The 109,204-nt window shown below is 39.4% G+C and overlaps 12 protein-coding genes across 16 annotated transcripts; 4 read left to right on the forward strand and 8 right to left on the reverse strand.

Moving 5' to 3' along the window:
- Positions 1-7,426: 7,426 nt before the first annotated feature.
- On the forward strand, positions 7,427-16,124 carry LOC145490262 (hemagglutinin/amebocyte aggregation factor-like). Of its 3 annotated transcripts, none has more exons than XM_081469385.1 (5): positions 7,427-7,743; positions 10,570-10,963; positions 11,936-12,118; positions 13,784-13,973; positions 14,644-16,124. In XM_081469385.1, the coding sequence occupies exons 2-5, from the start codon at positions 10,576-10,578 to the stop codon at positions 14,747-14,749; spliced, it is 867 nt and encodes a 288-aa protein (XP_081325511.1). In that variant the 5' UTR covers positions 7,427-7,743; positions 10,570-10,575; the 3' UTR covers positions 14,750-16,124. The 3 variants fall into 3 exon arrangements, with proteins under 3 accessions (XP_081325511.1, XP_081325512.1, XP_081325510.1); XM_081469386.1 differs by having other exon boundaries at positions 7,427-7,616; XM_081469384.1 differs by lacking the exon at positions 7,427-7,743 and having other exon boundaries at positions 7,798-10,963.
- Positions 15,989-23,159, reverse strand: LOC145490259 (ketimine reductase mu-crystallin-like). Of its 3 annotated transcripts, none has more exons than XM_081469382.1 (9): positions 22,883-23,159; positions 20,983-21,133; positions 20,170-20,232; positions 19,942-20,043; positions 19,101-19,278; positions 18,158-18,279; positions 17,559-17,643; positions 17,004-17,060; positions 15,989-16,122 (listed from the first exon to the last, which is right to left on the reverse strand). In XM_081469382.1, exons 1-9 carry the CDS (start codon positions 23,056-23,058, stop codon positions 16,103-16,105), a joined length of 954 nt encoding a protein of 317 aa, XP_081325508.1. In that variant the 5' UTR covers positions 23,059-23,159; the 3' UTR covers positions 15,989-16,102. The 3 variants fall into 3 exon arrangements, with proteins under 3 accessions (XP_081325508.1, XP_081325507.1, XP_081325506.1); XM_081469381.1 differs by having other exon boundaries at positions 16,051-16,122; positions 16,953-17,060; XM_081469380.1 differs by lacking the exon at positions 15,989-16,122 and having other exon boundaries at positions 16,129-17,060.
- A 115-nt stretch (positions 23,160-23,274) lies between these two features.
- On the forward strand, positions 23,275-31,880 carry LOC145490256 (actin-related protein 2/3 complex subunit 1A-A-like). The gene is made up of 12 exons (XM_081469377.1): positions 23,275-23,446; positions 23,651-23,736; positions 25,010-25,075; positions 25,462-25,567; positions 26,302-26,371; positions 28,623-28,670; positions 29,048-29,107; positions 29,227-29,336; positions 29,709-29,888; positions 30,527-30,731; positions 31,028-31,118; positions 31,685-31,880. The coding sequence occupies exons 1-12, from the start codon at positions 23,374-23,376 to the stop codon at positions 31,721-31,723; spliced, it is 1,134 nt and encodes a 377-aa protein (XP_081325503.1). The 5' UTR covers positions 23,275-23,373; the 3' UTR covers positions 31,724-31,880.
- A 560-nt stretch (positions 31,881-32,440) lies between these two features.
- On the reverse strand, positions 32,441-48,036 carry LOC145490254 (intraflagellar transport protein 56-like). The gene is made up of 22 exons (XM_081469375.1): positions 47,889-48,036; positions 47,587-47,733; positions 45,897-45,989; positions 44,703-44,817; positions 43,153-43,202; positions 42,710-42,772; positions 41,672-41,754; positions 41,206-41,275; positions 40,888-40,925; positions 40,588-40,651; positions 40,338-40,412; positions 39,957-40,037; positions 39,794-39,815; positions 38,985-39,040; positions 38,642-38,695; positions 37,145-37,208; positions 36,553-36,641; positions 35,215-35,298; positions 34,769-34,838; positions 34,238-34,344; positions 33,723-33,856; positions 32,441-33,009 (listed from the first exon to the last, which is right to left on the reverse strand). The coding sequence occupies exons 1-22, from the start codon at positions 47,889-47,891 to the stop codon at positions 32,895-32,897; spliced, it is 1,677 nt and encodes a 558-aa protein (XP_081325501.1). The 5' UTR covers positions 47,892-48,036; the 3' UTR covers positions 32,441-32,894.
- A 72-nt stretch (positions 48,037-48,108) lies between these two features.
- LOC145490260 (uncharacterized) lies at positions 48,109-51,931 on the forward strand. The gene is made up of 3 exons (XM_081469383.1): positions 48,109-48,551; positions 49,855-50,145; positions 51,493-51,931. Exons 1-3 carry the CDS (start codon positions 48,131-48,133, stop codon positions 51,735-51,737), a joined length of 957 nt encoding a protein of 318 aa, XP_081325509.1. The 5' UTR covers positions 48,109-48,130; the 3' UTR covers positions 51,738-51,931.
- A 1,613-nt stretch (positions 51,932-53,544) lies between these two features.
- On the reverse strand, positions 53,545-57,105 carry LOC145488911 (uncharacterized). The gene is made up of 3 exons (XM_081467759.1): positions 56,436-57,105; positions 55,749-55,830; positions 53,545-54,605 (listed from the first exon to the last, which is right to left on the reverse strand). The coding sequence occupies exons 1-3, from the start codon at positions 56,686-56,688 to the stop codon at positions 54,551-54,553; spliced, it is 390 nt and encodes a 129-aa protein (XP_081323885.1). The 5' UTR covers positions 56,689-57,105; the 3' UTR covers positions 53,545-54,550.
- Positions 57,106-65,872: 8,767 nt separating this feature from the next.
- On the reverse strand, positions 65,873-71,475 carry LOC145490095 (tachykinin-like peptides receptor 86C). Its single transcript, XM_081469199.1, has 4 exons — positions 70,705-71,475; positions 68,695-68,965; positions 67,271-67,519; positions 65,873-66,689 (listed from the first exon to the last, which is right to left on the reverse strand). Exons 1-4 carry the CDS (start codon positions 70,830-70,832, stop codon positions 66,312-66,314), a joined length of 1,026 nt encoding a protein of 341 aa, XP_081325325.1. The 5' UTR covers positions 70,833-71,475; the 3' UTR covers positions 65,873-66,311.
- A 2,716-nt stretch (positions 71,476-74,191) lies between these two features.
- On the reverse strand, positions 74,192-77,708 carry LOC145490005 (beta-2 adrenergic receptor-like). The gene has a single exon (XM_081469091.1). The coding sequence runs from the start codon at positions 77,480-77,482 to the stop codon at positions 76,508-76,510; it is 975 nt and encodes a 324-aa protein (XP_081325217.1). The 5' UTR covers positions 77,483-77,708; the 3' UTR covers positions 74,192-76,507.
- Positions 77,709-80,487: 2,779 nt separating this feature from the next.
- Positions 80,488-81,769, reverse strand: LOC145489012 (trace amine-associated receptor 365-like). Its single transcript, XM_081467899.1, has one exon. The coding sequence runs from the start codon at positions 81,732-81,734 to the stop codon at positions 80,841-80,843; it is 894 nt and encodes a 297-aa protein (XP_081324025.1). The 5' UTR covers positions 81,735-81,769; the 3' UTR covers positions 80,488-80,840.
- A 3,150-nt stretch (positions 81,770-84,919) lies between these two features.
- On the reverse strand, positions 84,920-86,134 carry LOC145488854 (melanocyte-stimulating hormone receptor-like). The gene has a single exon (XM_081467676.1). The coding sequence runs from the start codon at positions 85,909-85,911 to the stop codon at positions 85,015-85,017; it is 897 nt and encodes a 298-aa protein (XP_081323802.1). The 5' UTR covers positions 85,912-86,134; the 3' UTR covers positions 84,920-85,014.
- Positions 86,135-89,113: 2,979 nt separating this feature from the next.
- On the reverse strand, positions 89,114-90,116 carry LOC145488893 (melanocyte-stimulating hormone receptor-like). Its single transcript, XM_081467720.1, has one exon. The coding sequence runs from the start codon at positions 90,056-90,058 to the stop codon at positions 89,141-89,143; it is 918 nt and encodes a 305-aa protein (XP_081323846.1). The 5' UTR covers positions 90,059-90,116; the 3' UTR covers positions 89,114-89,140.
- Positions 90,117-91,298: 1,182 nt separating this feature from the next.
- LOC145489489 (COP9 signalosome complex subunit 1-like) lies at positions 91,299-104,214 on the forward strand. Its single transcript, XM_081468471.1, has 18 exons — positions 91,299-91,690; positions 93,484-93,570; positions 93,669-93,769; positions 94,347-94,424; positions 94,798-94,873; positions 95,346-95,407; positions 95,929-95,979; positions 96,878-96,962; positions 97,142-97,219; positions 97,875-97,929; positions 98,847-98,932; positions 99,470-99,564; positions 100,431-100,536; positions 100,694-100,774; positions 101,443-101,580; positions 102,409-102,495; positions 102,979-103,026; positions 103,470-104,214. Exons 1-18 carry the CDS (start codon positions 91,655-91,657, stop codon positions 103,521-103,523), a joined length of 1,404 nt encoding a protein of 467 aa, XP_081324597.1. The 5' UTR covers positions 91,299-91,654; the 3' UTR covers positions 103,524-104,214.
- Positions 104,215-109,204: the final 4,990 nt, after the last annotated feature.

Consider the following 109,204-nt stretch of genomic DNA (forward strand, 5'->3'; position numbering starts at 1 on the left):
ACAATGCTCCCGCCTTTATTCTTACTCTAGCTACATCCGGGACTCAAGCCAAAGGTAAAGTCAGGTGGTACAAAACAAAGTACTCGGTTGTAAATCCTAAACGAACAAAGCTGACTTGATAAGGCAAGCAGAAATTAACGAATTGAAAACAAGCAAAACAGAATAATCTTTATCATTAGCTAACCTTGGATCTAGCTAGGGGAGGGGGAGGTAGAAGCCGAGGTCGCAAGAACGACACAAACATGTATACAGGTGAATGTCCGAACATGAAGTTCTAGAATGAAATTGTTCTAACGAAAACGGAAGAGGCGTTCAAGAACTGAGTGTTCCACATACGTGGCTTGCTAAAACTAAGCTTTCTTAAAAACATAGCTCCACAAACAATGTACTCAATTCGGCCGGGATGTCTTTTGTGCCGGCAATCAGAGAGCCAGCAGTCCACACGGCACAGTGTGTCTCCAAGGCCCTGTTTCATTATTGAAACAAAGTGCGTTCAAGTGCAGATAAAGGACGCCAAATTAAAGGTACAGATTCGCAGACATACTTTTCATGCATGAACGAACATGAAATACAGACAACCTTAACATTCTTTCTTTTTTAAAGGAAGACCATTTTAAAAGAATATCGAGGCTGAATAAACCGGCCGGGGCTGAGATTTTGTAAAGAATATAATTTTGTGTTGTAATTTGTTGACACCATACCAACCAAACCGTATAGAATTATTCCTTTCTCTAAACGGCAAAACTTGTCAAAAAGCAACAAATTCAGCACTAGTTGTACGTTTGTGTTAATCACATTTATGTTGAGTTGTGCGTGACATGATCAGGCTTAATTTATACCTGCAGGCTGGCTCCAAAATTACTTTACCACCAGTTAGACGCCAAAGACATTCGAAAACAGAAATGCCATATGCTATAATCTAAGAATATTTACCAGAATGTTTTAAGCCTAAAAATCCTCAGAAACGATGAGAAAACAATATTCTGTCAACATTAAAAAGGTTGAAGAATTAACGCATGAGCTGAACTTCACTTGGGCATATTGGCTTTTGCTAATGCCCTGCGTGGAAAGTTTCCGTTTACCAAACGGACAATACTGTATACAAAAGCTAATCAGCTAATACTAATGATGTATCACCGATCTGTTTCAACCAGAGAATCAATTTGAATTCAAATGACTTAACCGAAAAAAAAAAAACACAAAACAAAAGAAATTTGCTTTAATTTGATGACAATAACTTTTTCTAATTAACCATACGCCACGCGTCCTCTTCTTTGCACTCAACTTTTCACCCACGCCCTAATTGCACCGCATATAGAAGTCGGACAATGCCCCTTTGTCGGTTGTTTCAATCACCATTCCAAGCAGCACAGTCAGATATCCATGCCATCTATTTACAATTGTTTATTTTTTAAATAGTGTATTAAAAAAAAAAAGACAGCCGAAGTGATTTAAATGTCATTTCACTTGAAGAGGCTTTAGCCACAAGAACTTTCAACGCAAGTCAAGCACTTGAGGTAAGTCAGTGAGTTATTCACCATACAAAAATGCACATACTATGTACGCTACTGCTTTGGAGAATTTCCGAGACAAAACTTTACTCGTGCTAAACATATGTTTGAATGTCAAACCGCAAACCGGTTCATTGCAGCCCATTACCTTACGTTGAAGAAAGTTTCATTGAAATGTTGACAAAAAAAGTTCACTATATTTAGGTGTGACAAACACTGAATGTATCAAAGGTGCAATTGACTTACGTTTGTTTTCTTTCCTGGAAAATAAAAAGGTTTAGTAGAACTATTTAAAAACTGCATAAACAAGTGAAAGCCCAAACACGTTAAACACAATGTATATTCTTCGTTCCGCGTTAAGGTATCTTGATACAGTTTTTTTTTCTGGACCGTACCATGTATTTTCGATCAAGTTTTCAAATTTTCTCTTTAGTCGTGATCGCATCGAAATGAAAATTACAGCAGTAACTAGAAATGGATTGAAGTTTGGTATAATGTGTTTCTTAAGGCAATAGAAAAGTACACGATGTCACTATCTGAGATCTGGACGGTTTGAAAATTGACATCGATTTGTGACAAAATGTTCCTAGTAAAGATGCTAGATTTCAGGTTTGCCCTTGACCGGTAATAGTATACCGATCGGCTGCCTACTTTTTCCGTCTATGCCGATGGTCCAATCGACAAATAGTTTCTGCGCAGCTCTCAAGTGTTAATATATGCAGTTTATAAATGGTGTACCAATCGACTGACTACTTGTCCATTTGTATTGATTTGTACCAATGGAGCCAATAGCACCAATCGGCAAACCGTTTTCACACGCTCTCAAGTGTTAATGAGACGCAGTTTACAAATGATACACCAATCGACTGAGCAGCTCACCATTCGTGCCAGTGGCACGTATCGTAAGGCTTCTTACAAATGCATCTTTTTGACTGTGGTTATTGGACATTACAACGCAACGGAACGCATTCTAATGAGACTTCACATATTTATTAACCTCGGCACGATAAATTGAGCGGTTTGGTATATTTTTTGTTTGAAGGAAGAAATCGGAAAGGCGTGACATCGGTTGAAAGGTCCATTTGTTCTCCCTTGCAATGCTATCGGGACGGAGTTGGAATGGTGGGACCCGGTTCAGGGGCTAAGATGCGGGGAGAATAATTATCCCAATTAAGTCGGCATATCCCTTTAATCTCATAGCGGTGCTTGGATACAGTGAAGAAATACTCTCAATCAAGCAACTGCTGCCAATAGCATAATCGCTTCGCGTGCCAAAACGTTGAATCTAGCAAACGGGAAGGACAACGCCTTTAAAATTTCCCTAACACACAGTTCTTTAATTCTGATTGTTTCTTTAAGTTGTAGATCTAGAAAAGCTTCTACATCTTGAGGCAGCAGAAACTATTAAAAACCAAAATGCCCTAAGATGCTGATAATTAGAACCTTTGTTAGAAATTTCCCCAACAAAAGGTGCTAATTATCAGCATCTTAGGGCATCTGCCTATGTCGGCTTATGCTTATGCTTATTCGTAAGAGAAAACCAGCCTTTATGTGGCCTTTATCTTGCCAAAAAAGATTGTCGCACTGAAAATTTGAAGTCAGACCTGATACTTGACGAAAATAAACAGAATTCCCTCAAATATCGTATCCTTGCAAAGAAGAGGGTTGAAATGTCTTCCTAAGCAACCGCGTACCATATATGTATGTGTCTTTGTGCACGTTCTGTATTTAGGCACTGCTATCGAGTATGTAACTACCCCAGGAATCATAAAGACGCAGCTGCTCGTTTTCAATTAGCCCGCAAATGTGGCGGGTTTAAAACACAGGTCGCGGGTCATTGTTTTACTAATACTGGAATAACCTTAAACCTTTACTAATACTAACCGTAAAGCCTAAAAATTGTCTTAGTGTAGTATTTAGGCCTAAAACGTTGTCTTGGAGTAGTATATGCTTTAGGCCTAAGGTTAGCATTAGGAAGGGGTTAGGGTTGTTCCAGCATTGGTAAAACAATGACCCGTGACCTGTATTTTAGATCCGTCGGCGAACAGGCTTCCGGCGAGGACGAAAAAGAATTTGGCGAACAAAGGGAGACGACGAGCGCGAAAAAAATAAATCGGAAATCGAGGCGAGCGGGTCGGGTCGGGGAAGCCTCTCGATCCCGCGACGTGCCGCTTGCCGAATTTTGTTTTTCGCCCACGTCGGCTCGCCAATGTTTTTCATCTCCTCGCCCGGAGCCTGTCCGTATCTAGTTTTCACTGTACTCACATAAATTGTCCCCTCACTGTAAAACACCTATGATGGGCATTTAACGTTCTTCTCTTACAGATAAACCGTCGCAGATCATGGCTCGCTGGGTTATCACATGCCTCTTCTTTGTTGGATTGGTGTCAATCACACTGGCTTCCAAAGTGACGTCACCAAGCAAGGAGGAGAGCGAATCAAAAGTCAAGCGTTTGTGGTTTAACTTTAATCATAACAACAACAATAACAATAACAATAACAACAATAACAACAATAACAATAATAATAACAACAACAATAATAACAATAACAACAACAATAATAACAACAATAACAACAACAATAACAACAACAACAATAATAACAACAATAACAATAACAACAACAACAACAATAATAACAACAATAACAATAACAATAACAACAACAATAATAATAACAACAACAACGGATGGCTGAATGTCATAGATGGGTCCTTTCTTCAATTCGCTTGCCCAGGAGGTAATGAGATATATGATTTAAAAGTATTTACATGGTGTTGCGTGAAACATTGTAGGCTACGAATGCTCAGTTCCTTCGTGAGGTACACCTGAAGGGGCTCATGCATGGTAGTTACATTCGAACGCGGCCCTGAAAAGATAGGTCTTCACAGCCATCTTGAAAGATGAACAGAGCATTCAACAGAGCAAGTCATGACTTGGTAAATTTGAGCTGAACAAAGTGATTCCCTGTTAGGACGTCTCAAAGAAGAAGCTGGGCATGATCCATTTTTGTCAACGATCTCAGCACGAGAAAGTATCCTTTTAGCCACTTGTTAAGTCGATCCTCTTTCTCATTCACTCGAAGGAGTGGTTAACCATCAAAATGTAAATAAATTCTTCTTTTAAAGGAGCTCGTTCAGTTCTTTTGCCCACGTGCAAAATAATAAATTGATCAAAGGAAACCTGAAAATAGTAGTTTACTAAGCCAGAAAAACACCAAAGGGAGAAAAATAAACCATAAAGAAACAAGGACGGTCAAAGATGGAAAAGATTAATACGGATTACAAACGATGAACTTAAAAAAAAAATTAGACTAAACTTTTCGATATGCGCGAACCGTCACGTAGCTCCTTTAAAGTAAATAAACGTGATGATGACGACGACGAGGACGAAGATGGTGAAATACCAAGGAGGAACGTTTTACTGTTATTTACATAACAGGCGAAGCGTTTGCCAAGTTATTTTGTGGAAATCTAAAAAAGAATTGTTGTTGCTTTGTCTCATGGTTTTAAATTCTGATTGTTTTTTTGAAAATTTTTTGCAGGAAATTCTGTTATCACAATTTCTGCCTCATATGATCGAGTAAGCGGAAGAAATATCTGGAAGGTTCAATGCGCTAAAAAAGCCGGCAAGATCTGTCGCAGGTATCAATAACATTCATTTGTAGCCCTTTTCTATTTAACAATTAGATTAGGTCGAGGGCGTAGCCCGAGTCAACTATTACTTAAACTAAGGATGCGTTACTTTGGGGTGATCTGGAACAGGATTAGTGATCCACTAGAAGATCTGTCTGGATCGTGGTGCATCAAAGAAACCAATGAATCCATGACAAGAGTAGATTCATCGGTTCCTCTGATGCACCATGATCCAGACAGATCTTGGATCACTCAGGATCCTGATCCAGATCACCCCAAAGGAACGCACGTTAAGTGTTTTTAACTAAACTGTATAAAATTCTTCCTTTATCTAAACGCCAAAACTAGCCACAAACAACATAAACTGCACTAGCCTCATATTCTCAATGAGGAACTTGGTACGAGATTTGAAAATATCTTCAATCAGCCGATGATCACTTTAACATCCTATTGACGCCTTGTACTTGCTTCCCCCGTGTTCCTCTCGTGTCATACAGATCATTCGGCACTGCTTTCTTCTCGGTTTCAGGCCTCGTCGCTGGAATGTCAAATCTTGCAAGAAGAGATGTGGGAAGAAAAACTGAACGATTAACTAAAAGCGCTCTTGAGCTATACAGCTATGTAGAGCCAACTGAGCACAAGATCAGTTTAAAATGGGAATTAATATTTTCACATACGGTTGGTTTACGACGGGACCTTCAGTGATTTTAGATATTGACTCGTTATAGGGAATAGTAAGAATCACAAACCAGTTTTGGTTCCTCGGTGAGGGAGAATCGTTTAGCTGCATTACAGGTATCAATTAAAGACAAAGAACTCAAAGAGTCAGTTGTATCATTTTCCTGGCAGTACTATAGAGTGTTTTCACATGACGTCACGGCAGCCATATTGGTGTCTCAAAACAATGAAATGGCGGCCATGTTGGTGTCCGTCTGTGGCAGTTAAACTCCTTAGTTAAGGCTGATTTTTTACCTGTGACAGATTCGTAGTTGGAGCCGTAAACAGAAGCGCAGTGATACGATCTAGAGAAAATCCAACCAGGGGTGTCGGAAGTAGAATACTAGGGACCTTACGCAAAACACGACGACAACGGCAACGAGAACGTCACCAAACAAAAGGTTTCATGAGCAGAACAATGGCTGTGCACGTGCGTTATAATTCTTGGTACTTTTCTTTGCCGTCCTCTACAAAACAGCGACGTGAAATGACCAAATTCTGCGTTGTCTGGAGAACGTGAACTACAACGGCTAATTTTTCGTATTTCTATTTGGCATTGAACGCATTCGTAGCATATTCAGCAGGGGCAAGTTTTAATACCGACAGACACTCTGGATAGTTCTAAATAAATGCGAAATTCTAAAGTAAAATAGAAACACATTTTTTTCTAGGCGTCTTCCTCGCCGTCGTCGTCGTATGTGCGCAAGGTCCTTACTGATTCCGCTGATGACCCCGTCGGTTGTGATCTACATTTTCGGAGTCGGAAGCAGAAGCCGAAGAATAAATCAATCACAATGCTCGGGCCTTGAGATTGGTTGGTTCTTCCGTCTCTGCTTCTGACTCTGAAAATCTAGCTCCCAGTGAATCAGAAGCGATGAAGTCGTAAACGGAAACAAAAGAAATAGAAACGTTCTGATTCTTCCGACTCCGATGCCGTCGAGTTTATGACTCCGCTGATGACTCCGATTTTCACCAGGTCATAGATCCACTCTTAACGACTCCGACAAAGATTACGATTCCGTCGCTAGTGCTAACCAGCCTTTAAGCTCAAGCATGTCTCACTTTTATTTTGCGTCGCTGTTTTGGTCTCATACTTGGGGTATGCGCCATGAAGCCAGCGTAGCTAGATATAGGTGTTCCCAGAGTCCCCGTGTCTTGCCGAAACTTTGGGGTGAGAATAGCACGCACGTACTACAGGTTGAGCTCACATTTAATTGTCGTTTGTAATTAATGTTAGTTCTCCCACGCACGCGCGTCCGTATCTGTGCACATATACACGTAATTGCATGTGTGATGCTGTCACATGAAATTCGTTGAGATTTTCCATTGAAATTGTCAGCATTTTTGGGTTATAACCTTTCGCTACAATTCAGTACTTACTTATTTTGTATTTTAACTACTTCCTTTGTCGGCAAAATTTGACTATACAACTTTGATTAGACGTCTGGCAAGAATCATTAACGTAATTCTATTCGCATTGTATTGCAAGACCTGCAAAGACTAAGGTTAAACTAAATGTACTCTTTCCAACAAAAGCCGAAAGATATATATCTCATACACATTTGCGGTATGCAGCTTTTGGTGTTTGCAAAGTAAACATTTCAGAATCAACATTTGGCAGAGGTATGTAAATTATTCTGTAGGAGTACCGAGCAACTTTGAGTCACTGTAGTGTCCCCACACACTGAACTTGCCGAGTCGATCAGCAACTGGTATAGTACATTGTCACCGTTTGCGTCCATCTCTCAAAGGTACGATCACTCACTTCTGACCGTTTTTCAGTAAGTCAGTCCAAGGTAATTAAGTTGTGCAGCCTGGCTGTAGCACAGAGAGTTGCTTCGTTAAGCTGAACTGTTGAAGGAGTGGCGCAATTCACAGGTATAGTTTGTATAATGCGCTAAGACACTTTAATTAGAAGTGTAGCTCTTTGGATTCCGACAAATTTTTTCACATAAATTTTTTTATTCAGCATTACTAGGAATTCAGAGCAAACGTATTGCCGATACACATTCTTCTGTAAATCGAGCGATTAAAATTGACTTTAAGGTAAATGATATGGATGAATAGGGTAGGAATATGTTTACCAAAAAATCATTTATTTTACACAATTTTTTCACTTGCAGACTGTAAGGAAAAGTATTAAACTGCAACGCTTCTTTAACAAATTCAAGCAGCCTTGTTTAGAGACCAAAGTGTCAACTTTAAAGGGAAGAAGATTTAAATGCAATGTAAACAAATTCCAAAGGAGAAAAAGAAGTCAAAAAGAACTCGATAGAACTAGGGTATTATTTTGCAGAAAAAATAGCTTTCCTATAATCAGGTGCCTTGTATTCTATTGGTTTATGAAGAAAAGTATTGCGTTACAATTTCAAGTTTTGCTGCTGTCAGTTTAAGATTTAATTCCTAAACTATTTTGTGGGAGTGTTTACTTTTAACATTTTAACTTTGTACGGCGGAGACTCGTGAAGTATTCTCGAAGACACTTTAGCTGTTAATTTCCGGTTGTCTAGAGGTGTTTCATACTTCATTAAACTTCAGCTCCATTTTTACGCCGGAATTTTCCTACAATATAACAAGTAAATGCAACGATTATAATAAGGTATGAACTCTTTTTCCATGCAATTGAAAGTGCCGTGATCCCACATCAGTCGGCCAAAGCTGAAATGATTTCGGATGATAGTTTTAATGCTGCGTACGGTAAAACCTTCTCGGGTCCTTTACGTTTCTTTTATAAACGAGCTAAAATGATACAAGAAGAAAGACATTTTTAACATCGAAGACTGGTAAAAAAAAGTAGCTTCGGAGCATCGGCGGAATGCAAAATATGCAAGCGTTCAAAGTTACTAGGTTGCTATGCGTTTTAATTGATCAGTGCTTGGCTTGTTTGCTGCGGCATGACAGTTCTGGAAATTACTTTACCGTCAGTCCACGCTAATATAACTAATGGAACTTGACATCTGCAAATATCCATTTGATTGTTTTTATAGTATCCAGACGCAATTGCATTAATCATACCGTTCTGTTATAGCTAGTTTATGATTTGGGACATTCTTGGCGACAGAACTCCTCCATAAAATGATCGACGAAGAACCTAGTAGAATTTTTCGAAGTACAGAGGGTTTTCTCATGACGTCACAGCAGCCATGGCAGAACAATAAACGGCGGCCATGTTGGTGTCCCAAACCCTGACTCAAGCGGCGTTGAGCGGCGATGCCGCTAGGAGCCTGGTGGGACACTCGCGGCTTCGCCGCTCGTTTTCGCGGATTACGCTCTATACGGTCCTATGTCCCAACCAACTAATAAACCGCCAGCTACGCAGGCCCAAACCAATCCTGAGTAGACCACGAGTAGTCCCTCTTTCGCTTAGTCTGTCGTGCGAGACGCGAAAGAAAACTTCGAGGGAAAAAATGACCGCGTGAAATCACTAGTCTCAATCCAGAGGGAGTTGAAATTTTTTTTTGTAAACACTTTGTTTTGTTCCAATAAATTTACATGGCTGGTAGCTAGACAAGTGAGTGAAAACGCTCTATATCCGTCTAATTGAAATACTGTAAGCTAAGTCAGATCAAGGAGCCAAGAGTGACCTCATCCGTAATGAATGATGCCATCCGTTGGCGCAAGCACTGCCTTATCCACACAGTGCACGAGTTCCGTACTCATTCAGTTTTTCAGAACTTACATAGTTTTGACTAAATTTCAAAAAGTTGCTTTCAGTCTTGACTGTGTACACAGCCACAGGAAACATGAGAATTCAAAGGATCGTCTACAAATGCTTTTTGCTTTCGAGTTTGGTCGAGCCGTGGTTAGTATTTTGGCGAAACGTAGATAAGCTAAAATACCTATGGCGAGTCCAAACAAGTCTGATTTCCTACTGAAACGTACCTAATAGGTGTAATAAACTATTTACCACCATACACAAATTCGGTCAAACATTCAGAATATCAGTTCGGTGATTCTGATTGGCTAACTGAAAATTTGAGACGATTAAAGGGACATACAGGGTCATACAGAAATATAATAGTGTAAATACTGAATTTATTCGATTAATCTCCCTGGGAGTTTATTAAATTTTTGGACCTTGAAAGTGGGCGCTTATTCGAGGCTGGGCGCTAATTAAATTTTTACCATTTTCAGCACGTGTAGTATGTTCATTTAAATGGTGATAACAAAACGCGAAGATGTAACAAAGCAAGGTTTCTGTAAAATAGATCCTTTTCATAAATGGCTGCAAATTATAAATTCTATTGTAAGTATTAAAATTAGCCTGACTAACCTCGTTCTTGAGTTGATAATTCAAAAGAATTTTTACTCCCAAACGAGTTTATTGAGGCTAATCTAAATACATACAAAAGAGTTTTAAATTGGCAGCCATTTCTGAAAAGGGTCTATACTCTGACAAAAACTCCGTCTTCGGGAAGTCTCATATTAGTACTTATTCAAGTTCAATTTCAATCTCATTGTCACTCAAGTCAATAAGCGGGGGTAGGGTGGGGGTGGGCGCTTATTCCAGTTTGAGAGGGAGGGGAAGGGGATGGGGTTGAGGTGGGCGCTTATTCGAGGCTGGAGGCTTAGTAACTTTTACTTCCCCTAGGACGGGCGCCTATTCGAAATGGGCGCTAATTCGAGGTTGGGCGCTTATTCGAATAAATGCGGTAGTTATTTACTGTAATGTTTTATTATCTTGTGCCCATACTTGTTTTCCAGGAAACAATGATCCGTGGGAATACTCTAATAACACTGGCAGTGGTCTTGGGGCTCGCCTATGTGTTCGGCAAAGAGGCTGACACTGAAAAGCGCCAAGAAGGCGAATCTTTACTTCCTGACATAGAATCTGACGTGGCTGATGCCCCTGAGGACGAGAAGAAAGAAGAGACCGTGAATGATCCCAAATGGCGCTATAGGTACAGAGCAGGCAGAAAAAGGTACAGGTACAGGCGGTCGAGATACCGACGTAACAAACCATATCCGACACAGAAACCAAAACCTACTCCAACTCCACCCACGCCTGATGAACAGCCCTGTTCTACGTCCAGACCTCCAACTGATGGGGAGTGGGCCAATGACTGGCAGGGGCATATGTTTTTTGAGTGTCCTAGAGGTAAGACAGAACTATTCGTGTTGCAATAGGCCCAATGTTGAACGACTTTTTCGTGTTCGTGAAAATAATGAAACTAAAAATGGTGGCACTACAGATATACCAGAAGTGAAAATTAAAGAGACAGCATGAAAAATTAATTGATCAATCCCTGAATAGATTTGAGAAAACTTGAAGGTTTTTGAAGGATTGTGCCTACTTTAGGTCAGGGAGCAGCTTTCGCAAGCTGCCACGTGACTTTCTCCCCCACATAGGCTCAAAGAGTCGCTCAAAGGGTTTTTCTTCGGGTGGAGAGAATCCGCTGAGCGATGTGAGTGCAGTCGCAGGGCTAATTATAAGTGCAGGCTATGCAACTACACTGAAAAACGAACGTTCGAGCCTTCGCAGAGGAGAGAGGTCACATGAATGGTTCAATACGTTTGGGAGAACACTAAATCGAGCAAGCAACAGAAACAATGCCCGTTGCCCTAAAATAACAACAGCTGTTATACTATGATGATAAACTGAATCGTAAGCTCAAATCACAGTCTTTGGTTAAAATGTTTATCATAATTTAACTGCAACCCACACATATGGAAGAACCTGAAGTGCTTGATCTTGCTTAGCTAAACAGGTTCTTATATTTTAGGTATCAGAATTGAGTTGTAAATTTCTGCCAGCAGGTTCTTAAACCACTAGGTTCTTCAGTTACACGCGGGTTTTCATTGTACTTTTCAGAGATAGTGTTCCGCGTTTATGCTCAGTGGTTTTACTTCCACTTACAGGTCAAACAAGAGCAAGGAAATGACAAAAAGAATCCATTCTTTCTGTTTGTGTTTGCGTACAAGTGTGTGAAACAGGCTGAATTTCACACTGTTTGTTTGCCATTACTTTACCAAGCGAATAGTGTTTAGTGAAAGAGTTATGTAGCTCGTTACATTTTCGGTGTCATTACTCCGTTTCTGTGATATGATACTATGCGATGTTGATTTTCAGGCAGCACTATCATCTCTATAAAGAGTGTTTTCAGAGATTGCCAGCATGACCGTATTTGGGAATTCGGCTGCGGTTACAATGAGGCTTCCACTTCCAGAGGTCACTGTCACTGGGACCATGGATACGTCAACGATCCGAAAAAGGGCATCTTCTTCAACTGCCCCAATCACGGTTTCATTGCAGGTAACAGCCCCGCCTTAGTTCCCAGACATCCTTTTGGCGCGACGCGCAGTGTGAAGCCAGAGGCATATCACGAAGAGCGTGCAACTGCCATACTAAGCCTCTGTCTCCGTATTTTTACAGACCTGTCTATTTTTAGGCTTCTTTTCTCTCCAAATAGGTCATTTCCGGTCTATATGAGCGTGCATCGGCAAGGAAAAAAATGGCGGCCTGAGGTGGACATGTTTATGTCAACAGAATAATTAAAAGTAAAGTCCGTGCTTGTGATTGATCACTGAGGTTCCTGCGGGGGTCTGAATTCGCCGCAAATTCAAACTAAAAATACATCGGTCTGTGAAAACGCCGTGACAGGAATATGGGGTAGTTGTACGCTCCTAGTGATGGGCTCCTGGTAAAGCATAATAATTAACAATTATTCCATGAAACCGCGTTGGATATGAAGTGATAAATAACCAACGAGCGCGTAGCGCGAGTTGGTTATGATCACTTCATATCCAACAAGGTCGAATGGAATAATTGTTTTAGTATATTCTTAATCGGGTTTTTGCCGCCGATTTTTATTTCAACAATTTTACAGAGCGGAAAATTTTTAAACTTGGCGCACTGTTTTCCATATAAGGTAAAACTCCGACTAATGGCTCATAGTCGGAGTTTTTGAGCCAATCAGAGAGCTAGAAATGCAATAGTCGGAGCTGAGAATATACTAAACCATAATAGTCTGTTCCAGGCTCTTGGTCAGTCCCAGACCCCGCTTGTCGCGCGCCCGCTTTTTCCATCGTCCTGCCCACTGACCGAGATCCTGGAACGGGCTAAAAGCATAAGCGAGAGTAAGATTAACACACAGCACGGGTTTTTCCTGTTTCTTTGAAACATAGAGAACCGTTTTCACCCATTATTGTGTTAGATGGAACAGATCTTTCAATCTAAGGTACTTTCTCACAACTTCCAAAGTTTTCAGCGCCTGTTCGCGTATTTTTCTCCGCACCAACGCCGTGAATTTTTCACGCGGCTCCTTAACTGCCAACCGAACGACTGGAACAACCTAGACTCGCACCTGCCCAGATCTAGAGGGCACTGTATGGTTATGAAGCTCGGCAAACATCAAATGCGCAAACAAAGATGTGCAGTCCTTTATTTTACACTCATAAAACGTGCGTGAACAATCAAAGCGTTTCTATTGGTTTGTTGTTTAATCAACAATGAACTTTGTTGGGTTTATTATTATCCTCTAATAAAGGAACTCAGTCACTGTATTTTGAGTTCTTTTGGCGGCGTACAAAATTACCTTACAATTGAAGGAAACCCACAAATAGTAGTTTACTGAGATAGAAAAACGCCATAGAGATAAAAAAAATAAAAAATAAATAAGCCATAAAGGAACAAGGATGGTTAACAAGAACTGTAAACGACAAACGTGAAAAGTTTAGGCTAACCTTTTCAAGATGCGCAAACATTGACGTGCTCAGACTTCGTTCCCAGTCTTTCGAACTCCCAACTAGTGCAGGTAATTTTTGTATTGTAATGTAATGTTATTGTTGCAGTAAAAACTAAAACTCCCGCGCCGCAGAGCGCGTGAAAGAGAGCGGTGGGAATAAGAGAAACTGACTGAGGTTGCAGATAATGGCCCTTACTTAACCATTCTTCTTTTCTTCTTGTTTTCACGCGTAGGTGTCAGCAGCGATTTTTTTAGCGGGCACGGAGATCGACGCTTTACTTTCAAATGCTGCAACGACGAAGAGTTTGACCACGTGGATTGCCACCATTCGCGTCTGCTTAAAGGCGACTTCGACTACAAAGTGGATCGCGACAAGCGGTTTTATATCACTGGCATTAACAGCTACTTCATCGTCGGGAAAGGGTAACTATGTTTATGATGCCTTGCCGGCTAGGGCCTACCCAGAGGAGGGTCCCAGAACCATGCAACCCTTCCGAGTTGCAACTTTTGCAAATAAGGTCTATTTGACAAATGAAGTTTTCCAAATGTCATTAAAAAAATACGCGCTCCTCCACGGCTGTACCTGTGCTATTGAGACCAACTACCAGTCTATGAGCCCACAAGATGGCATATTAAGTTAGGGAGGTGCCGTGACCTCATGGTTAGTGCGCTCGTCTCCGAATCGAGCGGTCCGGGTTGGAGCCATGGCCGGGGACATTGCGTTGTGCTCTTGGGGAAGACACTTTACTTTCACAGTGCCTCTCTCCACCCAAGTGTATAACTAGGTACCGGCAAACTCAATGCTGGGGTAACCCTGCGATGGACTAGCATTCAATTCACGAGAGAGCAGAGATACTCTTAGTTGCTTCATGTTACAGAAACCAGGATAAGCTCCGGCCTGATGGGCCACTTGGCTCGTATGCAGACTAATTAAGTGATTTTCAGTTTTCCATGTAGATATTTTTTGGATGAAATATTTAGCTCATGGCTTGCACGATAGCTTCAGTTCTAGTAAATTGATATCGATTGATATTACATTAAGGTTAGAATGCAGTTTAGAGCTAAATAAATTGCATCGACTTCTCTACCACAGGGATAGAAACTGGAAGATTGACTACTGCAAGTCTGAACCAGAATACTTCGGTTCGGGTGAAGGCTTCGTCAGTGACCCCGAGGAATCAGATGTCATCGAGAACTAAACACTTGTTATGCCCAAGACGATCTGAATATTAAGCTGCATTTAGACTCTAACCTTGTTCTCTTAGTAATCACAGTCATTGAAGGTAGCGCGGATACTGACCAACAAGTAGTTTTATAGCAAAGACATAACAGATGGGCTTCTTGTTCTTTCAATTTTTGAGTATATATTAGGTAGCGAAAGAAGCCCACATCGGAGTTGTAAAATCATGTAACTGCATTAAAAGCCTGGAAAGTTGTCAATACCTTACCAATACTTCATAAATGTTTTCATACTTCACCAGCTAGGGAAATGAAGCACAGGCGCTACTTTGTCGGCCATTACTGAGACTTTCGCAAGTGGAGCAGCTCCACAGCTCGTGGGAGGGGGGCGGGCGGACCGAGAAAGAACCCGTTACACCCCCTAACTATACACACACAGGCCCTATAAACGAGCCTTAATGACCAAAATTACCACCGTCACCCTACCATCATACAAGTGTCAACCTGCTAGCCAACATCACCGGCACATTGCCCAACACAATCTGTCCACAGACCTTTTTTTTTTTTTTTGCTACGATGTATTTTTTGCGCTCGGCCTTTTTCGACTTTTCAAATCCCCTGCGATTAATGCTTTTGCTCGCGATGTCGACGAACCTAAGACAAAATAGAGTCTGGACAGACTAATATACACAATCATCACAAGTGGGATATCACGGGTCTATGCAAATGTGAAACATTCGACCTAACGGGCTCCCTGTTCAAAGGTGTCTGTTACGTTAAGCGCACAACGACTCACACATCAAACAATACGCCGCACGCGCTTGTGCTCCAACGTGAGCCTGCTCGGAGGCCAAACTAGCCACGACGAACGAGCTGATTATAAAGAGACTGAAGAGAAACAAAGGTTCCTATTTTGTAATTTTGATTTCAAATACTCCGGTCCTTATCTACAGTTTACTAACGCTTTTTTATTACAAAACCAAGTCAGTTCAGAAAGCCAACAGCTTAAACCAACCAATCGGACTGCTCTATTGCCGGTCTAATTAATCCAAGTACTGGACCAGACTCTATCCCGAAGGATCCCGCGCGGTTTCCTTGTAGTTTTATGACTTTATACTTTCCTTAGAATTAACTTACACATAAACAATTTTTTTTTTTCGCCCACCTTTCCTTTTTTTGTTGTTTTCGTTGAACACGTTAAACGTGAGTAAACCCCACGTTGGCTCTCAATCAGGAATGTGCAATTGATTCCGGTCCGTCGGATTTTTCCAAACCATAATCGAAACTTGCTCGGAACGATACTCGGAGAATATCAGCTTTAGTCGCTGCACTGAGTTCGTACTGTTCAAGACTCGGATGAACTTCGTGCTTGGTCAATGAGATTTACACAATTCTGTAATATCATCAAATGTTATATTAATCTTCATTTCTGTATTTTTTAAAGACTTCGTCTTTAAGTTATATTAACTTTTCGTCGGAGAAAGCGTACAAACTTGTAATCCAGAGATCGCGGATACAAGTGCTGTTCTAACCAAAAGGTAGAACTGTTTCTTAATAGACCCAAGTTCCATTCCTCGGCTATGTTTGTTAATAGATAACTTGTTCGCCTCCTGCCAGTTGGAACTTTTAACCATTTCATGTTAAACTGGACATATTTGTTTCTAATATCTTTATGCTTAGTCCCATTAGCACTTGTGCTTAATTCCCGAGGGGAGGGTACTCCCTATAATGGTCTATACAGTGAGGCTCCACCCGAAGGGGGTACCTTTTTCAGGTATATCAAAGGGTGGGGAATTCACAGGTTTAGGTCTATGAAGGGGTAGTGCGATCTGTCATTTAGTCATTTTAATGAGACTTTAATTAAAATATTTCGAACAGACACACCTTATGGAAGTACCATTTAATTTATTAGGTAGTACATGAAAACTTCCTTCCTTTCTTGGCGCTTTAATCATAATACGGGCCAGGCCAGTTATGAGAGTATGTGAAAGGGGTACATTTCTCTAATTATTTCAAGGTATACAAAAACGGTGCCTTTTCTGCCAAATTGGTATAAAAAAAGTAAGGGGTTAGACCTCTGGGCAGAGCCTCCCCATATAACTTTATAGGGTTCCCCCCCCCGGGGGGGGGGGCTTAATCACTTCCTGAGGGTAAACAAAATAATGTCTTTTGTTGTTGTTGCTAAAATTAATTGAATAAGCACTGATGACATTTTCTCCCCACCCTAAAAAGAAACCATAATCACAGGCTATAGTGCATTGAGAGGTGCTCCGCCTTCTTTGAGCTTGCTCAACACCAACTTAGCAGATACAACATCTTCCACAGCCATGCCTATTAAGACAACAAAAACAACATTAAATAGTCTGTGACATACAAATCTTACAGTTCTAAGCTAATCCAAGGGATCATGATGATTTCACTATTTTAAATTACCAAGGGGCAGCTGGTTTACCATTAAATTACGACGAAAACCACACCCTAGCAAGTAAACCCTGTTTAGCACAGGCACTATTATAGTAACACTGTACTAACAGTTCTTCGCTAAGTACTGTGGCAACTGTGGTACAGATTTAATTAATAACAATAAAGATTCTCTACCTAAAGACATCATTATTTGAAATCACATGCAAAGCAAGGCAATGAGCTGAGGGTTGATTTAGCTGCTGATTTAGGCAAAGATTTTGTCTAGTAAGAAAATGTCCTAGGATATTAAAACAGACTAAGCATGATTTCCTCACTTCATGGCTCGCCTCATTTAAGATAAACTGATTGCAGTACTGGATCAGACTATGAAGCTCAGGGTTACAAGATTCTTGAACTCCAGCTTACCTAGAGATTTGAAGATGATTGTTTTTCCTTTGGGAACAGCCAGTTTTCCTGAAATCACATCACCAATCTCTCCAGACACTGTTGCCTTGTTACACAACAAAATATTGAAAACTTCAGAATGACAAGCAATCTCTTGTACAATTTTATTACAATGTTCAAATGAACTCTATTCACAACTTAGTTGGAGTCCTTATTTCCATAAGTAAAGCCTATTCTGATTTAGGAAGTGGCTTTAAATCGTGCCAGGACTTAACTCTGCTCTCTTCTTACTGAATAGCTACACCCTAGCCTGCAAAACAAGTGCATTGCAGGGCCAAAGCATGATATGCAGGCTAGCTACACCCCATTCACGTATAGATACATATAGGTCCACTTGCAAGTTACCTCATTAATTTACTAGGCAAGTAGCCATTTATTTTCCTGGGTGAGGACTGGAAGGTACTGTAAGAGTTTGGTGTCTTGTGTGAACAATACAACAGACTTCTACATACCAGAGCCTAGATCCACAGCCAGACCCCTCAGTTTGGAGGAAGTCTAACATGTCAACTATTATGCTACTACACCTTAGAGTTTCTTAACAGTAATTTGAACAGACTGACCTTGGAAAGAATCACATCTCCAGCTTCCTTCATAGCTGCTTCACTACTGTCTGCCACTATAAAACTGTTGTGCATTACCTCATCATCTAACTCCCTCCATGTTGGCCGAGGTGCACCAACAGCTAACAAATTTAACATTTAAACTATTGTTAATGGAAAAACTTAACAGATTGCTATCCTGAAGTTAGAAGGCCATCACTTTACTTAGGTTTCCCAGGCCCTGCACAAGGAAACAAGTATTAAATTCCTAGATGCAAACACATGTGGTCATAGATCACCTTATTTTGTAAGATGATTTCAATAATTAAATTTCAGTTTTCATACAGTAACAACTCGAAGGAGAGACACCTTCAACAAAATGATCACAATGATGATTACCTTAAGGTGGGTCCAACACATAATAAGTCACCACTTAAAAAAAGTTTCATTCACTATGGCTCAAAGAAGCATGTAACATGCCTCGACTCGGAAAGAAAATTATTTTATTTCTGTTAATAACTGAATCAAGCTGTATGGAAGGTGGGTGCCCGGGATCTCCGGGGGCCCTCCACTGTGATCAGCCAGTCCCTAGAGAGCAAACATGCTCCCAAGGGTGGCAATCCCCACAATCACAGCCAGAAATCCCCACATACAGTTATCCATTCAAGCACCTGCTACACTGAACCAACAGTGGAAAAGTGGATGGAGAGGGAGATGCAGATAAAAACAAGGCCAAATAGCTACCTGTAAGAGTTCTACTGAAAAACGGCTTAACTATGCTTTGCTCGATCACTCTAATATGATGGGGCACACTGCGCCTGCGCTAACATCAAAGAACCGCTAACTGCCTGACGAATGCTAGCTCTTCTTTGTTGCTAACTTAAATAAATTGCATTTAACTGCATATAAATATATAAAGCTTAGTTCCAAATAAAGTGCCTGAATGTAAATAACGATCACTTACAGTTTATTAAGGCACCAGACTTGACCCACTTTCCACATAGAATCGGACTTGTTGCTAACGTTACAGTCACTATAACATCAGCACCTGATGCTGCCTCTTCGACTGTTGCACAAGCTTTTGCACCAACCTCATTAGCCAGCTTTTGTGCATTGGCAAAGGTTCTACTCCATATCCTGACCTTAAAATAAAGGAGGTTTATTTTAGTGAGACCATGGTCAGTTGATAACACCATTGCTGGTGGCCTCATAAGCAGACATGAAGACCTTATGGTTGGTGTACTGGACTCTGGACAAGCGCTCCAGGATCAAGCCTTGGCTGAGATCATTGTGTTGTGTCCTTGAGTAAGACACTTAACCCTCACATTTCCTTGCCCTACCCAGGAAGATGAGTAAATTGGCATAGGTAGGTGGGTAAAGTCTGCATATGAACCAAGTGGCCCATCAGGCTGGAGCTTATCCCTGGTTTCAGTATCACAAAGCAACTAGGAGTATTTCTGCTCTCCCCTGGATGGGATGCTAGTCCATTGCAGGGTTACCCCCAGCATTAAATTTGCCGGTACCCATTTATACACCTGGGTGGAGTGAGGCACTGTGAGAGTTAAGTGTCTTGCCCAAGAACAGAACACAATGTATTCGGCCAGAGTTCAAACCCGGACGCCTCACACTGGAGACGAACACATTAACCATGAGGCCACTGTACCTCCACTTCCATCCATGGGGACTGAGTAGAAATACTCGTCCTCTAATGCCATGGAAACCAGAGATATATGCCAGATTGTTGGTCCACCAGGCTCAAATGTACTCTTGATCTTTCATACGGATTATGCAGTCACTTCACATACCTCAGTGAAAGGTCTCACATGCTGAAGTGCCTGGACATGACTTCTTGCCTGAGCACCAGATCCCAGGATACACAACACTCTTGCATCCTCAGGGGCAAGGTACTGAGATAAAAAGACAACTAAAAGTTTGTTCCCATTTAAAATATTAATCACAGTAAAATAAAACTATGTAGCAACTATTGGTTTGACATAAGTGAAGCCATAATTCAAATCTGTCTCTCTGCTCACCTTGGTTGCAACTGCCGAGGCAGCTGCAGTCCGCATGTCTGTGATTACAATACCATCCACAATCTTTAATTCAAATTCAATGAATGAAAATCAATACATAATTAAAAGCACAAAGAGTTGAAAAGGACTCTTACAGGTTTCTCAACTACACACTGGGAATTCTAAAATGATCCACGTTTCATATCAAAATGAGTCTGATATTCATGAGTTTCAGGGATATAGCTCAAAATGAGTTTGATCTGCAAAACAAAGATTGAAATAAAAAATACGCAAATCCATACGTAATATTAATATTTATTATAAGGCTAGCTCCATGAGCAGGCAAGATGGAGCTATCTTGCCCGCTCAGGACTACCCGCCGTGTCCCACGAGAAAAATTTCCCGGAAAGCCATATAATAAATCCTTTATTGACTAAGCTTGTTCAGTCAAGATGACTGGATATTGGCCTCGTTCTCTTTTTGTGAGTTTATGGACCAACACAGAGTCGAGGTCCATAAAGACGCAAAAAAAGAACTTGGACAATATCCAGCCATCTTGACCTCACACTTGGTCAATAACCCATACATATTTTTGATTGATATGTATTTAACATTCATTTGTGCACCAAGACTTGTCTGATGACTAGAGCAAAAGAGCCTCATCTTAACACGTGGGGGGAAGATAGTTAATACGAATCTTGGGTGTACATAACTTTCAAGAATTCTCTCAACCACCCCTCTACCTCCCCCCCCCCCCCCCCATAAGTGTTTCCCCCCAAGTGTTTAGATGAGGCTATGTAAACACAGAAAAAAGACCTCTAAGTTTTAACTTACTGCTTGTGGCAAACCATTTCTAGGGTCAAGGACCATAACATTGGCAATGAATGAAGGGAGGCCCTGTTTCTCATTTTCTGGAAAGCCTGTGACCAGTTTGACAGCAAGAGCACTGTCCTTTGCTGAATATGCTGGCATGACAAGAAGAAATCTACAGATATAGAACAAAATAAGCAGTTATCAGGTTGAGTCGCACCAAATGGCCCAATTTCCCACTATAGATGAGATGCACCTGCAGGGAATCATGGTAGTTGTATTCATAAACGAATGAATGAATGAATGATCATCTTGAACTGGATATTTGTTTTGATAAATACAACTACCATGATTCCTTGCACGTACATCCCTGGGAGGGGCACTCCCAGAAAAATTGGGTGGGGTTGAGTTGCCTGCTTCCCAAAACCCTTACCTTATTTATGACCAAAATCTCCAATTTTCCTTACCCTATTGATGACCTGACCAGAAATTTGATACACTATTTATGGCCATTGCGGCTGGCACAGTTGCTCTAAGCATAATTTGTGAAGGGCTTTCGTTAATGGTCTTATTGATAATGATGAAAAAGTAGCTTCTTCTAATTCTAAAAAACATACTTAGTTCAAGACCAGAGTGCTAAAACCATACCCCGTTTCAAACCAAAATGGCCAAAATCAATACCCTATTTATGACCAAAATGGCTGAAAAACCACACCCTTTGGGGCTGCACATACCTATATAGTCCATATAAGGAAGTACCCCTCCCCCCCCCCCCTCTCCCAGGGCTGCATCTCATAGAGAGAATTGGTCATTAGCTGTCGACACTGCCAGTTGGGCTATTGTATACCTTACTATACATATCAGAGGGTTCTGAAGCTCCTCCTATGTGATATAGATGCTGTATTGGATGTTTGCCAGGTTGACGTTATTGACTGTATAATTTTAAGGAGAGCAATTTGATATCACATGCAAGACAGGTAGTGGGGAATGTGAAAATCAAATTTTCCACATCAAAGTATGTTAACATTGTTTTGCCAAATAAAGGAAATTTTTTCCCTATTAATCACTCCCTTCTCAGTCTGTCCCTCCTGAGGGTAGGAAAATGTTGTCACCTAATAATTATATGACCCTATGCATATGGTGGAGCTATAATTTTAATGCACCAATGTTAACTCAGAAGATGGGATTTTGACCAGGCAGAAATATCAAATTCCTGGGAGGCTGAGAGGGTGAAGGGGGGGGGGGGGGGGGGAGAATTAAAGTTTTAAATTGACCATGTGAAAGTTCAGATGCCTGTAGGTCACCCGGCAGGAGATGTCGTTTCAACTGACAGGGAACCTTTGCATAGCAGCGGTGGATCAGGGGTTGTAAAACCTTAATAACTTTTGGCGCCGCTGGTGTGGATGGCAAATTTTGAAGGCGTGGGCAGATAGTTGGGGTGGGGGGGGTCAAGGTCAAAATTTTTGCAGTAATTTAACCCTCTAAAACATGTTTTCCAGCATTCCTGACTCTTGAAAGATGTTTACAAAGGCATGATATCAAATCTGGAGTTTCCCTTCTGGCAAACAGAAAACCAAAAATGATAATGAAGATGTGAAAATATATGTATTTTCTTTTCCTAACTTGATAATCAGTCAGTCGGTGGAAGTCAGACAAACTACATATGAAACTATTTTGTTACATTATTTTTATGATGAGTCAAACAAATAACAACAAAGAAATACTGCTCAAACAGGAGGAAGGGGGGAGGGGGTGCACACCCATCAACCCCTCCCCTGGATCCGCCTCTGTATAGAGCAAGACAACCCCAACACAAGTTTTTTTAGGAATCTCGCAGATAACTCGCCAATTTCAACAGTAATTATTATCACATGTTCTTAGCAATTTACAATTTGTATGTAAGCTTATAATTAAGCTTATTTACCCGCGATCTTCCATTTGCACGGCTGTGCGCACGGGCTGAACAACTCCACCGCCCTCGCGAGCGGAAAAATTTACCAAAGCCTCTTCAAGAACGGGAATGAGATCCTCATATTTTAGAACTTCTTTCACACGCGAGGCAGTGACATATTTAGGAGGTTCAACCACAGGATGAGCCATTTTGTAACCAAGAGAAACAACCGCGCGCTTCACTACGATCTTGCACCTACAATCACAATCTGAATGTGCAGTAAGTTGATACTCTAGCCAGCAGTACTACATTAAAAAGTAAACCTAATCGGCGTTTTGATTGGTCACATGTGGTGCCCTAACCAATCAACAAAAGCATTACTTTTTACTAAAGCCACGCCTTCATAGGAAGGCGGATGTGTTTTGGGTCGCCATCTTGCTGCGTAGACTGGCCAGAGTCCGTGGCAATAATCGTTGAAAAATATTGCTCTTTAAGTGATAGTTGACTTTTTTTGGGGGCTGGAAATGTCGGGGAAGGAAGTGCACGAGCTCTCCATTCGACCAATTACTTGTTTCAGCTTCAACAAGGACTGTAGCCGTAAGTTTTTTTATTTCCGCTCTTAGCCGATGTAGTGTCCTTTACGGCGATTGCTTACTCGATTTGTTGTTTTCTTGGCAACTTTTTAAATGGTGTAGCTAAACCTTCGTTTTAAAGAAAAGAGTGAGGCTAAGCTATATGATCAGGTTCATTAAAATTATGTTTGAAGCAGTGAAGAGTGAAATGGTGTACTTCCTCTTTCAGAGCTTGCCTTTTCTCCAAATGACAATACAGTGCATATTCACAAGAAGGCGGGAAACAAATGGGAGAAAGGTTTTGTGTTGACTGAGGTGAGCATGGTTTAGTAAAAATTCTTTTTTAATATAATCAGATTGTGAGGGAATTCTCCACTTTTGTGGTAAACCCAATTAGTGAACCTTTCAAGCTTGACTAACTGCATTTACGAAAAAAGTGGAATGCAAGATAATCCCTGACATAAGAAGTTCTCCTTACAAGTACCATCGTGAACGAATCAAGGTCGATCAGCTGTAAGTGACAGCTGTCTATCTTGATTGCATGTTGGCTGGGTAGGGTGTTTGTAGTTTTCACTCATACATGCATCGAAAGATTCATGTAAATGGTGATTTGTATACTGTGTGTTCATGTAAAATAACATTGACGTAATATATCAAACACTAAAGACCACATGTGTTTGACCACATTTCCAAACGCGGAGAAGATAGTTGAAAATACGACGCGCAGTGGAGTATTTTTGACCAACTTCAAGGTGTTCAGAAATGTGGTCAAACACTGTCTTGATTGTTTGAAATATCTTCCCAATCAAAACTAAAACTAAGGAGAAAATGGAGAAAATTACTAAAGTTGTAAAAATCTATGCTAATTAAGAACAGATATCCAAACACCGTCACAGTCATGATTTCCTTTGTTTAAACTTGATGAATTAATTATGAGTTTGAGAATGGAATATCTTAAACATACAGTTTGTAAGCAGAAATCCTTGGGGTCTGAAAAAGTGTCTGCTTAAGAGATTTAAGAGATTTCTTTCCTAATGACAGGTTAAAAAATGTAATGTTTGTTTGTTACTGAGGTTGTTACTAAGTTTCTGCTTATGGGAACTGTCTACCTACAGTGGTCCACAATGTCCGTATGGAATTGTCTACCTGCCTACAGGGGTCCATATGTCCATATGTAGTTAAGAGTTTCAACTGTATATCTACATGTATATGAAGAAAAAGTTGATTATCAACTTCAAAGTAATAAAGTTAAGTTATCCACTTCTTTTGCAAAATTATTCAGTTAACCCTTGTCACAGCTGTGGTCCTTCCTCAGCTATATGATGATAATATAGTCATTATAATATAGTCATTTAAGTTTTATCAACTTTAAGTTCATAATTATGATGAAACACTTAAATTAAATTTAAGGGTTTCACTCCTTGCCTAATTAGTTATGTGATGTGTGAATTGTAATATCTGGGTACTTAGACTGGTAAATGTACCCTTCATTCCTTTCACCAATGAGCACATGCAACTTTGCGGCAGACATTCAAAGGTTTTCAAACCATAGTTTTTGTAATGTTAGTGCGATTGTTGTTTTGGTTAGCATGGCCAACGTGTAACAGGGATGGCTTGGGCCCCGAACAGCAACAGGCTGGTCACATGTGGAGCAGTAAGTGAATAATGTACTGAATATCACTGTGTGCATTAAAACGTAATATTTTTCCCTCCTTGTTTTCATGTAGTCATTTCCCCTCAATATCTTACCTTGCCTCATCCAATAAGAAAAAAAAACAGTACATGAGATGATTCTTCCTTGTTTATTAGTTTTAGTCAAGACTTTTTTTAACATTTGTTGTCATCTTGAAAATAATATATAAATTAATACTTTTGCAATTCATTCTTGGCAGTAAGAACAACTCCAAGTCATTCTCAGTGATGCAAGTGCATGCATGCACCTTATAATGCCTTTTATATGTACATGTCAAAGTTGAAAATTTTTTTCCTTTGTAAACTGGTTTTGTTAATTTTATATGTTTAATGTTTCTCTGTTGCTAGGACAGAAATGCTTATGTTTGGAATCTACAAGATGGCAAGTGGAAGCCAATGCTTGTTATCTTGCGCATCAATCGTGCCGCAACTTATGTCTGCTGGTCTCCAAAAGGTAAGGTTAGCCTGAGAATGTAAGGAATTTAAAACAGCAAGTACTTTACTCTTGAGAATAATGAGGGGACTCTGAATGTACATGTATGTAGTACTGTATCAATACTGTTGTTTTCAACTCACATTGTACAGTTTAATTGGGAGAGTTTGTATACTCTGAAAGTGAATCTGTTAGTAGCAAACAATTTAGTGTCAAGGACTTCTTAATGTGCAAGGTTTTGTTTTTTGTGTTTGTTATCAAAATGTTGAAGTTTCTTAACACATGATGTGTAATTGGTAGATCTATTCTTCCTTCAAGTGTAGTCATGTGTATACCTTCCAACTTTTTCCAAGTTGCAGGCTTGGGATTTTTATCCTGGGATTACCAGGATTTTCAAAGATGACCTTTTTTCGTTGATTGGTTTAAGTTTATACCTTTTTCAAATGGTGTTAGTTAAGGCTGTAACAAACATAAAGCATTTGTCCATAGACATGGGTCATCATCATCCCTGGTCGTGCCCCGCAGGACACCTAAGGCCATTCAGAAATGCTCTCCACTCATCTTGGTCTCTCGCAGATGCTGTTGGGGCACCCCATGACTGCAATCCCATCTCCTCCCACTCATAGACATGAGTAGACATGATCAAAGTTGCCAAGCTCTAGGTGTGAGACTCGCACCTACATGTAGGATGTGGGAGTTAGCAGGTATATTGTGTATTCTAATGATTAAAAACAAGTTTTTGGTTTAATCTGCAGAGGACAAGTTTGCTGTGGGAAGTAGTGCACGCCTGATTTCAGTGTGCTACTTTGAAAAAGAGAATGACTGGTCAGTATTATTTTCATAGTTCTTAGATGTATACATTAGATGAAGATTGTGTAGCAGACCCTCCCCTGTAGATCTTTTCTTTGCACACAGTTAAAGAGCTATTTGTAACCTACGTGTGAGGTATGATTATTGCAGACTATCTGCAAGAACTGTTTTGAAACAGGGTAAAGAAGGCCTGTTGACTGTATGCCACCCTTACTGGTTTTTCATCTGTATGACTGCAACAATAAATGAAGAGGTCATTGAGAACCTTGCCTTCATTTGAAATGTTTTATCGCATATCATGGAGAGTGTTTTGTCCTTTGTTTCTTAACATCTGTACTAACATTACTTAACCTTCTCAATGTGGACATTTGGGCGTATTGTTGGCCTCGCGCACGATGTTGGTGTACAAATCAAAATTAGCAAAAATCGGACGAAAATTTGTTTTAGAAATGCTGTAATTCGCAGGTAATTAATTTTTTTCTCTTCAAATGAGCACCATCTTGTAGCGATTTTCATGTAGTTTCCTTCCATCTTAGCTATGTCTCAAAAGCGCTTGTGCCTTTCTTGTAAGGAGTGAAAATCACACATACTCTCCATTCTAATCTTCGCAAGTAGCGTAACACTTCGGGCCATATTTTACGCTATTCTTATCGCGCCCATTGCAGGCGCGATTTGCCATTTTTGCCTTTTTGGCAAATTTTGCTTTTTGCCAAAATCGCACACGTTACTCCTTTTGGTGGTTTTTGCTTTTGCCTTTCGCGCCAGCAAAAACATCGCGCCCTTTTGGCTTTTTGCGTATTTTGCCTTTATTCTGAGTCCAGCAAACTGAGTTGGTTCAATTCCGAATGTAAGCTTCCTTAATCATAATACAGGTTTCCCAAGGCAAAGCGTTGCAAATTATTGTTAAAGGAGCTCTTTTGAATCACAAAAATGGAATCACAAAAATGGAGAAAAGCGTTCTCCAGAACGCAAACTATAAGAGAACATCACGTGCTAGTAAGTTACGCTATATATCGCTATCAGAGTGCTTACCAAGGATTTGGAAACGATGTAACTTTAAACACGTTTGTCCAATTTTTGTCCAGCCGGCAATCTTGAGAAAATGACAGAATGAATCATCTTATGTCTTTTTTTATTTCTTTTTACACGCACTAAGCAAGCAAGTTCCCTGCATCTTCTTGTCCATTTCGTGTTCATCGCGGCCATTTTGTTATTTACAACAAGCCCAAATTATGTCCAAATAAGGAAATGGATGGACGAGTTGAGTTAGACTGGGATTGAAAGGTTTCCGCATGAAGAGAAAACAAAACAAAACAAAACATCGATGTGTTGGTTGACCTTTATTGCGGTGTTGTTCGCCAACTTTGCGGAAGGATCGGCGAGGATAACGTTCAATCTCAACTGAGCATTCGCCTGTGAAAATAGCATCACTAAAAGTATCATAAAATGCTCGCTTCGGCTTTTTGTCAGTACTTTGCACCGCTCGCGTACTCCAACCTTTATTACGGTGTTGTTCGCCAGCGCTCTAGCGGCAAAAGCGCCACGAGGCAAAATTAGCAAAACGACAAAATGGCAAAAATAGCGCGGGCCTGAAAGGCCAAAAAAATGCGCGATGCCGGAGGCGCGATTGGCAAAACGCAAAATTTGCGCGAAGGGCAAAAAAGGAAAAAAGTGCTCGAAACGTGCGAACAAAGGCGCGATAAAATGACAAAGTTTTTAAATTAAAAACGTGGTCTCACGCTAGTTTTTTAATCATATTTTTTGGACAGATACAACCACAAATGAAAGAATCCCGCCATTTTAAAGCAAAATTTAGGTGCACTTTGGAGACACCTTCTTGAATTGAATTGTTCACACTAAGAAGTTAAAAATTATAATAATGCACTTTCCATTTTGGTCAAAAAATGGGGGAAAAACGGCACTTTTTGCCTAACCTGTTTTCGGAATTTTGTTATTGTTCTTCTAATAAATCTCTTTCAGACGGAAAATATTATTTTGCTTTTCGGGGTGCACATAGATGGAAGTTTAATTCTGCAAAGTTTTACGACCACTGGCTTTAAGAATGACGAGAAATAATAAATCTAGCGTGAGACCGTTTTTGTTATGCAATTGTACACCAACATCGCGCGCGAGGCCTGTTCTTGCATCTAACTGTACTGATTGGGGAAGTATCTAGGTTAAAAACTTTGCATTTTTTATGTGCGTATTTGTAATATTTTATCCTTAATTTTGTGCCGTGACTCTTTTTTTTTTTTACTGTACCTAGGTGGGTCAGCAAGCATATCAAGAAGCCAATTCGTTCAACTGTACTGTGGTGAGCTTTATTTCCTTACTTGTGTTCCCTATTGAGAAGGCCATTATTTTTCTGTATTCTGTACAAACAAAGAGGTTTTTCTGCAAGCCTCTTCTCCTCAGAAAACCAACTTTGTCTGCCAAGGCTGCAGCAGAGAATGCCACTCCTGCATATAGCTGATCAGTCAAAATACAGTGCAGCACAAGGCACTGACATTTCTGCAGGGTGCATCTACATTGTCATTAGGGACAGAGCTCTGCCAGCCAGATTATATGAAGAGCTGATAGTAGTCTTGGATGTATGCAGCATGTTGTATGTGCTAGAAATCACTATCATGACACAAAAAAGTGAAATAAGTTTCATGTTATTGATTTGTGTAATTATCACTCTTTTCGTAGCCTTGATTGGCATCCCAACAACTTGTTGCTGGCTGCTGGGTCTTCTGACTTCAAGACCAGGTAAGTTTACAAACTGATGTAGCTTGTTAGAATTTCTGTCAAACAGATAGAGAATTGTGTTGATAACTGAACTACAAGAGCTTGCGTCAATGTCTCATTTCTTTCTCAAATGATCACAGGGTTTTCTCAGCCTTCATCAAAGAAGTGGATGGAAAAGCAAACACTGACACTATCTGGGGAAAGAAGTCCAGCTTTGGAAGTTGTTTGAAAGAGTTCTCTAATGGCAGAGGTATAGAGATCACTAGTAGAGAGATAACTAGCCCACAAAATAATGATTGCCCTTGCAAATGTTTTTTGAACTTTCCCATTGCTTTTATTACTACATTATGCTACTATGGGAATTCATCAATCTGTGAGAAAAGAGTGTCTTTACACCTGTCAATTATATGGCTCTAAATTCTCAACCCCTGATTATCTCAAGCTGATGCAAAACAGTGAAAAGAACCTGGCAGTAATGTTATTTGACCAAAGTGAACGCCACAGGCCAAATTTGAACGTGATTCGACTCGTGGGGGGAAAAAATTGTTAAGGCCGCTTGGCCTAGTGTTAGCCCAGGCCAAGCCCTTTTATTGTGCGCTGACAACTTGGTGTGTTTTTGCAGGTGGATGGGTGCACGGTGTTAGTTTCTCTGCCTCAGGGAACAAACTGGCCTGGGTTGGTCATGACTCCAGCATCAGTGTTGTGAATGCTGCCAATGAGTACAAGGTGGCTACCATCCAAGGAGACTTCTTGCCTTTTGCAGCATGTGTGTGGGTCACAGAAAACAGCATCATCACTGCCGGTAATGATTGACCTTTTGCTATCGGGGTTATAAAGCAACTTTTAATATCTAGCCACCAACTGGGCTTTCAGATGTTGTTTTAGTCGATTTTGGAGCACTTAGAACTTTTGTTCGGGTCCCAAATTGAAACAGCAATTATATAGTAATGTAGTGAAGCCTTGGAGCCAATGCCTCATAACTCCTGGAGCTTATCCCAGTTTCTGTAGCATGAAGTGGCTTGAACCTGGACCGCTCGCTCCAGGGACAAGCGCACTAACCATGAGGCCACTGCGTCTCCCACTAGTAATGTAGTGCTCATCTGAAATCTGTAATGTAGATGTTACTTATTAAAGCTGATGCATGGTCGTCCATCATCCGGTTTAGTCCTACAGTGGCTGTGTACCTATATGTAAGCTAAAAGCAATTTAACTTATAACTTAAAATCCAACTTTTGCATTGTCCGTGGCATGTTAAGTTCACTTGGATAGATTTCCCAAATTTATGACAATATATTTTCAATGACAGTAACTTTGAAGTTTGGAATCGTGGCCTTTAACAGGTAAGTGCTCATGGTAAATCTCACTGTAGATCTCTACAGCTGTTTGTGCTGATTCTTTCCACAGCCAAGTTATTGTTGACATAAATTTTTGTTATGGCAGGGTATGACTATGTCCCAATACTGTTCAGCCACGATGACAAGGATAGTTTGAGTCTGGGCCAGAAGCTAGATGTTCCTAAGAAGAAGGAAGACTCTGGAGCAGTCAGTGCCATGGCCAAGTTCCGTACTATGGACAAAAGAGCTCAAAGTGCAGATGAAAGTGGTTCTGGCTCTGGGGTGAATACCACTCACCAAAATGCAATCAAGTGAGAAATTCTCCTTCATGTTCCTCTGTTTTCTTTATTCACTCTGGAAGGATTAGGGAACGGTTGTAACCAGACATCCTCATTCTTATTTAAATAGATTGTAACCATCTGGTACATACTAAGGCAGGTGAGAATTTTGTCACTAGTGGTGAAGAGTCAGTATTTGTATAAGAAACGACTAGTGGTAATGATTATGTGGAAGAGAAGGTAACATGATTCTTTTGGACTCTCTTTTCTTGCATGATCTTTTGATAAGAACAGTTAATTTAAATGATATTGTTCTGTTCTTTTTCCAGTCAAGTGCAGATCTACAGTGGAACTAAAGCGGGTGCGACTAAGTTTGTGACTTCTGGTGTTGATGGGCGTATTGTCATTTGGGATGTCAAGGTAAATTAAGCTGAAAATTTTGGAAGGCTCTCCTGTGACTCCTACTTCAGGCATGGTAGTTTTGATGTTAAGATTCTTGAAGAAATACACGAGGAGCGTTCACCATAGTGACAATCGAGCTACTTTTGAGTAGTCTAAGGTGGAATGAGCACTCCGATCAGGGATATGTCAAGATACTTTGCAATATCTTTGACCGAACCCTGGGCTTAGTCAGTGCAGTCAAGGGATATTTCAGTCCAATATTCAAGCAAGTAACAATATTGTACTGTGACCCTCGGAAACATTTCTGAGATTAACTACAGTTGGACCCTGTTGATTTGAACTCGGTTATTTTGAATTCCCCATTATTTCTAACCCAAAACCATTTCCCTTGGATTTGTCCTTCAGTTATTTGCTATCGGCTATATCGAACTCCCACTAATTTTAAGTATTTTTTGTTTTCCCTGAGAGTTCGAAGTAGCGGGTTCAACCGTATTGTATGGTATCCTTGTTTTTGTTTAATACACTTGTCGGAATGGCCATGTACAGCCCTGTTTATATTTTGTTTGTTCGTTTGTTTGTTGCAGACCTTGGAGTCTTCCATTGCTGGTTTGAGGATCTCTTAAGTAAACAGTTGAAAATTTGTTTCAACTACTCCTGGCGAAAAATGTGCCCTTGTTTTCAGAAGTTCTGTCAGTTTTATTAATAAGTTGCAAAGCGATACTTTACTACATTTAAAATGCAACTGTCATTGATTCAATAAAAGTTTCTTAAATTTTCTAATTCGTTGGCAGCTGTTTGCATGCGCAAAATCCTAGAAAGCATTTTGGGGGAAGTACATCCTCGACCCTGACATTCTCTCCTTTGCGTGGAGAGAGAGTCTGGGATCGAGGTTGGGGGAAGTATTTCTTACGTCAAGTTCAAAGTCAAGGCATCGTAAGTCAACACACGGATCCCACTGACATCCGTTTTCAAAGTTCCCTGATTTTTCCCTCATAAAGAAAGATATCAATGTAGCTACAAAATGTCAGATATAGTAGCGGCCTCCAGTCTCTTGTTATAGCCGTCCTTTCCACCCACTTATTCGGGACTGATAAAAAGTTGCCCTCTGCGTCAAAGAAAAACATTGAGATCATGGGGGAGGGGGAAGGGGTTTCGCTCCAATTTGCGCGCGGCCAGAATGCGGAAAAAGCTCCTCGTACGGGAACGCTTGCTATGCAGGCTACACTAGAATGACGAAGCAGAATCGTATTGGTTCAACCTACACCTACGTTAATTCATTTGTTTTGGTGAATGTGATTATACTGCATGTGTACTGCATAAGAAAACCAGTGCCACACACCTTTGAACGTGACAAGTACCGTTTAATATTTACAAATTTTATTTGTACAAACATCTGTGTAGTACGTTACTCAGACGGTTCGAGGTCACTGGCTCGCTCTTGCTCTCTACCCTATCACTCACTACCTATCCCAGGTGGGGGGGGGGGGTGGGGGGGGGGTTCATCGATGAACTCGGACCGTCTGGAAAACAAGCTAAAATTTGGCGATCAAGCTGTCATTTAACTTGCTATGTTGCCCCGCAGACCTGGACTGGGTTGTTTAATTAGTTCTTATCGTTACGGGAAAGGGTTCCAACCAAAATGGAACTTAACAGAGAAGTTCTCTTATCTGCGACTACGACTCTGCAACAGGTCTCTGAGCATTAAAGACAAACGCCATTTGGAAAAGAAAAACGCGCGTGTAAAATGCAATGCAAGGATATGCTTCAAATGTACATAGGTCAGTTTTGAAGGGATCATGAAACAGGTATTCTGTTCTCCTTTGCCCATTTCTTCATAGTGCGGATGATGTACTCGACTTGAGGATTTCCTGTGTTACGAAGAATTTGCAGAACGTCTCTTAACGTCTCCCTGAGAAAAGAATAGAAAAAACTGTCACATATCACATTATTTTATCCTAATGCAACCACTCGAATTCTCCCAACCCTCTTCGTGTTTAGATGAGGCTATGTAAACACGGAAAAAGTGCTCTATTGCTTTTATAAAATAATTCTCAAAAATACGCGCGAATCTAAAACGTCACAACCGTGTTTACATACTCTCATCTAAACACACCTATCGACCAATGAGAGCGCGCGTAGTATCTCAGTTATTTTATAATTGTTGTTTGTGTATCTTTGTTAACTTTTATTTTCAAGTTTCCTTCAATTCAAAGGTAATTTTGTACTGGCCAAAACAACTCAAAATACCGTGAGTGAGCTCCTTTATTTGCTACACCGACTTCAACCTCTGAAGTAAAATGCCCGGAAAAGTGGGGGGTGACGGTAAGAAGTACGCGGGAAATGTCAACGTTTTGATTCTGATAATCAGTACGTCACAAACGCGAAAGTTTTGAAAGTGTTTCATTTAAACAGCGCAAGGTTACTATTTTCTTGTTCTTATTGTCGAACACGCTTCCTTTGGACTGCCCCATACAATATAGGTTTGCCGGGGGATAGGGTATGGTATTTGCGGTTCTCGATCCTCAAACAGGGTCCGGGTTTAAGACCCTTCGCGGCCTACACCTATCCGAAATTTATGGGAGAGCCCCGGGGGCATGAGTGCGGTGATGCGACAAGTCCAACCTTGGCTCGTGACCAGCGATGATTTGCTGAAAGATTCCGACGCAGGCCCCTCTCTTTCCTTCCCAGTACTCCGGGTTAGGGTCCAGTCTCTCCAACACATCAAAGGCTTTAGCAGCATAGTAAAACTGACCCATCTGCGGAAAAAGGACATCAGGTTACGTTTGATACAACGTACTACACGCATAAGATTTACTAAATTGAAAAAAAAACTCTTTAACCCATAGTTGTATAGTAGCAAGAAAAAAAGCTCCCTCTGTTTATCCAAGTTAACGTTTGCTCTCACTGCAATTTTTGAGCGAAGCCATGCGAGATTTGAGATCTCGATGTTTGACCATCTGGTCAAACGCACCCGCTTCTCGTTCTTGTGCACCGCTTCAAAGGGAGCCGCTACGTAGAACGCGATAAGTATTTCCATCCTCAACCGGGATTTTCGTAGAAAATAAATTGGAGAATATTAATCATCGTCACGCTTACTTCTAATTGGCACCTGTCATTTATCGAATCTTACAACTGACCTTATAACAGTCGTTTGCAATAAGCTGCAGCAAACTGAAAGATTCGCCGGATGTCTCCATCTTGAGGTACAGTTCCCATGCCGGCCGGGCTTTATGGTTCATGATGTCTGAAAAATTCACCAGAATTCAGGGCAATAAGTGATCGCGGACAAATAACACTACATAATAGAAGTTGATCAAACATGTGTAAACTAAACGCCCTTTTAAAGGATGGTAGCGGTTAGGATCCCTTTCTAAAGAGAAAACTCAGACATTAATTCAGATTAGAACAGTTACAGAAAAAGATGGAATAATCTAAGTTCAATCCTCGATTTTCGTTGACCTTGTCCAGGTAGTTTCATTTCGGTCTCACGGGTAGGCTCGATTTCCGCCGCTGGGTCCGGTCTTCGTTTCTCGCCTTCGGGGAAGGAGCGCGACCACCGTTCCCGAACAGCGGCTGGTAATCGAGTCGGCCTCCCGTGTTTGTATTTAAAAATACTACTGACTCCAATACCGAACCACTCTGTTGTTATATCACTTTATATCACTTACAGCATCGCGCCAGCCAGCTTAGGTACGTGTAGTCATTCTTAATTTTCTCCGACTGAATCAGCAGAAAAATCTAAGGAAAAACAAAAACAGGGAGACAAATAGCTGCTGAGAGACCAGACTGTTCATGCGCACGGCCTCTCTATTTTTCAACGCACGCGAAGGAAAAAGCGAGCGCTTACCCCCTACCCTGTCAAGTCTCCCGTTTTGCGCCGGCGTCCAGTTCTCTCGCGATCCTACCCGCGCGTTCAATGATCGAATAAAAATACGAGGAAATAGAGGGCTGTGACAGTCAAGATAGAGACCGACTTTCTCTTGCTATAGTACAACTTATTTCAAGAATAGATTACCTTAACTTTTGCCACGGATTTTCGGGGGAAAATGTATTCCAGGTTGGAGTAAAAAATGAATTATTTAATTAATGTAAACATACTGAAATGATAACCAACCTCCTCAGCTTCTTTGTAATTTCCAACTGCCGCCTTGGCTTGAGCGTAGTTGAAATTAAACGTATCGTCATTGTAAAAGTAACTCTGCCATACAAAAATACAACAGAGACATTTTAAAACTATCGCTCGCAAAAGGTTGAAGTAACGTAGCCAGAAACGCGGGCCATGTGATATGTTCACAAACGGAACACTCGGGCAGCGTGCACACTAGGCCGGAGAAATTTGAAAACGCAGCTTTATTTCTCCGGTTAGGCCTACCGTCCAAACTAATCCGTCACGGAAACGGAGCTTTTCAAAAACGCTCTTCAAACTGGAGGAATTTGGAAATGCCAGCTTTTCGTTTTCGTGTGGACGGAAAACGTTTTGAAAACGGTGCTTTTCGAAAACGATGAAGTCACGACTTCCATGGCCAAGTTTTCCTCAAACACAAATCCAAAATGACCGGTGGATGTTGCGTTTTCAAATTCTTCGGGCGTACTGTGGACGAGGCCTCATTCTAGTCGCGAAACCATAGATCACAGACTAAAATGCATTGTCTATACCAAAACCAAAGTAATCACTAGCCCATCACAGAGGACGCAGAAAATCCAGTGAACCAACCAAAACTCGAATTACATGTAGCTTACACAAAGCGCGGGGAAACGTGTGCGAACGAGTTGCGATTGGTTTTGGCTTGACTCCTGATTGGACGAGAAAGCGGGCGCGAGTTTTTTTTACGCCAATCGTGTTACGTAGTGATGTAAAACGAATTACTTTTCGACACTCAGATGAAAACCACTCCAACAAAATGAAGAACAGAACGTTCCAAGCTGTTCCGTCGACCGTTCTCTTACAGTGTGTTTCACATAACTTTGCAAAGTTTTGACAAACAGTTTCGAAAGTTCGTTGAAATTTCCGAAGTTTGAAACGCGAACTTCGAATTCGTTAGGAACTTCGTTAGTCTGGGAGCATCTGTATCACCATGGGAATTTTGTGAAGTAAACGAGCTTCGGAAAACTTTAAACAACAGTTTTGTAAAACGAACTGTAACGTTATAGAAATAATTTGAGTCCAAAATAACACACATTCTCCACCGACGGCGCCTTAACATAACGATCACAAGGAGTAACTGCGATCCGCGAGAATCGCGTGGATGTCGGTGGTGATTCCCTTACCACGCGACTCTCGCGACTCTCGCCCACGTAACTCTCGCAACTCTCGCCCAAGCGACTCTCGTGACTTTGCGACTCCTTGCTCGAGAATTAAGCGCCCGGCCGCTACCATTTGGGAGGAAAAAAGAGAGACTTAAAAAAGAAGACACCGTCCTCACTTGAACCAATGGCCTCCTATGACTCTTACCTTTATGGAGTTAAGGTAAATAAGAACATCTTCAAATTGTTTCAAGAGAAAAAAACAAGATGCCATGCACTGTCTTCCTGGGATGGTATCTATGATGAAATATACCAGCACGCAATTATCGACAATCACTCAAAACTTAAGGAGGCGCGATGGCCTCATAGTTAGTGCGTTCGTCTCCGGATCGAGCGGTCCGGGTTCAAGTCATGGCCGGTGGCATTGTGTTGTGTTCTCGGGCAAGACACTGCACTCTCACAGTGCCTTTCTCCACCCATGGTACTGGCGAACATGGGCTAGCATCCCACCCAGGGATGAGTAGAAATATTCCTAGTCACTTCATACTGCAGAGTGCCGGCCTGATGGGCCACTTGGCTCGTATGAAGCCTTGACCTTTTTTTTGACCACACTTACTGTAGAAAACGAGTACACTATTAGTCTATAGCTAATCAACATGCCAAAATTAAGAAAATCTTACTTGACATAGCAAAATCTATAATCCAATAGGCAACTGCTCATCGCAGCAAGGAAAACATCCTGCAGAAGGACAATTGCTAGAAACTAACAAAAAGCAAAAACGGGCTACAAAAAAACTAACCACACTCGCTGGCTGATCCTCCCACCAGCTGGAAGTACTGTTGAGCGATCTTTAAGTGTTCTCTCTAAAACAATAAAACAAAATAAGGTTTGTGATTATACAGCTGCATGCTGGTGGAATTACTTTCAGCACTGAATACTTCATGAGAATGGCTCAGAGTGTCATCATCACTTGTGGTATTTCTAGGATGATGGCCATCTAGTAAACTTCCTCACAATCAATAAATTTATCCAACATGTATTAGAAAATAGCCCAACGAAAATACGCGCGCTGATTGGTTTAAAATCGTGTTTCTATCAAGGTGGCTCCCGATAGTTTTATGATTGACGCGCGCATGAGACGAAAGCTCAAGTTTATCTGCGCGCGCTCAAGGAAAACGTCAGTGTTTTTCGGTTTTTATTACGTCAACATGGGCACAAAAAGCAAAACTGACAGTGAATTTTCTCGCGTTTCCTTCGGTGAATTATTTTTAAATTTGGCTCAGTTGTAACTACATACAATGCCTATAAAATACCCTATTATTGTTAAAATCTGTCAGAGCTAATCTAACATATTTAGACAGCTGATTTAGAAGAATGACAAATTACAGGATAAAATTATTGGAAAAACCGTCTGAACAACCTTGACTTTTTACCAATTTAAAATATCAGGCAATATCATTTCCATGATGTGGCAAAGTATGAAAAAATTTCAGCGATAAATATTAAGGAGTTTAGGCCAAAATGAGGAACATATCTGCCTGTCATTAGATGAGATGTTGCCATGGTAACAGCCTTAATCCAAAAACTGACAACCAAAAAAATAAGCCTTATTTTAACAGTATGCATACTGGTAAATCTCTACAGAGAAAACTTTAAGAGAAATTAACTAAGTTTCCTCTTCTAACTCGTGCTCTATGGGGAGGGTGTTCTTAAATACTCTAGGGAGCCACCTTAAACAAATCGATTATAAGCTTGAGATTTCAATGCATGATCGTCAACTATCATGCGATAGAAATCTCAAGCTCATAATGTAATTGTTTAATGGAAACACTTGTGAAAGTTTGGGATAACGAGAGCCAACAGGCGAGTGTTTCCCCAACTCGATAGAAAGACAGTGGGTGCTTACCATTTACAGAAACCATCTGGTTGGAAATTTCAGGCAAAAACATTAAACAGTTGAATGCGAAGTTGTGGGAGAGGGAATCGCTATAAACTGTATCCACATCAGCTAGAGAGACTTAAAAGAGTAGAAAAATAGCATCACCTCAAATCACAGCCCATATTTTCTGAAGCTTCCCAAACGGAATGGCGTGAACCATTTGAATTTCCAGTTTTCCCATGTAAATGGTAAGTACCCAGTATACGTTTTCTATTTCTGAAATGTGACTGCACAGAAACCTTGGAAGTTTGAAAGGAAGGAACTAAGCATACGTCAAGCAGTCTAATCAATCAATCCAGATGCATCACACAAAACGCAATAAAATCAGTTCAACAAGACTTGCATGAGGCAACTTACAGAGCCCTGTTCCTGTCCCAAAGCTGCATTGACCACACCCTTAAGAATGTATTCCTGCAATGTAAGGGAATAACGTGTATTACTAAGACAACTGTCTACAAACCCTTAGAGTTAAAATAATGACAACCAGTATCAGTCAATGCCAGATCCAGAGGTACTTGAGACAAGAAGGGTTGGCAAGTGAAGACACGGCCTTTGTTGTCTGAAAAATGAGGAACATATCAAAGGCGAGGCCAAAGTTGTGGGGTAGCCCTTCTTGTAGAACTTCCAATGTATACAGTTAATTTATCTTCCTAAGAAAAGCACTACTCAAGCTTGATCATAAATGATGATCAATGGTTACCTGAGGAGTTGTTGGTTCCAGATCTTTGATAAGATTGTAGGCTTCCACAACATCATCTGATAAAACAAGAAATTCAATAAGTCATGATTTAATAAAAACATAAGTGTTCTGTGTGTTCTGCCTTCTATAACTTTCTTCAGAAAAGCAGAGATAGTCTTAAAAGACCCTCCTGTGAGTAAACAGCTTAGTGCTCTTTAACAATCAAACTAATCCCTGGTTGTACAAAAAATGTTAATCGTAATCATTAATTTACTTCAAACCACCAATATAATTTATTTGACCTTGCTCATGAGCAAGATGACTCTTGAAAACCAGGTAACAAGATTTGACACTTTTTGCATGAGGAAGAAGATAATGGACCTTTCTACCAATGTCATGCTTTAACAATTTTTTAATTCAAACAAAAAAAGCCTCACCGCTTGATTTATCATGCTGAATTGAGTAAACATTTATGTGAAGTTTCAAGAGAATTTGTTGCAAACTCATGAAAATATGGGACCCCAAACTTGCTCATTTTTACAAAGAATATATGCCGGGGGCAACGCAATACATTTCTTTGTAAAAATTGGCAAGTTTGGGGTCACATGTTTTCACGAGTTTGCAACAGATTTTTATGAAACTTCACATATTTTCTAAATTCGGCATGATAAATTGATCTATGGAGCTGCTTTTTTTGGTTATATGAAAGCTATAAATAATTATTGATAGTGTGCAACATTGGTAAAAAGGTCCATTGTTATTATCATTATGAATCATATTACTATTATTTAACCAGACATGAGCAAAATTTATCATATCAGATTCCATACCTTGTCTCAAGTAATAAATAACCTGCAAATTGAAACAAAAACTGGTTTAATCAATTTAATTTACTAATATCAACAGTCTTTAATAATTTGAACTTAACAATTTTTGCATAATTTGAATAAACTTGCTGTCAGATGATGCACTTGGGAGTTATCAAGTACTTACCAGATTAAGGCGGGCTTCTGGAATAACATCAACCAGAGGTGGTAAAACTTGTAAGGCTCCCTCACCTCCTCTAAACACCACCTAACGGAACAGAAAACAGCATAATCAGTCACTAAATAATAAGACACATCGTGTCATCCAACATAATTCGTAAATCAATCATATACATATGACATGTACATGTGTGGCCATTGTATATCATTCGTTTACACAATGAAGCAGAAGTAAATCAAAAGCCATTACATGCAGTTGGCCAGACAGTTGGGTAAACTGGTTAAGGTCACTCTTCAAAGACTTTGATTATACTGTATGTGTACATCATGACATTTTATTAGTTAAAGACATTTCCCACGACAGAGAAAAGTGTTTGACATTGCTCACCAGATTGTGTTTGATGAGATCATTGGCAAAACTGAAAGAAGGACTTGCTGTCTCCTGTAGTGTCTTCAGCTCTGCCTGAGAAAGAAACAAAAGAAGCCAAAAAGTTAAAGTGCTTCTAACTAATATAATATCAAGACACATGGTTGGACAGACAAGCAAATAGACAGGACAGACAGACAGACAGACAGACAGACAGAGAGACAGACAGACAAATAGACAGAACAGACAGACAGACAGAGGCAAATCTCACCTCAGCTGCTTTCCCATTATACAGTCTAAAGTGGTTGCAAGCTTTCAAGTTTACAGCAATTGCACTATCATAAAAAGAAAACACAGTTCAGTCAAAATAGCTGTATGTAATTAAAACTTATAAAAAAATTGAAAACAAGGAAATCAAGAGGCATTTCAATCATGTTTTTTTGTTATTATCATAACATGTGAAACTCACCATCACTATTAATATGAAATACCAATACTGTATCTTAACTCTTTTGAAACTCAACTCAAATTAAAGTTCAACACCACAACTATTACTAAGTTAAACAGTTACCTGTCAGGATAATGTTGCAGATAAACTGCTAAGACTTCCTGTATGAAAATATCAAATAAAAATTTGCATTACAAAATCACATGACATTACTTGTGCATGTATTGGTAATAAAAGTAAATCATATGTTGTTATTGTAGGTAAAAATTCTTTTTTTTTTTCCAATGAAAAATAAAACTGACCACATCTCGTTTTCACTGCAATTTGATTTACACACCTTTGTGCTATCACAATCCAAAAATACCTGCACCACCTTGAGTTATATTTATTGGTACAAGATTTGACTCAGAGAAGAACAAAAAAATTAAATTAAATACTTGCCTGGGAGACATCATAATAGTCCAGCTTGTAGTAGCACAGTGCAACATACACATTTAAAGCCAGGTAATCCCTAATGACAATGACAATGGTCACAACAAAACAGTGAATGACAGTGGACTTTGATGTAATACAACTAGTTCATTGTAATAGTTACTGTAGTTTTTCAACAAATTCACCACCAGAAGACTTGATCGCTTAATATAACCTCAAGGTGATAAATTAACAGTTTTGCACAAATGGAGTCAGCTTGTGTAAATAAGGTTATTTTTTTTGGTCTGTGTAAGATATTAAAATTTGCATTTGATAAATTGGTGACAAGATGATGCCAAAATGTCATGTATGTATACTTGTCTAACATTAATTTAATACTTTCTTAATATTTTATTTTACTATTCTTTTTTAAACCACATACAGTTTATAACTCACACACTATTGATACTAAATAAATACTACATGTACACTGTACCTGTTGTCAAGAAGAATCCTCTTGTAGATGTCAATAGCTTCTTGGTAATGACTTCTCAGGTAGTGAATAGATGCCAAGCTCAACTATCCAAATCCAAAGAATTATTAAATCATTAATGGTACAACTGTTACATAGAATCAGCAATCAATTCATTTCAAGACCCTATTAAGTTATTTCATAAATACTGAGAATCAAAAGTAGTGGCAAATTGTCAATAAACAACAAGAATTGTGTTGAAATTCCATCTGTGAAATATCGACTTTCAAAATCGCAACATAAAACAGTAGAAATTCAGACAGGGAATAATTGAATAATCCCCCCTGAAAGGACTATACTAAGCTAAGAGGCATTAACTGGCTAAAATCACCTAAAATCAGCACAGTAGACAAATATCACAGCAAGTAACACACCGTACCTCACGCATTTTTGGTTCAAATTTTTTTTAGTATTCCTGGTTCCCTAAACAAATCATAGATAATTACCATACCCCCATACAAACTCTGATGTTATTACTACAGTGTATCATGTCTGTTGACTGGCAGTTTGAGCTTGGGCTGCCTGTGCTTATGTTGTAATTAGCAGTTTAAAATGTTTCTGGGTCTGAACAAAAGGCTGATCAAGATTCCACAATAAATATCAGTAAATATTCATAAACAAAGTTCAGACTGAAACTAGTCAATCAAACATTCAAATATTGTACTTTGAATGAAAAGATTGTTTTGTTGACCAAGACTAGCAATTGTAGTCTATCCACAGGTCTACAATTGGTTTTTCTGTGAGTTATTTTCCTTTGATTGTGCAAGAGCGACTATGAAGTCTTTCCTCAGGCCTACCCCATTGTGTTTTGGCTTGTCCATATCCCTCAAGGTTAATATTTTGCTTGCAATCTCAACAAACTCAAGAAAACATACAGTGGTAGAGGGTCTGTGGATAGACTACCAGTAGATAATTGCAACAGTTTAAATACATGTAACCAGGACACAGTTAACAATCTATTAAATACTTTTAATAACTATTTAAATTAAATTAATCACATACCTGGTCCTCGATAATATCCTGAAGGGCCTGATGATGGGTCATGAGCCTCTTCTCATCATTAAACTGTGGATCAGTTCACAATTCATGCATGAGTAACAATCTTAATCTGTTGACTACTGATTACACATTATTGCATCTATGCCAACTCTCCTGGATACAGACCGAACTTCCTACTCTCCTGTACAGGTCACCAATTCACCCAGATATGAAGGAAAGTGCTAAAATTACATTTTCAGACTATTTTTGCAGATTTTTAGCATTTTCTAGGGAAAACTGTTTGTTTGTTTGTTTGTTTTTTTTTTGGGGGGGGGGGGGGGTCAAGAGAAGGTAAAATTGGATTTTGATTTTCTTAGGTCAGCATCTCTAACAATGATATTCAGACACTAAACAACATCTTCAATCATGTTCTTAGAAGTTAAATACTGGTTTTCCAGATCTAATACCTTGTGGGAAAGGTGAAACAGCAATCTGTTTTGAAGTCTGCTCTTTGGACCTGATCAAAACAAGTTTTTGTGTCATCAACTTTGTTAGTAATTTATTAAATAAATATAATTAATACTTGCTATTATTATATGGCTCAGTCTCACAAGGACTGGGAACTACCAAATTCACAAATTTGATTGGCTGAAATTGATATTAAAAGCGGTCTAGATTTTTCCATCTAGACTGGCATCTGGACTGTTAATGTTTTGCAGTGAAAAAGTTGCAAACTAAAATGCAAAATCACTGACTATTTTCATCTAACAATATTTATTTATGGAAGTGCCAAAAAGCCTGATGAGAAAAAAAAAGTAAAGAGGACGAGCAAACTTTGGCGGAATTAAATTGAGCTCATTGCCGTTCACATGAAAATGTCAGTTAGTAGGTACAAACCAGTTACATTAAACGAATTAAATTGTTCTTGTTTGCGCCATATAAAAAACATCTTATTAACTGAGCTTAGTTGGCCGATATGGGAGCTAAATAATATTAAACACCTAAGCCATGACAAATCCACAAATTAAGGGAAAGTACAAGCATATAGTAGATCTTTAAGGGATACTACCTTAGTTATTAGATTTAGGGGAAACTATGTCTTCAGCAATGGGACAATCTTCATTTAAGCATGCTGCTGCAAAGGACTGGAATGATCTTCCCAAAGAGTTAAGGGAACTCAGCACTGTTTTTAGCTTTAAAAATAAGGTTTTTAGTAAGTATTTTTAAGATGTAGATCTCAAGGAACATAACTGTACTGCTTGTTAGCAGGTGTACATATATTTCTGATTTTTAATATTATTCTGATATTATTGTGTGAAATTATGTATTTTTAGATTGATATATTTTATATTGCTTATCACCAGTTTATACCAGCTGCTCTCTTAGTTCAGCTGATCGGTTGTTGTTGTTGTTTTTTTTTATGAGGATAAATAAAGATTTTTATGTTATTTTATCATTATTATAGTATCCCAGGCTGCACTGGCATACAGTTGTATTGATGTCCCAAAACAATGAACTGGTGCCAGCCATGTTGGCGTCCTAAACCAATCATGAGGCAGTTGAACTATTTTTAATGTTAGTTAACACTTCCTTTTGTTAAGACTGGGAGCAGTCTCTCTTTTGCTCGCAAATCCGTGGGGAAGAATGTAACGAAGAACACAAAACAACATTGAGCGTGCGAGCATCACATGCGTACACGCTCGCAGTCACGCTCACACGTTCACTTGATTTGCGTTCTTCCCCACAGATTTTCGAGCGAAAGAGAGACTGCTCGCAGTCTACCTTTTGTTCCAATAAATTTGCAAGGCTGCTGGCCAGATGAATGAAAAATTGCTAGACAGTAAGTGTTAAACATTTTAAATTATTAGAAAGGCCGTTAGAAATAGTTATTCTTTTTACCTTAGTACATGTAGTAGTACGTAATTAATATTAACCTTTCAAAAAATATAAACCAAAGGATGTTCAGTGCTCACCACTTGCCCTTGCATAACCTGCTACATGCAGTTTGGAGACTCACCTTTCAAAGCCATCTCATCACCCTCCTTGTACATTCCAAGGAAAAAATAACAGCAAGCCAAATTAACCCAAACATCTGGATGGCAAGCTTCACTTTTGGTCAGTGCCAAGTATTCCTAAAAAATGTCAGTAGTAACAAAAATTTGACAAGTTGATGACAGGAGAAAAATAACTTGTTATTTAGTCATGAGACATTTTCCAATATCTACTTGGTAGGTAAGGTAGGTTAAGTCTACATACGAGCCAAATGGCCCATTAGGCTGGAGCTTATCATGGTTTCAGTGGCATGAAGCGACTAAGAGTGTTTCTACTCCCCCCTGGATGGGATGCTAGTCCATCGCAGGGTTACTCCCAGCATTAAATTCGCCAGTACCCATTTATACTCCTGGGTGGAGAGAGGCACTGTCAGAATGAAGTGTCTTGCCCAAGAACACAACACAATGTCCCCAGCCAGGGCTTGAACCCTGAACATTCGCTCCAGAGTTGAGCGCACTAACCATGGGGCCACCGTGCCGTCAACTGTCCAGATGTTAGATTGCATGGGAGGTCTGTTACGTTTCATACAATATATCTTTTTTTTCTTTTCATACAATGTATCTTTTATGACAAGTTCATGGTTTCCAAAAACTAGCATAGACAGAAAATGTCACCTTCATAATATATGGAAGTCAGATGGTTTCTATTTACCACCTCACTTGCTTTTTGTCCAAGGTGAAATAACTTTGACACTGCATACTCCAACACACGTGTGACACTGTACAGTTGTTGCTTTGTATTTTGATCCTTTCAGATGTTGCTCGATTTAATTTTATAGGGAACAAAGGTGATGATGATAATGACAAGGTGATGACATGGGGAGGAGATCAAAAAGCATGGACCTTTTTTCCAAAGAAGTCTACAGACGTTTAATTTCGCTCCAAGCTCACATTGCTTATGTGCTCAAAGGAAAATAACTTGTACCAAAAAATATACATGTACGTCTCAGTATGGACAGACTATTCAAGTACATGTAAGTTCTGCATCATTGTTCAATGGTGTGGCACTAAAAATCTGTATGGTGGAACTATATCATATGGTATTCTTCAGTCTAGTGTACATGTATGTTGTAAAACATCATGTGCAGCAGTAAAATGCTGTAGGAAATCTGTTCTTTGGCTCTGTGCATGACAAGCAACCACACTTCATTGCAATTTACCTCCATGCTTTTCTTGTAATCTCCCAAATGAAATGCTGTGTAAGCAATCCAAAGATTTGTCTCCTCACTTGCCTTTCCAGAATTTCGATTAAACTGAAACAAAGAAGTTCACTTCATCTGTTCAAACACAGGGTGTATAAGAGACAGAGAGATCGTCGCAAAGAAAAGCAGATTGCAATCCAAACCTAAGCAAGTTTCAAATTGCCAGAGATCCAAAGAATGCATGTATTTTAATTTGCTCTAACTCTGCCTGAATGGGGACTTAAGTCTATCACATTATACCCCTCCCCCCGTCCTGGATAAAAAAAACATTGTCGCTACCTATTTGCACACCTGGAGAGAGGCACTGGAAGAGTAAAATTAATTACATGTATCTTGTCCAAGAACACAAATATGCAATAGCCCATTGCAAAAATGTGAGAGGACTAGGAAAGAGTATGGCTGTTTTCCGTTTGTTTGAAAAAACTAAGATATTCAAATGAAAGATCAACTAAATTTGAGAGTCTTAAGCAAGAATAGAAGTATTTGGAGGAGGAAAAGGGCAAAATAATAGCTCTTCAAATATCACCTAAAATAGAGAGTTTTTATGGATTGGGTAGACAGGCCACAAAATTGTAAGGGTTTGTATGGAATTTTGCAACTTTTGCAAGGCTCCCATTTAGACAATTTTCCACTAAAAACTCTCAAACTTGACTGGGTAGCTTTTCATTCAGTAACACTTCAGTTGAAATGTTTAGATTTTCAATCTAATCAATATAACACACTCATCCCAGTCCTCTCACGTTTTTCCAATGGGCTATGACCCAGCCAGGGCCGGGCCTGATTAAGCTAATAAAGGATTAGTGTGAATTTTGATTTCTGTTCTGCAAATGTCTCAGTGAGGTTTTCTGGTTATATTGCCTATTCTTCAGTTTTGGGATTGAATAATCTCAAACTATACAAAACATGAGCAGTGAAAGACATTTCCATAATATATAAAGTAACACCTCAGATTACTTTTAACCCTTGGTTAGCTTTAACCAGTTTTCAAACAACCTGGCCCTGGGCTCAAACCCAAACCCCTCAATCTCAAGTCCAGCATGTCAACCATCACTGATCATATCAGACCACTAATCTACATATATGCAATTCCCCCACTAGCTGTTTACTAAAACGAGGCAAAGATCTTGTTACCTTTATATTTAAGAAATAGAAAACTTGTACAGTACCATGTTTCTATCGAGTTTTAGCATAAATCCACTAGCGTTCTATCAAGAATACTGTTCACTGATTGACTATACTACTCACTACCTATTCTGGTTGTAGATGGTAAGTAGCGTAGCATTCTGCGCTTGTTAACAAAATGACGGCCACTACTTTGCATTTTCGAAGTGTCTGTGAGGAGGATTTAAATAACATTTTGAAAGACTAGTAGATTTATACTAAAACAGTTAGATTATTCGCTCTCGATTTCTATGCATGATAGTTGGCTCGGGCTGTGCCCTCACCAAATATCAAGCGATAGAAATCTCCAGCTCATAATCTAATTGTAATAGATACACAATCCTAAACCAACCAGTATACATATTTTCTTTGAGCTATTTTCCAAAATAGATTGCAACTCCCCTAAAAAAACCCAACCACCCTTCCCCTGGCCCAGGTAATAGAAACACCATTTACCTTGTAACACAAGGATAACAACTGACAATACCTCTAACAAAGTGCTCGCTCCGGTATAGTCCCTCATCTGCAAGAAATCGTCCAGTTTGGGTAATTTCCTTTTCTTTTTCGAGTCCTTAGCGGATGACACTGTATTTCCTGAGCCGGGGCCTACGGCCGGCTTCTTCCTTGAAAGCATCTGTAAGATTCCACCAAAACAGGATCATGAACCATAAAAGCGAGATTTTTGAAACCGCACAGGTTTGGATTGTTGACTGTACGAGTTCAATCAATTATTTTGTTGTCGGTTGCCATACAACAAACTGCGTTTCCACCAAAAAAAGAAGGTCTTACCATTTTGTCGACGGAATTTCTTGAACAGAGAACAACCTGATACGTTTGTTTTTCAGCAAACTGACTTTTACTTTGGACAGGCCGTTGTAAAAGGATTTTTTAACTGGAACATTTCGTTTGATGTTTGGTCGCTACGGCCGCCATTTTGCCCACTCTTACACACAGCCTCAAGATCATGCGGCAAAATATTCACTCTCTATGGTGAGGTGGGGAAGTTGACAATATGGCGGCTAAATGGCAACATGGAAGACACTGGTGAATTGGCCAACAATAGGCCCAAATTCAATGGTCGAGAGGAAATTTCCATTACAGCTCATCGTAAAGGAGTTTCATGTGTTAAAATTAGTCCAAATGGACAATTAATAGCTTCATCGTCAGCCGACAAACTGATCAAAATATGGAGCTTTGCGGGAAAATTGGAAGGGACATTGAAAGGACACAAGCTAGAAGTCTCAGAAGTTGCTTGGAATTCAGAAAGCCGACTTCTTGTTTCGGCATCAGATGACACTAGTGTAAGAATATGGGATCTCTCCAACAAAACGCGCGTTACAACACTTCTTGGTCATCAAGACTACGCTTTTTGTTGCTCCTTCAATATGAAGACAACATTGGTTGTGTCAGGCTCATTTGATGAAAGCATTAAGATCTGGGATGTATCTGAAGGTGCACAGTTAAGTTATTTAATCATTTTATCTTTTTATGAAATATGGTCTCTGATGTGGCTGCTGGATACCAATTCTAATACTAACTGACAGTAAATGACCCAAGAAGTGGTAATTATTAAATTTTATTATATGGCTTTGGCTTGTGGCCGATATAACGCGCGCTCTGATTGGTTAATTGTCACTGAATTGTAGGGCATTATTCTCCCGTAATGCCCACGGGCCGATTACGGATTATGCAAATTAGGAAGAGCCCGGTTCTGAAAATTCAAGCGCACTGAAGCGATGAAAGCCGATTAAAATCAGTACGAGAATATCAGTAGCTAAAAGTTTAGAGATATTTCTTTAATAAAATTTATATAGATGACTTACCAGTCGGTAACCTTGGCGGGCACTAGTGAAAAACAATCAAAGTTTGCCTAGTCTTAAGTAAAGCTAAAATCGCTAAGTAATAAACACCATCGGCAGATCTGCCATGCATCCTGAGCAGAACACCACAAAGAAACTTATAAGTTATCATCTTAGTCACAGCAATTACCGAAGTATTGAACTCCGTCAAAGTTCTCATCAAATAGATTCCCTCGCTTTGACACAAGCAATTGTAAATCAGCTTCCAGGATCATCAGATGTAAATAATCGGGCGGTTTCTGTCGGTAGCAGTGTTTCTGATAACTGCAGACGTTCACAAGGCTTGAAATGTTCATCCATAAATCCCAGAATGAAGAGGGCGAAGATATGTTGTCGAAAGTGAATGCGAAGATCGAGTTAAGCTTACTTTGGTTTGGACAATTTTGAAGCACTTGCTGTCTTTTCTATATGCGTTGACGTTTCGCCCCAAAAGTCGGAAAAACTTCACCATCAACTTGTGGTACCACGATACTAAAATACGTTTATGAGGCTGTAACAGTGACTTTTCCGTAAAGAAATGAGTGTTTTTAACGGAATACGTAATACAGTGGTGAAATTCACTGACTGTGTAGTTTTGCCCTAGGTTTGAGACGATGAATGAATCGGTAAACGCGCGCATCGCCGGATGTAAATTGACGACTTCTGCTCGAATGATTTTTCTCTTTATTGATGAGCCATATAATAAACAACTTAATAACCTCGACCATTTGGTCGTTACAGGAAAATCTCAAACCTCGGCCTACCGTATTGACCTCGCTATCGCTCGGTCAATACGGCAAGGCCTCAGTTTGAGATTTTCCCGTAACGACCTCACTCTCGGTTATTAAGTAGTTATTAATCACTTATCAAAATTGCATGGTAACACTGAATCTGATGTTAGCCTTTCTGTTTATCAGGTTCCTGCCTCAAAACTTTAGTAGGTCACAGAAGTGCAGTTACTGCAGTGCAGTTTAACCTGGATGGAACGCTTGTCATATCCTGCAGTTATGACGGCAAGTGCTGTGTCTGGGATGTATTGTCAGGTTGCTATTTAAAAACGATCTCGACAAGTGAAGACCCACCTTTGCCCATATCACATGCAGTGATATCCCCGAATGGAAAATATCTGCTCATGTCAACCCTAGACAGCAGGATAAGGTTGTGGGATTATAAGACAGGACAAGGAAGGATAGTGAAAACCTATGAAGGTACAAATATGCCATTCTTCAACAGCAAATCAGAGAGCTATATAGTCTAAAATAGTTTTTAAAGAATGCCTTTTGCCATTGCAAGTGCATATATGAAAGATCCCGTATTTGAACTGCGACGAAAGATATGAAGGCATGATTTATCATCGCAGTTAAATTACACACAACATAAGCAGTTGTGAAATTAAAGACTGAAAAAATTCAGGCTTGAACAGGAATTGAGCCCATGAGCTCTACAATAGTGGTGTTGGCCTAATGTCATAGCAGTACTACTGAACCCAGCGAAGTCCATACAAGAGCGACTGACCGTGGGCCATGACTTATGATGCAACCCTGACCAAGGAAGAACCTTGTATTTTCTTCAAGACTGCCTTGCCACATAATAACTTAAATAATTATTTCAAATTTGGACAAAACCAAATCTGTGACCTCCGCGATACAGGTGCGATGCTCTACCAACTGAGCTAGCTCAGTTGGTAGAGCATCGCATGGGTATCACGGTGGTCATGGGTTCAAATCCCGTTGAAGCCCTGATTTTTTCAGGCTTCTTCTTTCCAATTGCTTAAATTGGAAAATTTACTGCGATGATCATTCTTCACTTTCATCTTCAACCGCAGTTCATATATATGAATTATTTCATATAAACTTCAGATCAAAACCAAATCCATTGTAAACATAGACTTTACTTCATGGAACATGGTCAGACCTCAGTTTCTAAGGCTTGCATGTACAGTGGAAGCCCAATTGAATTACAGTTTTTTTAGAAAGGAAGCCACATCAACCTTAACTGGATATTATGGGGGTCCTTTATCCTGGTCTAATTGGAATTTATTTGGAGATGTTGGTTTTTGTGGAGGAAGGAAAACTGGAGAACCCGGAGAAAAAAGCCTCGGAGCAAGGCAAGAACCAACAACAAACTCGATCCACATAGGGCACCTGGACAGAATCAAACTAGGGTCACCAGGCCATTCCTGCTCCCCATTCCCTGCTCAAACCTCTTAGTAACTCCAAGCAAAAGTTGCTCAGTCTCAGCCAAACAGTGTAATTTTATCAATATTTATATTACCCATAATCGTACATGCTGGGGGAGGGGGCTGCAGCTCCCCAGCTATTGCAATTTGAGTGCGTTATGCATCCCAATTTCAACATTCACATGTTCTGAATTGCGTAATTTTTTCGGGCAAGAAGGTCACTGCTCCCCCAAGTCCAAAGGTGCCCGTATGCCTATGATGTCACTAAGTATTGTTTCATGTAGAAGACAAAGATTTCAATCTTTAACAGATGTCCTTACTAGTGAGAGAATTAATGATTTTGTCTCTTACGTTTTTTCTATGCACTGACTTGCAGGGCACCTAAACAAAGACTTCTGTGTTATGGGTTGCTTTAGTACCGTAAATGGCAAGTGGGTGATATCTGGATCTGAGGATAATCACCTTTATATATGGGACGTTAAGACCCGCCAAGTGGTCGGAAAACTGACAGGACACACACGACCTGTGTTGTGCTGCCATGTCCATCCTTCTGAACAAGTCATAGTGTCGGGGTCGCTTGACAAGAAAATCAAGATCTGGCGATGGTCTTTGGATGGGTAGCATCACAGGTGGCCCAAGCTTGGAAATGAGCATCCTTGCACATACAGTAGTACATCAGGTTATGGAATATTTGAAATAATATTATAACGATTTGTATGTAAAACAAAGCAAAAACAAAAAACAAAAAAAACAGTTATTTTTTCAAACCTACAAAATACGAAGGAGTACGAATAAAGACAAACCTAGGTAACCTGCTTCAGGTGTGTGGTTACTTGATTCCCATGAGATTTCTACAGCAATTTATGGCCATATAGTTTTGAACTTTTATGATCTTCCGTTTCAATTAAGTCATAGGTACATTTAAGGTACATATAGTCCTTTACCTAAGCCTTGTTGGCTTCCCTGAGCTTCCTTGCTCAATATCTATACAAAAGAGAACAATCACAACTTTCAGTGATATGCAATTGTGGAATTTCTGTAGGTAAACTTGGCAGATCTACATGTACAATGTATCGAAATGTAGTCAGAAATTATTAGTGCAGTAGGACAAGGATGGAAAGGCAATTTCGGCCGAAATATTGGACTGATTTCATGGTTTGGTTAGTTTCTCGCCATCGGGTGGGTGGGGGGTCTGCTATCCTTGGACCACTCGCCTGTCATTCGTATTGCTGTTGTTATTCTCATACATTATTACAGTTGTCGTTTCCCCGCTGCTAGAGAACCCTAGTGAAGTTTCTCGTTACGAGAGTTAAACGATTGAAGCCAGTGAAAACGCAGAATACTGAAATATGACTATGATATTCAAGGCTGTATGACATGGCAAGTTTTCGCATTGGAAACATGTTTTGGAGACTGGTTCTGCTCGTAACATGGCGACGAGTTAAATCGTGGTGTTTTCCGCTCAAAATTCTGTCAACTCTTCTGTTCAGGCAACGAAATTCCGCTTAAACTCTTCTTGAAGGATGTGACCGATTAGCAGTGATGGCATAGATATACACTATGCCGTGCGAAATGATGGGCTCTCTGGGTTTAAACTAGGGGACATCGGGGCCTAGTTGTTTGGAATTGTTCTTTCGTTGTTGTGGCGTTGGACTTATTAATTATCGCATGGTTAGTTCTGCAAAGAAAACCTACGGGTCCAATAACAAAGTTTTTAAGAACACGATTTGCCAGCCGGGTGTACCTTATTTTTTTCGTCAAGAGAAAATAAGTTTCTTCTGTTTTCGTATTATTTTCTTGCTTGTGGAACAGACGCTTTAGCGTGGTAGAACCGTGCTCTGCGGGCTATAATTGTCTAAATCTTTTGAATTAACCTTTTGCCAATCAACATGAAAGAGCATAGCGTACTTCACCTACACCCACAAATCGAGAGTTCGGTAGCCTTAGGGACTCACCATCCGCACGTTGTCGACGAGTGTTTGTTTGAGAGTTTCCTCTGGGGAAACAGCAGGCTTTTTAGACCTCATGTTTAGCTTGACGCTACCAAGAGACCGCTTTCAGAGACTGTTTTGGGCGTTGGGTTAGTTGAACAAGTGCTAAAAACCAAAACTGAATAAGAGACGATGCTGCTCTCCCACCCGTTCCCCCTCCTTCCGACCGCTAGCGTTCCTTTCGCTGTGAAGACTGTAAATCGTTTGAGTTGTTCCTGGACTAAACGGACACTGATGCAAACTACATTTCACAGGCCGCTCTTTCTTAAGGGATTGTGTCAGCGTGTTTATTGTTGCTTTACGGGATCGTTACCAATGCAACAGAATTGATCAGGCATGAGTTTTTTGAACTCAACGAGTGATTTTATTATCAACGCAACATATACAGCAGTAAATGGTTGATCTCTAAAGAAAACGTCACGAGTTGATCGCGTAAAAAGAAAATAGTCTTGAGAACAAGAACTGCGTCTTGCTGAAAGCTATCTGTTGTTAATGAGCCCTTGAGTTCGTTGTCTAATTGTTTATAATACTTCATACTACAGTGTAAAACGGATAAAAAGGAGAAAGAAGCTTGTGATAAGAGACTAAATTTGTATTAGTAGTCTCGAGAGGTATTCTCTCACATCTATTTTTTGTAGGTATGCGACAACCTGGAATAAGGTGTGTTTTTATACAGGAACTATTTTCAGTTTGTCCATTAACATTGTAGAAATTTTAGGCGTTTCTCAAATGTTTTCACAAATGGAAGCCTCTCCTGTATTGCTAAGGGCGCGTATTAGAGACGTGTTCTGCTTTTAGAGATCAGAAATAACATCGTAAGTTTTGGTCTCTAACAAACACACGTAGTTTGGTCTGAAATAGGATTAGAGTTGAGAAAGCAGGTCGATCGCCCCTAACGAAAATTTCGGGAGTACTTCTCCGAATTTGTGGTAAGGTCTGTAGATCTAAGAATACGATGATAATCAGGTTATAAATAAAGTGTGAAGGGCACGCGACAACTGAAATATGTTACGCTTTACCACCAACGCGTTGAGTTCACTATTTTTAATAGTTTAATTGCCAGGCCCAGAATCAAAATATTTTTTCTGCTAATTATGCCGTAAAATTAACTACCAGCCATGTAGTGCTTTCCCTTTAACTGACTATAACATTTCCCTTTTAGTTACTTTAATTTTCCCTCTAACTTACAACAGGTGAGGATATAACTAAGGATCTTTAAAATCACATCTACCCTGTCACATTGAATTTACGCGTTGAATCAAAACATTTGTACCTATAATTAAGACAGGAAACCACGAACCCGCACTATACTCCCGGGTATATACTCAGTAATCTAAGCGGATTCAGACATCCTCTGGTTTGCCTCTAACTTTCTACATAATCAAGTCTACCCACATAGCTTCTAAACTACTTGTGTGCGGTTTTGCTGATAACACTGGTTCTTTATCCGATCGGTGTGGTCGTCAGGTGGCAATTTTGGAAATACCAGACGCAATAACTAAAACAGAAGAGCAGAAAACAAGGACGTTATAAAACTGCGATTCAGAGACTTCTGTTTATATACAGTAGCCATAACCTGCGCAATAACGGGACGGGAAGCGGGCGAAACGGAGGTCCTAGGGGTGTTCGGGATACGGGATGTAATATATCAAACACGAGAGACACCATTTCATCGGGATATCCAAATCCGAGAGGAGAGTTGAAATTACGATGTACAGCGGAATATTTTTGCCGAGATTCGAGGTGTTTGGATAGCCGATGAAACACTGTCTCGAGTGTTTGATATTTCTTCTCAATCGAAACAAAAACTAAGGAGTAAACGGAGAAGTAAAATCATCAAGATCTATGCTAATTAAGACCGAAACCTCTTCCACTATCCAAACCTCCTTCACGGTTGTGACATTTTTTAGATACAGAATATTTGGGTGAATTATTAATGGCGAATGGGATATTTAAAACAGATATACCAGGATATCAAGTACGAAAATTTTAGGCCAACAATTGACGGAATGAGGGATACGCAGAGCCACTATCCCCCTCTAATGGGGCCTCAAGCTGGGTATAAAGCGCGAACAGGGTGCTGAAAACGATCATTAACCGGTCTTACAAATCGATCTCGTTATAACGTCCTGATTGGGATGTTCGCAGAAGAGCCAGCCTACAATCATGGACTAAAGGCTTGGGACAAATTTGCACTTTTGGGGCTTTTGCGCACACGCCAGACGCAAATACTACTTCACTTGCCTAACCTCGTAGTGAAGTTAGAATTAAAATATATCGAAAATAGCCTATTGAATTATGGTATCACAATAGGTAGGTAGGCAAAGTCTGCATACGAGCCAAGTGTTTCATCAAGCCGGAGCTTATCCCGGTTTCTGTAGCATGAAGGGACTAGGAATATTTCTACTACCCCTGGATGGGATAATAGTCCATCGCAGGGTCACCCCCAGCATTAAGTTCGCCGGTACCCATTTATACACCTGGGTGGAGAGAGGCATTGTTAGTGTTAAGTGTTTTGACCAAGAACACGACACATTGTCCCCAGTCAGGGCTCGAACCCGGATCGCTCGATCCGGAGACGATCACACTAGCTATGAGGTCACCGTTCCATAATAGGAGTTGGAACAAATGTTATCGATACCGGTTACAGGTAGCCTGGCTCGGGGTGCACAGAACGTTCCATTTTCCACTTGGGTCGATCCAAATCTGAGAGACAGACTGTCCTGGAAACAATTCAATCACAATCAAAATTAAAAATGAGTATGAAAATGAAGCAACCGCAATTCTTTTTCAGAGGGAAGTTTCCTGGCAGAAGTTTTCATCCAGGGTGTATAAGCCACCAGGACCTCTTCTGATATTCACGGTTTTTTACCCCCAATACCAGTACCAATGCCAATTCTAATACCAAGAAACATTCGAAACTTATTCAAGTGAATGTGACTGAAAAAAGTTATCCACACAGCCATTTGTCGCACCCCTCAAAACGCTTTTTTTTTTCCAATCAACAAGCAGTCAAAATTGGCAATTTACTATCGCACCTGCAAAGAATTATTTTATATTTGTAATCATCGTTACCAAGTGTTAGACTCGGTTCTGTTGAATACAACTACCATGATCTCGGCCTGCAGGCGAGTCTCATGGAAAGAACTGGCCAGAAGTAATCCACAATGATTTTGGCCAGCACTACCTACAGACTCGTTCCCAGGGCAAACTCGTCCAATCCCCAGGGCGTTTTTTCCTTCAAATGTAGGAAGGGCCACACATTTAAAGGGAATAGCGCCTTGGGGAAAAGGTTGTACTATAGTTAATACACAATATCTGTCATTACCTCTCGGGCACTGAAACTGAAGAAGAGGCCCGTTTATTTGATTCGCCTGCCAGTTGTTGTTGTTGTTGTTGTTATTGTTGTTGTTATTGTTGTTATTGTTGTTGTTATTGTTGTTGTTATTGTTATTGTTGTTGGTGACAGTCACACGCTTGTCTTTGGATTCGTTCTCCTTGCTGTCTGAAACGAGCTTGGCACCCAGAGTGATGGACAATAATGCAGCAAGGAAGAGACACTTGATAACCCAGCGAGCCATGTTTTACCTCAGTTTACCTGCATTAGAGAACAGCGACAAATTCACACCTGAACTGTTTGGATAGTATTCTATTATCTCAGAGAAAAAACGTATGGGTACTTTAAAAAGATACTTGATAGCACAGAATTTGTAATTTCCTTATACGTTTGGGCACATCTAGCCCGCAAAATTTCTTAGATGAATTTTTTCGGGTCCGAATATTTCCTGTTGGCGGTGGCCGCTCTACTAGACTCCGAACTGTGAAGATACGTCATTGCCAAAAAATATCGGACGATATTAATTTCGGACTAAAAACGTGTCTGAAAATATAACCGTCCGAAGTTTTCAAGCGTCCGAAATATTTTCAGAACAGTATAAAATTATTTGTAGCTCCAACGCTCTTAGTTTCCTTTGTGGGGCGAACTCTAGTTGAGAAACGTAACGTACGTATACGTAACGTAGGTATACGTAACGGCTTGATAGAACTGTGTTATTTTCTCCTCGGTATATCTCCAAAAACCTTGAGGGTGCAGTGAGACTATCATTTTCACAGATGTTGCTTCTGTCTAATTCGTGTTTCATCACAGTGTCCGAAAGTTTTGTCCGAAATTTGTCCGAAATAAGATAAAAAGTGACTGAAAATTAAGCAATGTACAATGCTGTTGTGATGTTCTCCTGCTGGGTTGTTTCTGTTCAGCTAAGGACACGTCACTCTAGGAGAGTCTCTCGCCATACACGAGTATAAATCGGTTGGTACCAACAATTCGAATCGATGGATTGTTTAATTAAGGAACGTTGTAAAACATTTAGGAAAGGGTTAAGTGGTGTGAAGTACATTGGTCGACTATCAATCTATTCTAGAAGAGCATCAACTCGGAAATTTACATTTTTCAATGATTGCTAATGATACATGTCTTAGTATCTTGATTTTTTCTAATTTGGTGCAGAAAGCGTGTACAAAATGATTTCATGTTTTGGTATTTGCAACCTTGCCTGCTTTTGTTTAGGCATATTAACAATTTGGATTTATATTCTCGTCGCATATCTCACCCTCTGTTAGTATCACTCTACCTCCGTCAAACGAGTCTTCTTCAACGACGTGTTGCGCAGAAATACTCTTTTCCTTATAAGCCATCCGAATCGTTTCATTCAATCAAGGGAAGCAAACATACATTACAATGAAATCGCAAGTAAGAATTCAGCAATCTCTTGCATGCGTTAATAAAGGCGTTGGCTGCTAAACAGTTTACTCATGCAGTTTAGTGACTTAAGCTTTAGCTTAGTTTAGTGACTTTTATCGTCTGGATGCGGGTCGAGTAACACACGGGAGCTGACATGGTCTGGCTTCCAAAGGAGCGAAAACACCGCGTCGACTCTTTAGCAAATTTAAAGGGAGCCCGCGACACTGAGTCAATGCGCGACGGCGCGAATGAGAGTGAAAGGGTTAAAGGTCTTTTGCTGTCATTTTTAGAATCAAAAAAGTGATTTGAAGTCTTCAAAAATAGGTATATCGAAGTTAACAAAAAATAAATGCCCATGCCATGCATGCATTGTTAAGTTGCTGCAAAACCCGCTAAGAAAAACTGTAGGGTAGATTTGGATTGCACAATAGGTTCTCAAAAGCCTTTTATGAACTAAAGAAAATATAAATTAAAGTACCGGAAAACTTGAAATATACTTACCTTTGGCGAAAGAGCAAAGGGACTTGAATCAATTCAGCAGTAATCGTGTCGAGTCAATTTGACCTCGAAACTATCGACTTTATGTCGTAAAATATTGCTCTATCGGTTTTATTAGCAAGGGCGTTGACAAATATTTTTTTAAATTAAAGTACACAATCAGTTTTAATTACAGAAAATTCTTGAATAGCCTAGTTACCAATGACGATCGTTGCGTTTTAAGTTTGGCAGGCAAGGAGTTTGAAGTAGAACAGATCCGTGTCGGAACTGAGAATAATTTAGCTTCCTCCAGAATATATGAATTCCAGATCAGAAATCGCAAGAATTTAAAATTCTTAATTTCACGGTCACGACTAAAGTATTACGAATGATAATATAAACATCAACTATACAGGAAAGCAATAGACTTTGAAATAATCCTGAAAGGTGATTGGTTACATTTGTAGATGCAATCTACGGCTGTGGATCGCAGGGAGGTCTTTTCGACATTGTTGTAGTTCGTTTTAACCGAGATTCTCGAACGATCATGACAACTAGTCGTTATGCAATTTGTAATAAGCAAACTTCATTTGATACACTTTCTTATTTGAGTAAGTGCCTGGGAAACACTTTTAAACAAAGAAATGTTAAGTCATTAATTGCTTTAGCTTGTTTTAAACTTCTCAAATAACTTTTCATCTGTTAAATCAGTTTACTTAACTTGCTTATCTCAGCTAATTCGAACAAAACAGTCGCGGTGATGTATAATGGTTAGAACGGTCGGGGTACGAGCGTTGAGCGAAAAGTTTGTGTTTATTAATATACCATTGGGCAAGATACCTTACTCTTGTAGCGCCTCTTTCTGTCTCGCAATTTTTTAGTTTGATGATCCTTGGATGGTAAAAACAGCTTAACAAAATGCCCAGGTGAGGGGGGAGGGGTGGGAGGGTTAGAGCAACCTCTGATAGACTAAGTTTTATTTTCTTATTTAAGAAGAATCACAGCGTTGCTGTCAAAGAAGTCTTCGTTCACGTAAGAAAATTTCTGCAGTGTCAATCTAATATTACATAAGTAAGCTTCATAATTGCTGTGATGAGATATCTCTTAGCGACGAGGTATTCTTACGAAGAATGTACACGGCGGCATGTCGAAAAGATTAACATCACTGAGCACACACAAATAAGCCTCTCTCCGGGCAATTAACTGTATAAATTTATACCGGCAACTCAGATCATACGCTGAAGAACTCTTTTCCAATTTCTCCGTCACACTATTCCCAAAGGACACTGCTTTTGTTCCAGTCGTAGAGATTATAACCGTTTTAGCATACAATTTCGCCTTGACCTAATTCGATCCCTCCTTGGACTCTTTTTCATGACATCAAGAATGAAATAAACAAATATCCTGGCGTGAATCGCGGAACTTCACAAGTGTTTCATTGTACATAGTCCAAAGTCAATATAGGCGCTAGCTTCAAAAAGCACTTTGACATGCTTTATAATTTCCAGTTTCTTCCTATTACTTCTCTTTCATTTTCCACTGTTCCTGTTAGGACATTTTCGATTATTCCTGTTAGGAGGAGTGGGTTTTGAACCAAAACTTTTAAGTACGATGATCAGGTCCGAGTTCCACTGACCATCGATAACGCGAACTGATGGACGAGAAGGCGCAAGTCGAGAAGTAAGCAAACTAAGGTTGACCTGACATGGTCTGGTCAAATGAAGAAGAGCTACCTTCACCCACTCTTAAAACTGATTTGAGCAGGTTCAAACCCGAAGAGAGCTCTCGAGCTCGAGACCGTGCCTGCACGAAAAAGGGGAAATAAGACTTTTCTTGTTTTCTTTCTTTCTTTCTTTCTTTCTTTCTTTCTTTCTTTTAAGAAAATACCTCATTACTTCTGAACAGCCATCCTGGATTTCAAGATTTATAAACAAAAAATAACGAGAGTATCTAAGAAGTAGTTTTAAAGGTGTAAGTAACATTCTCGTTAAATTCAGGGAAATCAGCGAAATTTGAAAAACATGCCTCTCTGAAATACGGTTGCCATGGAAACATTACGATCGTTGATTCAACCAGGCTCTTGCTGAAATTTCTCAAACAATTATATGTCAGGAATGGTCACTAAATTTTGGAGTTCGTCGCTTCAGTTACAACGGTTCAAAGTTGGTGGGTACCTCGAAAGTTCCTTTCCCGGTCCAGCCTTAGGTCTCGCATAGGGTTGAAGAGTCACGTGCATTAACCGACGAGAAAAACCTTTTCACCTTTGCTTACAGGCCTAACAGGTCATTCGCACATTTATTGTAGAATTTTGCAAAACTATAGTCCCAGCTAGTACATATAGTGATCGCATAAAAGTCGTTTTCTGTAACGCCTCTCTAACATTACAAGAGGTTTTGTGTCTTAGATAATGTAAGGCCGGTCGCCTTTTGTAAACAGAAGAAAACCTAAAATGGGACGAAAAACGACTATCCTTTTAACGAAAAAACCATGGAAATCAACTCTGCCGTGAAATCTTCGTTTCAACCTCAACAAGGAACTATCGAAATCGAACTCTTGGGTCGGTTAAGGCTAGCTGCTTAAAAGTTTGCTTTTGCCATAGGTTTCTTTTTCTTTCTGGCTTTAGCTATATATTTTTTACCTTAAAGCCAGCGTCTACCAGGGTTGGTAGATAGGAGTTACACGAAAGTTTGATCTTCAACTTTATATCATCCGGGTGCGGCTTGAGTAGTTAGAAGGAGTTGTCATTGTCTGCCTTTTAAACGAGCGAAAACCACGGTCGACTCTTAAAATTTGAGTGGGTTCAAATCTCAAGGAAGGGCTTGAAGCTCAAGAGGGAGAACGAGTCTTAGAAAGCGATTTAAGGGTTACAGGTCTTAAAAGATATTTCTCTTAGCGACGGTGACGAGGTGTTCTTTCGAAGAATGTTATTTTCATAATCTGATCAAAAAAGTGATTTGAACTCTTTAAAAACAGGTTGTCCAAAAACTTGACCCGAAACGAGATGCCATTCACCTTTCAGCTCGTGGGCTTAATGGTTCAAAGCGATGCTGCAAAACCAATTTGGACTGAATAGATGTTTCTTAAAACAAGCCTTTCGAACCTTGGAAACTTTGTATTTTCTACGATTAGCTACCGTTCAATAAATCCGGTCCTCTTTTGATGAGCTCGAGCTGAACAATCAAGGAAAAAGGCACAGAAAACTGGATTGAAATATACTTACCTTTCGCTGAAGAAGCAACGGGAATGGAATCAACTCAGATCAGCAGTGATCGCCTGGAATCAATTTGAGCTCGGAACTTTCGAAGTCATGACTTAAATATCGCTCTGTTTAATAACTTTATTAGCGTTGGCTTTGACAAATATTTTCTTAAATAGACAACCAAATTCTTGAATAGCCATTTTACTGACGACGATGCCTTTTCAAGTTTGGCTGCGAAGAAATTTGGAAGAGAATGGATCTGTGTCGGGAACTTATTATTCCTCCAGGATCGTACATGATTTCCAAATCGCGAGTACTCAAAATTCTTGATTACACGGTACTAAAGCATTGCGAGTGAGTACATAAACATCCGAAAGATTGCACAACACGTTAATTTGGTACGCAATAAACTTCGAATTAATCATGAAACCCGATTGGCTACAATCGGTTGCACGGCAACGGGGCTTTCGTGCAACAAGCGGTCGACCAATCACAATAGGTTTTCAGGTGTCAAGGACAAACAAACATACGTACTTTAATTTAACAACTTCAGTTCCTTATTACGAGGAATTTTTTTTTTTTTTTCTTAATAATGCCCACGTACTGATATAGAGTTTTCTTTTTTTTATGTAAAGCAGTTTATAACAACTGCTTGAGCTAAAACCTCCTATCGGCATTGTTGTAGTTCGTTTTAACCGAGATTCGCCAGTGGTCATCACAGCTAGTCATTACGTAATTTGTAATGAGCTGACTTCCACTGTATTTGACTCCCTTTCGTCTTAGTTAAACATGTGCCTGGGAAACGACACTTTTAAACAAAGAAATATCAAGTCATTGATTAATTTAGCTTGTCATAAACTACTGAGCAATTTTCAACTTCTCAAATCAACTATTTCAACTGAATTGGAATAGGAAAAAAAAATGGCGCAGTGATTTAATAATGAGCCCCTTGGACTCCGGGATACGAGCACTGACCGAAAAGTATATATGTGTTATACTATTGGGAAAGACACCTTACTCTTGCTGTATCTCTCTCCTGTTCTCCGAAATCCATGTATTTTTACATAATTCCTGGGTAGTTAAAGCAAATTCACAAAATGCTCAGGTAAGGAATAGGGAGGTTGAGGGAAGCTTACGATAAACTAGCATTTTATCTCTTATTTAACAAGTGTCATTACTTTTCTGTCAACGACGTTTTCGTTCACATGAGAAAAACTACTACATTGTCAATGTGATATTTTCGCAAGTACGCTTCATAATTGCTGTGATGAGATATCTCTTAGTGATGAGGTGTTCTTACGAAGAATGTATACAGCGGCATGTCGCAAAGATAAACTACACTGAGCACACACAAATGAGCCTCTCTCCAAGAAAACGTATAATTTGTTAGCGACAATTCAAATCGTACGCTGAAAATGTCTTTTCCTTCGTAACACTTTTCTGAGAAGAAGACAAAACGCCTTTTTTTTTTCCATTTCAGTATACAATTTTGCCATAGAACTCAATTAGAACTCTTTTCCGACTCTTTTTCATCTTATCATGAATAGAATAAACAAATATCTTGGCGTGAATCGCAGCACGTTGACATTGCCTGCAGGACAAATAAATAAAATTGACTAGTTTTACATTCCGCAGACTCCAACGGCGGTGACTTCAAAAAGTACTTTCATTGCTATTATAATCTTACTTCAGTAACAACTTCACGAAATTAAATGAACTGAATCCTTTCTACGTGTCTTTTTTTTTTCTTTTTTCATGTCTAATATTTTTGTTGAGAGAAGGGGAAATTTAAGCCAATAATGTTGGGTGAGGCCCCGTCCACACCAGGCCTAGGCTCGATTTCCGCCGCTTTCTCGAGTCCCGAGTCTACGTTCCTCCCCGAGAGGAGACGTAATCGAGCCTACACCACGCCAGAGAAATTTGAAAACGCAGCAATCAGTATAGTCATTTTGGATTTGTATTTTAGGAAACCTCGGGACTGAGGGAGATCACACATAATAATCGTGATGCCATCGTTCTCAAAAAGCTCAGCTTTCAAAATGTTTTCCGTCCACATTAAAAGCAAATGAAAACCGGCTTTTTCAAATTCCTCCTGTTTGAAGAACGTTCTCGAAATGCTTAGTTTTCGTGACAAATTAGAGTGGACGCTAGGCCTGAACCGTAGAAATAAAGTTGCGTTGTCAAATTTTTCTCCGACGTAGTGTGGACAAGATATAAGGCGGTCAGGTCATTTGCCTTATCATCAGAAACTCGAGTTGATAAATGAGAATGCAAATTGACTAATACGCCAACGGGAGCTGACATGGTCTGCCTGTCAAATGAACAAGATTTCTCGTCCACTCTTAGAACGTATTTCTGAAGGTTAAAAATTCAAAGAGATGGAAATCAATAGTTCTTCTGTTCTTTCTTTTTCTGTTTTGTTTTGATATTCGTGCATTGTCAAGTGAGAAGTGAGAGTTGATGGCCAAGCGAGTGCAAAAGATTGAAGGGCTAAGTGTCTTTTACGGCCGTCTCAGCGTCAATAAAGCTATTTGAAGTTCTTAGTTCTGTTCAGACCGGGATTTTTTTTCTTGCCTTTTGTGACGGGGGAGGCCCACACGATCCACAGCACGTCAGCTTCAAAAGACGGAGAAAAGGACGGTCCTATTTATGAAAAACAGCCTCCACCTCAGACATACTATCTTGGACTAATTTAGATAAAAAGGATGAAAAGCGCCTAAAGAGTGAAAACCTGTAAATGTAAGTAATGTTATTTCAGCGTGCGAAGAGAATTTTCATCTTGTTACGAATGCATGATTTTCCTTTCTTTTCCTCGCGGTAATTTCCGGCTAAAAGATAAGGGGAGCATTTTATCCGTGTTTCTATCGAGTTTTAGTACAAATCTACTAGAGTTCTATCACGAATGCCATTCTCTCGTTGCCTACGCTGCGCACGTCTATTCTGTTTTAGTATAAATCTACTAGCGTTCTATCACGAATGCCATTCGCTGATTGGCTACGCTACTCACTATCTATAGCTGGTTTTCACATGACGTCACTAAAATTCGAACTACAAAACTATTGATCTTTCTGAGATTTTACTTTAATGATGTATAAGAGCAGCTGAGAACTAATATTCATACAAATTTTTGCTCCGAAAGGGTTCTTGTTTTTGTGATACACTACGCTTGAATTTCTCAGCTTTTGCGTGACGCGGCATTTACATGACGGCCTAGAGAGCTGTCATGATGGTTAAAAAAGTGTCTTATTTCGGGGAACTTGGCTATCTGAACAGTTCATGTCTCAGAAAAAGTATTATTTTAATGTATTAGAGTTTCTCGAGGGATAAATTCACGCTTTTGTAGCAAAACTCAGTGACAGATGTTTCTGTTGGTTTCCGGCCGCCATGTTGGTGCCCATACGGATGGGCACCAGCATGGCGTCTCCATACAAATCTCTATAAATTTGGGAAGAACATTTCTCCGCATATCTCGCATAAGAAAAATTGCTGTGACCAGAATTTTGGCGAGAGTCTTTGCATATTTACCTTCTTTCATTTCCCAGATTCTGGACTTTATCTATTAACCGGCTTTGATTATTATTTTGATCTATTTTGAATAGCGTGACACTGAAAACCAGTAATTCTGTGATAGATATGAGTAGCGTAGCAGTGTGCGCTTGTTAACGAGCTGGCGACCGCTTCTTGGCGTTTTCGAAGTGTCTGTGAAGAGGATTTAGACAAAGTTTTGAACGACTAGTAAATTTATAATAATACAATTAGATTATTCGCCCTCGATTTCCACACGTGGTAGTTGACTCGGGTTGCGCCCTCGTCAACTATCACGCGATAGAAATCTCGAGCTCATAATCTAATTGCTTAATAGATAGTGTGGTTGTAAACAACAGTGACGGTCGCGTCTTCGCATTTTAGAAGTGTCTGTGAAGAGGATTTACCGAGATTAAGATAAAGTTTTGAAGGATTTGTAGATTCATACTTAGACAATTAGGTTATTCGCTCTCAATTTCTATGCGTGATAGTTCACGAGGAAAAAGTTCAGGACATAGTTCATGGGAACACTCAAGAAAGTTTGGGAGAACTCGAAAAAGCTGCAGAAAACTCAGCTCGCCTGCGGTTCGAGTTCCTCAACATTTACTCGTTCTGCCAAAATTCCATAAAAAGAGATGGAACTGAAGAGGTAGGGTATATTAGGATTTCGCCTATTTTTTATTTATTTTTTTTTATGCTATTTATAAATATGTTTACAAACTATCAACGCATAAGGCAAGGAAGCCCAGGGAAGCCTATAAGGTTTATGTAAAGGATCCGAACTACCTTAAAGACACCTAAGACTAAACAAAACAATAAAAAATGCTGTCATCGGCACACAATTGACAGGAAGTTACTTTTTTACTCTGGATGCATTGCGCGCTGCTACATCATCTTGCAAGCTCAAGGCACTGACCTCCATTTTCCACATTATAATCTTGATACAAATACTCGCTATTAAAGGGGAAGAGAATATGTTTCAACTCAAAGAACAGAGGAAGATTGTGGATCAATCAAAGGATCGGCCATCGGTCGCACACTGACCATGCACGATGAAGGTGGGTTATCGCTTTGCGATATTCTTTACGATTGTTCTTACTAGCGATTGAGAGTGTATGTAGCTACACCTCGTAAAACGGACTGAAATGGTCTTGATGACTATCACACTGCCTTTTTGAATCAACTTGAACAAGACGAAAGGGCTCTCACTGACACGGATACGGTCGCTTGTGATAGCAAACGTAAGACTCAGATGAGCTACATCAGGGGGGTAAATCCGCTTGCGACACTTGCTGCAGCTCCATTATCTGTACAGGTGTAGTGTTTCGGTTTCCATCCTGAACTCCAGTGATGCCTGGACTAACGTCGGTTACGTTGTTTCTGCATGCACCAACACAGCATATCAGCTCCTTGATGTGCTGTCTAAAGCGCTGGTTCACGAGGGCATATATGAAGGGGTTAATGGCGGAGTTAAGGGTGACCAGGGCAACTGACAGTATGTGTAGTACGTCACTGTAGACTTGTGAAGGACTGAAGTAACTCACCATGTACATTGTCAAAGCAGGAAGACGGCACAATACAAAGGTAACGCTCACAGTTACAACCATCTTGGTGACCCTCCGTCGGATTTTTAGCACTGCCTAAAACAGAATGAAAACATTATTACTATCTCATATGAGGACATGGCATGAAAAGCTACATAATACTTTAATACTTAGAGCAAATAATTTCGGAGCGGTCCGTACTCGGGGTCCGGATGGGAAAATTAGGACTGCCCAGAGCGCGCGCGATGGGCCAATCAGATTTAAGGATTCAGGATTCCCGACCGCTGAGAACTCTAGTAAATATCGAATATATTTTTGTTCTCAGCCGAATACGAAGAAGAAACCATTTATTCTTCACTTACCAAGTGTAACAACCAGCAGACCTTATAATACAGAAAGAGCTTTCTCAACCAAGCAAACCGATCTGGAAAAGTTCTACTGAGGCAATCTACATGGGGAAACGAAAGTCATGATCACATTCTTCGTAGCCTCTGCAGCTGGTAGGATTTCTTGGAGTGGTGGTAAAATTTGGGCGGCGGTAGAGCTTCTTGGCCGCCGAGAGCTCGAGAATGAGGAAATCCAGCAAAATCTTGAAATCCGTACTAAAATGTTCTCCTGTGTAGCCATGGCTAAGTGTCGCAAGAGTCAAATGACGACTCAGTGGAACTTATGCTTACCTGTCGAACATTGTCGCTACTATCCTCGTTCTGAAACCAAAGAGCATTGATGACTCTTGAATACAGGACGGTCATCAGGACGATTGGGATTACTCCAGTCACCAAAAACCATACGATGGTGTTGGCTTTAACCATCCATTTCTGAGGCCAGTACTGCATGCAGAAGTCACTCTGTTTGTTGTAATAGATGGTCAACAGAAGAGGCAGATTGAACAAAATCGCGACGAGCCAAATCACAGGAACGATTATCTGTAATGACATGAAGTATTGAGATTAGTTAGCATTAACTATTATTTAAAAGTGGAGGCGCGGTGGCCTCATGGTTAGTGAGCTCGACTCCGGATCGAGCGGTCCGGGTTTGAGCCATGGCCGGGGACCCATTGTGTTGTGTTCTTGGGTAAGACACTTTACTCTCACAGTGCCTCTGTCCACCCAGGTGTATAAATGGGTACCGGCGAATTTAATGCTGGAGGGGTGTAACCCTGCGATGGACTAGCAACCCATCCAGGGGGGTGTAGAAACACTCCCAGTCACTTCATACTACTGAAACCAAGATAAGCTCCGGCCTGATGGGCCACTTGGCTCGTATGCTGATATATTATTTGAAAACAAATAACGGTATTAAAGCATGCTTTCATAGAACCATTAAGGTGTGAAAGAGGCCACTAAAATGAAACACAGATTTGAACTGCGGGAGATATATATTTTAAAGAGATGAAAGACAACCATTATTTAAAGGTAAATTTACATATTCATCAAAATATTTTTTCAGAAAAGTACAGACAAAGGTGATGATGTGGAGGGTTTGGGGAGAAATTTACCGAGGTAAAAACTAGTATGGTTAATCAAATGGTGACGAGTGAAATCACGGAATAATTTTACGCGCGTTTTGTCAAAATTCTTATAATAATTTGAATTTTGACAAAACGTATAAAGTGAAATTATTTCCTAATTTTACGAGTATACCATTTGATTCCCTTTGAATATCATGGCTGACAAATAACCCTAACAATCATGGGATTTTGATTCGTTTATTGTGTCAGCAAACTTTGCCATGGCAATTTTGTAATTTCAAGTGTGAAATTATAAATTAGGTAACGCTGAAATTTCGCGCCAAAATTAAGGAGTAATTTGTCATCCATGATATTTATGAACACATTTCCTTTGCAATCAAGGAGAGATTTCAGACTTTTTTTGGGGGGGGGAACCGATGCTGGTATTACCCGGGGGGTACTCCCTTATATAGGCTATATAGGGGTGTGCGCGGCCCTAAAGGGTATGGTTTTTCAGCCGTTTTGGTCATGAATAGGGTAAGGGTTTTGGGAAGCGGGCTGCGCACCACCAACCAATTTTTCTGGGAGTATATTCTCCCGGTCTATATGTGCGTTCTTGAAGGGACATCTGCAGTCTCCTTTGCCGCTCACCTCAACCTTTGTAGCCGTTAACTGCCCTTGGTTTGAGTGCGAGTTTATGACCGCATGATATCGTTCAATAGCGACAACAACCAGTGTAAAGGCAGTGGCGACTGATCCAATCCAAATGAGATTACCGCCAGTCAACAGTTTACACAGAACTGTGCCCGTCATTCCGTCTGGATGGTTGAAAATGTGGACAAAGATGAACCGTGGGACTATGAACAACGCTACCATGATGTCTGCTACTGCCAGATTCAAGATTAAGTAATTCATGGGAATTCTGAAAACGGTTCAATACGTGGTATGGTTAGTTCTGAGTTGTGGAAATAGAACTTAACATTTTAAGTTTCAAGTTGGCTGAGGCAGCAGTCTTTCATTGGTAAAATCTCGACGACATATCGAAGAAGAATAATTTCCGAGCATTATAAATAGCACTTTTTAACAAATTATCTAAAAGTAGTCACCGGGCGATGTCAGTTTCAAGTTCAATCCGTTTCAATATGTACTCCAAATTTGCCTATCCATATCACTTTTTGTTTTGCATGCGTTTTGCTTACTTGTTTCTGTGTTTGTATGCTCCTTTTGAATTCTTCTGCAGTTTTAACCCCGGCCTTGGTTTTAATCCCTTATTGTAACATTCCAGTTAATTCTATGGTCAGTTAATAATCTAATTTTGTTAAACATGATGCAAGTGCACTGAAGGGGTGCTTCGAGGCGATATAATGGGTTATATATTCCCAAAGTTATGGTGAAACGTTCATAGGCTGCTATAAAGACCTTGACTCATTTCACTCCCTAAAGACCTGCAAACTAGTAATAAGCTATTAATCGATTCCAAGATATGCAATCAAAGGCAGAATAGCTTGAGCACATCGATTCGATTGAATTTCGTACGACTTCAAATGCAGAACATTTGGCTCAATTGCAATATAGCTAGTGCTTCTCAGTATAACGACTGCCTGGGTACACGCAGCAAGCGTCTAGTTAAAATTGAAATATTGCGTCGTATTGCCCCTTGAATTGTTATACTAAAATACTATTTCATATTTCACATTTGTCGTGTCCATGGCCAACAAATTTGACGACACACATTCCCTTACACTCTTTCTTTTTTATAGAAATGTATTTTACAAGAATATCGAGGCTTAAATTTGCGAAATTTTAAGATTATTTCAAGAATATACCCGAGGCTGAGATTTGGAAAAAAATATAATTTTGTTTGTTGAAAATTTGTAAATACAATACAGTACTAAAAGTGAAGAATGATCATCTCAGTAAATTTTCCAATTTAAGCATTTGGAAGGAAGAAGCCTGAAAAAAACATCAGGGCTTCATTTCACTCCTCAGGGGAAGACATCTAATGTGTGACTTCATAACTCCGTTGGTAGAGCATCGCACCGGTATTCGCGGAGGTCACGGGTTCGAATCCCTCTGTTTTTTTGTTTTTTGTTTTTTGTTTTGTTTTTGTTTTTTTTCCTTTCTTTCTGGCTTCTTCATTCCAGTTACTTAAATTGGAAAATTTACTGCGATGATCATTCTTCACTTTCATCCACAACTGCGGTTCAAATATGAATTATTCCATACATACTTCACATCACAATACATTACTGTTATATGTTTTTAACTAAATCGTATAAAATTCTTCCTTTCTTTAAAAGGCAAAACTGGCAAAAAAAGTAACAAAAACAGCATGATCCGCATGTTCAATGCCAATAGCACTTCAGCAAGAAGTTGTGTGCGTCCTATCAGGTTTTAATGCTTTTAGGCTGGTTCCAAAATTACCACTATCCAGACAACAAATACATTCGAAAACGGAAATGTCATACGCTATAATCTAAGAATATTCACAAGAATATTTTCAGCCTAAAACCGGTAAAAAAAATAAGAATATTCAGCCTCGACCGGAAAAACAATATACCTATAAAAATAGAATGTATCAGACGGATAAGCATCATGCAAGCCCTCCACCCCTTATCGTAATGATTATTTTGTTTAATAAATGCTTCCCCTGTTACCAACCTCATGTCTTTGAATTTAATTATCAGCAGGCATACAATCGCATTACCAGCAATGTCTGTGATTGTGAGCACTGAGAACATAGCAGTGAGACCGATTTGAGCGGCCTTTGTCTCCGTAGAATACCACATGACTCGTGCGTCTTTTACCTAAAACGTTGTGAAAATAAAACTTATGTTAAACGAAGAGATTTCTTTCTGGCAGACGTTATCTCGAAGATGCACAGACAGTTGGTCTAAGTCGATGTGTTATCTGTCAAGTTAAATACAGAAAGAAAGACAGGGGCGGACTCATCGTTTTACGGAAATCGGTAATTTTTTTCAGAATGTTTCATAAACCCAGGAAAGGCGACAGTAAGGGTGTTAAAATCCAAAAGATTTTCTGGGGAGCATGCCCATTTATCATTTATCACCGTTTATCGTAGATCCACCCCTGCAAGGCGAATTAAACCTCTTTTTGAAACCGAGCCGTCCTGGTGCAGAACCTTTCATATGGAAATGTGTTTGATTTGCAAGACAAAGGTTGTGTGCATGCACCAAGACTCGTTTTGAAACAGAGGTAACAGCAACTCAGTAATGTCTTATTCTATGCTTCCCAGGTCAGAGAAGACCCATAAAACAGATGCGCTGTTCGAGTCAGGAAGATGTTGAGTTAAGATTATATAGAATACGCAAAACAGACAAAGCCATCGAAACGTTAAGTTCCTCTACAAGTCCATATGCGGCATCAAAGTAATGAGACAAACTAAAATACTTACCTCAGGCTCTTCGTGATTTTTAAGTGTCTGGCAGAGAATGTTTGAATTAAATTTTGATTAAGCAGCCGCACTTAATTATCAGACGTTCATGGTCAAAAAGGGTAAGGATAGATGAAACCTTCTGAGATTTAAGTGGGTGTTACATTTTGATGTGAGTTCTATTTGGACATTTCGATTTGACTTCTGTTTATCAAAATTTTTAATTACGATAAAAATTTTCGCTGGCTAAAAATTTCAAAAAGAACATGAGCTTTCGGCTGTCAATCTACAGCCTTCGACGGATAAAAATGGAATGCAGAATGATAAAATATATGCAAGAAAAGGCGAGATAAAAATAAGAAGAAGAACAAAAGCAAAGTAAAAATGTGTAAATTAGGTGACTATTATATTGTTTAAAAGAATACTATACTGGTTTGGGATCGGCTTAGAATTATTGTCAGCATGCTTAGTAGCAGAGGTGTGCCAAGCCTCCAAAGTTTTTCAAATGCGAAAAGAACCTTTGTCGATGACACTCGAATTATCACGTTTTGTTAAATCAAGGTTAGCCTATAATTTAATCGCTGGGAATACTGCTACTTTTTATTCGCTTCTTCGCTTAGCTTACAATTTTTTTATTTGTGGAACAAGTTTGTAATGGTCCATAAGATAAAACTGAACAAAAAAATTAAAATCCAAGATGGTTGATTGAAAATGCGGGGTGGATTTAACGACGACATACGACGTCTTGAACAAAGCAAAATTATCTCATATTGTGAAAAAAGTTTCAAGATCTCCGATTAAGTAGAGATTTCTTTGAAGACGTCTTGTAATAATCAACAGCCCTTTTTTCTGCTCTATTTGGACATGGATGCGTAACTTGCCTGTAAGTCAGTTGGTCCCATTGTAGAGCTAGACTTGCAGATGAAAATTTCTAATTAAGTTGCGTCAAAATTGCGATAAGAACCATAACTCGAAATGAGTAAAATGCTGCTTCCTGTCGTACTTCACTTTTTATTACACTTTATTTCTAGACTGATTTTTTTTTATCGACAAATGAATCAAGTCAAGGTGCGACCACGATGCCACGATAGCAGATGAAGCGAACCTCTGCGATATCGTAATGATCATAACCATCTAGTCATGAAAATAGATGGAACTGAGGAGCGAGAGTGTCTTACTTCTCAAAATAGCTTATAGAAAACAAACCAATCCCGTCAACTATCAGATAGGGCCTTACAAGCAATGCATATCGTAAAAAATTAACACTGAAATCGTTTATCAATAGTGTGGTTTGCTCTGGTCCTGCCCAAGTCATCTCGGGATTGCAATAAGACGTTAATGTAAAGAAAGAAACTGAAGATTTGTTCGTGTCATAGAGCAAACACTGAACATGCATTTGACCTACCTTCGAAACAGTTGCGTGATAAAGTTTTTTAGTCTTGACCAAATAACAGGAAGTTGCAACAGACAATGAAAACTAGACACGTTTAACAACAATTTCCCGAAATTTACCACTTGAGTTGAGTTTCTAGTCCATTTGGCCTTCAATTCACAGTGATATTTAGTGGGCGAGAAAAGCTTAAACCACGATATACTCAGATCAAAACCATCCACAAAACAGGTAACTTTTTGATTTCCATCCTTTAATCAGTCTAGCAGCAGCACTTAAGAATCATCACGACCTATTTGTGGAGATTGACGTTCACAATAGCTTTCGCGGATTTTGTTTTATTACTCTCCAAAGGTGATATAGTTTTCTCTTTGACACTGTATAGAAACACATATAGAAGCTGGGAAAACGGTGTCTTATTTGTTCATTCATTCTGTTCGAGAGAGCAGTTAAGTGTGCAATAAAAGGTAAGTAGCAACGGGTAAAGTCACCCAAGAGATTCAATTATATCAAACCTCTTGCTACCGTACTTAACATTACCTTTACGTGAGGAAGCAAATAAGACAGGAAATTAAAAGAAATATCTTAATGATAAGTCGGCGAGATTAGGTTTTTCGGCAAAAAAGTGCAATAACACCGAAGCTTTGATTTCAGTGGAGCTACTCGAGAGGAAAACATTGCCTTTTCTTTCTAAAGCAGAAAACTTGAAAAAACAGCGAGTGTAAAGCTTACTTACTTACTATCAGTTCACTTTTCTGATAAGCTAGGGGTTGCGGGTAGTTGGACCTTTCAGATCTAACCCAGTACCTAATTGATGAACTTTTAGTATGAATTTGTGGATTCAAAATGAACCCAGGTTTTTGCAATTTTGCGACAAAATTCAATTAAAGAGCGTGGAGTATCACGGCGAAAAAAATTGCCAAAAAGCTTAGTCTCCTTACAACCAATTGTATAACCACGAACATTATGTGTATTACCTTTATTTTCGCTTTTTAAAAAGTGAATACATTTTTCTGCTGACATTTAACATTAACAACAGCATTTTCAACACGATTATAACCTTACAGATTACAGAATTTTCTTCACTAATCTGTCAACAGTAGTACCATGAACGTGACCTTGGAAAGTCAAACGATATTGAATGGACCTTCTTGACCATGTCAGGCGTTTCAATTTTTTTTATAATGGCCAGCTTTATAACGAAATGTACGCAAGGAAGCGAGCGTTGCCCCCCGACATACATTTCTTTGAAAAAATTGGCCATTTTGGAGTTCCATATTTACATGCGTGTGCAACAGATTCTTATGAAATTTCGTTATTCACTAAACTCAGCATGATGAATTGATCTTTGGTGCTATTTTTTTGTTTATACTTTGTGAAAACTAAGAAAAAGTGAAACTACGCGATATTGTCAAAATAGCCCATTGAAAAAGTCCAGCAGGCCTTGTCAAATGGTTTCGTGTTGCCTTGTAAACATACATTTCTTTGTAAAAATTGGCCATTTTGGGGTCCCATATTTACATGCGTTTCCACCAGATTCTTATGAAATTTCGAATATTCACTAAACTCAGCATGATGAATTGATCTTTGGTGTTGTTTTTTTGTTTATACTTTGTGAAAACTAAAATAGGCCAAAATAGGTCAAATTAGGCCATTGAAAAAGTCCAGCAGGCTTTTTCAAATGGTTTCGTATTGCCTCGTAAACATCGCTGAAAATTACTTAGAATTTTCTCTCCCAACAACAATTCATTTGTTATCTTTGTGTTGGTGTTCAAGGAGGATCTTGGGCACAGCCAAACGTACTCAGTCAAAAAAAAGCTTTTCACGGCTTCTGACGCCATCTTGCTTGGGGGCCAACAGGGCAAAAAGTATAGTAAATGTATGGGGAAAATGGAGAAACTAATGTCTAACAACTTACGGAAAATTCTTGTTCTGAAGTATTCACGAATTAAGCACTAAAGATACTAGGTAAACGAATTTTCAGTTCACATCTGAAGGAAATCGAGAAAAATCACCTTGCTAGAAAAGTCACATCTAAGGTTTTAATTTTTCCATACATGTGTCTCTAAAACCGAGTCGTAATTCGAAAACTACAGACACTTGTATGAGAAATTAAAAGTGCAATTCCTCGCTTCACAGCAAGTCTATGTTCTTCCAATTTGGTCAACAAAGCATTTCGTAGGATATCGTTTCCTTGCAACCCATTAAATACTCAGAACTTCAGTCACTCTCGAGTTAATGCATGGGCGTCGAACTTTTAACTTTTCTAATACATTTACTGCAATTTTTGCTGTGTTTGCCCCCCAAGCAAGATGGCATCAAAAACCATTAAAAGGTCTATTCAGGCACCGCTTGGAAAGATTTGATCAGTGTGGCTACCGTATGTCCATCAACAGCAAACGCTTAATCGGCAGCCGGCGGCAGTATTCTATGAAAGGCTGACCGCAGCTTTTTGGCTGCTAGGACTGAGTTTCATTATTGCAAATCAATTTTATGCTCAGGACAGATCCTTTCTGAAGTTTTACAGGAAAACTAATCGACTTACATTCTAAGAATTGGCAGAACTTATATTACTGCCAATCAATTTTATGCTAAGGATATATCCCTTCTGAAATTTTACATCATGGAAACCAATCGACTTGCATACTAAAACAGTCAAACATTTAAGAACACTTCATCGCAATCTTACTGGTAGCATAAATAGCCTGCTATCACACATATGTGATAAATATACTTCTTGTTTCATTCTTTGTTGAGCCTCAAATCATTTTGAAATAAAAAATGTTCATGTGTACCGGCTTGGATTTTTTGCAGGTCGCTGTTTTCTGATCAGCCTTATTGTTCCTGTTTATTCTTTTTTAATCTTTTGACATATGTTCCTTTGAGAGAAAGTCTCCAATCTCTTATCTTATTATCTTTAGTGGTCTCTCAAGATGATATAATATAGCTTTTCATCCCGTCATATTTTTATTGTTGCAGTACAAACCCGAAGAAGACAATTTGAAAGCTTCTCAGTTTAATTACGAGTAATTTTATTATTCTCATGGTATTTCACAATTTCACAGAAAAGGTACATAAATTATTTTCTCAGCTCTTCTCAGCCTAACTGTCATAAATGGTCTTAAAACTGAGAGCCAATACATATATGTATATAAGACATAAATATGATACTTCGAAAGTAACCAATTTCCCAAACATCATCGCAAACCTCTAGATCTTAAGCATTTCTGATGCTAAATTTGTAACATAATTCGAATTCGTTTCCTCGGTTTTGAGTAAACAACACTTCGTATATCACCGGGCTTAATTCTGTTTACAATATAGCTTTTCATAACAGTGATAGTGTTGCGGATCAGCTACGAAAACGCATCAGAGCGCTAGCCCTGTGCCTTTTACCATGCTATTAAAAAATACAAAAAATGTATTTAAATGCAAATTTCAATGTGCATCAGTGTGCAAATTTCAGTTGTCGTTCTCGTTATGAACATATATTTAGTCAACTACCCGCGGGCATTGTCAGCAATAACAAATATCAGTGAAAATCAATGTTAGTAACAGATAACAAATTTTTTTGTGTGATTCGTTTCCAGTTTTGAAATCCAATTTAACAATTTCCTGAAAAGCTTCATCTCAATATCCACCCGTGGTATTGATAACAACAGGACATTACTGATCAATTTTTACTCACTCTTACAGGCAAACTTAGTGAGCGTTAAAAGTACTTCATTTCTAATTTCTTTTATGCGCCAACAGTACAAGAAAGGGTTAAAAGCAGAATTCGCGAATAACACGGTCATCGTGTAACTCAGTGCCAGGATTTTAGTTGAATTTACTTTTGTAGTTTGTATGACAAAAAACATGGCCAAGTATGGCACATAGCAAACAAGCATTAACGCATAAACGCAAAACATATTGGTGACAGATCTTTTGTATACTAACAATGTCCGTGAACCCACGTTATTTTCCCCGTTTGGTGTAATTTCCCCGCCATTCCGTCTTGAAACTGTCTTTTTTCGGAGTTGGCAAAGAGTTACCCAGAGTGTTATATAGGACACTGAACAAATCAACAAACATACACTGATCACGGTGATATTAAACACTTGGTAAGTTTCCAAATTCCAAATCCAGTTGAACACCCACAGACCCGTAAGCGCCCAGATGGTCAATAAGACTTTTATTACCCTCCTCAGCGATACTGTTGTTTGATATTTGGCTCTAAGAAGAAGGGCAAGAACTCGGTCAATGGCGATGGCTGTCACGGTCAGAAAAGAAACGGCGGAGAACACGTTTGCGGACAAATGAAATCCAATCCCTCCTACACAGTAGAGCAGGTGATTGTTCTTAAGTTCTGCTGTTTTGTAAAGAACGTAAAATGGTTGAACAATAAGCCCAACGCCAAAATCAGAGGCAGCCAGACTGTAGAGCAGTGCTCTTGATGGAGGGCGAAGCGCCGCAGATTTCCGAATGGCGTGAAGAATCATCCCGTTCCCAAGAATGGCTGCGATTGCTAGGATGGCATTTAGCGTACAGTTGACGATGTACTCAGTGGTCGGTGGCCCAGCGTGGAAGATCTGAAACCGATCGAGATAATAGCAAGATTCTGGCTGAACACTCAAATTTTTTTCGCTCGTAATGTTCACTGAAATCGTTTCCATTATATAGCTCAAAGTAATCGTCACTGAGCGACGTTTGATCGATTATATTTACTGCCTGATGCGTCAACTAGCGCTTCGAGCTTCGATATGATGTGAAACCGGGCAGCTGTACAATAGTTAAGTTTTTATCTTGTCAAAACGTCGTTGTTCTTCCGATGAGCATTGTCCTTATTTGACCACCTCAAATTTTCAAATTACCTGATTAACATAATACTGAAAAAAGCTATTCTATCAAGCCGTTCCCATAACGCCTAGCTAAGAAAGGTGTTGAATAGTACGTGGGTAAATTTATCGCCTTAATTGAACAATGCCCTCCCACTTCCAAATTACAACCACCTAGCACGTTAGTTAAGGGCATTGTGGTCTTGCTGAGATCGTAAAATTTCGGTCATACACTTAACCAATGGAGAATACAATGAAATGTCTTTAGCCAAAAGTAGTACGCATTCAAATATACGGAAATGCATTTTTTTCAGCTTAAATGTTCATGGATAGACAAAATTTATTGCGTAAAACTAAAGGTTTTAATTTTATTCAAAAGGTTAAACACAAATTATTTAAATTATTATATTGTCATCTAGAAGAAAACATAAAATCATTTAACAATAACATGTGATTTCCAAATAGCTCTGTAGGTTTGCGTGTACCCTTCCCAACCGCGAACTTTCATCTACATCTTGTATAAATTTCGTAATCTACAAATCCATTATTCAAAAGGTTAAAAGCAAATTATTTAAATTATTATATTGTCATCTAGAAGAAAACGTAAAATCATTTAACGATATGTAATTTCGGTATTATGTAATATTTCTTCATCTTTTCCCGCAATCAGTTTCCTACTTCGTAGCAATAAAGCTTCTTTTATAGACCTTACAACATTAAAATGGCCATTAAGATAAGAAAAATGGCTCGTATAAAACGTCTAATGACCCTAGCTATCTGACGTTTAATAGCTGACTACAAACAAATATATGTAAAGCGTTGTCGTTTTATTCTTTCGGCTTGTCTGAGAAAGACAGAAAAAAAAAATTTGGTCTTCTTTTTGCCCCACTTTTATGTCAGTCACTTTCGCACCTTAGTCTCCAACAGAATTTCTAAAGCACGTGATTTCCAAATAGTTCTGTAGGTTTGCGTGTACCCTTCCCAACCGCGAACTTTCATCTACATCCTGTATGCATTTCGTTATTTACAAAGTGATAAACCCATCCCATCGCCGCATATCTCATTATATCCTCGTGATCTCGTTATGCTGCAATAGTGACAATTCCAAATACAAATCCGGGTTCCGAACTGCCTCATCAGTAAAAAAAAATAGGGAGACGTGCACGTAAATTTCTAGATGATTCGTTCTCGGAAAGCTAGGTATTACTATTTACAACTTGTCAATGTCAGGAAAAGCAAGTTCAAACAATATAATGCATTGGGTATAATTCCTCAAGTGACATTTTACATGTTTGCTGACGCAATGCAGTAATTTATTCACTTTAAGTCTGGCACGTTTTAATTTGGTTCTGAGAAAAACGAAAAGCTTTGACGATAAAGGCAGTTTTTATTGATAAGTTCAGTTCATTGTGAAACGCATAAGAACTATTCTAGCAAATTACCAAAGAAAAGATACGACTGGAAAAAAAAATTAAACTATTTGTATGGGATTTTTCGAGCCTGATAAAATTTAGTTCGTGCTGGGCAAATGAAAACTCAAATTTGTACCGTCGGGGACGTCGGCGTCCGTCGGCCTAAGCTCCGGCCTGATGGACCACTTGGCCCGTATACAGACTTTACCTTTTTTAACTCCAGACTGGAATAAGACCATAACTCTATTCAGGGTGAACTTTTGTTTAGTCTTCTCGGACCGGGAAAGGGAAAGGCTTTCCCTGTAACTCCGATGTTATTAAAACTCAGTAACAATGAAGGAAATTTGGCTAATATATAGCATGTCCAAAAGTGTTTCCCTTGAAGGTTCAAACATTATTAAAATGATGGCGACATAAAACTGAGAAATGATCTTTTTAGTTCCGCACAGCCGCCATCTTAGATTCGCCATCCCGTTATTTATTCATTTATTTATTTCATTTTATTTATCATTGTCATTGCTTTCTCCAAAAGCACCCAGGCATATCAAGACGTGCAACAAGATTACAATTTTTACTTCATTTATTCAGGCTCACACACAAACAACACACAAATTGCGCTGAAAACAATTACATCTCCAGAGATATATTACATCCTGTTTCATGATCAAAATCACCAAAATTGTCGAGGTGAAAATCGTTAAATAGGTTAAAGTTTGCCTGAAAAAAATTAAAAGTGCTGCAAATTAAAACCAAGACAATTCAAAATTTATTAACATGCCTTTCAAAATACGGTTGCGATGATAACATCAAATGGCTTGAACAATGAAATGTGTGAAATTCTACAGGGACTAACTCCTGTTTGATTTAGAGAGATGTTCGTCTTATAGAGGTGTCGGTTCTGAGTTCCTCGATAAGGCTAAGTATAATCTGATTGGTCTTTCAGTCGATGATAACAAAAAAAGTCAAATGTAAGGTTTCAGAAAACATATATTTTAGTGGGATTTACTTCAAACGTCCGATCGTAAAGTGGCGCCAAGCAATGACAGTCATTTGGGATACACTGATATACTTAAATTATCTCTACATTCAGTCATAATGAAGAAAAGTGTAAAGTGTGACTTAAAAAACACCTTCAAATTAAAACCATTTTGGGTTATAATTAAGACGCCGACCACACTAACGCATTTTTAAAAGTATTCGCTTTCGTCTCAACCAAAACGAAGAAAAATATTTCGCCCGCACTAGCATTTTCGTCTGCTTTTCATCTCTCCGCAATAACAATGGCGGATCTCGAGGAGGCCCGCCCCTCCACCCCCCCCCCCTCTTATTTTTGAGTGAAAAAAGAAGAAATGACAAGCAAAACAAAACCGCCCTCTCCCCCCACCCCTCCCCTCAGCTCAGGTCTGGATCCGCCACGGAATAATACGTTTTCATTCAAAAAGTATACTTTTTATGTGTTTTCGCCTAACGTCCACACTAAAACGCTAATGAAAGAGATAGTATATGTCGATTTTTCGACACAAAAGTCTTCGTATACACCTGCCCACACTAGAAACGGAGCGTCTACAAAACGATGCGTTTTCAAAAGACTGCACTTCATTGTCGATAGTTTCTGTTTTCATTAGCGTTTTCCGGCATTTCAGTGCGGACGATAGTGAAAACACGTCAAACAGGGTGAAAGAACGATACAACCTCTACTGACAAATCTTCTGTTTTGTGTTTCTCAGTTCAAAATTCTTTGCGAAATCTCCAAGTCGGGGTGGAATAATCTGCCAGTGAAAGATTCAACGTGCAAAACACTTCAAGGCAATAACCACTGGACGCCTGATTTCTCCCATTCGCCAACAGTAAACAAGTGGGTTTAACAGAGAGTTGAGATAAACAAACGCAGACGTCATGTTCCATGCCAACATCGTACTTGAACTTTTACCCATTACCATGGTAACTATAGCAACAATAAAGTACGGAAGATAGCAGGCAAGCAGAAGGCAAAAGATTAAAATCATGGTGTTTACTGAATTTTTGTATTGCCCAAAACGGAATAGATTTCCGCCATGTTGCTGGGTAACTGAGCATTGTTTTTGGATTTGGCGCTGATAGCGACGCAATCCAGTAGTTACATTAATGTACGAAATCGATGAAATCACAATACAAGTTAAAATTACCACAGCGGCTATCAAGTTAGCAATTTTTGTGCTTATCAGCCACGAAAAAGGCCAAATCAGTCCAAATAACCAAAACGCAGTTAGAAGTAACACAATCCGCTTGAAGGTCACGATTTGATGATACCTCAATCTCATGTTAAACGCATAAAATCTGTCCAAAGAGATTGCAGTCATTGTCAAAAAAGACACCGATCCTAAGCAATAGGCTGCAATGGTGTAGGGACCTTGAATGGCACAGAATGCCTCGATGTTATCGAATGCCGCGGCAAAAGAATACCCTGCAAAAGATGGATAAACAAAGATTCCAATCCCAAGATCCGAGAAAGCCAAACCACACAGCAACGCTTTGGTCGGGGTGTGTAAATTTTGGCATTTTCGAAGAGCGCGCAGAATAAGAATGTTTGCAAAGATCGTGCAGATTGCCAATATGGAACTTGAAATGCCAAGAAATGTAAACAATGATATACTTGTGCTTTTTTCATGTGAAAAAGAGAACCTCTGATGACAGGACATTTTTGGGAGCCAAGATCGTTTGTCCTTAGCACCTATTAATCAGAGTGGACGCAGTCCGCTTGTCATTTTAACTACTGACATTTGGTACATTTATTATTTAGGGCTATATTTACGGTTTCTTTAGAACTTGGTTACAGCTGCAACTGCATGAAGCAATTAAATATTCCGAAGTGACAAAACAATAGCACAAAATCAATATTATTTTTTTCACATTTTGCAGGTATTGAAGGGAAATTTTCTGATACGTAACGTGTGCATGACACCTTTTTGCAGGAAAACCATCCAGTGTAATAACAAGCAGTTCATCTGTACATATCTAAAAGAGGCAACTGAGAAAGCTGAATGAGGTTTACACATACATTTTAAATTGATTCATAATAGTAAACTCCAAGAAAAACATGTCGACTTGTTTCTTGCACCGTGCAAAATATGTCGATCTCAGTCCAAATTTGTAAAGATAAGAATTTCGGTAACTTGAATTAAATATCTTACCTCCAAGTTAGCTGGCTTTCTAGTAGGGTGCAAGAAAAAAAAATTGTGTGATTTCTGGAGGCAAATTGTGCGAGAAAATTAAGACTTTGATTGTGCGGGGAATTTTGCGGGATTATTGACGAACCAATGTTCTTGCCAAGTCCTAAGGAAAATCTGCATTGACAATAGTTTAGCCAAATTTATTTCACTAGTTGTACAAAGATACTTAGCAGTCTTAGCAATCGCCAATTCTTTTAGGAAACTGCCTGACTGCTAAAGAAAATCATGTTGCGTGACACGAACTGGACGAGTGGCCAAGGAGTTTATCATGGTTCGTTTTGGCTCTCTCGAAAGAGATTATTCGCTCTCCAGAGGAGTTATAACTCTTGAAAAGGGTTTAAGATAGCAACACGGCAAAGATGTTCAGCCGCACAATTCACTCGGATCGCCGCGACCAGTAAACGAACTTCGTGCAATTTCTGCTAGCATGTACAATGTAATCACCATAAGTTGTAAAAAGACCTGGAAAATTCTTTGCAAACAAGTTCTCCATAACTGCGCAGTCAGCTGGGGCGTCGATAAAACCGGAACACGGAACATCCCGGAACATCGAATAATTATAATAATTATGAGAAAAATATGTAAAATAAAATGTTCAAAACTTAAATTAAACAAAAATAAACTGGTATCAGCTCGGAATACAAAAAATAAAACAGAGACATAACAAAAAAGGAAGGAAATAAAAAAAAGAAAGAGAGAAAAATGAAAATGACTGCAATGACTGATTAGAGGACTAATCCATTCCTTCCGTCCCTTATTCCCAGATTTCGTTCTCCATTGAAAACCAAGATGGTGGCATTCGAACTCAAAATATGGGTACACAACTGTCATGTCTTTATTCAATTCGTTACGTCAATTTAAAGATATGCGTATACACCAGGATATACACGATTTCTCATGAAGAAATAGGTTCTCCCTGAGATAGAAATAGAAACTCTTCGGCATCGAGTTTCTTGTCTAAACTAGTTCGGGCTGCTCGAACGCTGATGATTTATTAATAATAACTTGTTTGTTATTCGGGCTTCCGGAAAGGCCGAGTCTGCACTTGATAGGTCAGGCCGGTGGGTCATAGTGCCAAGCGTTCCTAGCGAAAAGCGCGAAAACTGGGGATGATCTAAGTGCAACATGAAGACGGAACAGTGACAAAAGTATGGCTACTGACTTAACAAGCAACTATATGATGCGCAGACGAACACCTCAGATGTTGAAGAAATCAGGGATCAACAAAGGAAACGCAATGAATTACCTGGCATTCATCGTCCGAGTCGTCCATCATTGTGTTGAAAAACAAAGTGCTGTAAAACCACGTGACGCAATTGGCGGGAAAAAAGAGGAGCCTGCACTCATTGTGGTCAGCAGTTGAATGAATACTCGGCGCTCGCTACTCCTCCCCTACCGATTCCGTACCCCCCAAAATATCTATTCATATTTCGAGCTGATACCAGCTTATTTTTTTGTTGTTTTATTTTTGAAAATTTAATGTTACATATTTTCCTCATAATTATTATAATTATTCGATTTTCCGGGATGTTCCATGTTCCTGGTTTTATCGACGGCCAGACAGCTGTGCTTGATTCTTGAAGCAAAATATTTTGAGCTTACAACTTGCGATTGGATTCAGGAGGATACTCACGAAGCAACTTGAATAGTAACTATCTAAGCGGAACTCTCTGATTCTTTTATTTGTTTTTACTGTGTGCAATACGCGTGCTCGTAAAGTACGGTATTTTGACCCAATATGGTCTAAGCTCTTGTAAGCGACCACCTAGGCTTGACATTTTGGATGGTCGCTTACGGGAGGTTCGACTATATTTGAAACTTAGCTAATTCTAGGCGTGACGGTTACGAAAAACTGTCCGGACACCTGAAAGAGAATTCCGCGATCAGTAGTCTGAAGAAGAGCGACTTGCTATGAATTTTAGGCTCTACATAGTTCTCATCAAAAGAGATTTGCTAAAGCAAAGACATGCAAAAATCACTGAAAGATTTGATTCTCGACATTGCGAAGTCATCATAGCGCCATTATCACGAGAAGATAAGGATAAGAAAGCGAATATTTAAGTAGACTAGAGCTTAAAATTTATTAACGCCGTTAACAGACCAGTGAAACGGAGTTTTGTGCCTTAATCGGCCAAATTCATGAGATATTGCTGCCTAAAGCAATGATACGACTTCCGCGCTCAATGTCGCTAGCGTAAAAATCCAGAAAATATATGAAAAACTCTTTAACTATTAGATTATAAACTCAGAGTTGCGTGACAATTAACGAAGACGCAGCCTGATTCAACTTTCACACATATCCATAGAAATCGTCAGCCTTATAATCAAATTCAGTTTTAGTACAAATCTACTATTCTAAATCTTCTTCACAGATACTTAGAAAACGCAAAGAGACGGCCGTCACAGTTGCTTAAACAACCGTATATGTACACTGCCGGGTTGTCCACTACCTACAACAGAATAGATAGTGCATAGCGTAACCAATGCGGAGAGAACGGCATTGGTGATCGAACGCTAGTAGATTTATACTAATTTATATTACAACCGTACTTGTTTTTTTCAGCCAATGGTAACGTTAAGTTTACTTAATCGGGCTACCAGTTGTACAGATCAAACTCTTTTGGATAGGAATAAATAATTCTGGGGTGCAAATAGAGCAGGGTCTGAGATGGAAAGCGTTTATGGGACCCAGCGTAGGGCACCCTACCTTGGCCCACCACTGGTGCCCATAAGATCATGGACCAAATGTTCAGCACGAAACACACTGCAGAGTAATCGCTACTTCGCGTCTAATCTCTCTCATTCTCCAACTGCACACAAGGGGGTTCAGCAGGGAATTTGATTTAATTATCGCAGAAGTGATGTTTAACGCCAACATCGAATAGGAATTTGGCTCTGACATGGTAAATGGCAAAACAGCAAAAAAAGGAAGATAGCAGGCAATTAGAAGGCAAAATACCATTATCATGGTCTTTAGTGTCTGTTTGTATTGATTGATGCTAAAATGACTTCCACCATGATGCTGTAGCTCTGGAATTGTCTGTTGTTCTTGGATTCGACGCTGATGTCGACGTATTCCAATTGTTATTTTGAAGTACGATATCGAAGTTGTAACAACGCAACAGAAAATTAGCAAAGCCGCCACGATCATGGCTATTTTCTCGTTTAGCAGCCACGAAAAAGGCCAGATAAATCCAAATATCCAACACGCAGCCAATAGAAATACAGCCCTCTCGAAGGTAACGAGCTGATGGTATCTCAATCTCGTGGTAAAAGCATAAAATCTATCCAAAGATAGCACTGTCATAGTGAAAAAAGACACAGATGCCAAACAGTACCCTGCAATGGTGTAAGGTCCTCGAATGGCACAGAATGCTTCAATATCGTCAAGTACCGCCGCAAAACAGTACGTTGCAAATAACGGGTAAACAATGATGCCGACTCCAAGATCTGAGAAGGCCAAGCTGCAAAATAGCACTTTAGTTGGAGCGTGTAAGGTTTGGCATTTACGAAGTGCGTGCAGAATTAGCAAGTTCCCAAATACTGTAAAGACTGCAAAAACAATGCTTGAAATGCCTAGAACTGTATACGCAGCAATGGTCGTAGAGGTTTCACGAAACTGGGAGAACCTTTCGTGACAATTCATTCTTGTCAACCGGGTCGACCTCACCTGCACGGTAATCGCGTTTTCATCGGTGAAAAGCCCATTCCTGACCTTTGCCTTTGAGACTGAATTGGTCTTGATTATGTAAACCTGTCAGCAGCTGCGAGGGCAAGGAAATTGAACAAGAATTACGACTAAAAGTCGATACTGTCATTGTGACATTACAAGTGTCTACGTCCCTGGTAGCTTCACCTAATAATTTTACTAGTCTCACCACTAGCTTTTTTTTTAGTTTCACTTAATCAGTTTATAAACCGGCAGAACGAGTTCTCCAACTTGTCATAGTTATAAAGCAACACAAAACAAAACTTCATAAAAAGATATTTTCACCTTCGACTTGGCTTGGAACGACTTTGATGCTTCTAATTGACCTTTTTTAGACAAATTATCTTTCTACAAAAGACATAAATCACGAACGATTTTTGCTCTAAGGACTAAAAGTGTTTTACGGAAAATTGCGTGAAAGCAGCAGGGTAATTTTTTAACATACTGTTTTTAGTGCTTTTGCTAGCCGAATTTAATTGGATTGCAAATGTTTTTTCAGACTGCGTGCGGAAATTGGCCGAGAGTAATTAAATCTTTTCATTGAGAGGGTTCCTTATTTGCAAGACAATAAAAGCATCGAAGAATCAAGAGAAGATTTGACTTCTTACATCACGAAAATCCCCCACTTTGGGGGGCATTTGGTACATTCGAAATAGCCTTGCTTTCCGAGATAATTTTAAAAATCGATAAAAAGACATATCCCTGGGCTACCTTCGCACCGGTGTAATATTTTTTCCAGTGCCATCTTACCACATTTGAATATGAATTGTTAAACTATTACAAAACACCTGCCCCTTTAAGGTGAGATTCAAGAAAAGGTAAATTGAAAAAAGGTACCATTGAAAATTATCATTGCAATTGTTTCCGGATTATTTTACTTATTTGTACAACTGGGACCAGTACTATAGGTTGCGAATTACGAACAGTCACAAATTGCGTTGCACAATGTGCAAAAACCTGAAATAATGACCGTAATATCTACACTGAGAATAGGTGGCAAGATCTTTGCTCCTCCTTTTAATGTTTCACTGACTATAGTAGGGCGTGTCTAATGAAATGTCAAGTTGTCAACCAAAACACGCAATGTGAGGAGTTTCGGCATAGATGACTTCCTGGCTGAGGTCATCCAATTATTTTGCCGAGTAGTTTGTCGTGAGGTTGAGTTAAATTTGCCTATCTCTACCTCAGGGTCGGATTTAGTGGAGAATGGATCGGGCGTCTAACCACCCCAGTTATGAAAAAGCAAAAATAAAAAATTGAAATAAATATAGTAGAAATGAAGGGAAACACTGTGGACAGTTACCTCAATGTTATTTCTAATTGTGGTATTGTTAGTATTTCTGGTGTAACAGTTTTAAATTAGTTTCCAATTCTCAAATTGAACCATTTTTGGGGCATGCCCATTAATTCCACAGCCCAAAGGTACCATCCACCCACAATCCGCCCTTACTACCTGCTAGAAATTTTTTTCAGGGAACTTACTGGGGTGTGGGAAAAGTTCAGACATGTTTCTCCTGGGATGATGATAACAAATGTAGCTTTAACAACAACTGGTAAATCGCTTTAGAAATGTTTATCTGTTGTTTATTACAAAATTAATTTTCTTATTCGAATGGATATATTTTTTCAAATTGCACTCTCTCATTGCTATTTCTTCTCTTCACTCAATATCAAGCCAAGAATTCATTATCTTTCCTTTTGTGATTGTTACGCGGTTTAACGACGTAGAAATCCAACATTTCGATCCAGTCTAGATGTTTTTTAAATGAATTCTATAAGTTTAATCTAATTTAACCTAAATTACAGTTAATGTAATTTGGTATGTGGCGACCAATACAGCGGGATTGAAGGGGCCAATTTACCCTTCCTCCATGCCTAATACTAATACATTCTCTATTAATAATAATCACCCCGTACGATTACAGTCTTACAAAATTCCAAACAGCCCGTTTCTCGACTGAAGGTCCCGAAAAGTTTTCGAATCCGGAAAGCCGCAACAAAATCTCAAACCTTATGATTACAGAGCTGTTTTATTCACACATTCTCAATATCAACAGAGGTTCCCTTCACACAAGAACTTTCAGGCGTGTACACCTGTCGGTTTTTAGGTACAGAGAAACTAAAAATGGCTTTATGGGCCCGAAAAGCTTCCGGGGTTTTAGAGAAAAGGGCCCCAGGCGCCATGTGTGGGTTAAGTTTGTTGTTGGCTCTCGCCTTGCTCTGAGGGTCTTTCTCCCGATACTGTGGTTTTCTTCTCCCCCCCCCCCCCTGAAAAACCAACATTTCCAAATTTCGATTCGACCAGGATAGAGGACCCGCATGAAAACCAGGTAAGACTGATGTGGCTTCCTCTCTAAATACTAATGAAGAGATTTAGCCAAGCCTAAAAGCGGAACTCCTGGGCGGGGTTGTTCAAAGCCCGATTAAGCTAACCCAAGATAAGCGAGAATTTTCATTTGAGTTTTGTAACTTCGAAATTCGCGGTGAAGTTTTCTGTATAGTGTTTGAATAATCTAAAAATACACTAAACAAAAGAACTGAAAAACATTTGTCTACAAGAAAAATTTATACTTCGGTTAACTTTTAATCATTGGTTAGCATTAACCGGCTTCCGAACAAGTTACAACAAGTTAACCTGACATGAGCCCGCAGTCCAATCGAAAACCAGCACTTGGTTAGCTGTGAGCTTCAAAAATCCACGTGACCTCGATGAGCTCTAAACTTGAGCCCGCAATATGGTCATGTAATACTGGTCAGCGGTAACCTTTTTTGACAGGTGTCAATTGACCATAACGGTGGATGTCCAATATCAAAGAAGGACGTTATAAACCAAGGCTGAATGTCTCTTTTAACCAGTTAGCTGGAGTATGGCCGCCGTCTTGGGCAACTCCGTCGTCGCCGCGGTCGTGCGTACGCCGTCCACGAGCAATACAGCTAGCCGTGATAACCATGAGAAAATCAGTTCATGGGTTTCCTTTTCTTTCCTATATGAGTATGGGGCTCCGCTTGGTGGCCCTTCGGGCCGCCGGAGCTCCGCTATGATTTATTTTTCTTTATTATTATTTTTAAGCTTGCACTCGGCATGTTTTGACTTCTTTGTTCAAAATTTGATACAACCGATATTTTTTGCGAGCTATTGAGAAAAGGAAAAGCTTTCATGATCAAATCACACCTTACAACGCATAAATCTAACAAAGCACGAAAGAGACGTGAGCACTTGACGCCTGATTTCCCTCATTCTCAGGCAATACGCAAGCGGGTTCAACAAAGACTTGAAATAAATAAACGCCTTGGTGATGTTCAACGCCAGCATTTTGTTCGAGTTTGCCCCTATTCCCATGGTAGCAGCTGCAGCAATAAAGAATGGAAGATAACACGCAATCTGAAGCCAAAATAACAAAATCATGGTGTTCAGCGACCTTTTGTATCGACCAATACGGAGGAGACTTCCGCCATGATGCTGTGATGCCGAGGTTGCCTTTAGTTCCTGGATTTGTCGCTGATGGCGACGTATCCCAATAATTACTTTGATGTAACATATCGATGTTATCACAATGCAAAAAAAAATGAGTACAGCACCCAGAATGCGGGTACCCGTTTCGCTGAGTAGCCATAAGAAAGGCATAGTAAAGCCGACGATCCAACACCCGCCCATTGCAAGCACGACCCTTTTGAAGGTAACAATCCGGTGGTACCTTAACCTCAAAGTAAATGCGTAATATTTGTCCAAAGAGATTGCCGTCATTGTATACAAAGACACCGATCCCATGATATAAGCTGCAATTACGTACGGATCAAGAACAGCACAGAATGCTCGGATGTTGTTGAGTACCACAGCAAACCAGTGAGCCGCAAACAGCGGGTATACAACGATTCCCACTCCCAGATCTGAGAAGGCCAAGTTGCACAGTAACGCTTTGGTTGGGGCGTGCAACGTCTGACATTTACGTATCGCGCACAAAATAAGCAAATTCCCAACGACTGTTAAGAGTGCCAGTACAACACTTGAAATGCCTAGAAACGTATACATCGCAACAGCGGTAGATGTTTCACGAAACTGCGGAAATATTACATAACAAAACATTTCTCAGTTTTAACGAGGTCGATTGCAGTCTGGCACCTGGCTGTACAATTGTGTTAACGTGGTGTCATCGCTTTGTAGTTCAACAATCGCAATCGCCTCCGTAAAATCCTGTTTTGTGTAAACTTATAGTTCCAGCTGCACAATAAATTTGAACAAAGATTTCAATTCATGTCCAGCATTTCGATGTCTCATGAATATCAATTATATTAGTGGCAGCAGTAAGATGAAATTCTGAAGCTTTACCTCTAGTTCATGCCACAACTGAAAATAAAGATTAATTCACGGAAAATTTATATTTATGATCTTTATATCAGTCGCCAAGGAGTTCCAGAATTAGAAAACCAACTAGCAAGGGCAATGAGAGAGCGTAGACTCTAATACACCTCAACGAGTGAAAAATAAAACAAAATTGTAGCAAAGCAATTTGCAAGGTGTGTGTTGTTTACTTTATTGATATTGAGATCTCTTTCGAGCCACGATTTTGAACATGCTAAAGTAAATAAAAATGACTTGAGAAAAAAGGAATTGAAGTGTCTGCTTACAGAGGGAGGAGAATTACTTATAAGCTCAATCACTCAGACGCATCAAAATCAGATCACGTTTTTTACACAACCTGATCTGAGTCAATGCGAAAGGTCCTGACTGTACTGTTCAACTCTGTCTCCGCAAGGGCGGGACTCGACCAATTTTAAGGTCGGCATTTGCAACAAATTTGAGTTTGCGTATCTTGAAGAAATAAAAGTGATGGAACGATATATCTGAAATTTTCCCTGAATGTTCCCTACCAAGCACGTTTCGATAAATACAATAAAAAAGATAGGTCGTTATTTTCGCCAAAGAGATATCATGGGCCAATCTGGAAAGAATGAATGAACTTTATTTAAGTGTCTGCTACTCTGATTGGGCCTTTTGATTTGCGACATTCGATCGTTTGTGTTCCTGAGGAAGAAGAGCACAAACTCTACCTTTTCACCAGGACAACCTACAACACCAAGTGAATTATATGTTTAATCTGATGGAGTTCAGTTTCGGTTTGGTTTGTAGCCGCCATTTTTCGCTGCAGGTACAATAGGAAGACTAGGAATCCGGCTAGCAACAACTGAAAGAAAAATTTGCCGATTGAAAATGATAAATGACGTTAAAGCCATCTGAAATGGTAATAATAATGCGTTACATTGACGATCGTGAAGAGCGACGGCGAGCACGGAGCTCAATAGAAAGAAAAGAAAAACAGGGCCGCCGGAGCTTCGCTATAATTTCTGTAATTTTGTTAGACCAACGTTTTGGAAACTAGGAAAATGTTCAAAAAATAGCTTAAAATCTGTCGTAAACTTTTTCTCGTTACACGATTAACCCTTTTAAATCGCATGTGAAATTTTATCATGGATTTGCGGAAGATTTTCGAGAAATCTTCAGGCAAAAGAGTGAATTATCACACCGGAAGTCGAACCCGGTTCTGGTACATGACGTGCAAATTATGCATTCGTTAACCGCTGACCATATTTCGGTGATGTAGTACATGACCTACATATCAACTGCTAGCTGAAATTTGGAGACTTTGCAAACGAGGAAAAAGACAACTGTGACAACAAAAATATGCCACTACCAGCTAGAATAGGTCGGTCCCATGAGGTATGTGATGTTATTTGTAGCGTTATTATTGCATCTGAGGTTTAAAAAGCCGTTGAAAGAAGAGCAAAGATGAAATATCTTTCGACAGCTTAGCGTACTTTGCCAACTCTCGTTGTAGCGGACACCCTTGGGCCCGTAATAGCGAGACTCCCCAGTAGCGGGGTGAAACGAAAAAGAAAACTTTTGATTGCGAAGTGTATTGGATTCCTATCCTCTTTTCAGATTTCCCGTCTCTTTTAATTTGTAGTATACATTTAACTTTGATTCATAATCATATGATGTATAAGCTTAGCTCAAAATAGTGTACATACCAGTAAACATTTCAAGACTGCAGAATTATTATGTTATTTGATATCTCCTAGTTGTCCGTTGAAGTTGTTTGAGAGAAGAGCATGTAAATGTTGAAGTGTCTGTAATTTTGTAATAGGGAGAGTCCATTACAGCAGGATTTTTTCCATACATGTAGTTGATGTACGTTTGTTTATAGCTTTTGCCGGGCATGTACATGTAGCTTCTATCAATAATAGTCAGTGTCCGTGTATAAGAGTAAAATGTTTGAAAGGCGAGAGTTGACTGTATTTTTGATCTCTTTATGATGTTATGAGTGAAGGTCTAATAGTAATTCATGATAGCTGCCCAGGCTTTTACCCGGATGGGTGTCCAGGGATCCTATGGACAGCCATTTTCTATAGAAAATCTTTTTATTTTTCATATGTTGGCTTATAAATTGCTCATTTGAGCAGGCCCTATAGCACATTTTGGACGGCCACTTTTCAAATTCTGACTCATAGCCTGCTAAGGAGAACAAATTTATCTACAATGATCAACTGAACTATATTAAATATCTGTCACAGTAAAGTTGAACTAAGCAATCTACATGTACAGCAAATAACAGCTTACCTCAGATTATCAAAACACATTGTCCAGTATATTGGTAGATATTTTTCCCTGCAAAATTTCCTGCAACTACACTAAGCTGAGCTACTCCATAGTAAAAATTGCCTGTCTTGATGATGCTTTGTCAGATATTTTTGAACTGGAAGCAAGCACAGTAGAAGGTCAATCACTGCAGCAAAAACTTAAGAAAAGGAGAAAAAGGAAAGGTTAAAAAAAATTTTAAAAAATGAAAAGCCTAAAGACGTACACGTAGGTCACTTTCTTAAAATTTTTATTTCTGTGCATGCCCAAGGAAAAATGCGGTAAAAACGTGATGCTAGTGGAAAGAAATGCATGCTGTCATGTTGCAAATGCATTTTGGAGTAGATTGGAGCTAATTTGGTCCATATCCAGGCTGAAAATCTCCAAAATGTCCAAAAATGCATTTTTGGCGAAAAGCTCTGGGAGTCAATGGGTTTAAGTTTTATTGTAACCCATAAGCTGTCTGTTTGACAATCTTATTGCAATTGGCTAACTAGGCATCTTTTGTTGATCAGTAGAAGAACTGGGAGGCTGTGTTTAGTAGCCTTTACCATTATGATTGAAATAAAACCTACATACAAACCAAATTCAATGTTGTATATCCATATTAATTAATCATACACTGGCCAATATAAGTGAGAACATTTTTTTTAGCAAGACTCAGATTCCCCTAAAGTTTTTTTTATGACTTAACATTTTGATAGTTGACCTCACTAACTAGCTGACCTCACAAAGTGGCCTCACTAGTTATCAGGCAATGGAATCATCAAACTTCTAATCATTTCAATAAACAGTAGCAAAGCTTTCATTATGCACTTACACATGAATCCAGTAAGGATATATTTTCTAAATTGGAGTATTTTCTTTTTCTGTAGAATCCAATTGAACCCATGCAGGTAGACATACCTGAGAGTGACCATTCTCCTCATGAAGACAACTTCATCATTGAATCTGCAACTTTGGTAAGTGGCTGAATGATTTACACGAGGTTTTGCTGTTTACAGTAATTTCTGTGTCTGATAACTTTTATTGCAATAAAATATTCCACCTATGCTTTCAGGATCTTGATGTCTATGCATCAAACTACACCAGCCTAACAAAGCTGAACAGGCTAATGTTTGTTGCCAAACATTGTCCGTCCCTAGAGGTTGATGCATTGAGGTAAAGAAAACTTCACATTATATACACTGTATTTTTACGTACCGTCTGTAGGTAAGGTCAAGTCAAAATGAGCCAAGTGGTCCATCAGGCCAGAGCTAATCTCAGTTTCTGTAGCATGAAGCGACCAAGAATTTTTCTTCTCCTGCCTGGATGGGATGCCAGTCCATCACAGGGTTAACCCCAGCATTAAATTTGCTGGTGCCCATTTATACACCTCGGTGGAGAGAGGCATGTGAGAGTAAAGTGCCCAAGAACACAACACAATGTCACCAACCAGTGCTCGAGCCTGGACCGCTCAATCTGGAGTTGAGCACACTAACCATGAGGCCACCACGCCAATGCCAGTGTGTTGGCCAAAACGTTAAGGTGCTAGACTAAGTGGGTTAGCTGACCCACTGGTAGTGTGTCTGTGGTGTTGGTAGTGTGTCGACCAATGGGTTGGTCAATACTTCAGCTGATGCGTCGGTGGGATCAGATTCTTCAATTAACTTTACCCTTTAGCAATCAATCTAAGTTTAAATATTCTTAATAATGACTTGTACCAATGAAAGTTGTTTCTCTGTGTTAATTTCTCTAGGATAGCTCTCAGTTATGTGAAGCAAACATTTAATGTCCAGTTGTACCAGGAAATTGTGACGAGGATGACAGAAGCATGGTTAGTGTTTTACATCAGTGTAGAAATTTTGTTCATTTAAAAATGTCTTTCTCTCTTAACTTTTAGGGACTCACAAGAAAGTTATTGAAAACTGAACATTCATTCTAACCTTATTTTGTGTGGCTGAAGATTTTCCTGTGAAGCTGATGTGCAGAATGCATACATCCAAGATTATTCCATTGTGATGGTCAATTAATTTTTATAACATTGATTGCTTAGTTTAATTTTTTTTAATGATTTTTACAGACATATTTTACAATGTAATTATATGATTCGATACATGTACTTGGGATATTAATTAGTGACAGACATGGAAGTGTATACATTTGAAAATTTCTGTCAATTTTGTGTCAAATTTTTACCTACAATACAGCAGTCGTAGTGAATTGGAATGCCCACCCATGGACACAACATGGATAGAAACTACAAGTAAAAAGGCTGCATTAAAGGTGATTTACAATACGTATTTGTTTATGAAATATCTTCAAAGATAATTAAAAATGAAAATTACTAGATATTAATTTGTGTCTGCAAAAGCCATTGGCTTTTGATGGAGGACCAGGATTGTGATTATTTTTTTGTGAAATATGGGATGAACTACTCGCACTAGCCATTCCTCATTTTTAATCATGAGAGACGGAGGTTTCCTGATGTGATCTGGAGTGTTTTTACAGGGGCCACTTTGAATTTACAGCTCTCTTGTTGAGGTCAGGCCATTTCTCTTGTCTTGTTACATGTCGGACAACACTTTTGTTACTACAGGTGTAGCTGTTGTTCGCAGGCTTGTGATGGTTACCACCTGCACCTGGGCTGGCTTGTAGTACACTGTTTGTAGCTCCTCTCACAGGAACCTTCCCCACACTTATTTATCATTGATGGCCTTAAAAGTGTATTTAATGACTTTTTTTTTCTCTGTGACAGCTTGAGAAGCTAGATACAGACTTGAAAAACTACAAGAGTAACTCCATCAAAGAGAGTATCAGGTAATTGATTTAAATCATTATCAGTAATAAAGTTGCCATGATTACTGATGGAGGTGTTTCACATGTATACTGCTGACAATCACAATTGGAACAGTAACTGACTGAAAACCAGACCTTTAAGCAATGGTTCTTACTAGTAAATCAGGAATGACTGATTAGGTCAAGAATCTTTGGGTGTAGGCTAAAAATAAAATATAAATAATTAATTATTGGTACAAGAACCTTGTTTTAAGCAAGCCACACTGTATTGTGTAGGGATTACTTTTACTAGCTGTTCGGTTTTCAAAGATGACTATAATTTAATCCTTCAGGCCAAAAATCTCATATGAATCACTAACAATGTGGGGCTGTGGTCTAAGAAAAATTATAAGGGTGCCCAGCATTTAAGCTTATATGAAAAGAGTCAGTTTTTCCAGTTACCCAAGGGCAAAAGTTAGTCACCTGTGGCACCTAGGCACTTGTAGAGCACAGGCCTGCAATGTATTATATTGTACTCACTACGTGTTATATCTGTTTGACAGACGAGGACATGATGACCTGGGTGATCATTACTTTGAGTGTGGAGACCTAAAGTTAGTACAGCAACAACAATATTAACAAATTAAAACTTAATTTTAAACATGATTCACTCCCGATAGAGTTCTTTCAGGCCAAAATAACTGCCATGTGCTTATGAAAAGCTTTATAGTCAATGTTATTATGGTGGGTTCCACTCTCATTGGTAGTTGTTATATTGCACAATGCAAGGTGTTCATTTTTTGTTGTTGTTTATATGGTTTTCAGTAAAAGTAGACAGCTGGCTGAATTCTGCCAGCTGTGAAAACAAATGTACATACCCACCTGATCCAGCCATTAAACTATGTCACTGAATTCATCTACAGTTCAACTCCTGTTAAATGGCCACCCTCAGGGAGATGAATAGTGGCTGCTTAAAGAAGGCTTGCCGCTTACATGTAATAGAGGTCAAAAGCAATAGAAAAGCCCTCATCAGGACTTTGATAAATGGCTGCCCGACAGGGGGTGGCCATTTAAATAGGTGACGGCTTAATAGGAGTTCAACTTTATATGGAACATGTGACACAGCTTATTTGATGCTTATGAACAACTCATTTCTCTCTTATTTTCAGTCAAAGTGCTTCAAAGATACAACAACAACCTCACCCCCCACCCCCAAATGAAAGCACATCTTTGGCAATCTACTGTACAATTTCAATTTCCCTAAGTCCCCACTCCTAGAGGCTCCATACTCTGGTAGTATCTTCCAACCCCCTGTAATTTTTGCTTGGCTGCGTGTGAAAAATTCTGTTGAGAACCCTCTTCATTTGTTTGTATATTTAGCAGCAGTTTGATGGATCTTTTGTATTGTTTTGTTGTTGTTGTTGTTGTTGTTGTTGTTGTTGTTGTTTTTAATATCATTTAGGAGACTTATGAATAAATATTCTTTTTTTGTATTTTCTTGTCAATTAACAGCAATGCTTTAAAGTGTTACTCAAGAGCAAGAGATTACTGCACCACAGCCAAACATGTTGTTAATATGTGTGTTAATGTCATCAAGGTACATGTATAGAGATTGAATTCTTCAATGTAATGTGCTGTTTCTTGTATATCTATGTCCAGAACATTTGTCAAGCATATGGAGTGAAATATGAAATATAAAAAGGTTTTTCAGTTTTCTTGTTTATATTTGTAAACACAATACAGTTTGATTGACATTGTCATGTTTATGATTGACAGGTCAGTATTCACTTGGGTAACTGGTCACATGTGTTAAATTATGTTAACAAGGCAGAAAACACTTCAGAGCTTGCTGAGGTAAGGACACAAGTTATATGTACATTTTAAATGTATTGCTGGTTATAGCAAGAGAAAAGTCCTCAATTTGAAAAGAAATAATGGTTATGTTAAGCGTGGTAAATTATATTTTGAGAAAATTTCCAAGTAGTCTTGTATCACTGACTGAGTTTTACAACCGGTCAGTGTAAAATGCAGACTGTGGACTGCAGACTGCTGACCAGGGATAGAGTGCAGATTGAGGGTAAAATGTAGACTGCAGACCAGGGGTAAAATGTAGACTGTAGACTTTTCAAATGAATCGTGTTACCATTGCCATCATTGAGAGCTAACAATAAACAGGCTGAACAGAGTTTTATTTAGGCTAACCTGAAAGATATTCAGGCTAACTGAGTAACTGGAGTGATATTCAGTCTAACCACAGTGATATTCAGGCTAAGTGGACTGGAGCGCAGATTTTCACTGCAATTAGCCTGAATAACCCTGTTTACGGTTAGCACTCGATAATGAAAATAACACAATATATACTTAATAAGTTTGTAGTCTGCAGTTTGCATTTTACCCCTGGTCTGCAGTCTGCAGTCTGTGTTTTACACCAACCGTTTTTACAACATTTTTTTTTTCTCTTTTTCTTTTTGTGTTTTATTTTTTATATTTGGTTTGCTTGTTGTTACAGCAGAAAGACAGGAGACCAAACTTGGTGACTCTTACAAGACTCAAGTGTGCTGCAGGTAAATGGTAGTGTGCCAATTTTATTTAGGAAATACATCCACACAGTTTTGAAGTTCTCAATATATTCAGCAATCTTCTCAAACAATCTAGAAAGTAGATTAAAAATATCAGGGAAAAACAAATAGTAACAGTTCCAAATGCTTTAGAGATGCACTTGCTAAACTGCTGTCATGCTGTCATGACTTGTGAGAAATACAATGTGTAATGTGCAAGTCATGAAAATTCTACAATTTTTTTTAGAAAACAAGCAATAACATTGCTCCCGCGAAAACGTTTCTTCTATACGGTAGTTCTTTAGAAAGACGGAAGGAGAGGTCCCGAAACCGACCTCACCGTCGGTAAGCTGTCGGCCGACAGCTTACCGACAGGCTACCGACAGGTTACCGACAGCTTCTAAAACAAAAAGTTTGCTGTAGAAAAGGCAGGAATATAGTATTAGACCCGATCAACAAAATGGTTTAAAAAACCCCCAAAACAATTAGAAATCTCGTCAGTAACTTACCGATTGACTGTCGGCATAGAAATTATTGATCGTGAAATTTTATATCAAATTTGTAACTGTGTACTAACGGACAAGTACGTCTTAAATTTAAACCGTGTAAAGCAGGTTTCATCCGAAAGTAAAAGTGTAAACCACCGCATAACACTTTCTTGTTCAAATGCAATTTGAACCCTGACATAATCCAATAATGACGGTGAAAATTGCATTGCAGCCAAAGAGGCTGAATAACACACGATTTCTCTGGATGTTTTTCTCGAGTTTTTCAACATCCCTGGAAGCTTGAAAGAACTCACAAAAGCTGTGGAAACACTCGCTTTCGCATTTCGGCATGTAGTTTTCCCGAACTTCCATTTCTGTTTCTATGACGCGTTAAAAACACAATACAAACTCAATAAAAAGTGTTCTTCTCCATAGGTCTTGCAGAGCTTGCTGCGAGGAAATACAAGTCAGCTGCCAGGAATTTCTTGCAAGCTTCATTTGACAACTGTGAATGCCCAGAGGTTAGTAACTGACAATACTGTTACAGTGAGAGAAAAGTCATGTTTCATAGTAATTGGTTTAAACCCTGGAGTATCAGTAGTTCGTATAGTGTGATCGCCCAGGTGAGGGTAGTTCTGAAAAGAACTGTTGTTGGTGACTGACGTTTCGACAACCTGAGCGGAAGTCATCTTCAGAGTCAAGTGAATAGTGTTAGTCTGTCGATGGTGTTATAAGTATGGTCCGTTGATAGTGATTGGTCAGTTTAGCGGTGATGACATCAGCAGTCATTGGTCGGTTCTAGTGAGTTTCGATCTGTCTATTGTTGGAGTTACATCATCAACTGACAAACACTATTCACTTCACTCTGAAAATGACTTCCGCTCAGGTTGTCGAAACGTCAGACACCAACAACATTTCTTTTCAGAACTACCCTCACCCGGATGATCACACTATACGAGCAACAAAAGTAATGTTTGGCACGTTACTTGTTGTGAATGCTTCCATGTAACTTGCATAAGGCATTTTGTCCAAGTGCATTTTGTGGTTCATGTACACAGATAATTTCACCTAATAATGTGGCTGTGTACGGAGGACTATGTGCACTGGCTTCGTTTGACAGGCAGGAGCTACAAAAGAAGGTTTTATCAAGCAGGTATGTCCACTGTTACCTACCTATATGGATCCCCTGGGGAGCGGGGACCCCCATATAAACTGTCGGGGATGCTCGTCGTCCCCCGTAGGGGTATAAATCAAGGATTTCCACAGTTGAGTCCCCGAAGACTTCCGAAAATGACACAGAGACTTAAACCGGTTAACTTTAAGTTAACCGAGATATTCGGAAGACGAGCCAAGGATTTCACAAGCTTAGCAGCTTGAATGCGTTTTTGGTGATTCTTCTTGACCTCGACATACAACCTTGCATACGGCCGGTGCGCCGGAAATTTGAATTGACCAATCAGGATTCAACAGGCGGGAAAAGCTGTACTGTCCTGACGTCAATGTATGTTAACAGGAAAGGCATTGAAGTCGGGCCAACAATATTCACGAAAAGAGATTTACAATTCCAAAAACCATATCAGATTGTAAAAATTTAAAAAAGATGAAACATTTTGTGTCTCCAAGTTTTTGATCTGGCGCCTAAAATGGGTCGCCCGCGTTCGGCAACTCACTCTTCGATCGCTGTCGCCAGGTACGATGAAAGTTTTGTCATCTTGAACAAAACATGCTGTCCCTCGTCAAATAAAACCAACTTAGCAGTGCCTATATTTTTTGTTAGCTTCGAAGATAAGGACTATTGTCGTGTCGTTTCGGTAGGTCAGCTCGGTTTTGACTTCAAGGAACTTCCAAAGCGATTATGATTTATACGGCAACATTTATTTATCATGGTGGAAATTTGTTTTAGGAACATTGCTGCGGAAAATAAATTCTGGTATTTTGGTTTGATCAGTTCATACACTATACACGTACATGACTTGGCAATGTTTGGCCAATCATCTATTCATTTTGTTGGCATCGTAGTTCATTTAAGCTTTTCCTGGAGTTGGAGCCGCAGTTGAGAGATGTTCTGTACAAGTTCCACGAGTCACAGTATGCTGCCTGTCTGAAACTCCTGGATGAAATGAAGGTACAAATATAAGAGTCAATCCTGACAGACTGATTTTGTCCACACTTTTAAATTGCTGCTCCTGCATGCATACTGAGGAGTAACGAACCATGCTGTCGTGTATTTAAAACAAATTAGGAAAACAATCAGGACAATTTCCCAATGTTATTTGTTACAGGATAACTTCATGTTAGACATGTATCTAGCTCCTCATGTGAACACCTTGTACAGTCAGATCAGAAACAGAGCGCTTGTGCAGGTTAGTAGTGTTTATGTCTGTATTTTTCGGTTCCACCATCATCTAGTATTTGAGCTTTTCTAGAACATGCCTATAGGAAACTAACAGATAGCTTTTTCAGAACAATTATCCGCGCATTTTTTTCCCTATCAACCAGCAACCGAGCTAGTGCGTGACGTTACGAACCCGCAGAATACGTTGCAAATGTACCGAAATGTAAAATTACGAAAGACAAGACTTTTCTCCGTGTTTCTATCGAGCTAGAGAAACAGAAAGTGGATTTTTGGGAGAACGAGAAATAACGTGGGAACACAGCAGGCGAGTGTCACTCTCCACGGCTCTTTCGAGCTCTCCCAAACTTTCCCGGACGTTTGACTTTCTGCAACTGTAAAATGTTTTAAATTTGTGCAAGGAAACACGGCGTGGCTCCAGCAAGTATGGTCGATGAGTGATTTATTACTCTATTGTATGACTAAAAGGTAAAAACCAAATCGACTCCAATACCTAGGAAATACCTGTATTTGACCAGCAATAGAGCAATCTCATTTACTAATTCTAGTTCCTGGCCCTTTTAGCTGTCTTAGTTGTGTGCTGCTGCAGGTTACTAGCTTTGGGCAGGTCTGCCGTAATTTTCATGTTGTTGTTTGTGTTGTGGTATCACGGTTTAAGCGGTTGTTGTTTCGTTGTAGTACTTCAGTCCTTACGTGTCAGCGGACATGGAGAAGATGGCGCATGCGTTCAACACAACAGTGACAAACTTGGAAGATGAGCTGTCACAGCTGATACTTGATGGACAGATTCAGGCCAGGATCGACTCGCATAACAAAGTAAAATTATCTCCTACGATTTCGTAAAATACCGATAATAAAGCAGCCCCTCTGAAAACTATCCCAACGATCACGGCCCTGTTGCTTTAAATACAAGGGTTCCACTTAAGGAGTTCAGTCACAGTATTTTGAGTTGTTTAATGGCCGCGTAGAAAATCACCTTTAAATTGAAACAAACCTGAAAATAATAGCTTACTAAGATAGAAAAACAACAAAGAGATAATAATTAATCATAAAGGAACAAGGATGGTTAAGGATGGAGAAGAATAACACGGATTACAAACGACGAACTTGGAAAACTAATTTAGGCTAAACTTTTCAAGATGCGCAAACTGAAACCGTCACGTAGCTCCTTAAAACTATACAGCTCTTGAAGAAGTACAAAACATCTTCAAATTATAGATCCCCTAGTTATTGTATAACTTGGTTTGTATTTATGTCATTAGAGTGTGTTTACAGACCATTAGCTTTATATTGCAACATGCCAAGAGTGTTTTACCATGCGATATTCTTGTATGCACCAAAAATATTCACATGCAATCATCCCTTTCGAATGAAAACCGAAACATTTTTGGACACGCAAAATTCCTCCCGAAAAAAGTTGATTTCAAAATCATATTCCAATTGCTGTTGCAATTCTCGACCAAACAGAAGTCAAATTAGAAAACAAAACAGGCATCTAGTTGATTAAAATACCGTGAGATAAGCCATGTTCTTATATTTTTAGAAGGGTTATTATCGGGGGGCGGACGGGAAAGGATACAGCTCTACCTGCAAAGGAGTTGAACCTCACCGTCTACATGAATTCTTTACTTCTTGTTTCTGAAGGTACTGTTCGCGCGTAATGTTGATCAGAGAAGTGTCACGTTCGAGAAGGCGTTAGAGATGGGAAAAGAATATCACAAGAGAACCAAGGTTAGTTAGTGTAGTCCTCAGTCTCTCTCACACGAGAGGTGCTGTGGCTGGTTTGCTGCACTCTGGACAGAGTGGTCTAGGCTCCAGCCCTACTGTTGTCTTCTTGGATACGCTCTCCTGTCACACTGTGCCTCTCTCCACCAAGGTAAAATGGGTTCCAGGGAACTGCGAGAGGGAGGGGTCGGTAGGCTGTGATGGACCAGCTTCCCGTCGAGTGGACAAAGCAATACTCTTAGTCGCTTCTCGCGGAGGATTCCAGAAATACGAATCTGTCGAGCCAAAAACCTCCAAAAGTGCTTTACTACACTTCTGATCCTGTCATATAGTAATCACTCCAAAAACTGTGCTAAATAGTCTGTGATTACATTTATATGGGTGTAGTCTAAAAGCTCTGCATTTCGAAGTCTAGCATTTTATGTTTCAAGCGAGAGAAACGCGACAGTTTTCTTAGAACTGACAAACAACCTTTCAATGTGATTTCAGGCTTTGATTCTCCGTGGCGCCATCCTTCGTAACCAAATTGTCGTTAAAGTAAGTACTTCTTCACTTCGCTTCTACTATTAACGTTCAACTCAGTGAATTTCATCACTGACCAAACCTGTGATCCAGTCCCTATGTGCTGCAAGAGGCTTGAGTAAACATATTATTATTAATAACCATATTATCAATGTAATTTTCAATGATGTGTTCGGATCGAGCAGTCCGGGTTCGAGCCCTGGCCGGGGTCATTGTGTTGTGTTCTTGGGCAAGGCACTTAACTCTCACAGTGCCTCTCTTCAGCCAGGTGTACAAATGGGTTCCGGTGAATTTAATGCTGGAGGTAACCCTACGATGGACTAGCATCCCATCGGGGGGGGGGGGGGGAGGGGGGGGGGTTAGAAATACTCCTAGTCCCTTGATGCTATAGAAACCGGAGAGCCTGTTGGGCCACTTGGCTCGTATGCAGACTTTACTTTTTTTCTTTTTTTCCTCAGAGCCCCCCAAGAGAGCCCAGTTCTGGTGATGTGTCTATGCCAGTTGCTAGATAGAGGCCCTAAGTATGAACAGCGTCACCATGAAGAATATTTCGTCTTTTGCTAGTCTTTTCGATAACATCAGATTTCTTTTTGTCAAGAGACATTTTAAAGGTGTTGACGGTGTGTAAAACAATATCAAAATCAAAAGGTAACCCTTTCACTTTTGGAGCCAAGCTTCAAGTATTAAAATTGGTAAATAAGTAACCCTTTGTGAGCGAGACCTTTCAGATCGTTCAAATGAAAAGTGCTGAGTAGTACCTTTGTTATGGTTATGGTACTGTAGTACAAGGTGGTTTTAACTTGCAAGCCTTTGGATGAAGTCCTGGTGTATTACCATGCAAATTAAAAGCTATTTAGCAGCACTTCCATGTGCTACTCTTTCTTGTACTGTACTTAGCTCTTAATGACCGAGAAGGAGGTCTGTATGGGAGAATCTTGACCGAGGTCGTAAGTACAGACCGAACGCAGTGAGGTCTGTACACACGACCGTGGTCAAGATTCTCCCATACAGGCCGACTAAGCTCGGTTAATAAGATGTTTATTGTATGGCAACCAAGAAAAATTTAATTCGTTTAATGTAACTGGTTTGTACGTACTAGCTGACATTTTGCTTGCGAACGGCAATGAGCTGAACTTAAATCTTCCAAAGTTTGCTCGTCCTCTTTACCTTTTTTCTCATCAGGCTTTTTGGAACTTCTGCTAATATTTTGACCGCGACGGTCAATATTGATTTTAGCCAATCAAATTCGTTAATTCTGTAGTTCCCAGTCCTTGTGTGTCACAGCCATATAAAAAGAAGTTTGTGGATGAAACTCTAGGGGGTGACCACTCAAATGAAAGCTACTGAGCAGTACTTTCATATGATACTGTTTATTATGCTGTACAAGATTGTGAAGTCTTAATCTTGGTGATGTTACTCTACTGTGTGACCATTCCGTTGCGTGCAATTGAGCAGTGCGTTCGTGAGGTTATAGTTCTAAATACCTGGTGAAATCTTGGCATTCTCGGAAGTGAAAGAGTCAAAGAGAACTGTCCATTGACTTAGGAAGCTCTTAAATCGTCCAAATAGCCGCATGCCTCCAGTGTTTCAGTCCTTCTAGATTCTGTGAATCAACCTGGAGCTCATGTTATACTAAAATGTGCTGAGTCGAACGGAGTCAAATCATTGTTGAACTTAGAACTTACGTTGGTAAATAAATTAGCTTTGTAACTAAGGCTGCCGGACTTTTGCTTTTTTTACCAAACAGTCAGAAAAATACTTTAAAATACCGCGGATCCGTTACCAGAATTGATCTTGATATGGATAGAGCGTTCTCTGGTAAAAAGTATTTGAAAACATAAGCTTTCGACAGCCGGTCTACTGTCTTCAACGGATTTGAAAATTTTGAACCGTCGGAGACAGTAGACCGGCTGTCGAAAGCTAACGTTTTTAAATACTTTTTACCAGAGAACGCTATATCCTATATTATCAAGAAAAAAAACTTGTTAAACTGTTGTCAATGTGACACAGTGTTAACGAATCCGATCCTTAAATGCGCACAAAATCTTTGTTTTTGCCAAAGCAGTCGAAGTCGAGGAAGATGTGTATCCGCCGGTATAGTTTTATGGTCACGTGACCTGGCGTCACGTGGTACTTTCTCGTTCAATAGAAAACCGCAATTTAGTTGTCGGTGTACTTACACCATTACCACACACGCTCGGATTGAATTTTAACTTACTAACAACTGAGAGGAATTAAATAAGAAAGCCAGGAACCTGATTTATGGTAAGAAACTGTCACAGGCTGTAACTAAACGTGACGGCTGTGTTGCAGGCGAAACTTGCGCGACGCGTGACTTAGTGAAAAAGGTAACATATTGGTCACGCCAAAATAAACTCAATTTATAGCAGACGTTTCGATTCGGGCCTAGCCCTTCCTCAGTGCTAAGTTTAGTTTTGTTTAGTTTTATTAAACTTGTTCGCTTGGTAATATGCTTCATAATAATCGTTTATTTTGTTTCTCTTCCCTGTATGAGTGGTTTGTAGCTTGGTATAAAAAATATATAGTGTAAAGTTCATGTGGTAAAGAAAAGGGAAAAATAACTACATTATATATGCGTCCGACGCGAAGTAAACTCCAGGAAACTATGTTTGAAGCTTTGATGTTGGTCACAAAAGCGCTGGGTGCGAAAAACAATAAAAAGTAGCAAATATTTATAATAATACGAAGTGCTAAAAATTTCTCAACCTTGAATCAACTAGAAAAGAGAAACTGAATTATTGAGGGTAATTGTCGTTGTTAATGGTTCTGTGGGTTATTTCGGAAAACCACAGGATAGCTACTTCAAAGTCTGGATAAATAATAGAAGGTCTTTTTGAAATTGATATCAGATCCAAATTTAACTTTGCCTGTTTCATGCCTATTGCACAGCTCTCACAAAATAAATCACGTTGATTCGACAAAAATCCTGTACAGACATTCCTCTTTTTTCTAAATACTTTTCTGTCAGGTAAATTTGCTTCGATTTTTCAAACGCGTTTCAGACGAATCATTAAAGCTCTGAACAGACATCAGCTATGGCCTAAATTTTTAACGTCTTTAATAATTGATATGTTACCCGCTGTTATTAGACATGCTATTTACATAAGGTGTTTGATATCTCGAGGAAAATTCTAAAACGTTGATGTTAAACCTGTGTGCATTTTCTTCGCGGCCACAAGCTAGCTGCTCCCTTCGTGAAGTAAGTAGAAAAATGAGATTAATTTTAATTTAAGGCGCTGTCTTCATCGATAAACCGTGTTCAAAAAACGTTCGCACAGTGTGATACTAAGATATCAAAAGTTATGTTAGTGCACCGCGCGAAGTAAATTGGAATCAGAATACTGTCTGTTGAAGACTCTTCTCAAGTTTCGCGTACACTCGATTTTGCTTTCGTCCCTTCCGTGAAACTATAAATTTTTATTAATGAGGGGCAGATCTAAAATTCCTCGTCCAAAAGTACAGTATGTTTAAGAGAGTTAAGACGCCAAAATTTTTCCGGCCAAGCATTGTAAATAATGGTATGTCTGGTGAAATAAACCCAGACTGCAGCAGTACCACGAAGGGTTTCGCTTCAGAGTGAAACATTTGTCGAAAAGAAGAAACTGATTTAAAGCTAAAAGAGTTTGAAAGAGAAAACATTTTCGCATGCTTGTAACGACACGCACTAAACAATAGCGTAAACTCAAGCCGAGTGAACGCGCCCGAGGGTTAGTGAATGCGGTAGTTTCCATCCTTTGCCGGCAAAATCCACTAAAACACGGTAGAGGTCGTTTACACAGCCAGAAACAAAACGTCAGCCAGCTGGTTCCTGAAGACAAAGGGGAACCCACAACCACATTGCATAATTATGATTTGGACACTCCTGTGGAAAAGCGACAATTAATTTATTACAGCTTAGTCTTCTTTCCTTAAAAAAAAAGTCATTTTTTTTAAAGGCGTGAGAGCCTGGGCCCAAAGTATCAGCGCGAGTTCTTATGGGGATAACTTAATACTTTGGGGAACTTGAATGGCGGCTCGAAATCGTCAGAGAAACGCCGAACGCGATGGTGAATCAATTGCTAATTGCAATTTGCAATTTTATTCATAACACAGTTTTGTTTATGTCTACACCCTCGACTACTTCAATATGCCAAGAATCTGTAGTGGCTCGTGTAGCCTACAGTTCTTGTTGACGCTACGTCTAGAGATTTCGAACTCACGCTCTGTTGAAGAGACTCGAGGAGCCCGTTGAGAATTGAACGATAGAGCGAGCGAGGTTCGACTAGAAAAATAAATAAAAATACATGTGAAGAAGAGCCGAGCGATATGAAAAATAAAGGACAGAGTATAAAGACTTACAAATGTTTCCTGGCTGTAGCGATGACGGTGAAGCTAGGAAGAATAGATTCCGCAACAATATTAACTTGAAGCTAGAGAAAACGTTGAAAAGATTGGCGCGCTAAGAAACCGTAGCGTTTAAATAGTCCTAATTTGCATACATATATGGCAAGCTAAAATAAAAATTCGCACGTGGAATCCTACAGCTCGAAGACTGTAACTGCTGTTTATGTAGAATATTAACTAATATTTGAAACTGTGTACCTTGCTGTTAATCTGTAAGTTTTTGAATTTCGCTCCACTCTCGTTCTCGTCCCCAGAGCCCATTGTCTATGTTTACTGGAATGGCCTGGGCACGATCTCGGGCTTAGGCCATGCCGGCTAAGAGAGGAACTGAGCTCTGGGGACGAGAATGGTCCTGCAATCGTGACACTGTAATTTACCTAATTAACTGAGCAAAGATCACTGCGTTTGAGTAATGATGATTGAGAGGTTCACTTAAACTTCCTTGTCTAAGCCGCGATCACGAACGCTAATTAATAATGAGTATAGCCGTTTCTTGAGGCAGTTTGCCCGTGGCTATACATTCAAGACCTAATTGGTTCATTCATAATTCAGTATAGTGAAATAACATGAAGTCTTCTCTGACTACAAGTCCACAGCATCGTGACAACGAATCTTTCAGTGCAATAATATAACATGCGTCAAGGCTCTAAACCGTGACGTAAAGCAGGGAGTAATTGTGAAAACCGCATCTCATAAATTGTTGACACTTCCTTAAAGCTATAAAGGAAGCTGGATTAAAGTTTACTAAAGACCTTAATGGCAATATATATTTATTTATTAACATTTTTTACTATCTCCAAATAGCTCGCTATTTAAACAATTTACAACGCAAGGCTGTCCTTCTGTCCATTTTGTTTTCTTGCATACTGACCTGCTGGTGCTTTCAGAGCCGAGCAAACCTTTGTCGAGTGTTGGTTCTAATCGATTCTTAAGCCGAAGAGTTTTTCTAAACGAAGTGTTGTTTTGAAAATCGAAGTTTCAAACGGTACACTAAGCTAAACCTCACCAAAGCGACGTCGAAAAGAAAGAAAAGCTACAGTAGCTCGGAGAAAAAAGTATTATTGGGCTTAGAAGCGGCTTTTTAATATATATCGTAAAACTAATTTTCGTTTGTATTTTCAAATTCCACATTTGCAGTACAAAATACCGTTTTTATTGACAGGCTGATATTTTCAAAATGAACCAACTTGTCGTTAAATTTTCATTGCCCTGCAGTGGTCCGACAAAACACATTAAGTTTTAACCGATATAGAGATAATGCTTCAGCAACTGGAACCATAGGAAATGAGTGTGGGTTTTGTGAAGACGAAAACACGAGAATAGTGGACATCAGTTTAATAACCATAGCTTGCTGTGTTTTGGAATTTCGCCCGGTCCTTCACTTAACCTCACATCAAGCGGTAAGCGAGAGATCAGTTGCTTTGAGAGTGAAACGTCTTTGCTTCGTTCTCTAACTTGTTGTTTTAATGCCACAAATGTAGTGCTTGTTATTCCAACATATTGTTCACGTTACTTCGAAGATAGTCAAGTATATTTTAGTTGAGTTTCGCCCAATGTTTTCGATCAGTTTGAGTATCACATTTTCAGTGTAGAACTCGCTCGTTCTCGATTTGTTTAGATTTTAATAATAGTCTGTTTGCTTTTTGTAACAAAACCATTTCTTCTGGCTTGTTATTTTAACATTCAGTTTATACTTCGATGTGGACAGATAATGATGTGTATTACATTTACTTTGTTGTTTCCAGTACGTTGAGTTTTCATAACATTTGGTACAGTTTGCTATTGTTTA

Source organism: Orbicella franksi, chromosome 6 (assembly GCF_964199315.1).
Source record: "Orbicella franksi chromosome 6, jaOrbFran1.1, whole genome shotgun sequence".
Lineage (NCBI taxonomy): Eukaryota > Metazoa > Cnidaria > Anthozoa > Scleractinia > Merulinidae > Orbicella > Orbicella franksi.

Coding starts and splice junctions, on each gene's coding strand:
- LOC145490005 (XM_081469091.1), bottom strand. CDS start 77,482: ATGGAAACGATTTCAGTGAACATTACGAGCGAAAAAAATTTGAGTGTT.
- LOC145488854 (XM_081467676.1), bottom strand. CDS start 85,911: ATGAATTGTCACGAAAGGTTCTCCCAGTTTCGTGAAACCTCTACGACC.
- LOC145489012 (XM_081467899.1), bottom strand. CDS start 81,734: ATGTCCTGTCATCAGAGGTTCTCTTTTTCACATGAAAAAAGCACAAGT.
- LOC145489489 (XM_081468471.1), top strand. CDS start 91,655: ATGCCACTACCAGCTAGAATAGGTCGGTCCCATGAG. Junction 100,537..100,693: donor AACTCCTGGATGAAATGAAG/GTACAAATATAA, acceptor TATTTGTTACAG/GATAACTTCATGTTAGACAT. Junction 100,775..101,442: donor GAAACAGAGCGCTTGTGCAG/GTTAGTAGTGTT, acceptor GTTTCGTTGTAG/TACTTCAGTCCTTACGTGTC.
- LOC145488911 (XM_081467759.1), bottom strand. CDS start 56,688: ATGGCTCGCTGGGTTATCAAGTGTCTCTTCCTTGCTGCATTATTGTCC. Junction 55,831..56,435: donor TCAGTTTCAGTGCCCGAGAG/GTAATGACAGAT, acceptor AATTGTTTCCAG/GACAGTCTGTCTCTCAGATT. Junction 54,606..55,748: donor AGCCAGGCTACCTGTAACCG/GTATCGATAACA, acceptor CTTCTGTTTTAG/TTATTGCGTCTGGTATTTCC.
- LOC145490259 (XM_081469381.1), bottom strand. CDS start 23,058: ATGGCTCATCCTGTGGTTGAACCTCCTAAATATGTCACTGCCTCGCGT. Junction 18,280..19,100: donor GTCTGGTGCCTTAATAAACT/GTAAGTGATCGT, acceptor TAAATTTGTTAG/CTGTTGGTGCACCTCGGCCA. Junction 17,644..18,157: donor GAGATGTGATTCTTTCCAAG/GTCAGTCTGTTC, acceptor TTGTGTAACAAG/GCAACAGTGTCTGGAGAGAT.
- LOC145490256 (XM_081469377.1), top strand. CDS start 23,374: ATGTCGGGGAAGGAAGTGCACGAGCTCTCCATTCGACCAATTACTTGT. Junction 25,568..26,301: donor TGTCTGCTGGTCTCCAAAAG/GTAAGGTTAGCC, acceptor TTTAATCTGCAG/AGGACAAGTTTGCTGTGGGA. Junction 30,732..31,027: donor ACTCACCAAAATGCAATCAA/GTGAGAAATTCT, acceptor TTCTTTTTCCAG/TCAAGTGCAGATCTACAGTG.
- LOC145490260 (XM_081469383.1), top strand. CDS start 48,131: ATGGAAGACACTGGTGAATTGGCCAACAATAGGCCCAAATTCAATGGT. Junction 48,552..49,854: donor GATCTGGGATGTATCTGAAG/GTGCACAGTTAA, acceptor TCTGTTTATCAG/GTTCCTGCCTCAAAACTTTA. Junction 50,146..51,492: donor GATAGTGAAAACCTATGAAG/GTACAAATATGC, acceptor ACTGACTTGCAG/GGCACCTAAACAAAGACTTC.
- LOC145490262 (XM_081469384.1), top strand. CDS start 10,534: ATGTTTTATTATCTTGTGCCCATACTTGTTTTCCAGGAAACAATGATC. Junction 10,964..11,935: donor GTTTTTTGAGTGTCCTAGAG/GTAAGACAGAAC, acceptor GTTGATTTTCAG/GCAGCACTATCATCTCTATA. Junction 12,119..13,783: donor CAATCACGGTTTCATTGCAG/GTAACAGCCCCG, acceptor TTTCACGCGTAG/GTGTCAGCAGCGATTTTTTT.
- LOC145490095 (XM_081469199.1), bottom strand. CDS start 70,832: ATGTGGTATTCTACGGAGACAAAGGCCGCTCAAATCGGTCTCACTGCT. Junction 68,966..70,704: donor ATTAAATTCAAAGACATGAG/GTTGGTAACAGG, acceptor AACCGTTTTCAG/AATTCCCATGAATTACTTAA. Junction 67,520..68,694: donor TAACGGCTACAAAGGTTGAG/GTGAGCGGCAAA, acceptor ATGTCATTACAG/ATAATCGTTCCTGTGATTTG.
- LOC145488893 (XM_081467720.1), bottom strand. CDS start 90,058: ATGTTTTGTTATGTAATATTTCCGCAGTTTCGTGAAACATCTACCGCT.
- LOC145490254 (XM_081469375.1), bottom strand. Junction 37,209..38,641: donor TGGGACAGGAACAGGGCTCT/GTAAGTTGCCTC, acceptor TTATTGTTTTAG/AGAGAACACTTAAAGATCGC. Junction 34,345..34,768: donor AAGCTGGCTGGCGCGATGCT/GTAAGTGATATA, acceptor TGAATTTTTCAG/ACATCATGAACCATAAAGCC.